The sequence below is a fragment of the Canis lupus genome, chromosome 10 (genome assembly GCF_003254725.2).
Source record: "Canis lupus dingo isolate Sandy chromosome 10, ASM325472v2, whole genome shotgun sequence".
Classification (NCBI taxonomy): Eukaryota; Metazoa; Chordata; class Mammalia; order Carnivora; family Canidae; genus Canis; species Canis lupus.
In genome coordinates, this window is record NC_064252.1 from 68,154,166 (window position 1) to 68,297,887 (window position 143,722).

General features: G+C 43.6%; 5 protein-coding genes and 1 long non-coding RNA gene across 10 annotated transcripts in view; 2 read left to right on the forward strand and 4 right to left on the reverse strand.

The window, feature by feature from the left end:
- Positions 1–6,610: 6,610 nt before the first annotated feature.
- On the reverse strand, positions 6,611–28,690 carry DNAAF10 (dynein axonemal assembly factor 10). The gene is made up of 8 exons (XM_025470013.3): positions 28,361–28,690; positions 21,483–21,583; positions 19,081–19,211; positions 16,632–16,733; positions 14,158–14,273; positions 13,401–13,535; positions 10,574–10,671; positions 6,611–7,516 (listed from the first exon to the last, which is right to left on the reverse strand). The coding sequence occupies exons 1-8, from the start codon at positions 28,541–28,543 to the stop codon at positions 7,309–7,311; spliced, it is 1,074 nt and encodes a 357-aa protein (XP_025325798.1). The 5' UTR covers positions 28,544–28,690; the 3' UTR covers positions 6,611–7,308.
- LOC112673939 (uncharacterized) lies at positions 18,281–24,610 on the forward strand. 3 transcript variants are annotated; one of them, XR_003145138.3, is made up of 4 exons: positions 18,281–18,561; positions 19,396–19,510; positions 21,998–22,083; positions 23,251–24,610. It is a non-coding gene; the product is annotated as an uncharacterized LOC112673939 (long non-coding RNA). The 3 variants fall into 3 exon arrangements; XR_007413830.1 differs by lacking the exons at positions 21,998–22,083; positions 23,251–24,610 and adding an exon at positions 19,786–19,996 and having other exon boundaries at positions 18,285–18,561; XR_004803451.2 differs by lacking the exon at positions 21,998–22,083 and having other exon boundaries at positions 18,286–18,561.
- A 298-nt stretch (positions 28,691–28,988) lies between the features above and the next one.
- Positions 28,989–39,634, forward strand: PNO1 (partner of NOB1 homolog). Its single transcript, XM_025470022.3, has 7 exons — positions 28,989–29,277; positions 29,801–29,950; positions 32,513–32,596; positions 32,773–32,833; positions 33,068–33,185; positions 38,339–38,409; positions 39,291–39,634. The coding sequence occupies exons 1-7, from the start codon at positions 29,065–29,067 to the stop codon at positions 39,356–39,358; spliced, it is 765 nt and encodes a 254-aa protein (XP_025325807.1). The 5' UTR covers positions 28,989–29,064; the 3' UTR covers positions 39,359–39,634.
- An 856-nt stretch (positions 39,635–40,490) lies between these two features.
- On the reverse strand, positions 40,491–106,426 carry PPP3R1 (protein phosphatase 3 regulatory subunit B, alpha). Of its 3 annotated transcripts, none has more exons than XM_025470032.3 (6): positions 106,288–106,426; positions 73,384–73,423; positions 54,178–54,354; positions 52,484–52,543; positions 51,377–51,561; positions 40,491–42,605 (listed from the first exon to the last, which is right to left on the reverse strand). In XM_025470032.3, exons 1-6 carry the CDS (start codon positions 106,333–106,335, stop codon positions 42,558–42,560), a joined length of 558 nt encoding a protein of 185 aa, XP_025325817.1. In that variant the 5' UTR covers positions 106,336–106,426; the 3' UTR covers positions 40,491–42,557. The 3 variants fall into 3 exon arrangements, with proteins under 3 accessions (XP_025325817.1, XP_025325825.1, XP_025325832.1); XM_025470040.3 differs by lacking the exon at positions 106,288–106,426 and adding an exon at positions 104,072–104,183; XM_025470047.3 differs by lacking the exon at positions 106,288–106,426 and adding an exon at positions 102,630–102,916.
- Positions 106,427–127,655: 21,229 nt separating this feature from the next.
- Positions 127,656–134,162, reverse strand: LOC112675699 (uncharacterized). The gene is made up of 3 exons (XM_049115921.1): positions 133,935–134,162; positions 131,249–132,025; positions 127,656–129,402 (listed from the first exon to the last, which is right to left on the reverse strand). The coding sequence occupies exon 3, from the start codon at positions 129,374–129,376 to the stop codon at positions 128,414–128,416; it is 963 nt and encodes a 320-aa protein (XP_048971878.1). The 5' UTR covers positions 129,377–129,402; positions 131,249–132,025; positions 133,935–134,162; the 3' UTR covers positions 127,656–128,413.
- Positions 134,163–137,549: 3,387 nt separating this feature from the next.
- The window catches only part of CNRIP1 (cannabinoid receptor interacting protein 1), a 16,402-nt gene continuing 10,229 nt past the window's right edge, over positions 137,550–143,722 (reverse strand). Inside the window, exon 3 of the mRNA XM_025470068.3 lies at positions 137,550–138,102. Coding sequence (XP_025325853.1) covers positions 137,938–138,102 — 165 coding nt within the window. The 3' untranslated portion in view covers positions 137,550–137,937. The remainder of the gene's footprint in view (positions 138,103–143,722) is intronic.

The following is a 143,722-nucleotide window of genomic DNA, read 5'->3' on the forward strand; positions in this document are numbered from 1 at the left end:
ACCCAGTCACCCCCACCACCTGCCTCCTCCCCGTCCACCACCCCTAGTTCGTTTCCCAGAGTCAGGAGTCTTTATGTTCTGTCTCCCTTTCTGATATTTCCCACACATTTCTTCTCCCTTCCCTTCTATTCCCTTTTACTATTATTCCCCAAATGAATTTTGAATCTTTAAATCATCTTTAAAGGTTCTTTAAAGTTTTCGGTATCTGATCATCACAACATCTGATTTCTTGGAGGAGCATTATAGTTGGTTTTTTTGTTTCTTTCTTCTGCCCTCACTCTTCATTAATTTCCTATAACTGCTATAACAAATTGTCGCAGAATTAGTGATTGAAAACAACCCAAGTTCATCCTCGGAAAGTTCTGGAAGCCAGACGTCCACAATCACTTGGTTAAAGCCAGGGTGGTGGAAAGGCTGCTTTTTCCAGATGCAGAATCAATTTCCTTCCCTTTTCCAGGTTCTCAGAGCCACGTTCATTCCAGGGCTTGGGACCCCTTCCGTGCCTCGCTCCAGCTTCTTGCTCCCATAGTGATGTCCCTACTTCCGTAGTCCAGTCGCCTTCTTCTTCCCTTTTATAAGGATACTTGTGTTTGCATTGAAGGTCCACTTGGATCATCCAGGATAATTTCCCCATCTCGATATACTTAATCACAGCTGCAAAGTCCCTTTTCTCATACAAGGCAACATTCACAGGAGCCAGGGACTGGGACTCGGATATTTTGGGGGTTCATTATTCAGACTATGACACACTCATAGTGTCAGAGACTGGAGGTTGCCAATAAGTATCCCTTCCCCCATCCCTTCCTAGAAATGAAAATATGGATTTTTTTAGCCAAGCTTCTTGTCAGCCAGTTAAAACTCCCTGTTTTTTTGTTTTTTTCTTGTTTTGACATCCTGATGTGGTTGATGGAATTAAAATTTTACCAGTAAGAAAAAAACAAATAAATAACATTTTACCAGTAAGTTATAAGCGGAGGGGCTGTGTGCAGCATCCAGAATAATGTTTTTGAAGAGAATAATGATACTCTTCTTGTCCTTCCTTCCATAATGGTCTGGAAGATGGGTGTCTGGGGCTCTGGGAGCCACCTGGGATCACGAGCACAGTGATCTTAACCAAGATCTCAGAGGATTCATAAACCATAAGAAAACCGGTCCCTGATGAATTTGTGATAAACCTGCCCTGGACACCTCCTTCTCGGTTTGTTTTACAGGAAAACAAATAAATGCACGTCTAAGCCACCTTTATTGGGTTTGTTTGCCATGGCAGGCTAAATTTAGTCCTAAGTGCTATCATCATCACACCTTGTTTCTTCACGTGTCTGTTGACTTTTTAAAGATTTTTATTTATTTATTTATGAGAGAGAGAGTGTGAGGCAGAGAGGGGAGCAGTAGAGGGAGGAGCGGGTGCCCCGCCGTGCAGGGAATCCGATGCGGGACTCGATCCCAGGGCCCCGGGGTCATGACCTGAGCTGAAGGGGCAGGCACTTAACCAACTGAGCCACCCAGGCGCCCCGTTTGGTAACTCTTTATTGTGATCTTTTATTTGGTTTTACATAATCCGTGGGAATCCTGGAAACCTGAATTAATGACACCCTCCTCCAAGATGGATCTGCAGGGACTTCTTCCTGGAGTCGTCGTGTATTCACCACCAACAGGAGACAACTTCTACCTTCTTAAGAGGCAATGGGCTCCGCAGCAGGCTGAGCGTAGCCTCCAGCGCCCGCATTTGTGGCTGCCACTGACCTTTACCTTCCAAGTTTGCAGCTTTCTTTCCTTTCTCAATCCTGGTTTTAGCTTACTTTGCATGTTTATATGCTGTGGTTTTTTTTTTTTTTTTTTTTAATCATTGGAGATCTCCCTTTGGTTCTGGTAAGAGCTCAATGTAATAGAAATCACGTCATCACCTGGATGCAATGCCACAGTAGTAGGGCATTACCTCAGGTGTCTTGTTCACCGTCCTGCCAGGACCCCCCCACTCCACCCCCCCCACCCCCCCCCCCCGCCCAGTGTCACCATTAAGATGTGCCACAGAGGCCTTACATCTGATTGGCCCACCCAGTATCTTGGTGCTGATTTGGTACAAGCAGAACCCTTCTGGAAACCAGATTGGTGGCACTTTCTGTGACCCCAGACTCGACTCAGTTGTTCATCCTCAGGGCTTCAGCTCACGGTCGTTAACTGTGATTCTCTCTTTTAGAGTTTCCGGCAGCTCCTTCAAATTACACAGGCTCCTTTCTCTGTCCACAAAGATTTCGATACACCTCCAGGAACACATATAATAACACTCTACTACTGAGCTCACGTTGTGCTTATCACACTACATGTAACATGCCGCAGCCTGCTGTTAAATTTAGCAATGCCTCCTGGCCGTCCCCGTGCTCCTGGTGGCCTCATTCTTCTTCGTTGTTGTTGTTGTTTGTTTGTTTTTTAATTTCTTTTTATTGGAGTTCTATTTGCCAACATATAGAATAACACCCAGTGCTCATCCCGCTAAGTGAGCCCCTCCGTGCCCGTCACCCAGTCACCCCATCCCCCCCTCCCCTTCCGCCACCCCTTGTTTATTTCCCAGAGTTAGGGGTCGCTCATGTCCCGTCTCCCTCACTGATATTTTCACTCATTTTCTCTCCTTTCCCTTTATTCCCTTTCACTATTTTTTATATTCCCCAAATGAATGAGACCATATAATGTTTGTCCTTCTCCGATTGACACTTCACTCAGCATAATGCCCTCTAGGTCCCTCCACGTCGAAGCAAATGGTGGGTATTTGTCGTTTCTAACAGCTGAGGAATATTCCAGTGTGTACACAGACCACATCTTCTTTATCCATCATCTTCCGATGGACACCGAGGCTCCTTCCACAGTTTGGCTATTGTGGCCATTGCTGCTAGAAACATCGGGGTGCAGGTGTCCCGGCGTTTCATTGCATCTGAATCTTTGGGGTAAATCCCCAGCAGGGCAATTGCTGGGTCGTAGGGCAGGTCTATGTTTAACTCTTTGAGGAGCCTCCACAGTTTTCCAGAGTGGCCGCACCAGGTCACCTTCCCAGCCACAGCGCAGGAGGCTCCCCTCCTGCACATCCTGTCCCACGCGTGTGGTTTCGCGTCCTGTGGATTTCCCCCATTCTCCCTTCACCTCATCCTTTCACAGCTGCACAGGCCCCCGGGGGGCACAGAACAGCTTCTCGGACAGTTTGTCTGTTGATGGACATTTGGTTTGTTCCCAGTTTTGTGATCTCACACCCGGCGCCGTGCCACGATAGGCGCAGATACACACATTCGTGTGCACAGATACGTGAGAGTAAATACGTGGAGGGGAGCTCTAAAAATTGGTCTTTTAGTTCAAAGAATATGAACATTTAACGTTTTGATGGATGTTGCCAATTTGTCTCCCCAAAGCCATGCTCACGTAATGGTGTTTTGCAGCAAACTCCTGATGTGAGATCAATGTCCATTTTCCCGAGTTCCGGAGAAGAGATGCCCTTTTTGTTCCGGGGGGTGCCGTGGCCCCCGGGGACAGCCCTTCCTGGCCCGCTCTCGGCGAGGTGTGGCCGCACGACTGGCCCCTGGGCCGCACTGGCCACGCTGTCCGGGGCTCGGCCGCTCTGTGCCCCCGCCTCCCACCACCTCCCGCCGCAGGGGCACTTGCAGGGCTACCGGGGCAGGAGCGAGGCCCTTGAGGGGCCCGCAGGCCGGGGCTCCCCACCCCCGCCCGGTACAGGACGCTAGGCCGCCGCGTCCGGGCTCGGGGACCTGCAGCTGCAGTCCCCGCCACCCAGCTCCATTCCCCCGGCTGAGCGCAGGCAGGCTCTGCTGGGAGCCCCGGCACGCTGGGCGCCACTGTCCCGTGTGCCTGCCGCGTCCTCCCGGTGGCCTCCCCCTCGCCGGGTGCTCACCTCAGCCCGCAGAGCCCCCGAGGCCCAGGGTCCCTCCGAGCCCGTCCTCCGCTCGGGCCACCCAAGGAAATGCGCCCGCGCAGCACGGCCTGCAGAGCCGGGACTCCACAGCACCCGTAACCCGCCTTCCTCCAGTCTCAGGAACTTTCCAGAAGACCCTCTGGCCCTCTTTAGGAGGGGCCCATCTGATGAAAAAGGTAATAGCTCCGTAGAATCAGAAACTTGCAGAATTACTGATTCAAGGCCACTATTCAATCTACATGCTTCCCGGGTTTGTCAGCGTGGACTCTCCCCAGCAGAGCAGCTTGTTGGGGTGACGGTGCCGGCGGCACAGCGGGGACAGCACGGTCCCCGGGGGCGCAGTGCGTGTGGCTCCGGAGATGACGGGCCTTGGTGGGCAGCTGGGCCGTGACCTCGGCCCTGCTTCCCGGGGAGCCCCCCGCAGGTGCCCGGGGTGAGTCCCCCGCAGGTGCCCGGGGAGCCCCCCGCAGGTGCCCGGCGCGCAGGGCCTGACTCCCAAGCCACGCCACTTGGCCTGGTCAAGGCCGCAGATCAAGTCCCCTTTCGTTCGCGTGAGGTCGTGGAGTTTGTGGAGTGGGAGGCGGGCGTGCGGGACGCGGGGCCCATTGCCTGCTGCCAGCGGCCCGGCTTCCCCGGGAGCAGGGGGCTCATCGCGTGATGAGGGGTGGGGGCTCCCGGGGCTCGGCCGTGGCCCAGGGTCCCGGGTGGGCGGGGAGGGGGGTGCTCAGCCGCGCCTACCCATCCTCGGGGTGCTCGCCAGCATGTGGGGTCGGGGGGCCTGAGCCCAGGGGGAAGAGGCCCACACCTCCCCAGCAGCTGATGCCACGATCAGTGTCCCTGTCCTTGCCCCCAGGGTCACGCACATGCCCGTCACCAGCGTTCCCCCTCCGGCCCGGCCCCCCCGGCCTGGGCAAGCAGCCTCAAGCCCAGGCCCAGACGCCTGTGTCCTCCGTCAACCCCTTCACAGCTTCAGCTTCCCTCCCTGGTCACCTTTGTCCCGATTCCTACTCCGGGGGTCACCGCACCGGTCACCGGCTCTTCTTTCCATCGGATCACCTCCTCTCTCCGATCCTGAGTTCTTCGGGTTCCGGGATGATGCCTCCCACCTCCACAAACGCAGACCCGGCTTCCAGAGAAGTCAGCAACTGAGCTTCCGTGAGCACCTGCAGCGTGGCCCCCAAACATCTGGGCTCCTTACGTGCCCAGGCTAGGTCCCCACCACAAACCTGCAAGTCCAGGTTAGGGGGCTTGAGAAGGTGGGGAGTGTACGGTGGGGGCAGGAGAGAGGTCGGGGTGGGCCCTGGAAGGCGGAAGAGGCCCAGGCCGAGGTCACCCAGCAGCTGGCTCCCCATAAGTGGGCGGCCGTGCCCTTCCCGGGACCCCGCTGTGGCGCCTGCAGCGTCCGGGCCGGAGGCGTGTGCACGCGTGCTCCAGGGCCTGCCCAGGGTCCCCAGGGCACAGGCTCGGGTCCCTGCTGGGCCTTGCTGTCACCTGCTGCCCCCTGGCTGCCCAGCCAGGTCCCGGAGCCGTACAAGGTCCCATCTCATAATATCCCCAGCGATTTTGCTTCTCTGGTGTTTCTGCTTCTCTATAAACGCCCCCAAATCCTCCTAGTCGGGCCACGTTAGTGCAAGGCACGTGGGGCCTGACGCCAGTGCGGCCTGAGCCCACCGAGCCGACCGTGGGCCCGCACGAGGCCCGCACAGAGCTGTCCACGTCCCAGGTGCTGAACGCGCGGTGTAGGACGTGCAGCTGCAGGGACCACAGGGAAGGCCACTCGCACGGCCTTGGGGACAGGGATTCCCTCCTTGCTCTCTGGGGCCGTCCCCCTCGGTCATTAGGCCCAGGTATCCCCGCGCCCAAGAGGGGGCCCCGAGGCCCAAACTCAGAGCAGACACGTGTGCGGCATCACCAACATTTTTTATGGCACAAAGGACAATACTGCAAGGAAAACACGGAAAGGTGATTTAGGAGGCTCAGCCTCTGAATTGGGAGACATCGGAGGCACATGGTACCAAATTTATTTATGTTTTCCTTTGTAAGGATACACAAGAAAAAAACCACGTATCTAAGTTTAAAAGAACATCCAGTGAATAGTGAAGAAATGCTGAGTGATGAGAAGCGTGTATGGGCTTTGGGGGCAGCATTTGCCTTTCCCAGTGGTGGGAGATCGATCACCTTACAGTCCATGGCAGATTTAATGAAACAGAAGTAATTATTGTTCTTGACTTAAACCTAAATGCACCACCCAATACAAGTTTCCTAAAAGAGAATTCCATATTTTTTATTTTTCTTTTAAAAATGAAAAACAAAACAACCCAGCAGGTACAGGCTTTAAATTCAGTTTCAGTTTACTTCAATAATTATGACCACAGCAAAAAAACCTCTTGGGGATTTTTTTAAAAGGTCAATTTTCTGAATTTAATACTCCAAAACACTGAGTTTCCAAGCACCCATAAAGTCACAGGACTCTTACATATTAAAGTGTTTTAGGTGCTCCGACTCCTGAGTTGGGGGGGGGGGGGAACGGGAGGCTTAAGGAAGGCGTGACAAAGTGAATGCCTCTGAGCCGAGCCAAAGATCCCGTGAGCACGATGAAACCGTGGATCACGAGGTACTTACTAAGCATTCATAAAGCAAAGAAGTGATGGTGTTGGCCTTATTACTACTGTTACGTGAACAGAATCAAAGCTTCCACAGATTTCAAAAACAAATTTATTTATAAAATATATGAAAAGATTTGACAAAAAAAATAAGGCTAGAAAACCCCCATAATCTTCTACATCTCAACATCACCTACCAGCCAATAAGCAAGTCTAATTTGACTCCTGTTTTTTAGGTAAAAAGAGGTCACTATAAATATTCACTTGGTAAATGATATTTCGTTTTAGGAGTCTTACAGCTGAAAACAGTTACCAAATCTAGTCTGACCATGCCATTTCGGTATTTTATAAAGTAATAGTCTGTACAGAAACTTACTGACACTGAAATCTCTCAAAGTATATGAAGGTTAATTCATGGTACTTTTACCGAGACTGAACTATTTGAAACCAGGTGTTATGGTAAAATATGTAACTCTGGGGTCGAAGAACAAATTTAAAACATGTTTAAATGCAGAAAAGTACCAACTTTTTCGTAGAGATGGAGGAGAGATGAGCAGCGCCGGCTCTGGAGACAGCGGTCCCCCCACGCTGCAGCAAACCAGTCCAAGTCCAGTGGATGGAACACACCTCTCGGGGTTTCACACCCGGAGGGAGGCGGGTCTGGACGTTTGCATCTGGGGACTGTTTTCATCCGTCAAATCCAACTCTGCTAGTGAGGGCCAGAGGATCCCCGGGCACGTCCTAAATACTCTGAGCGTTCCTCCGGAAGGTTTCAGGTCCTAAGTCTTCGGATCAAATTTTATGGAGTTTTGTAACGATCAGTACTCTTACCATTTGATCAAAAGAACTGCAGATGCAGAGACCCCTTTTATCTGGACTCCAGTCGAGACTGGAAATGGGCTGGGTAGACAAGGTGACGTTCTGCAGGAGGCTGACCGAGCCCGCAACTCCCATCTCGACTCCCTCAGAATCTTTCTTTGACCGCTGAATAGGGTACTCGCTGCAAACAAGACCGGAGTGGTAAGGACAGAGATCCTAGCGTTCTCCACACCGTATTTATACACATACAGTCCAGTAGCTCCATTTTTACTTCTCTGCTGGGTACTCAAGCTGATAAGGACTTAAAGAATCTCTCCATGTTGCGTTTTATACAAATAGACACTATTTCAGCCTCAGCCTCATCCCCCAAACTATAGCTTTAAAAAAGAAATAAAGGGCTCGGTTCTACTAAAAACTTTTAAACATCATCTCTGCTCAGCTTGAGCCTGTATTCTCTTTTATTATAAAGTTCTAGGTTGACCTAGCCTTATTTATTAAACTTGCTTGGTGTTCCTGATAATCTTTTACGCAGTCCTTCTCTAGATCCGGCTTCCTGGACACCACAGGCAGCGCAAGTGCAAAGGCAAAAGCTGTAAGTAACACTTGCGGAACGTCGCCTAAGCACTTCCAGAATGAGCAGCAGACTCTGTTCCTAACTGTCGAGCTCTATGACACAGACCCAAGCCCACAGACCTTGTGTGTACCATTGCCATGGAAACGTGCTGCTAGGAGACTTTAGATCTTAAAAAAAAATCATTGCTTTAAAAAAAAAAAAGCAATTCTAAGAACATTTTTTTTTTCAGCTGAACATATAAATTCATAAAATAAGTAGAGCTGAAGGTTAACAACTATAAATACTATTTGGTCTAGATTTGAGAAGGGGGAAAAGAAGTTCCTAGTGAAAAACAGGAATAATCTTCCTCAGAGGGGCTCTAAAGCCTGTTTGGTACCGACCATGACATTACCTTCATTTCCTCGATGCTCATAGAGGCCAAGAGTGTGAGAGGGACAAAGCAACTCAGAAGCAGAGCAGAAACACAAGTGCTAGGCAGATCCTTACTATTCTTTCTTCTTCTTGGACCATACAACCTCTTTTGATTAAAAGGAGTAAGACATTCGGATGATGACACAGTTTACAGAATTTTTTCATGTCTCTTGGCAAAGGATGCAATTATTTAGTATTTAAAACAAAGATTTTTTAAACCTTCTATATTATCTATTAAAGTTTTAAGAATGTATATGCATGTGTGAGAGTTTTAAATACACAAAAATTGGATGAAGAAGATGTAGTATATGTAAGATGTAGTACACACACACACTAGACTACTACTCAGCCATCAGAAAAAAAATCTTTCCATTGGGAAAGACGTGGATAGAGCTAGAGGGTGTTATGCTACATGAAGTAAGTCAATCAGAGAAAGACAATTATATGATCTCACTCATGCTGAATTTAAAAAACAGAGGATCATAGGGGAAGAGAGGAAAAAATAAGATGCAATCAGTGATGGAGACAAACCTAAGAGACTCTTAACTCTAGGAAACAAACTGAGGGTTGCTGGAGGGAAGGGGGCGGGGGGTACCTGGTGATGGGCATGAAGGAGGGCACAGACTGATGAATCACTGACCTCTACCTCTGACACTAGTAACACATTATATTAATTGAATGTAAATAAAATTTTTAAAAAACCAAATACACACAAGAAATCTGCATGTTGGAGTCCATCCACTCAAAAAACAATCTCTGATTTAACTAGATGAGATGCTCTAGGAACTCTCAGGTACTCAGTAATTGTAGAACAACTACATTACTACCGAGGGAGACTGGCAAATGGAAAGAAAGCCAAATATCATGCTAGTTAAACCGTATCTCTTCTGCTGGTGTAGTAACAACTCCGACAGCAAAGCTCCTAACCAATCTGAAGAAAGACTAGGTATCTCTTACGATGAAGATGAAAATTCCTATCGAGACAAGCTTCAAATTTCTGATTACATACAAGACCCCACTTTATACTGTCATCAAAAATTCTAGCTGCAGAAACGTTTGCACGTCGCATGGAATGTGGCTGACAAAGGAAACTGGAAGGAGTTCTTCGGGGAAGGAGTCTGAAGAGCACGGTCCCCGCAGGATACCGATGGGCCCCGCTCGGCTCACCACGGGGCCGGAGCCCTGGGCTGGAGGCAGCGGGGAGGGACGATGGGCAGCGTACCAGGCAAAGGGAAGCCACCAGTGGGCTGTCCACCGGCCGTTCTCCCGGAATTCTTACGGCTTCTCCTCTGCTTCTCACTAACAGAAACTATACAGTCTTGACCGAAAACATTCACTCTCCGGTTTTGGTCAGCTGGATCCCTAACGCTTGAACCCTTCCCACACGCAGCCCTGTTTCTCAGACTCCCTGCTAGCTCCTAACAGCAGCTGATAAACAGACGAGTATTTCGCACATGGCAAAGTCCCAGCCGTGCTGAAGAGTGTTCTTATTCGTGTGTCGTTAATCAAACGTTACTTTTGAAATATCCTTTCATTTGTGTGTTGTTGGGTTTTTTGCCTTTAGTGATGAAGAAAGAAAAACCATTAACTCTCAACTTTTATCAGGCCTTTAAATGACCGCTGACCTGGTACGTGCCACCCGAGGGCCCCGGCACGCCGAGCAGAGCGGCAGCTGTACCTCGCCCTCGCCCTGCCCGCCGCACACAGCCCACTCGACGGCCAGGCTTTCCCTGGACGCCATCAGGGGCCTCGGCACTGTGCTGTTTCCTTCACAGCAATGGTAGGTGAACTTGGGCAAGGGAATTATCAGGATCTAAAATTAAGAATTCCAACCGTCTTCCTATTCTCAAAAGGCAGTGTTCTAGCAACCAGAATGATATTTCAAAAGCCTTTGTTCAAATGTTTCATATCAAAATTACAAAGGAAAACAAACAATGGAAACCTAGCAGAAACTATGATTTTATATCTATGAAAAGAACGATTCCTACGTTACCCTGCTATACGGAAGACACAACTAAAATGACCAATATCTTTAGTGTGTCTAAAGAATGTTAGTATTTACTAAGTGTAAAATAAGTACATTAATTTTTTTTAAAACCTGGCAAAATAACACTTACGTAATACCACTTAACTTAAAATCATATCAAAATGAACGAAGTCAAAGGAGGAAGAGAGAAAACAAAGTTCACTCTACTCCTACCTTCCGCCCACCAGTGACTTAAAAAGGAGCAACGTGCGCAGGCAGAGACTTACTACTTCCAGAGGTGAAGGCTGCCGGTGCCCCCGGCCGTCAGGAAGAGCTCTCGGTTCTGTGGCAGGTGTCGGACCTGCCACACAGTTGATTTATGGGCCTAGACAGGACAAGAGGCACACAACTAGTTTTTACATTTACATGATAAAAAAGACTGTGCAAATAGAGAAACTCTGCAGGAAAAAATTGTTTTACTAGAATTCAACTGTTATAAAAGTAGTTGAAGTATTTCCGGCACATGTCTTTGTAAGGGCTACAGAGATCACTACAGAGTCCCTCACAAAAAGCATCATTTTTCTTTATTGCTTTATGAAACAAAGTTCTGGTGGATTAAAAAAATGTTATCAGATTAAAAGTCCATATAAGTTTATAGTACCATAAGTATGCAAATCGATTTCTACACATTTAAATATCTCTAGCTCACTCTGAGGGAGAAGAAAAACTCAAAATGCAAATACATATATACTTCATCCAAAGGTGAAAAAGGTACAGGGTGAATTTTTTTTTCAAAAACAGTAGACTTTATGTTTTACAGCAGCTTCAGGTTTCCAGCAAACTGAGTGAGAACCACACAGAGTTCCCATATACAGAATGAATTTTAATTTAAAGCTCCCAGAGCCTTATCTTTATTTTATACCATCTGACTTGTCCAGGCTTCAAAATAAGGACCACAAGGACTTAAAGACGGTGTTTAAGGTCATAATAAGCCAGGGTCTTTATCAGTCATATTAAACTAAAAGACAAAAATGGCACCTGGCAGGTTAAGAGCTTGTTAGCACCTCGACAACAGCTAGTAAATCAGTGTTAATGGTGTAAGAGTCACTGCAAGGAATTTGAGAGACAGCGAGATGGTGGGCGGTGGGGGAGCAGGCAGGAAAGATGGAGGGAGCGGGAGGGAGGAAGGATTTCTGCTTGAGACCAACCAGATCTAGGTAATGCTTAGACACTTCACATTTCAGTGAGCGATTAGTCTTGGCATTTGACTGAATAGTCTTGTAAAATAAAATCCCATATTCAAGTGTAAGAGTCCTCAAGTGACTGGGTTCAAGGTGCTAAAACGTATTTCAGTTTATTTCATAGTTTAAGCTTCTCTTTTCTCTTCTGAAAACTGAATAAAAACATACACGCACAAAGCAAGAGGGGATGTGACCTCTTAAAATACACTGGCTACGGGGGCACCTGGGTGGCTCAGTGGTTAAGCGTCTGCCTTTGGCTCAGGTCGTGATCCCAGGTCCTGGGATCCAGCCCTGAGTCAGGCTTCCTGCTCAGGGGGGTCTGTTTGTCCCTCTCCCTCTGCCACTCTCCCTGCTTGTGCTCGCTCACTCATGCTCTCAAATAAATAAAATCTTAAAAACAAACAAACAAACCACTGGCTGAGAAACGTGTCACAATTGTATAAGAGCCTATTTAATAAAATGCTTTAAGCTGCTGACAGGCACTTACTATATTCTGAAATAACGAGGCAAAAGATACTGCAACTTACAGCTACGTTGTTTAAGAATTTAGTTCATCAGGCAGTGACAGCAATTTATATGCAGTAATAATAATAATTAGCAGTAATAACAAAATAAGACAAGACAGGAAGGTTTGAGAAGTGCTACTGAATCCGTGATGGAGGGAGAGGGAGCGAGAGAGTAAATGTTTAGTTCCTGAGCAACTTACAAGTTTTAATCTTATGGAAACCACAAACCTGTAACGGATCTTTACTTCCACATTCAAGGAAGGTCGGAGTCACATTCCCAACCCTCCGGCAAATGACAGGGCGTTTCAGCTTGAATTTTATGCAATCCCCTTACTCCAGACTTCATCATCTTGTTTTTTTCTTTAACCAGTATTTTCCCTGTGATTTGCTTTCTTGATCTATTTTTGATGTCGTAATACTGTACGTTTCCCTCTTTTTTAAGATTTTCTTTATTCACTTATTTGACAGAGAGAGAGAACAGGGGGAGGGGCAGGGGGAGAGGGAGAAGCAGGCTCCCCGCTGAGCAGGAGCCCCCATGCAGGGCTCCATCCCAGGACCCCGGGATCACCTGAGCCGAAGGCTGATGCTTAACCGACTGAGCCACCAGGTGCCGTGGATGTTTCCTTCCAAGCTACTCAAATACGTCTGGAGCAACGTATGGTACGTATATGTGTAAGTGAGTGACTGAATAAATAATTTTTCTGAATCTACTATGTGCCCATGATTAATGCTTTGAATGATTTCACTTAATATAGCAAACCGGGGGGCATCCCTGGGTGGCGCAGCGGTTTGGCGCCTGCCTTTGGCCCAGGGCGCGATCCCGGAGACCCAGGATCGAATCCCACATCGGGCTCCCGGTGCATGGAGCCTGCTTCTCCCTCTGCCTGTGTCTCTGCCTCTCTCTCTCTCTGTAACTATCATAAATAAATAAAAATTTAAAAAAAAAAAAAATATAGCAAACCGGGATATAAAATGAAAGGAAATAACATATACATGTTGATATGTTTTGAGAAGTATATAATTAGATATTAACACAAATATTATATATTTATTAGAAAGCATAAGGCTACATTTTGTTGATGCAGTTCTTAGCATCAGCTAGTTGTCTTGCAATTGTTCTTAAACTACAATATAAGATTCTTAGCCAACTGAGAAGCCTTTATTGTAATCAAGAAATCTAAAATTGATAAACTTTGGGAAAATACTCTCTGCACAGAAAAACTTGTCAAGTTCCTACAGGAATGCATTAAAAATAGCTCCCTTCACATAAAGACCTGGAAGGAACCTCGGTGACTAATTCTATTTATTAGTCTAAAACAAGCTATGAACATTCCTCTTCATAGAAAGACATTTCTCTCCTAACTTACCTTTTCTGAAACAGAAGCAAAACCTTTAGTTGGATGCTGTGTCCTCATATCAAAAACATGAAATTTTCCTTCCAGTGACGTAGCTACCAATTTATTCATACTTATGTCTTTTCTGTCAAACTCCAAGCTGCACACCTGAAATAGAAAATACGTATTATTGATGGTCCAATGACTGTTATTCAGGAGGTTCTTTTAAACTAAGTCAAACAGTAAAATTATCAGTTCATGTGAAAGCATTTAAATAATCACTATATCTTTTGAGATCAATCTGGAAACCCATGGGATCTTTTACTGTTTTCATGTAACTTTATTTTCTACCGCCCAGTCAAAGCTGATTTTAAAAAACAGGAAGGAACCACATTCTTCACTAAAGGTCTACAATTCACGACCCCCAAATCTGAAAGTACTTGGGGAGGCTACTACTGTTTCAGGCTTTCCAGTATTAGCAGGCACGGGGCCCGTTACCACCTCACTTCACTATCACACGGCCTCGCCCACGGGGGTCCACACACAGGCCACGGGGGCTGGTGGCCACCAGGGACTGTCACAGCACATCTCAACGTGTGCTCACTTTCTGAAGAGAGGACCCCTGATGAGAATCATTAAATTCTCAGAGGGCTGAACAGCCCTGAAGGTTCAAAGCCATGGGCAGGGGGCTGCCCGAGATGAGCCATGAGGGGCGCTCTCCTTCTAAAGTAGTTCGGAGGTGGACAAAAGCACGCTCAGACCACCCACACAGAAGCCAAGTGTACGTTACCCCATTTTTTATGTTGGTCTCCCACCGCAAGGACATATTTCTCAGATCAAACAGTTTGATGTCGCCATTGTCATAGCCAGCACAAACAACACGCTCCTCTTGATTGTAAGCATTGCCTGGAAATCAAGACGCATTGCGGGTCTTTAGGAAGGCTCGTCTGAAGGCTGCTGAAATCACGTCGTAAAACACACATATAACTGGTACCAAATCAGACCAAAAAACCCACAAGAGGCCGAATCTCGAGTTGCCAACCCCGACGGGACGTCAGGATTATTAGGCTGGCTATCTGATACTGGTTTTTGAGTTTTTGTGTTTTTTGTTTTTTTTAAAGCCTCCCTTGCTGAGGTTCTCTAGTGAAGGGCTGACCGGTGTTCACCGGAGTCTACGTGCAAGCGCCCTTCCTTCTCTGCCCGACCCGCACGCGGCCGGGTCGGTTATGTCCAAACACAGCAGCTTTGGGTAGAAGAACTACAGCTGTGCTACGGTTGCTTTCTCTGGCAGCAACTACATTTGGACGCAAATAGAAACAACCTGAAAACTCCTTCATTTTACAAAATGTCGTCTGGTGTTCTCTTTGCACGGAAATAAATCTGAACTGGTTAAGTTAACACACTGTGATCTGTGCGTAGTTGTAGGAACGATCACAGCTGCAGTAAGACTGTAACCTGAGGTTCAACTCCTCCTGCGTGGATCCGGGGGTGCTTCTGGAGGACCTCTGGCCTCCCCTCTCCCCGCCACACACCACCAATCTGATCTTCCTCAAGTTCTGGTCACATCTCATCCCCACAAAAACTCTCAAAAGTTCACCTCCGCCTCCAACCATCTAAACACTCCTGACTTTGGAAAGGCTACTCCCGCCACGGTTTCCTTCAACATACGTTCTTGGGCACATTTCAGGCTATTCCCCAGGCTTGACATTTCCTCCCAACTTCAGTGATTCAAATACTATATATACTTGGCCTGGGGTCAAAATGTTCTTCCTCCATAGCCACCTGCCCCTCGAGATGCCTTCTATATTCATCCACACCCCTTGTCACCTTTTATCATTCCCGCCCTGTACCATCAATAGCGTAGACGTCATACCCTCTTTACTAAACTATAAGCTTCTTGAGGCAAGACTGGGAATCTCTCACCTCTGCATGTTCACACTGTTCTGCATGTACCTGACATTCATAAAAGAGATCAATTGTTTCTCAAACTTTATGTCCCAAATTTAAAACTGTACTTATGTCCCTTAGATCAAAGATGAAAGGCATTAATGGACCCACAGGTAATTACATTTTAATTATTGTATCAAATTTTAGATAATGATTCTAAATACAAATTCTGAAATTTCTCCCTAGAGTGTACATGCACTAAATTTATATATTATTGCTCATAACATACAAACACAGTAATTCCCATACAATAACTTATTTTTTTAATTGGAAATCTAAGACTTTCCTCTGATTAAATAATACTGCAATTTTTAAACAACATATAAAAGTTAAATAATTCACATATACTATTAAGTCGCACTTTTAATGCCTGTTATCTACACAAGATTATGCGAAGAAACAGAAGAAAGAACATACAGATTTCCAACTAAGTATGATCCGTATCCTTTAGGAGCAAAAATTATTTTATTATTTTATTTTTTTATTTTTTTAAATTTTTGTTTATTTATGATAGTCACACAGAGAGAGAGAGAGGCGGAGACACAGGCAGAGGGAGAAGCAGGCTCCATGTAAGGAGCCCGACGTGGGATTCGATCCCGGGCCTCCAGGGTCACGCCCTGGGCCAAAGGCAGGTGCTAAACCGCTGCACCACCCAGGGATCCCAAAAATTATTTTAATTATGGCTGTCAGCAAGAGAGATACTAGGGCACACATCATTTAGTCCTACAAAGTCAATGTGCATTTTAAGTAATAGTAACAGAGGAACAGAAGTTATCAAATGATAAATAATTCTGTAATGGCATAACATGTTCTAGAAAATAACATTGTCTGTGTCGAGTATAACGTAAGATTTGTTAGGTCACCATTTGATTTTGAGACTCTGCTTAGCTCCACTAATGGCACTTGGCTCCAAACCAGGTCAACATTATCTAGTTAAACAGAAGTGTGTAATAGTAGCAAATATTTTGAGCACTTAATAATTTAAGCACAAGTCTCAGCACTTTCCATGTATTAATTCACTGAATCCTCATAATGCTATTAAGTAAATTCTATTATTAGTTCTGCTTTATAAGTGAAGAAGCTAAGGAACAGAGAGAAGCTTGGTAAGTTGCCCACTTCACTCAGCCAAGAAATAACAAAGCGAGGATTCAAACCGAGGCCCCAGAGGCTGACATTAATAAGCACCGTCTCTATCTGCCTCAATACACTATCAGAACAATCCACAAAACAGACTGTAAGGAGACTATTGGGAATTTCTTGAAGCACTGCGCTTTTCACCATCTGATACCTCAAATGCAAGGTTCTTCAATAATTTACCAAATGCCACAGTCCAACAGTCCCTCTTGTTTTCTCCTTGTACAGGTTCCATATTGGCAACAGGATCATCTTTTTGTCTTGGGTCCCACACCTTCACAGTGCCTGTCGTACATACAAGTGAGTTGGCAAAATTCAATAGTGATTGATAACATTTCTGCATTCTCTTCCTATGACTTCCTGTGTCTGTGGCGATACAACAGACCATAGAACACTCGAAGAATACTCACATATTTCTGACTTCTACTTGGGCAAGTTGTATTTAATACCAGACATAACCCCTATCTTATTGTCCGACTCGATGTCTAAGTTAATAGATACAGAAAAGCCAACAGCTGTTCTGAAGTTATCAACAAGGTATGAATGACAAAGGAAACACAAAGGTTATTAATTCAGATTGTATCTTATTTTCTTTGAGCCTAAACCTAATACACTGGTTATTTAGAATAATATCAGTGTCATTTCCATTTTTTTCCATACAACCCATGTAACTGTTGGCATTTTTCTTATACAGATGAATAAACTCTAATTTTTACAGTTACGATTTCTTATATGGGGTTATAGAATACTATCTCACATACAATTAAGTTTAATTTCCCTGTGGCAACAGAGATGAGGGAAATATTAAATAAAATTAACACATACGTCTTCCCAATGCTTCTCCTTTTAATGCAAATTACAGGACTACTAACTAAACTCCTCATTGCCTATGAGAAATACAAATGCATTTAATAAAATGGCTAAGAGGCAAGTACTTGAAAGACAACAGGAAAAGGGTAAAAAATCCTTAAAAGAGATAATAAACTCAGGAAAAGGAGAGATATCCCACTAGATTTATCTCCAAGGAAAAAAATAAAGTGTGTCATTAAAAGAATTTCTCACAATGTCACCAGAGGTTATTATATTACTCTAGAGGGTTTATACAAATTATTACGCTAGAGGGCTCATACAAATTGATAAGATTCATATGGAATTTGCAATAGTTAAATGAGCAAAGAACATAAATAGACAATTCACAAAGCAAAACTAACTGACAAATACAGAAAGTTAAATACAGAAGTTAACACAAATTGGAATGGACTATGATTTTTATCTATAAAATTGCGGGGGGGGGGGGGGGCCAGGAAGGAAAATCAATGCCAGTAGGGTATACTGGAAATCCACCTCATCTATTGTAGCGTGGAATGTACACGGGTACTTTGGAAAGTCTGACAGTAAATTTTAAAAATTAAGAAAATATGCTAATTCTAAGAAAGTTATATACATGATGATACTCATTCCTTCATTATTTTAAAGCCACTCGCCTAAAACAATAAACAAAAACTTAACACAAACTGAATGCTTATTAACAAAGACATGGTTAAGGACGCCTGAGCTACACCCACAGTGTAGTGACTATCACATAGTCATTAGAATGGCAGTGATGGAAACGGCAACATCTGCGTATGACAAAACACAAAATCTAAAAAGACAAAAATCATACCCACACTGACAGCTATACAAAATTGTAGATGAGGCTAGAAAGGAAAACAAATCTAAGGGTTATGCTGCTGTGGAAGACTGAATGCTAATTCTCCTTCTATATTCCATATGACTTTTATGATTAAAAGGAATAACTGATTTCTAAAACAGACACTCTGAATAAACTCTTAGAAAAATATATTTCACTTTTCTTTTAAAACAATTTCCTCATAGTCTTGAGCAGCCATTAAAAACTAGCTAAACTCACTAAGGTGCCAAGTATTTTATGAGGAAGCAAATTCTGACTCCCTTTACAGGCATTCAGAACACCTCTGAACACCAACAGACCTGTCCCCTTAGTAACCGCAGGGTGGACAAGTAAAGTTGGTGCCCTCGGATCCTTCTACAACGCTCGGTGGAGGATCACAGACCTTCGATGTTCAACCGGCTGTCAACACGACAGTTTTCACAAGTACTAATTCTGCTTTTCAAAAAAAAAAGAAAGTGAGGGGTGCCTGGGCGGTTCAGTGGGTTGAGCATGCAACTCTTGATTTCGGCTCACGTCGTGATCTCAGGGTCGTGAGATCAAGCCTGGTGTTGGGCTCTGCACTGGGCGTGGGTGGAGGCTGCTCAGATTCTCCCTCTCCTTCCCTCCGCCCCATCACAAAAATGAAAAGCTGCCTCCCATCCTATATTGTCAGCTGCCTCAAAAACCTGTGAGGAAATTTTAAATCTTCAAGGTTCAGAGGAAACAGTGGTAGTAGTTGAACTAGCTCAAAGCTAAAATGGTAAGGGCTATGCCTCTGTCTCAAAACACCCAGAAGTCTGAGGCAGTTGAGGGATAAGCAATTCAACTTGCCTATTAAAAAAGTGTACCATTAGATTTAAGGAGTCAAGGCTACTGAAGAGGATTTTCTAATAGAGAAGATGAACTGTTGCACAAGGATCTAAAGAAAAAGCATTTTTAAATACACAGAATACTTTAACTTACCATCTCGGCTGCCAGTCACAATTTCAGGAGCACCTTCCCCAATTCCCAGTCCACCTACGCCATCTATGGTATTTATAATTTCTTTATGGCCCTTTACGGAATATACTGGGATCTCTGGAGCTTCCAAATTCCTAGACAACAGAACACAGCCTCTTATTTACTCCACGAGGCCCACACATTTAGTCCATTACTGAAATTTAAGAATGCACATCAAATTTAGATTTTTGTTTAAAAATAAGGGTTTCAAAAAAAATAAGGGTTTCAAGTATGAACATAATTTATACATTTACTTCCAACATTTTGTCTCCTCTTTAGCTACTGTCAAGTCCTCAATGAGAACTGCCATCATTCAACTTGCAACTCTAAGTCCTGAGCCCACTTAGTGATTCTTGGAGATCATCATCTAGGGCCTCTGCACATGATTTACCAGGTGAGCTTGCTAATAAATGCAGATTCCTGGGCTCCTTCCCAGACGTAATGGAGGAGGAGCCCCAAATCTTCTGACCCTTTGGTCCACTGAAGTCTAATCATCACTACTTTAAACACAGAGTAAATTCAAAGTAATTCAGAATGTTTCCAAAATAGGCCTTGCTAGTCTGATCTTGAGACCTTTTGGAGGGATAAAATATGAATAGCGTTTACTTTGCATATGTTCCCTCCTTTGTAACGTACTATTTTCTCACTACATTCCATACTATTTTCCAGATGCCTGGGTGTCTCAGTGGTTGAGCATCTATCTGCCTTCGGCTCAGGGCATGATCCTGGGGGCCTGGGATGGAGTCCTGTATCGGGCTCCTGCAGGGAGCCTGCTTCTCCCTCTGCCTGTGTCTCTGCTTCTCTTCTCTTGTGTCTCTCATGAATAAATAAATTTAAAAAATAATAAATTCCGTACTATTTTCATCTAGTTACATATTTCTTAGTGTATCATCATGCTGGTCACAATAAATGTAAGTCTGTCTAAATCTAGGTTAGTTAAGAGAGAGGAATGCAGGAAAGTACCTGCTAACTATGAGCGTCTGAGTCTCCCCGAGATGGTAGGCTCAAGTAGGTTATGTTAATATACCCCTTCTCATGCCTCCCTTTTTCCCTAGAGCCTTTAATCCACATTTCTCTTTAACAAGTCAGTTTTTGACAACTTATACTTTAAAAAAATAATAATAAATGCAGCTATTCACAAAATGTAATCCTAACTTATTACTAGATTATTATCCCAAGATTAGTAAAATCTCTCTAATTAAAATTTCAGATAGCTCAACCTGGTTAAGAGATGTTTACCTTTGTAGCATCACTGTGAAAGAATCAGACTAAATAGGAGTGAGGTTCTACTTAAAAGAACTGCTTTGACAGACTTTACGACCCTGCTTTTTATAACATGAAATTGTAAGATTAAACAATGATAGTAAGTCAGTAATACCTATAACTATTCTAGGAGACTCTATTAGGAAGACAGTCAACAGTTATATTTTTTGCATATTCTTATACTGAAATATGTTATTTTTAAAAATAACAATCAGACTGGCCTCTCCCGATTTCTGTGAAAGTATATGACACAGCATGTAAGAACCGGTGCATTCTGCTAAGTGCTGACTAAGCAGTTAAAGCAAAAGGAAGTTAAAATAGCTTCATTCTGTTTTATATTCTAAGAGAGATATTTCAAAGTAATTCAATTAGAAAGCAGCAGATTATGAGTGAGAATCAAGAAAGGTCACCTTAGAAAACATGAAGCAAAGAAGATGATTTCTTCTAGAACATCACTATATACTTTAAACAGTTAAAATAAGATATTCTTGAGAAAGAATTAAAAGGAATATCAGTTCTTGCAATTTAATTTCAATATGAGAAAATAAATCCAGGTCGAACATGAAAATTACAAGCATTTGGCATAATAATGGTTTTGTTCATTAGTAACAGGTTTATACTGATTTGCTCAACAGACGCGTTCCTGAAAAGTCGTGCTTAGATATCAACTAAAGTATTTAAAAAATTTTTAATGAGAGTTCTACATTAAAAAAATCAAAACAAAATCTCTGTGTATCATTCAGTAAGGCTAATTGTCTTGCTGACATGTAAACAATATCTAACTGTTCTGCGTTACACATGTGCAGGGAAGAGCCCTTTATGTACACATACAGGGTATTAAACGCCAGCACCAAACAGCATGTGTGGAAATAAATACTGGCAACATCATTCAAAATCTAAAGAAAATTTAAAGTATTTTTAAAGAGATTTTGAATATGAAATCTAGAAATATGTATTAAAAGACAATTCTCACATTTTTATAAACAGTTAAAAATGAACAAGAAACATTTTAAAAGTAGAATTCGCCCCTTCAGAGGAAGACCGACAAGACTTATCAAAGAAAATACCTACCTCGTGTCTTAATATTGATTAAATAATCTTACCATATATGAAGGTTTCCAGCAAAATCTCCAGTCGCTAAATATCTCTGCTGTAAAGATGTTGCACCAAATGTTCCACATTTAATGGGTTTGGCCTTTTCAATCTTGACAGAAGGGAGGGAGAGAGGATACGTTATTTATGTAAGCAGCTATTTATATAATTCATGGTATTTATGGCTCTATTATAGGACTTAAATAAGACACGTAATACAAAAGCAATTAAAACATTTTCTGATCAAAATTATCATGCTTTTCCTCTAGTCGCTTTTCTATAGTTTAAAAGTATGTATGTGACTGTCAAAGAGAAGGAGTCTTAATTTTGCCTTTCCTCTCATCTCACTAATGAGACATTCAAATGCTGACAAGTACACCGTCTCTGGCATGGTTTGCAAATATGAAACTTTCTGCCTTTAATGTGCTGTTCTTCTTTAAGATCCTCAGTAGAAATGAGAACATAATGAAGATATTCTTCTTACCAGATGGCTACAGGAACAAAAATGTTTATGTGTCTCTTGCAGTTTTCCCTGCAGAACCCTATAAACCGAGAATGTTTATGTCCCTATTCTCTCCGGGACCTTATCGATGCAGAGAGATCTGTATACACGTGAGTACCAAGGGCGCTGCTACTGGTCTTGAGTAACCAATATTTTGAAGTTTCTTTAAAAAGCAACTGCTCCCCGTACCGCACACAATCGTGTTAGTAAAACCACCACACACCGATGCACTATTTAAGAAACGAGACTGTGTTAACCACGTACAGACCGTGTCACCGAGAGGGCCCTTAGGGATGAGACCGTGCGAGCCTCCTGCCGCGGGCGAGGAGCTCGAAGCATTCAGCTCCGCACACCTGTCCAACCAGGCAGTCAACACTTTTCGTGAGCTCCTGCTGGTCGCAAATTAATGAACTAGGCAGATGGGACACGAACGTGGACAGGACCGGCCACGCCCGCAAGGAGTTCCCGGGCCAAACAGCAGCTCCTACGCGACTCCCCGCACCGGCTCCCCGCACCTGCTCCCCGCACCGGCTCCCACCCCTCCGCGGGGCCTCCGCTCATCTCCCCTTACTTCTGACGCTTCCCATTCTCTGCTGCCCCCGCCCACCCCAACCCCCCTGCCGCGGCCACTGAAGCCCTTCCTGGAGTCTGCCGCTGCCTTAGACCCTAGAACTCGGGTCACGTGGGGTCAGACGAGGCCGCTACGGGACGCCCAGGGCAGGGACAGCGCGGTCCAGCGGTCCTGGTCCTGGCCTCCCGCCTGCGTCCTGCGGCGCTGGGCTGCAGCCTCCTGGGCCAACAAGCCTCCAGCCCAAAGCTGACCTCCCCTCGGGCCCTGCGGCCCGCACAGCCCTTTGAAGATTTTCCTGCTGGTAATAAAACACCGTCCTCCCTACGCGACTTTTTTTTTTTTTTAATTTTTATTTATTTATGATAGTCACACAGAGACAGAGAGGCAGAGACACAGGCAGAGGGAGAAGCAGGCTCCACGCACCGGGAGCCAGACATGGGACTCGATCCCGGGACTCCAGGATCATGCCCTGGGCCAAAGGCAGGCGCCAAACCACTGCGCCACCCAGGGATCCCCCTAGGCAACCTCTTTATCTGACTCTTACCTTTTGGCCCTTTGAAACAGAGAATCTCGAGCCACGCTCCTACAACACACTGATCGTCCAGCACCAACATAAATTCACACACACACACACACACACACACAGTTTAAAGCTGTCAATTGATAATTTTTCTCAAACTTAAGTTTTCTTGGATATCTCTTTCAGCTCGTCTGTTAGAAAGTATCAGCAAATGCACACCCGTAAGAAAACCTGGAAATGAAGATTCTGTCTTTGTTTCATGAAACTTAGGTCTGGTTACTTCACATGCTACAAAGACCACATTATGATAATGCAGCCAGATTTTTCGACTGGAAAACCCCTTCTTTGTGCAGAATTAGAACCGACTATTCCATTTTTACAGAATCCCAAAAACAGCACCGCAGCGTTCAGAGTTCTGGCACCTGAACACGTCTGACAATCCCTACCTGAGAAGGAAAGAAACCAAACTAAGAACCGCTTTACTACAATAGATCTGTAGTAGATGTGTCCACATTTGTCATTGCACAAATTCTGAAAGTCAGTCTTCACTGGAATATAATGGAATGGAACAAAAGCATCTCCATCTATAGAGGCCCCGACTCGCAGGAGTGGCACCAAGGCCTGTGGTAGACAAAACATACAAAGCTCCTTGCAATCTTGCCATGATTCTCTGATCTTATTCCCCGCTTCTCTCCTCTCTACAACACTGCAGCCACATCTCTAGCTTTCTTGTTGCTCTTTAGACACAATAAAGTCATTTCAACCTCAGGACATTTGCACTTACTATTAACTAATGCCTGAATCGCTCTTCCCTCACATCATGAGATCTTCCTTCTCGCAATTTGGATTTCAGCTTAAATGTCACCTCTTCTTAGAGGCTTTCCCTGCTCCTCCACTCTGAAGTGGAATCCCCAAAGCACTATCACTCACCCTGTTTAATCTTCTTTACTAAGCACTTACCAATAAAAGTGTTTTATTCAATTATCTATCCCAACCTTTCTAGAATGAATACCATGAGAAGGGGGCCTCGTCCCATCTGTTAGGCAACCTTGCAGGTGCTCAACGTCTGTTGAATCAAAGTATAAAAGAGCATTAACCTCTCATTCCTAGTGCTGGGGAAAGGGCAACCACTGCTGGAGTCCATATTCCCATTTCTCCCACCACGGTTTCACATGACACACAGTTTCTGGTGTCACTTATATGCCACGATGAAAACAGCATCCATATACTCAACACACATACCAGATACCATTCTAGACGGCCCTCCAGGCTATGCCATCCCTTTTCTGTTTAACACAACTGCAAGCCAAGTATTTGGAACACTCTTTTCCAGATGAGGACACAGGCTTACTCAAGGTCCCTAGGGCCAGGGACCCCGACCCCTAAACCTGAGAGTCATGAGAAGTACCAATGGGTTGGCGAGGGAGATGGTACAGTCATGAACTGAACCTACTTTCAGACTAGTGTCCTTTAGTTTTCACCTTCACTCGAATCTTTACAAGATGTAAATATATGGTACTTACGCTTCCCTCATGTTCTCTCGTCTCCTTATACCAAAGAAAAAATAAATAGGTACTCATAGTCTGCTGTGCAAGAGTCAAATTATTTCAAAATATAAAAATATTTTAAAACCTCAAATGTATAAACCTTATCTGCATGACGATGACGACTACAGTTTGCTGAGAAGAGCTGAGCTCTGCTGACAAGCGGACTTACAGAAAAGCAGGGGTGTTTTCTCTTTCTAAGATGTTCATGGAGGTCATAATAGCTTTAAGAAGTAGCACTGGAGCGAAGCTAAGTTTTTTTTTTTTTTAAGATTTTATTTATTTGTTCATGAGAGACACAGAGAGAGGCAGAGACACAGGCAGAGGGAGAAGCAGGCTCCCTGTGGGGGCCCGATGCGGGACTCAATCCTGGGACCCCAGGGTCATGCCCCGAGCCAAAGGCAGACACCCAACCACTGAGCCACCCAGGCGTCCTGAAGCTAAGTTTTAATAGTTCATAAAAAGGCTCCTTCTCAGCCTCTGTCAAATTATTTTACCTTTGGGGGAGAAAAAAGGTTCAAAAAATCCAATGGTTACTTACATTCTTCTTATTAGGAAAAAAAATGGCTAAAAAGATTTTACAAAATTTGTTTCACAAAGAAACTGGTATATAGTAATAACTTTTGCTGTAGGACACATCATAGATGGTCATTTTTGACATATCTGTTGGTTCTCTTTGCTGCAGTAAGCTGACATGATTAAGGCAGCCCATGATGGATAATTCCCATGAGAGCTATTTTTGTTCTGTCTGTGGGTGGGTCTAGTACAGCTTGTCAGTATTTCCTCCTCCACATCCTGGTACTACTTTAATTAACATTAAAAGTTAGTCAACCAAATGGTAACAAGCAGTAAACTCAGTGGTGCCGGGGCTAAAAAAGCAGAACTTTATTAGCTTATTATTAATTTCTGCACCATAAACATCCACAACCATGACTCCATCTTTCAGGGCCACCCCTCGTCCTTTGGGCCAATTAGAGAAAAGGTGCCCTTTATAGGATGAGGAAGTCTCACACCTGTAAAGTTTGATGAGAAAGAGACAGATTCTCAGCTCTCACTTGAACCCCGCAACCCTGCGTGCGATGGAACAAACAGCTCAGCCGTACAGCAGGCCCTCATTCCGTCTGTCCTTCATACCAAGGTCAGGCACACACGGACAGAGACCCATCGGCATCCCTGCCACATTTTTACCTCGGATGCACGAGCTTTGGAACACGTGACCTGAGGTGGTTCCACAATGAAGAACCAAGTGTTTCAAGAATTCACCTACCCAGTGGCAGTCAACCCTGGTACCTGTTAGAATCATCTAGCTGAAGTCTTAAAAATACTGATGTCCAGGCCTCACTCTAGTGTAGATGCAAGAGTCCCACGGCATCAGAATTCCCTAAGGTGGGACCATGGCGTGAATATTTTAAAACACACACACCCACCCCACCGACCTCCAGAACGCACTCTGCTGATCCTATGCACAGTAAGGGTTGGGAATCACCAAGCCTGTATTAAACCTACAGCCTTTCCCACTGCACCATCACAGCCAAACGTAATCCAAGTTCTTAAAAGTGTTTCTGCGCTAGTTTTATCCTCTCTTTAGAAAAAGGGATTCGTCCCTTGAGTACCTCGGCCCTTCTTCAGCATAGTGTCTTGGCATAGGTTGCCAAGAGATAGAGACAAAGGGCCCTATTTCGCCTTGTAGAACGAGTGTAGTCCTGAAATATGCACAAATCCTACCTTCAAAGCCACAAGTCTGCAAATGCTCTCTGGTTAAATGTGACGGTAGTTGGTATCTGTTCCTAATGCTTCACCTGTAAATTTCTGTCTCCTATTCCAAGGTTTCCCAGTTGTTCAAACCCTGACACCTGTTGGTTAATGATCCATAAACCAATTATTTAAATTTTCCAAGTTACATCCTTTTACAGGTATACGTACACTCGTGCTTTTAACAGGTAATTTATTGAGCGGCTGAACCTTACAAGCCGCGCTCATGAAACACACTACCCTTACTCCCCAGGAGCTTACGACCTACTTAGAGACAAACGGGACACAACTTCTGGAGCGGACCCTAAGTACCCGAGGAATGCAGTGTCAGGATGTGCTCCTGTGGGGATCAAGTCATCCGAACTGGACCCTAAAACAGCAACGGGTGCCTGGGGGCTAACCAGTGAACCACAGAAGACAAGGCGAAGACGACCAAGCCATGCTTAGGAACTCTGACCCAAGTTTACTCGGCAAGAAAAGACAAACTGAACGAGAAAACCAGCACTCGGAGAAATTTACAGTTAGACGGGATCTCATGTACCTTCTAATCCAAGCCTGCAGATCCAAACTGTATTGATCCTTTAGCTGACAGTTTAACACCTGCCTCGTCCAAGCAGATGCTCTCCAGTTGTTTTTAGTTTTTTTTTTTAAGATCTAATTTATTCATGAGACACAGAGAGAGAGGCAGACCCAGGCAGAGGGAGGAGCGGGCTCCACGCAGGGAGCCCCACGTGGGACTGGATCCCAGGACCCCGGGGTCACGCCCTGGGCCAGGCAGGTGCTCCACCGCGGAGCCCCCCGAGCCCCAGTTTCTTTTACTCTCGCAGAACCGTGTTCCTTTATGGTAGAGAATTCATGTCGGTTTGTATTTATGCATCCTCGGCCTGATTATTTAACGGATCGTGGCTCCCCCGCTGGAAAGTAAACGCCCGAGAGCGGGGACGCTGTCATTCACGTGCCTGCGACACCGGACACCGGGCCAGCGCCTCCGCCACCTACGCAGGCACCTCGGCTTCTGCTTCTATCAAACAGCAGTTTAGGGCAGCCCGGGACGGGGACGGGGACGGGGACGGGGACGGGACGGGACTCAGCGGTGGACCCTGACCCGGACTCAGACCCCGACCGGGACCCCGGACCCCAACCTGGAGCCTGACCTTGACCCGGACCCGGACCTGAACCCGGACCCCGACCCGGACCCCGACCCGACCCCGACCCGGACCTTCCACCCGGCCCTGACCCGGACCCGGACCCCGACCCCGACCCGGACCCCTACCCGGCCCCGACCCGGACCCGGACCCCTACCCGGCCCTGACCCGGACCGGACCCCGACCCGGACTCTGACCCCGACCTGGACCCTGACCCGGACCCGGACCCGGACCCCAACCCGGACCCGGACCCCGACCCGGACCCGGACCGGGACCGGACCCCGGCCCCGACCCGGACCCCGACCCGGACCCCCACCCGGACCCTGACCCGGACCCCCACCCGGACCCTGACCCGGACCCGGATCCCGACCCGGACCCCAACCCGGACCCGGACCTCTACCCGGCCCCGACCCGGACTCCGACCCGGACCGGACCCCGACCCCGACCCGGACCCCGACCCGGACCCTGACCCCGACCCGGACCCCCACCCGGACCCTGACCCGGACCCGGATCCCGACCCGGACCCCAACCCGGACCCGGACCTCTACCCGGCCCCGACCCGGACCCCGACCCGGACCGGACCCCGACCCCGACCCGGACCTCTACCCGGCCCCGACCCGGACCCCGACCGGGATCGGACCCCGACCCGGACCCCGACCCGGACCCCTACCCGGCCCCGACCCGGACCCGGACCCCGACCGGACCCCGACCCGGACGCTGACCCCGACCCGGACCCGGACCCCCCACCCGGCCCTGACCCGGACCCGGACCCCGACCCGGACCCCAACCCGCACCCGGACCTGGACCCCGACCCGGCCCTGACCCGTACCCCGCCCCGGTCCCCGCCGCACCCACCTCCCGCAGCAGCTTCAGGTCCCCGTGCTGGATCTCGTACAGCTGGACGACGCCGGTGCCCCGCGCGAAGTTGCCCATGGTCACAAACTTGGCGCTGCAGGGCACCCACTTGCAGTCAAACACCGTGTAGTTGAGGCCCTTCTGGATGTGGGCGATGATCTGAGGCTTCTCGAAGGCCGACATGGCGCCCCCCGCCCCGGCCCCCGGCCCCCGGCCCCCGGCCCCCGGCCCCACGGCCCCGCCGGCGCGCCCCGAGAGCGCTAACCGGGAAACCAGACCCCAAACAGCAACGACAGCTTCCCCCTCCCGCTCGCCGTAGCCGCCCCGGGCGCCCCGGCCGGTCGGTGTAGTCGTCCGCGGCCGTGCCTGACGCGCTGCTCAAGTCGCGGAGACGTTTCCTCCCCGACGGCACGCACTCGGCTCCCGTCTTCACCTGCTGCCTCCCGTGCACACCCACGCTGGGAGGCCCGAGGCCCCGGCTGCGGCCGGCGAAGCCAGGGCGGCGCCCCGGGAATCAGGCACGTGTTGGGGCGTCCTCCCTTCCGCCGGCCCGCTTCAGGCCCCCTGCAGGACCCCGAGGGCACGGGGCGGGGCCCTGCGGCTCGTTGGCCGACGCAGCCCCGCCCCCGCGACGTGCGCCTGCGCAGTGCAGCGGCGCCCGCGTCGGGGCCGGAAGCACATGTTGGCGCCGGAGCTCCGCGGGGATGGAGGCGGAGACGGAGATGGACGCCCAGAGCGCCGCGGCCGGGGACGGCTTCACCCCGGTCGCCCGCAGGGGTGCTCGGCGGGCGAAGAAACGGCGGGCTGAGCAGCTGTCGGCGGCGGGCGAGGGCGCGGACGCGGGCCGCATGGACACGGAGGAGGCCCGGCCCGCGAAGAGGCCCGTATTCCCGCCCCTCGCCGGGGATGGAGTCCTGGTACTAGCGGGGACCGCGCGGCGGGGCCGGGGCCTGCGGGTGCTGCCGGAGCTGCGGGGCTGCTCCCGAGGGAAGTCCTTAAGATTTTGCTAATTCATGAGAGACACAGGCGGAGGGAGAAGCAGGCGCCCTGCGGGGAGCCCGACGCGGGACTCGAACCCGGGACCTGGGGTCACGCCCTGGGCGGAAGGCGGCGCCAAGCCGCTGAGCCCGCCCCGCCCCCTCCTGTCGCTCCGCCCCTCGTCTCGTGGCCCCGCCCCTTCCACACTCGCCCCGCCCCCTCGCCTCGTGGCCCCGCCCCTTCCACACTCGCCCCGCCCCCTCGCCTCGTGGCCCCGCCCCTTCCGCACTCGCCCCGCCCCCGCATCCCCCGGGGCATCTTTAGTGAATTCCTCCAAGCTGGGGCTCTGCGCCAGGAAGTTTTAATCCGTCGAGCCCAAGCGTCCTGGGGAAGGACGGCCCGCTCAGGGTTGCACCTGCGGCCCCCGGGGCATCTCCTGACCTGCGTGTCCTTTGATCCTAGGGTGGGAAAGAAGAAACCAGGAAGATTGCCGTCCCGGCCAACAGGTACACGCCCTTAAAAGAGAACTGGATGAAGATATTCACGCCCATCGTAGAGCACCTGGGGCTTCAGATACGGTTTAACCTGAAATCGAGGAATGTGGAAATTAGGGTAAGGAGGATGTCAGCCAGTTCCCAAATGTTCCCAAATGTGTCGGGGTCTGTTGCTCTCCTGCGGGCGGGGGTGAGAAGGCGTGAATAGACTTTGTTTAACGGGGATTTGTTTTGTTAAATGGCCACACGGAGGAGTCTTCAAAATGTGCATGCATTCAACCCAAGTAGTCGTTGGATCGGGCTGGCATCCCGCCGCCTGCGGCCCAGGGCGTGACCCCGGGTCCCCGAATCGAGTCAGCATTGGGCTCCCTGCGTGCACCTGCTTCTCCCTCTGCCTGGGTCTCTGCCTCTGTGTGTGTGTGTGTGTCTCGTGAATAAATGAATCTTAAAAAAAAAAAAATGGGGATCCCTGGGTGGCGCAGCGGTTTGGTGCCTGCCTTTGGCCCAGGGCGCGATCCTGGAGACCCGGGATCGAATCCCATGTCGGGCTCCCGGTGCATGGAGCCTGCTTCTCCCTCTGCTTGTGTCTCTGCCTCTCTCTCTCTCTGTGACTATCATAAATAAATAAAAAAAAAAATTAAAAAAAAAATACTCGTTGCATCCATCAGGTGCATCCAAGGTCCTACCAAAATACTGACGATGCCTGTGCGTGTATCTTGATGATATTCTGCGTGGAAAGGAGACCAGGCTGGGTAAAGCGGTTGTGTCCTACACAGGAAGGAGCGTGTAAGGGACACGCGCACATACCTGCTTTCCATGGCGTCAGCTCAGAAGCTAGGCAAGGTCGACTTTGGGCTTCCTTTTCTGGGCACCAGTTTTATATATCAGAATCGATGACCAAAATTATACTTTCCATTTTTTAAGATTTTATTTATTCATGAGACACACACACAGAAAGAGAGGCAGAGACACAGGCAGAGGGAGAAGCAGGCTCCACGCAGGGAGCCCAATGTGGGACTCGATCCCGGGACGCTGGGGTCACGCCCTGGGCTGAAGGCGGACACTCAACCGCTGAGCCACCCAGCATCCTCAGGACCGCTGAAGACTCCTCTCTGCTGAACTAGAATGACGGAATAAAGCAGAGGCACTGCTTTAAGTAGTTGGTAAAGTTTAAAATCTAGAGGTTGGCAGCAGAACTCCTCTTTGTTCTCACAGTCACTTCCGTGCAGGTCCTTGTCCTTTTGTGCCAGAACGGCTTGTTTCCGCAGAGGTTTCCCTTGCTTCATTGCTTTGACCCCCCCCCCCCCCCCCCCCCCCCCCCCCGTGCTGGTGCGGGTTACTTTTCCTGGACCGCACGGCTTTCACCCCGAGTATCTTCAAAACCTCTCAAAGGTAAGAGTTGACTTTTTGAATGACCTTGCCTTTGTAAGTAGGAATCTAAGCCCCAGGTTCATGTCACCAGCTCTTTGAGCATTTCCGGGTCCCTACCTGTGGGGGACTTTGCCGCGGGGAGCAGGCCTTCTCCCCCGTACTCTATTCCTTTGCGGCCTCAACTCCTGTCATCTCAGAGTCCAGCTCCAGTGCTCTCGCCCTTGGGATGGGCCCATGTTCCAGTCACCTCTTCAGACTGTGCCTGGCTGTCTTAGGACATGTCGCAGAGGCGTCAGTCTGGATTCCACTCACACCCGTCGGTACGGCCAGCTGCCAGGCACACGGGGTGCTTCGCATGCACAGCCCTGCGGCCTCTAGATGTGAGCAAACTGAGAGTAAAAGGAGTATGTTCATCAAGGTCCGTCACTAACAAGTGAGTCTTGATGCTGGGGGACCTTCAGGACCCCCCACGCGGACCCGTTTACTTTACCAGTGAGGAAACCTAAGACCCGGAGCATCTGTGGGACTTGCCCAGGGTCACTCACAGACGGGATGGGAGCGGGATCTAGTTTGAGGTGTGTATCACACAACCTCGGGTAGTTTGAAATTTCTCAAATATTTGGTCTCCTCAACTACATCGGAGAATGGAGATGAAGGTTTTGGAATCAGACCTGTGTCAGAATTCTGCCTTTTTCACATTTTAGTACTTTATTTTCCTCAAATAAAAAGGGGTTTATGTTACTTAATATTCAGTGTTGTCATGGAGACTAGAGCTGTTGTGCGTAAGGCACCTTTGCGGTGCGTGTCATTGTGAGTGGTGGGGACTTTACGAGTAGCAGCTATTTCTGCAGGTATCTAATAAAGCCTTTAAGGACGAGATTCCCGCTTACACCATTCATGGTAGTGGGTCCCGCAGTTAGTGCTCTGGGAAACATGGGCGTATGACGATGATTGAAGTCAGGAGAGGAGATCAGCACTCCCAGGGGGAGAAGAGAAGAGGGGGTCCCTGAGCTGTGGGCCACTGGGCTGCCAGAGGAATCCTGCCGTTGGCCCCCGAGTCCCATGGGTCTTGGGGTGTAGTCTTCAGATGGAACTACCCAACTCTGGAGCTGGGAGCATTTCATTGTGCAAAATCAACACAGTGCTTATCTCACCAAAAACTGGGTCATAGAGGATATATTGGGGAAGGATGGTGGTTAAGGAAATTTTAATAATGAGGAAAGTCTGCCCTGGTGTTTTATTGTAATATTTTCACCTCTGGTCTTAATATGTGTGTTTTTTTTTTTGTTTTTTTTTGTTTTTGTAACAGACTTGTAAAGAAACCAAGGATGTTAGTGCTCTAACAAAAGCAGCAGATTTTGTGAAAGCCTTTATTCTTGGGTTTCAGGTGGAGGTGAGTGACTTTGTGACATTTGAATTGGGTGCTTAAAAACACTTAGTATGAACATTTCAACGGGTTTGAGCTTTTTAAAAAAATATTTTTTGAGTCTTCTAGGTCTGGTGAATTTTAACAGTTATTCTCAGGTATGTAAACAGAAGGACTTCACAGCTTTAATTTTTATGTTGTAGGACGCGCTTGCCCTCATTAGGTTGGATGATCTCTTCCTAGAGTCTTTTGAAATTACAGATGGTGAGTCTAGGGTGGTGTTTTTCCCTTAACTGTTGTACTTTTGTACTGCTGACTTTGTATTGTAGGAGACTCTTAGCTTTCTCATGGCATCAGTTGACCTGTGTTATCGGCAGGTTCAAAAAAGTTTTTTTGCGTCTTTTAGGAGGGTTAATTCAGTTAGTGATTAAATTTCATGATGGAGTGGGTGGCGTGCTGAAGTCGCTTGCCTCCTCAGGTCTTGCTTCTCTCATTTAGTGAAGCCCCTAAAGGGAGACCACCTGTCCAGGGCAATAGGAAGAATTGCTGGCAAAGGAGGAAAAACCAAGTTCACCATAGAGAATGTGACACGGACACGGATAGTTTTGGCTGATGTGTAAGTATCTGGTCTTGAGAATATTATTGTCCTGATTTATATGTGATCTTTTGCTGGCTTCAAGGAGTCATAAAAATTGGATTTCATGCATAATGTTGCCACTGACTCTTTGCCAGTGTGCAGTTCTGGATGAAATACAGTTACTTTGGAAGCAGATTAAGTGAGTTGAGAAAAATCTCAGGAATTAAGCTTTTTTTCTCAGCAATAAAGGAAATGATTAGGGGTGCCTGGGTGGCTCAGTCGGTTGATCTTCTGCCTTCTGCTCAGGTCGCCGTCCAGGGGCCCTGGGATCGAGTCTTGCTCCGGGTTCCCTGCTCAGCAGGGAGCCTGCTTCTCCTTCTGCCCCTCCCTTCTTCGTGCTCTCTCTCTCTCTCTCTCTCAAATAAATAGAATCTTCAAAAAAGCAAAGGAAATGTTTATAATTACTATTAAAAGAAGTTACTTGACAGGTGAAGATTTAAATAGTATCCGAGGGGACCGGTACATCAGTAGGAGAGAGGAAGGAGTGGGTGTTTTAAATGCCATTGTGGGGATCCCTGGGTGGCGCAGCGGTTTGGCGCCTGCCTTTGGCCCAGGGCGCGATCCTGGAGACCCGGGATCGAATCCCACGATGGCTCCCGGTGCATGGAGCCTGCTTCTCCCTCTGCCTGTGTCTCTGCCTCTCTCTCTCTCTCTCTGTGACTATCATAAATAAATAAAAATTAAAAAAAAAAAAATAAGCAGCAAGCTGAATGTGGCCTGTGGTTCATAACTTACCAAGCCCTGATATATATGATATATCTTTAAAAAAAAATAAAAATAAAAAAAAATAAATGCCATTGTGACTTTCCTTGTAAAGAAAGAAATACATGTGCATAATTTAATAAATATTTTTAAATTCTATGTAAAGGCTTTTCACGGGAGGATGGTGAGTATTGCACGTTAGGTGAAAAGCTAGAGAGCAGCTCTATGTGAACGGAAAGGAGAGGAGCCAGGCTTAAAGTCAGGGTGCAGGAAGTCAAGCTGGGATTAGCCCCGGCGGGGCTGCAGCTGCTGCGGTGCCAGGTCGGGGCTCCTGGCAGATGGTGTGGAGGTTATATAATGCCGCCAAGTTGGGGAACGAAGCAGTTGACTGACAGGAGGAGGGACCTGCCCGCTACTAAACCCAGGAATCATTTTATTTAGAATCCTCCTATCTTTGTTCTAAACTCGGGCTCACCATTTTTTAGAACTAAGTTTTGGACTCTGGTTTACAGTGGAGGGTTAACCACACCACCACGTTGACGGCCCCCTTCCTGGAAGACAGGCTTATTGTAACCTTGGTCCTTGCGAGGCGAGCCTGGAGTTGGGAGTATGCAGCCGTGAGGAGAGCTTGTTTCGAACCAGAAATTAAAATATTTTGAAATCCACACCACATTAGAAAGTATCATATGTCGCCCTGGAGACTTTTGAGGATTTAAAAATGTAACTGATGCACTGATCAAATTATGGGTCCTATGAAGTTTAAAACTTTAAGTACGTTGATGAGTGTTAACGTAAAATTAACTAGTTGAACTAGCTTTTTTAATAGCTTTACTGCAGCGTGATGTACATACAAACCACATTACCTGTTTCAGTTTCAGGCAGATGTATAGGCCGGTCTGTGATCCCACCTCAACCCCAGGCCGTCACTCATCTACCTTCTGTCATGGTTTTGCCTTTTCTAGAAATGTGTATAAATGGAAGTGCACAGGAGGATGCAGTCTTTGGTGTATGGCTTGTTTTAATTAGCTTGCTGTTTGGAGTGTCTCCGTTCCTTGGGTAGGTCAGCAGTTCTTACAAGCCAAGTACTGGCGTGAGGTCTGCATTTTGTTCATCCATTCCCAGTGGATGGAGGTTTGGGCTGTTTGCAGTTTGGGGCCGCTAAGAATAATGGTGCTATTACCGAGTTACAAACTGAGTCACATACTACTTGAAATGGAGTGTGTGGTATGAATAAGCTAATTTGAAATCCACATGTTCAGCAACTTCCTGATAACGCTGTGACCATGACACAGACTTGCAGGCACCTGTAAGAGTTGTTTTTGATGAGTTGCTGATAACCTGGTAAACTACAGTACGATGTGAGCAGGATACTATTCCAAATAAACTCAGTGCATCAGATGGGAAGTCATGTTACTTGTGGGTCCTGAGACCTCCACTCCAGCCACCGCCCCGTCCCTTTGGTGGTTTCAGCGGCACAACTACTCACACTTACGTATGCTCGCTGTTTCCTCATCTTTCCTCTGCTATTGTCAAGAATTTTTATTTTTATCGAAATGACACGTACATGTACTTAGCAAGCCCCACATTTGTACCACCTACTCCCATTTCCTCTTCCTCAAAGGAACTAATTTCAACTCTTTTAGCTAACTTTTAAAAATCATATATCCATATTTTCAAATACCTTGTTTATATACCAGCTTCTTGACTTGTTTTTTCAGATTAACTGTTGACATTCTACTATGAAACTTGAAAATTCAGGTTTTTTTCATCTGTCCTCCCACCTCTACCCCAACTACTCAGCCGTTAAAACACCCAGTGTACTTAGCCCTCCCTGCGTTCTCCAGTACCTTGTGGGTTTTGTTAAGACGGACATGGAGTATTCCCTGGGCTGTCAGTGCTCAGCATATCACCAGCTGGGCCAGGTGGTAACTGTGATCACTCTGTCCCTTACCACCTTGTTTTCACTTGAATAGATAAATCTTGGGCCGCAGGGGTGGCTCCATTGGTTAAGCGTCTGCCTTTAGCTCAGGTCATGATCTTGGAGTCCCGGGACTGAGCGCCGCATCATGCTCCCGGCTCTGGGGAGCCTGCTTCTCCCCCTGCCCAGGTTCCCTCTCTTGCACGTGCTTGCGCTCTCTCTCACTCAGATAAGTAAATAAAATCTTTAAAGAAAAATCTTCTTTATCTGTGTGCTAATTATCTATCAGTAAAACCCATTAAAAAGCTGTATGTTGTTCTATCCTCTTGGTGTTTCCAGATGCATCAAACGTTGGAGAAATCTCTCCTGGAGCCTTTTTTCTCAGAAACACTGCTGCCCTCTCTGCCTGGCACCCACTTGGCATCCTGGGTTTCCTCTCACCTTTTGCTGTTTGAATCCCTTGGTTGTTGGATTCTTTTTCCCCCGAGTGCTCCTTATGGTTTTTTTGTTTCTCTTTTCTGATTTGATATTTGTATATATTGCAAACTGAGCACCCCCATAAGTCTGGCTAACATCCATCACCACAGTTACAAATTTGTTTTTTCTTGTGTGAAAACTTTTAAGGTTTACTCTTAGCACCTTTCCATTATGTAGACTCTACTAGGCATGCTGTATACATCACATCCCCAGGGCTTCACTTGTTTTGTAACTGGAAGCTTGTGCTGTTTGACCAACCCTGCATTCCCTTTGCCCCCGCCCCCCCGACTCCTTATTTTGATGCCGTATGTAGTCGAGGAGCTAGCTCAGCTTAGGAAGATTGTGTTTTGAGAACTTCTAGTTCCAAAGATGTCCTCTCTCCTGGCCAACCATAGAGTTCTGTTATATAAATCCCATCTGTTCAGAATTTTTGAAGACGTTGCTGTAGCCCAGCTTTCAGTGTTGCTACTAAGAGGGCCAGTGCCATCTTGATACCTGATTCTTTGAGCGAACTAGCTGGCAGTTGTATTATGTCTGAAATTTCATAGTGCTGTGTGTTAGCGTGGGTCTATTTTTATTTCTCTTACTGGGCCCTTTCAAACTAGAAACTCATTTTCTATAATTCTTAGAAATTTTCTTGAACTGCTTTGGTTTCCCTTTTTCTTTCCTTATCCTGTCTCTAATTCCTTTCTGTAACTCTGTCTTCTAATCCTTTTAGTTTTCTTAACACCGTGCCCTTGATTCACATGAAAATAGCTTCTCTACCGACTGGATTTTCTGGTCTTTGCCGTTTTCATTCTTTTCTCCTCGTAGTGTCCGTTTCTCTATCTTCACCTAGCTGGTTGTAGCCTCTTTTTCTTTTCTTTTTTTTGATCCTCAGGGTGTGCCACACGTTCAGGGGTGAGGCAGCCGAGAGCAGACTAGAAGTCCTGGTCTCCGGGCATCCCGGGGGCAGGGGGAGGATGCTGGCTGAATGTAGGCTTCACTTACATACCGATCGCCAGGCTGTTCTTCAGGGAGCCCTGGTGGATCTTTCCGTGTTTATTATTGAGCAGGTCGGGTTCCCCCAGAGAAGCATTCTCCAGGCTCTTTGCTGCCAGACTTTGAAGCCCAGTTATGGAAGATAGTTGGGAGGTCTCAATTAAGTGTGCAAATATTTGCTTGACATTGCCTGTTTGTAACGTGGCATCCGTACCTCAGCTGTACCTGGTACCCCTGGTCCAGGCACCACATCTTTTACCTTTCCCAGGGAGCAACACCTAATAGTTGGGGGGCTCCCCCCATGTCGGTAATTTTGCCAGTTACAGTGGAGAAGGTCTAGGCATCATCTTGAACAGATTTTGTCATTTTTAACCCCACTTTCAGAAATGCCTGGGCCCATCTGGGTGGGAGGGTTCTGTTTGATGTTCCCACTGCCAATTTTGGTGTCCGTTTACTGACATTTTGGAAGATGGGCTCAAAATGGCAAAATACTATATTGTCCCTCTTGAGTCAGCCAGAAGTTTCCATTGGGCCTGGATGATCCTGAGTGGTGAAGAAATTTAGATGACCTTTAGAACTTTGCAGTTGAAATCCAAATGTTTTAATGAAGTACAGGGGGACTCTGCTGGGTTCTTGAGGACAGCTCTGCCAGTGTAGAATGAGGCAGATCTCTTTATTTCTTGTAAATTTCTTTCCTCATTTATAAAATGGGAATACCATCTACCTTAACAACGCTCGTGCGGATTCAGCGGGAACACATAAAGCCCTGGCCCATAAAAAGCACTCACTTGATGGTAGCTATTATTAGTCAAGAATCTTAAAATTCTTGGCTTCTTAAATTTTGTGTCTCTCCTAATTCTTATTGGGATGTAAGTTACATACCACAGACTTCTCCTTCAGAGTGATTTTTAGTGTATTTAGAGTTGTGCGACCATTACCACCATCTTTTTTTTTAGGGATCTGTGTCTAATGATTTTCCAGGGTTTCTGGATTATGGGATTTAGTTAAGGAAATGCTTTTTTGTTGCTCACTCATCTCACATTCTCTCTTGCAGGAAAGTTCACATCCTTGGCTCTTTCCAAAACATCAAGATGGCCAGAACTGCCATTTGCAACCTCATCCTGGGTAAGAATAATTTATTCCTTGGCGGTTTTCTCTGGAAAGAATCTAGGGGATTTAGAACTCAAACCACATTTGCAAATCAGTTCAGGTTAAGGATGATGTTAAAGATTACAAGTAGAAACAAGGGTTGGCAAATGTGGGTCTAAAGTATTTTTGCTTGGATTCTGTCAGTTTGCTGGAGAAAAGATTTATTGGGTTATGTTGCTTAAATGTTTGCTGCTTTCCCGAGGTGCCATGAAAAGCCATTCCAGAATAGCAGGCAGGCATTGTGTTTTAGGTTCCAACAAAAAGGGAGCTGCTGATCACAAGTCAACCTAATAGATGCACTTTGCCCTTTAAAAAAAAAAAAAAAAAAAAGGTTTGAGCGAACAAGCGTGACTCCGTGGGTGAAGGGGGTGTGGAGGTGACTCCGTGGGTGAAGGGGGTGTGGAGGGCAGGCCTAAGCAGACTCGGCACTGAGCGCAGAGACCCAGCTCACGGCTCAATCTGATGACCCTGGGATTGGGGCCACGGCCAAAACCAAGTCCGATGCTCACTCAGCCAGCCGAGCCACCCGGGCGCCCTGGTCCTATTTTCAAACTGTGCAGCAAAGCCAGCAACGTCTGCCTAAGAGTTACAGGATTGTAGGAGCTCGCTCGAAATGGGATTTTCCACCAGTGCCCAGATCAGACTGACCAGCTTCCTTGTGAAATATTTAGATAACTCAGTGCCTTTGACCCTTAGGATTTAAAATATTTTTAGAGTATATATTGGGTATGGTTTATGGTTCTTTTGTTAAGAACGTTCCACTGGAAAATGTGCGTTCTTAGAGTTGCAGACGGCTTTCCGTGTGTCTTCTGTATCCGTGAGTGTATTTACACAGGTGTGTTTATTTTCCTCTGCAGGAAATCCTCCATCAAAGGTTTACGGCAATATCCGAGCCGTGGCTAGCAGAGCAGCAGATCGATTCTGATTTCAAATCAGAGGCTTACCTTGTCTTTGGACTCGAGTAAATAAAAGCCCTTGCCCTCTGCCTGTGGTCACAGGAAACCACGTGAAGAACTTTTTAGTCACTTGCAGCCTTCATCGCTTCTTCCGTTCTCAGCCAGAAGCATCAGCAGAAAGCAAAGGTTTGATAATACAGCAACTTGAAGATCCTTCCCGTATCTGAATTTAATACTGTAATTATACATCATAATTTATCACTTCATTTTAAATAAAAGATTTGCATAATAATGCTCTTATTGGAGGGAACCTTGTTTAAACTGTCCTATATGAATTTATTTATGAATTTGTAACTTTTTATAAACATTTCTTGTCTGTGGAGTGTAATTAAACAATCAGCTCACAAAATCGCTCTGAATCATGACCCTTAATACTAGGTGGCATGTGGGTTTTTTAGAAGCAAGTTCAGAAATCACTTGTGAACAAAGGAAGGTTGATCTGTTTTGTAGTTTATAAAATTAAAGATTACATCACAAGGTTGATACAAGAATTTTATTTTTCAAATAAGCACTTAGTGAAAGTAGCCAGACCTTAACCAATGTTTGGGTGAAGGGGAAATACGGTAAAATAATGTTTTTACCAAGAAAACCACAATGTCCTACAAACGCAAGAGCTTGCTGACCTGGGGCTGCCCATCCAAATACTCCTCTGCTCGGTAACGAGCGAGCACGGAGAGCGAGGTAGCCTCCACCATGAGGCTGCCCGTGAACAGGGGACACAACAGTCACTGCCCCTGCTGAGTTCTTATTTCAATAACCAGGGAAGACCAATGTACAGGATGCCGAGGTACGTCCTGTCACGGAGGGAAAATGTGGAGGAAGGGGAGGAGGAGAGGCGGGTGCAGGGGTGTCTGGTGGGGCGGCCCTGCTGGCGGCAGCTGTGGGCCTGGTGGGGAGACGGCAGGCGCCACAGAGGAGCAGTGGGGGGCGGCCTGGTGGGTGCTCGTAGTGCTGTGGCTTCAACCAGGGACAAAGCAGGTTCTTCTAGTCAGATACCGAACATCCATTTATCTTAAAGAAGCGCAAAACGACTACCAAGTGAACAAAGACACGATCAAATGGCTGGGAAGCCCAGCAAAGACCACTGTGAACACACTTGAGCAAGTTTCAAATATTTTATTTTCTTATTCATACAGTATGAAGTTTTCTAAAGATCCCACAACATGATGTTTCATGCAGAAGAAAAACTAAACATTCAACATAAACCCCTCCCCCACCCACACTAAAAAAAAAAAAAAAAAAAAAGGGAAGGAAAAAAACCCTCATTCCCCAGTAAGGAAATAATGTTTGCACTATTTTTCTGTAACGCCAGCCAAGATATGCACAAGCAAGAGAAATAGAAAGCATTTGCTAAAATATCTGTAACAAATACTTATGTACAAAAAATTCACAAAAGACTAGTTCCCCCTTGAAGCAGAGCACATGGCCGTTGACACTGGAACAGATCAAACCACTGGCTGGGATTATAAGCCACGTACTGATCCAGAGGAAGAAAGTTACATGTAGTGGAGATTTTCAGTTTGAACATTAACATTTCCAAAGTTTGGCAACATTATCTTTTAAAATTATGCAAATTATGTAAACAAGAGGTACATTTTAAATTGATCTACATGCAAAACTCCATGTCATGCAAGGACACCAAGCACCGGGATTTTTCTCTCACAGACAGAGCCCATGATGTGCAGCACTCAGTTGAAGGAACAGCGATGGCAGGCAGGTGCCCAACTGAAGATTCACTCACCTTGACTGAACCTGCCCTTTTCCACTTACGATTACAAAACCGTTTTTTCTAGAAAAACTATACAGGGGAAGACTACTTTCCTAGAAAGCTAACCACAATGTTTTCTTCCAGCCAATAGTACCTTTGCAGAAAAGGGAAGGGATAATATCAAGTGGTGGGACATGATCAGCTACTTTTATATCACACGTTCAGTAAGTTAGCATCCATTACAGATATGGGCAAATCAAGAAAAAACCGTCATGCACTCTATGCCTCATGGTAAAGAAGTTCAAGAGGTGCAAATCTGGGGAAGACTGCTGCTCTTCGGCGGCGGTTAGCTCAGTAAGACGTCTCCCGTTTAGGTCACAAATGTATGTGAGCGTTAGATACAAACATGCACACTGAGCATCACTAGTTTTTGAGGAGCTGCAAGTCTTCTGAAACAGGAGGGGGGTTTATGGTTCAAAGGGAAGTGTGGTGACAAACCGTTTACCCACGTACTAACGAACGGCTATCCTAAGCCGTTCCACGATTGCTTTGGGTATCATTGAACGTCTAAGGGAAACAGTGATCGCCTCGGACGGCTTCTGGCCTTTCCACAGCTCGTGACGTACGCGGACTCAGGGACGGTCACTGAACGTGGAGATGGCTCCTAGTCAAGAAACAACAAGGAAGCAGCCACAAGCTTTGTGCAGTTCCCGGAGGACACCAGGAGGAGCTCTTGGCAGCGGCACTGCACTACCCTTTCTCCTCAAGCAGAGGTGATAGAAGCTGCTCAGCAATGAGACACAGTCCCTGGCAATATATATTCATAGGTATAAATAAAATTACAAACTCCTTTGATACAAAAATGCAAGTAAGGTAAATAAGAGAGGACGTTAACAAATGCTTTGTCAATCTCTCAAAGGAGAAAGCACAGGAAAAGGAAGATAGCTGGCCTAACACCCGGCTCAAATTGTACAGTTTTCTATCTATATATAAAACTGTGTGAAATAAAAGTAAGGATGTTTTATGTTCTGCTTGGCACTTTTGTACTCTATCGTTTTGTTTCTGAATCAAGTAGATTAAATTAAAGCCAACCTACTACACATATAGAAAGCTACATATATCTATATATAAATATTTACATATGTATATATAGATACTTTCTTGTTATAAAAGATGAAGAAAAATAAATTAAAAAGCCAACCCCTTCCCTTTCTTCACCACATTGATATGCTCTTTCCATGCTGCTGTCCTTCAGACTTTAAAGTGCTACACTGAGTTATTGAGAGAACAAGAGTTCAATAACACTTAGTTGGCTTCATGAGGCTCGTGTTGGAAAATGTGGCTTCACAGAGAAAAATACTTCCATTTAAATACACAGAGAGCATTGCTGGACGTCTTGAGCAGATCTTCAGAGATGGAGAAGAAAGCAAAAGTGTTGGGTGGTACTCTTTAAAAAAGAGTCACACATCTACCACCATCTTTTTGTGGATGTCTAGGCCGCCTACAACCTGCAACAGACACGAACAAATCAAGCTTAACCGTATTTGAAAACTCCTTTTTAACTAGTCTCACCCTCTTGACCAAAAAATATACATATTAATTTATTTTCAGAAGCTTGCTTGTTTGGCTTCTTGTTTTTAAACCTGCAGTGCCTCGAGAATTCTCACGGCTTCTTCTCCCGGGAGAACAGGCATTTCCTCGTGTCCTAGGACAGCGGGTGGCAAACGTGAAGGGCCAGGCCGTGCTTCAGGTTTGCAGGCCACGCACCGTTCCTCTCGCATGTTCTTCTCCCACGCTCTTAACACTTTAAAGATGTAAAACACTGTTCTAAAGCCCAAAGACCCGGAGCAGGCGTGGGAGGGTCTGGCCCACTGTGCAGCCGGCCACCGCCGCTACTCTCTCAGCCTAATGTTAAGGGATACCTGGATGTGGGCACAGAAATTATCCTCAAGATCCAAATATGGGCTTAGCTGTCGGTCTATTCTAGAAAGTATTAAGAAGTACCAAATGAATACAATTTTCTGCACATGGCTTTCCCAAGGCCCTGAATCCACGGAGGACAGTCCCGAGTCACTGATCTACTCGCAGTCACCTGTGCTGTCATCTGGGGGCCACGGTTTATTAAGTACGACCTACGTAAAGAACGCACGGGGCGTCCTAAACGTTCACAGCTTGCTGAATTCTCCCGAGTAAAGCCCCAAGTAACCGGTCCCCGGGCGGTCAGCGGGCCTCCTCCGTGGCCTCCTGCGGCCTCCTCCCGCCCTAACACACACAGGCCGCCGCCCGGGACTACGTGATTAGTTTGATGAGACCTTTCCTGTCTGATCCGTGTCACCCAACGTGTTTTTGATAATCCCTGGTGCTGCATATAACTGCATCTGTATTATTTTTCAATTTAAATCTTTTTTAAAAAATTTTTATTTGAAAACGCCAGCTTAACCTGCCAGTGGGTGCCTCCGCAGGACACCGCCCGCGGCCGTCTCCTCCCCCCACTTCCCACCCCACCCTTCCGACTGCTCCGTCTTCATTCTGAATGGACAGAAATTCAGCAACTTAGTCATGTGTCACCTCTGACCTTCCCTCACCATCCCGGGCATTTCCTCCCCTAGGGCTGCACCCTCTGCCTCCTCCGCCCCACACGGTCTTTATCGATTTACAAGCGACTACAACAGGAGCACACCTTCCAGCAGTTTCCCAAGAAGCGACGCCGTCGTGCGTACAATGAAGTGTGTTCATTCTTCCACCAGCTTGAGTGTGTGGCGACCCTCGGGGTGCACGGCCCCGCCGCCTTCTAGCTGCTGGGCAGCCGCGGCCCTGATGGGAGGCAGGGGCTTCGCAGCTTCCCGAGCTCGCAGCTCCGACCTCGGCCCCGCTAGCTCACCGACCTCCAAGTCACTGAATCCGGCTGTTACCCTCCCTACTCCTAGCTCTTCTGTCCTGGGGGTTCACAGCCTTTACCTTTAAGATCCCCGGAGTTCGGAAAGCAAGCTCTTCAACACCCGCCCCCACCAGTCAAAAATCCACGTGTAACCCTCTGACTCTCCCAAAACTAAACTACTAAGAGCCTCACCAATAACATCAACAGTCAACTCGCACATTCTGGAGTTACGTGTATCACACACTGTGTCACAACAAAGTGAGAGAAAACATTATTAAAATCAAGACCAGGGATCCCTGGGTGGCGCAGCGGTTTGGCGCCTGCCTTTGGCCCAGGGCGCGATCCTGGAGACCCGGGATCGAATCCCACATCAGGCTCCCAGTGCATGGAGCCTGCTTCTCCCTCTGCCTGTGTCTCTGCCTCTCTCTCTCTCTGTGTGTGACTATCATAAATAAATAAAAAATTAAAAAAAATAAAAATAAAAAAATAAAATCAAGACCAAAAGAAAGTACAATACTTCATTGAAAAAAACCTGCACAAGTGGACAAGTGTCGCTCAAACCCATGTCGTTCAAGGGTCAACTGTACGCGTTCAGTTCAACCCCAACTTTAATCCAGTCACTAATCATTTCTATTTTAAAATTTCTGAAAATTTTAAAGGAGGCAAAAAAGCATGTGATCTTTTAAAGTAACTTCCCGGCTCTTTCACTGCTATAGCTTGAGAAATCAGAATAAAAAGGACTCCATGAAGCCAGAGTTATGGGCTTGACCAATGTTCAGAAAAGTTGGATTATTTAACGCAAACATTTTTCTATACTTCTGAACTGTGCTCCTCAAAAATACAAAAGCAATTTATCACAAACACTGGAGAGGAACTCAAAGCACAGCTGTCTTCAGTGTTAAGTAGCATTTCTATACCTAAAGATGTATTTTAATTTCCACCCACTGACAAGTGACTCATATGTGACTTTAATTTACATTTTATATTTACTAAATACAAATGGAGTCTTTGTCTGTATACAGCTCTTCCACGTCACTCCGGGCGAGAGTTTTCCAATTTTTACTTCATTCCCTCAAGGCTTAGGATTTCTTTTCTTTCCTTCTTTTAAAATGGGCTACCATCTGTGCTGCCACTACCAGCCTGGTCTCACGTCACAATCGGACACCAGTCCTCGGGAGTCTTTCTGTGATCTTTGGCCCCCAAGAAACAAGGCGAGGACACCCCTTACAGCTGTTCCATCACTACAGCTCAAACTCTCAATCTCAAGCTTAACTCTCTTCATTTATTATTTAAATTCAATTAATTAACATAGAGTGTATTATTAATTTCAGAGGTAGAGGTCGGTCAGTGATTCATCACTTACACAGAACACCACCCAGTGCTCACATCACGTGCCCTTAGTGCCCATCACCCAGCTACCCCGTCCCCCCGCCCCTCCAGTGACCCTGTTTGCTTCCTATGATTAAGTCTCTTATGGTTTGTCTCCCTCTCTGATTTCATCTTTTCCCTCCCTTCCCTCATGATCCTCGGTTTTGTTTCTTAAACTTGACATATGAGTAAGGTATCATTGTTTTTCTTGATTGACTTACTCCCTCTAGTTCCAACCACATTGTTGCAAATGGCAACATTTCTTTTTTTTTTTTTTTTTTTTGATGCCTGAGTAGCATTCCAGTGTGTGTGTGTGTGTGTGTGTGTGTGTGTGTGTGTGTGTGTATCACCTCCTCTATCCATTCGTCTGTTCTGGCCATCTGGGCTCTTTCCATAGTCTGGCTATTGTGGACATTGGGTTGCAGGTGCCCTTTCGGGTCACTACATCTGTATCTTTGGGGTAAATCCCTAGTGCAGCTGCTGGGTCGTAGGGAAGCTCTATGTTCAACTTCTGGAGGCCCCTCCACACCGTTGTCCAGAGTGGCTGTGCCAGCATATGTTCCCACCAACAGTGTAAGAGGCTCCCCTTCTCCACATCCTCCCCAACATCTGTCGTTTCCTGACCTGTTCATTTTAGCCATTCTGACCGCTGTGAGGTGGGATCTCATCGTGGTTTTGATCTGTATTTCCCCGATGCTGAGTGATGTGGAGCATTTTCTCATGTGCCTTTGGTCATGTGTAGGTCCCCTTTGGGGAAATGTCTGTTCATGTCTTCTGCCCATGTCTTGACTGGATTATATCTGTTCACTGGGTGTTGAGTTTGGTAAATTCTTTATAGACTTGATCACCTTTATCCGATGTCTTTTGCAACAATCTTCTCCCATTCTGTCCGTTGTCTTCTGGTTTTGTCAACTGTTTCCTTTGCTGTGCAAAAGCTTACCTTGATCAAGTCCCAATAACTCATTTTTGCCTTTGTTTCCCTTTCCTTTGGAGACATGTCCAGCAAGAAGAGTGGAGATCAAACAGGTTGCTGCCCGTTTCTCACATTTAGGTCTTTCATCCCTTTGGAGTGTAGTTTAGTGTGTGGTGTGAGGAAATGGTCCGGTTCCATTCTTCTGCGTGTGGCTGTCCAATTTTTTCAACTCCATTTATTGAAGAGACTGTCTTTTTTTTCCAGGGGATATTCATTCCTGCTTTGTTGAAGAGTAGTTGACCATAGAGTTGAGGGTCCATTTCCGGGTTCTCTTCTGTTCCACTAATCTATGTGTCCATTTTTGTGCCAGTGCCATATTATCTTGATGATTATAGCTTTGTAAAGTCCAGAATTGTGATACCACCAGCTTTGGGTTTTTTCAACATTCCTTTGGCTACTTGGGGGCTTCTCTGGTTCCACACAAATTTTAGGATTATTTGTTCCAGCTCTGTGAAATAAGTTGATGGTATTTTGACAGGGATTGCATTGAATGTATAGATTGCCCTAAGTAGCATAGATATTTTAACAATATTTGTTCCTCCAATCCATGAGCATGGAACATTTTTCCATCTCTTTGTGTCTCCCTTAAATTCTTTGATGAGTGTTCTCTTGTTTTCTGGGTATAGATCCTTTGCCTCTTTGGTTAGGTTTATTCCTAGGTATCTTATAATTTGTGGTACAATTGTAAATGGGATCAAGTTCCTAATTTCTCTGTCTTCAGTCTCATTGTTAGTATACAGAAATGTGATTTCTTTGCATTGACTTCATATCCTGCCACTTGCTGAATTCCTGTGTGAGTTCTAGCAATTTTGTGGTGCAATTTTTTGGGTTTTCCACATAGAATATCATGTCATCTGCAAAGAATGAGAGTTTGACTTCTTTGCCAATTCAGATGCCATTTCCTTGCTGAGGCCAGGACTCCCAGTACTATGTTGAACAGCAGAGGTGAGAGTGAACACCCCTGTTGTGTTGCTGACGTTAAGGGGAAAGCTCTGTTTTCCCCCACCGAGAATGATATTCACTGTGGGCGTTTTGTACGTGGCTTTTATGATATTGAGGTATGTTTCCTCTATCCCTACACTTTGGAGAGTTTTAATCAAGAAAGAATGCTGTACTTCATCAAATGCTTTTTCTGCATCTATGGAGAGGATCATATAGTTCTTGTCCTTTCTTTTAATTAGTGTATCGCATTGATTTGCAGATGTTGAACGACTCTTGAAGCCTAGGGATGCACTTGGTCGTGGTGAGTAATCCTCTTAATGTACTATTGGATCCTACTGGCTAGAATCTTGGTGAGAATTTTTGCATCCATGTTCATCAGGGAGATTGGTCTATAATTCTCCTTTTTGGTGGGGTCTTTGGTTTTGGTTTCAAGGTAATGCTGACTTCACAGAAAGAGTCTGGAAATTTTCCTTCCATTTTTACTTTTTTGAAACAACTTCAGAAGAGTAAATATTAATTCTTTAAATGTTTGGTAGAAATCCCCTGGGAAGCCACCTAGCGCCCTGGAGGCCCCAGACTTTTGATGACTGATTCAATTTCCTTGCTGGTTATAGGTCTGTTCAGTTTTCTATTTCTTTTTTTCTCAGTTTTGATAGTTTATACATCTCTAGGAACGCATTCATTTCTTCCAGATTATCTAATTCGTTGGCATCTAATTGCTCATAATATGTTCTAATAATTGTATATATTTCTTCGATGTTAGTTGTGATCTCTCCTCTTTCATTCATGATTTTATTTGGGTCCTTTGTCTTTTTTTTTTTTTGTGTAAGTCTGGCCAGTGGTTAATTGATCTTACAAATTCTTTCAAAGAACCAGGTCCTACTTTTGTTGATCTGTTCTACTGTTATTTTGGTTTCTATTTCATTGATTTCTGCTGTAATCTTTATTTTCTCTTCTCCTGCTAGGTTTAGGCTTTATTTGCTGTTCTTTCTCCAGCTCCTTCAGGTGTAAAGTTATGTATTTAAGAACCTTTCTGGTTTCTTCAGAAAGGCTTGTGTTGCTGTATACTTTCCTCTTAGGACCACCTTTGTTACATCCCAAAGGTTTTGAACAGTTGTGTGTTCATTTTCATTTGCTTCCATGAATTTTAAGTCTTCTTTAATTTCCTGGTTGATTCATTCATTCTTTAGTAGGATGCTGCTTAGCCTTCATGTACTTGAGTTCTTTCCAAATTTCCTCTTGTGATGGAGTTCAAGTTTCAAATCACTGTGGTCTGAAAATAAGCAGGGAATTATCCCAATCTTTTGGGATCAGTTGAGATCTGATTTTAACCCAGTATGTGATCTACTCTGGAGAATGTTCCATGTGCACTCAAGAAGAATGTGTATATTCTGTTGCTTTAGGATGGATGCTCTGAATATATGTGAAGTCCATCTGATCCAGTGTGTCATCCAAAGCCCTGGTTTCCTTGTTGATCTGCAATCTATGATTGAAGTGAGTGGGGTGTTAAAGTCCCCTATTATCAATGTGTTTCTTTAATTTTGTTATTAATTGGTTTATATAATTGGCTACTCCCATGTTAGGGGAATAAAAATATGTATAATTGTTAAGATCTTTTTGTTGGCTGGACCCTTTAATTAATGATATAGTGTCCCTCTTCATCTCTTATTACAGTCTGGTTTAAAATCTAATTTGTCTCATAAAAGGATTGCTACCCTAGCTTTCTTTTGATGTCCATTAGCATTATAAATGGTTTTCCACCCCCTCACTTTCAATCTGGAAGTGTCTTTGGGTCTATGATCAGTCTCTTACAGACAGCATCTCAATGGGTCTTGCTCTTTTTACCAATCTGATACCCTGTGTCTTTTTATTGGGGCATTTAGCCCATTTCCATTCAGAGTTAACTAATGAAAGAATGAATTTAGTGACACTCTATTACCTGTAAAGTCACTATTTCTATATACTGTCTCTGTTCCTTTCTATGTTACTTCAGGCTTTCTCTTCACTTATAGGATCCCCTTTAATATTTCTTGCAGGGCTGGTTTAGTGATCACAAATTCTTTTAGTTTGTTCATCCTGGAAGCTCTTTCTCTCTTTCTATTTTGAATGACAGCCTTGCTAGATATGGTATTCTTGGCTGCATGTTTTTCTCACTTAGCAACCTGAATACATCATACTAGTCCTTTCTGGCCTGCCAGGTCTCTGTGGATAAATCCACTGCCAGTCTAATGTTTCTACCCTTGTAGGTTACAAACCTGTCCTGACCGCTTTCAGAATTTTTGTCTCTGAGATGTCCAAGTTTCACTATCATATGTCGAAGTGACCGATTTTTACTGATTTTGATGGGGATTCTCTGTGCTTCCTGGACTTGAATGCCTGTTTTCCTTCCTTGGGGAAGCTTTCTGCTATAATTTGTTCCAATATATCTTCTGTGCCTCTCTCTTTTTCCTCTTCTTCTGGGATCCCAATTATTCTAATATTGTTTCGCTCTATGGTATCACATGTCTCTTGAATTCTCCCCTCATGATCCAGTAGTTACCTTTCTTCTCAGCTTCTTTATTCTCCATCACTTTGTCTTCTATATCCCTAATTCTCTCTTCTGCCTCATTTATCCTAGCAGTTAGAGCTTCCATTTCTTAACGCATCTCATTAATAACCTTTGTGATTTCGACTTGGTTAGATGTTAGTTCTTTTATTTCTCCAAGCGAGGGATTCTCTAGTGTCTTCTGTATTTTTTTCAAGCCCAGATAGTATCTTTATGATCGTTATTCGGAACTCTAATTCCAACATCTTACTTATATTCATATTGATCGGGTCCCTGGCAGTCAGTACTGACTCTTGGTTCTCTTTTTTTGCGGTGGGTTTTTCTGTCTTGTCACTCTAGCAGAGAATGGTTGCTCTTCTATTTGCAGAATTGCAGCAATCCTTTTCTTAGATCTCCAGTGGAGTATGCAGGTGTTCAGAATGATTTGACAGCTATCTAGCTGAATTCCTGGGACCAGACAAAACAAAGGTCTCCTACTCCTCTGCCATCTTGGATTCCTAACCCCTCCTTCTCAAACTAACTCTCTTCCAAAATCATCCAGTCTGTTCTTTAAAATAGAGCACCACCCTACTTTTTGAAACAACATGCAGACAGTATTCCCTTGAGATGAAGGAATATAAAGGATAATATGAACTTCTACTTAAATGCCAAGCAGCAACCTTAGCTTACATGACGACACACAACCAGTCATTTGTTTTTCCTTGTGTGGTCTAAATAAAAGATGAAAAGGGAGGAGGGAATCTGCCTACAGAAGCATCCAATCATAACCGAAGAATTTCAAAACGTTTCTCTTTGTTATCTTGGCCTCTCCTCTGGATTCTCTAGCATCTCTAGCTTGCACTTATAACTTCCTGTAAAATATCAAAAGGCTGATATGTTTGCTTTAGGGGCAAAGTAGTGAAAGATGAGTGATTGTGTGGCTGTTGGAAGCAGTCAGTGGTGGTAAGACCCTAGATGTACTGAAGAAAGGCAACAAACTGGAAGGTCATCTGTGGCCCCCATTTCCACTTCCAGTGAGTTTTCTTAGGGCTCCTTGTAACTGCAGTCCCTGCACCTGCGGGGCCCTTCCCCTAACACACAAGAACCAGCCACTGATAGCTTGTGAGAGGGAGGAGGGCGGAATCACCACTGACACTGCCTCACTGAGGAGTCTGAGATGCATGTGGACTCCATTTCTGTTACCCTCGTGAAGCCAACCTTCTGTCCAGATTCCTCACTGAAACCCATGAACACATAGCTTCCACCAGGATTTTCAAACATACTTATTTTTAGATAAACAACCTTAAGAATATACTCTGGTTATAGTAGGGGGGCTACCAACAATAAGCAAAGTGACTAGTTCCATTCCTGTGGTGCGTTACCAAATAATCACTGAGAATATGAATTCTTGAGAGTGACAGTTGTTAGTTATTAACAGTTGCCAGGAACACAAAAATTTTGAATATGGGCCATCAGGCAAAATCAAATATGTAAATTTCTAGGGCAAAACAAGTATAAGGAATGCAACCTATGAAGTGGTTTTGTAAAGGACTTTAGAGCCTAGTGGTCAGGAGAAGCAGCCCTTTGTACTTACGGCACAGAATTCCTCGAAGGATATTCGCCCGTCTCCATCCTTATCTGCGTTTATTATGGTTTTGTCTACGATCTGCTGTAACTGTGTATCTTTCAGATTGTTCCCCACCATCATCTTCAGCACCTGGAAGAGTTCCCCATTGGAAATATAGCCATCTTTATCCATGTCATAGATACGGAAAGCAACTAAAAAGAGAGTAAGGAAAATCAGTGATAGTTATAAGGCAATCACAGGAAAATACTCGGAATGAGGAAGAAACAGTAAGTGGCAAATACGGAGAATTAGAACTATGAGGATGGCTCCTTCCCACACTGGATCTTGTCTCTAGTAGGTAAGAGTTGGGCTGAGGACAGGCTTTGGCTGTCAAGAGTGCTGGGGCCAATCAGCGTACCTCGGGGTTACGTTATTTAACCTTTAAGCTTCAGTTTCTACACATAAAATTGGGACTAACAGTTCCAACCTCCCGTGTTCTTTAGAGTACTCTCAGATGACAACTAATACATGAGAATTGCTGAGAACAGTGTCTGAAACACAGCAAAGTTCAATGAAAGACAATAATTGCTATTACTATTATTCTCATTTACATTAAGAATTCATTTACAAAGGATGTCTGCATCTATCCTGTGCCTCAGAGAACTGTGATTGAGTAAAATGTCTCTCTAGTTAAGAGCTGACTACCTTAAAAAGGTACCAGATGTCCACTTTAATAGAGGCTGCTTACATTAACCAAAACAGTGGACTTATAGCTAAATATGTATATGATAAACTAAGTTCACCTAATCACATTAGAACATTTTTTCCTCACTTTCATTAAAAAAAAAAAAAAAAAATATCTTATCCAAGACGTGTAGTTTACATAGCTGTTCTCAGTAGAAGGAAACTTTTGTTTCTATCCAACTAAAAAACAACAATGACATTGTTTTTAAAAAATACTAGTTGTAAATATCCTAAAAGGATTTTCTCCAGAATTTAAAATTGCTGTTAGGTATATATTAAGGATCCAGAATAGAAGACATCTTTTATAATACTTTAAAAGGAAATTATAATGTAGTATGGGGTGGTAGTGGTATAAAAGGGAAAATGAACTCCCTGAAGAAAAATACTTACACCTCAACTTCTGTTCCTTGTCTCCTTTGACACTGAACTGAGAGACTCCCTCAATGAATTCTGAACAAGAATAAAAAGTGTTTACAAATCAGAAGTTTCTATTCTTTATACAGAAAAATACACACACACACATTCACAAAATGATGTCTCCCTGCTACAAAAGAAAAATATTACTAAGCAGTGTTTTAAACTGAAAATGCTAAATTTGAAACTTCGACAAACAAGGTTCCATATATTTTTTTTAAATCTGAACTCTAGGGTGAAATCAATTTGAACAGTATTTATTAAGCAACAGAGAGCTTACTAAAAAGAAACACATTCTTTAAGCTATTTAACTCTTTCTTTTTGGAATATACCTATTCTAGGGGGCTTTTTAAAAAAAGATCAAGCCCTGTGTTGGGCTCTATGTTCAGCGGGGAGTCTGCTTTTCCCTCTCCTGTTCTCTGTCTCTCTCTCTCTCAAGCAAATGAATATCTTTAAAAATAAAGAAATGTAAAAAATAAAAAGATCATGGTGTGCCTGGCTGTCTCAGTAGGTAGCACATGCAACTCCTGGTCTCAAGGTTTTCAGTTTCAGCCCCCATACTGGGTGTAGAGATTACTTAAAAACAAAATCTTTAAAAAAAAAAAAAAGTATTAAAAAAAATCATATGTTGTTTTGGGATTTTAGAAATTTTTATTTATTTTAAGTAATCCCTACAACTGACATGGGGCTTGAACTCATGATGCCAAGATCAAATCCCATGCTCTTCCAACTGAGCCAGACAGGTGCCCTTCTTATACACTGTTTTGCCAGAACAAAAATAATCTGAATTTCTGGTTCCAAAATTCAGTCCCATTTAAATGAAAATGGGACTTGTGAAAATGATCATTTTTCTTCACTGCCTGCTAAACACTAAGTCATAAAATCAGCTTTAGATCCCCATTCACTGAAAATTCAGTTCTTGGAACTAAAATAACAAAATCTGTTGATTAAAATCATAGAATCAAATATAAAATTTTGTATCATGGTAATATTATCAAAAATACTACTGTTTTACATAAAAATCTAGATTAATTCAAATAATATTTTGTATAATGCCCACATCCTTATTACTACAGTTTAATTTATTGGTTAGTGCAAGTCTCATTCTTCATTTTATTTTTAAAGTCTCATTCTTTAAAAAAGGTTTCTAAATATGCAGTTCTGGGGTGCCTGGGTGGCTCAGTCGGTTAAGCGTCTGCCTTCGGTTCAGGACATGACCTCAGGATCCTGGGATGGAGCCCTGCTCAGTGGGGAGCCTGCTTCTCCCCCTCCCTCTGCCACTCCCCCTGTTTGTAATCTCTTAGTCTGTCAAGTAAATAAAATCTTTAAAAATAAGTTTAAAAAATTAAAATAATTAAAAATGCAATTCTATTATAATGTTGCCCTAGATTAAGACTGCTTTTCTAAAAACAAAGAAAATACTAAATTTCTTTTTTTTTTTTCTTAGCTTACCTTACCTTAAAGGACAATTTAATTATTTATGAAAAAAAGAGTAAAATATCTTAGTTCATTAAGGTTCATATACCACAGATTGAGAATTTAACATAATGAATTATACAATCTCCAAAAAACATAGTTTTAAAAAACTAAATGTCAGATATTTCATATACAGAACTGTAAAACTAATTATAGATTACCTAACTTGTTAAATTAAAAAAATACTTTCTTACCTTTAAAGTCTACTTCTCCATTCCCATCTGTGTCAAATATATCTATTACTCGCTGTACTAAAGGATTCTGTTGTAACTCAGGCAGAGACATGAACTCCTCCACACTCAAAGAACCCGAATTGTCCAAATCGAGCTTCTTAAATCTCTTTCCTAGCCTTTTAATTTCATCAGCATCAACTAAAAGCAAACCAAAAGAGGTAGCAAGATTTACAAATGATTTTATCAAAATTAAAGGGAAAAAATCCATCAGTTAATCAATAGTTTAATTTCTAGTTTAACTGATAGAGTTACATAAACTATTGGTTAATTCCTTGTAACAGAGAAAGTCGATGATATTTTTATTTGGTTACCTTTTTGTTTGCCTGCCCACGCCATAACCAACTGTATACCGCACCAAGATATTATAGGATTGCAATGCTAAGCTGATCATGGAAGTCAGGTGATTCCTACTAGGCAAGCTAAATCAATCTCCGTTCTGTACCAGAGTATCTTGATTTTCACTTATCTTTTTAAAGTTTATTTCTAATAGCTCATGGTTTAAACATGGTTCAGAATTCAAGGCCTCCTCCTATCCCACCCTGCAGACATCCAATTCCCTCCTTAGAGGCAATGTTGCCAGTTTCTTGAGTATTCTTCCAGAGATACTCTTAGCAAGTAAATAAAACACAAGCTTTCAACTTTTTTAACCAAAAGAACCAGAGCTAACAAAATTAATTTTTCTTTAATGCCTTAAAGAAAAATAAACTTAAGAACCGTTTGTATTAGTTTGTGATTACTCTATAAAAATTCAGCATCAGGTCTCTTAGCAGCATATACTTTCTTGAAGAAGATAATTTTCTCCTAAATTACATTACTGTTTTCATTCCTTTAAGAAATCAGACTAATTCATACAAATAATTTTAATCACTGGTAACAGAATAAAATATTAAAAGCATAACTTCCTAAAAGAAACTTTTAAAAGAAAATTAACAAGTCAAATGTTATGCAGCCCATGGGTGTACATGTATTATAGCCCACAATATTAGAGAGTGAGACTACAAACTGTTCTTGAAAATTCAAATATATGGCATCCTCATTATAAGAACTTAAAAGCTAAAGAACAGATTTTTTAAATATAAAAATATTATCTTAAAATGGAATACAAACTGTAATTATCTGCACTACTGAAGTACACACTGTCCAACTACCAGATGCTGCTCTGGTATGAAGCAGTTGAGTCCTGTCAGTCCTGGAGCAGAAACGCCACTGGTACGCAGGGACTTTTCCTAGTGTGTTATGAAGGGAAAAGGACCAAGTTTTCTCAAATTAAAGAGCAAGTCTTAATAAAATAAAATCTTAAAAAAAAAAAAGGTGAAAACAAATGCCTTTAGTGAAAATAACTCCAAGTTTAGTGGCTTCAAAACCTTCAAGGCTTTTTCAACATTGTTATCGGGTGAAAAGCACAGATAACAAATGAACAAGCTGCAAATGTACTTCCTCATCTCTCCACCTCCGTGTCTCCCCGCCACCGAGCCTCGAAAAGCAATTAAAAGTGACTATAACCTGGCTCATTATTTAATTTTTACAAAATTAAGTTTCTGCTGAAGTAGATGTCTCAAGGATCGGGAAGAAAGTTCAAAATAGGAAGCACAAGTCCTAGTTTAAGGCTAATAAATGAACTGCTACAAACACCACAGGTTATTTGTGCTAAAAAATTTCAGATCTTTATAGTTTTTCTAAGTACTGTTAACAAAGCTGCAGAGTGGCCTATCCAATCCATACTTTCCCCAGATATGTGATTTTTTGCAGCATTTGAGACGTTCAAGAATACATACTAAATTTACCACAGAACAGAAATGCCTTTCACGATTCATCTAACCACTGCTTCCAACGATTAAACACACACTCCATGAACACATCAACTACAAAGAGCCTTTTATCCATTAAAGTATATTCCTTAATGAACAGATGATAAAAAACAAACTGTTCAGATAAACCTTATTTTCTGAGTACCTGATTTTCTGTAATTCATGAAATTGGATACCTGTACCCTTGGAGAAAAAAACTTCACTTTAAGTCCCTCAAATGCTTTTCATTTATTTATTTACACATCTCTCCTACCCCAGACCAGAAATCACGACTTTTCATTGTTCTTCTGTACGCTGCATATAAAAGGTGCTCAATGAATGTTTTAAATTAGCACTGTGTTTCAGATTTAAAATTTACTGATCAGGGATGGCTGGGTGGCTCGGTGGTGAAGTGTCTGCCTTCGGCTCAGGTCGTGATCACCAGGTCCTGGGATCACGTCCCACATCGGGCTCCCTGCAGGGAGCCTGCCTCTCCCTGTGTCTGTGTCTCTGCGCCTTTCTATCTCGAATAAATAAATAAAATCTTTTAAAAATAAATAAATAAATAAATAAATAAATAAATAAATAAATATAAATAAATAAATAAATAAATAAATAAATAAATAAAATTTGCTGATCAAAGTGCCATTAGAATTTAGAGTAAAACTCTACTTATCTAATCAGACACCAATCAGCAAATCTTTCACAAGTTTCTCCAAGTTCATAGATTTTGCTGAAAGCTACTCTCCTCTCTGTACATACCAAGGATGAGTTAACTATTTTCTGGTAATATTTAGTTTTGCCTTAGTTTACAACCAGAAACCAGAAAAGACGTCGAGGAAACGGAACACAAAGGATCACTAACGTATACTGCAAGTGGAAAAGGAGAGACCGTATGTCCACCAACAGCATGCCATGCCATTTAGCAACAGGTCTCGAGTGCGTATCAGGAACTGGAAGGAGCAAAGGCGGAAATGCAGCGCCCTAACCCAGACACTGTGAGATTCCATTTACTAAGGCTGGGACATAAATAACGGTTCATCAAGTCACATCAGGAAACTGAAAATGAGGTGAAGGATTATGTTTCAATTACCTAGAAAACCCCACTAATCCAGAAGACAGCATTCCAGTCTTGACAAATGACTAAGGAATATTAAGAATAAAGATAAATCATCAGCCAACAAATTGACTTCTTTATACTGCCAACAATAATCTTTCTAAAAGACACATTCAGCCAAATCATTAACTCTCGTGCTTACCGATATGTAGTGGCTTCCTGATATAATCAGGATAAAAAAATCTAGAGCCCTCGACAATAGTTAGCCTCAATTTGAATTTCCATCCTTCTCTTCCCCCATTATCTTGACTTTAGCTACAATGCTCTTGGCACAGTTGATCAGAGAGCATAAATTTCATGCTTCCACTTCCTTATATACCCTCTATTGGAATGTCCTTCCCCGAACTCTCCATTTAGGAGACTCCTATCAATTTTTCTGATTTAAAAAAGGGAGGAGGTACTAACTCTTCTATTGTTGTACGTATCATTAACTCATTCTCTGGCAAAAGCCCTTAAAGCAACATTTAAAACCATTTTCTGGGGGCACCTGGGTGGCTCAGATGGTCAAGCATCTGCCTTGGCTCGGGTCATGATCTCTGGGTGGTCCTGAGATCGAGCCCCAAGGTGGGCCCTCAGCTCAGCAGGGAGTCTGCTTCTCCCTCTCCCCCTGCTCATGCTCTCTGTCTCAAATGAATAAGTAAAATCTTAAAATTTGTCTTTTGCTTTAAATATCTTATGAAATATTACAAGATAGTTGATACTTATTCTGGACGAGTAGTTACAACTTTCCTCAAAGGCAAAGCAATGTGCCAGCGATCACACTTTAACTGGCTTCTTAAAAAGCCCCTCAAGTAAGACCTGGAGAGAATGAGTTCTATTTAATCTCTATTCACCTCTCTCACATACCCCACGCAGCCAAAACTCACCCTGAGATTCTTTAAGAAGCCAGTTTAATTTGAAAGAAGGGAGTATCTATTCTCCAATCACCTGTTTTATTTCCTGCTTTCTGTCCCTTCCTTCCTGCGTGGATCACAATGGTAAGTTAAGACAGAGATTAGATTACCTAGTATTTATTATCTATTTGAGGCTAACTGAACAACTGGAGGAATCTGTACCTAAGTAATTACAATATATTTAAATGGTCAGCCTAGAAGGCAATGCCATAAATATTTTTTAAATCCAAGATCTAAGAAAGCTAGGTTCAAAAATAAATGGTAAAAAAAGTTATTTTAGGCATGGAACAAAGTAATCTATTTGGTCTTTACTGTTACCACGAAGCAGTTATTCAGCACTTGCACTCGCCAGCACTGCAGACCACATGTGCCGCAGGATTAAACGTATGCTGGAGCATGACACAGCATCTCAATTCTTGAAATATCGGCACTTACCAATCTCCTACAAATTAGGCACAGAGCTCTGAAACAGGTAGTACCATTAATTGGTTCAGGTCTGCACTTAGTACAAGTTAAATATTAAGGATTAGATTCCAAGTTTTGGTACCAAGTTTCATCAAAGATTTTTTTCTACTGCTTGGGATCATACTCCCTTAAAACAGATGGACAAGGGGGGGGGGAAAACACCTCACCCTCTTGACTCATCTTGTGACTCAGAGATACTCTTTTTCATATGTTTTGCCAAGTTAAAACATGTTATTTTTCCTCTTGTAAGGATACCTTTGGAAAAACTATCATTTTTAATGGTTGAAAATGCCTACAATATTCAATTTATATTATACAAGGTACTAATAAAATAAAGAATCTTATAAAAGTCATATACATCATTTTCTTAAATTTAACCAAGACATTAAAAAGTTGGATCTTTTCATCAGTTTATGAAATTTAAGTTGTTAATAAGGAATTGATGGATTGCTAACACAGAAAACACCAAATTAAACTGTGGAGACCTTACCCAGATCCTTGCACCTTCACTATACTCAAGGATAAAGATGAAATCTAGATAGTTACTTCATTTTAACAAGTGATTTCAGGAATCTCATTAACACATAAAATAATTAAGAATTTCCTTTGGAGAATTCATTTGGCTACAGAATTTTTTTTTTTTGCATTTAGATAGTGGGTTTTTTTAAGGTTTTTGTTTTTTGTTTTTTTTTTAATCTATGATAGTCACAGATCGAGAAAGAGAGAGAGGCAGAGACACAGGCAGAGGGAGAAGCAGGCTCCATGCAGGGAGCCCGACGTGGGATTCGATCCCAGGTCTCCAGGATCGCGCCCTGGGCCAAAGGCAGGCGCTAAACCGCTGAGCCACCCAGGGATCCCTTAAGTTGTTAATTCCAGTATACTTAACATATAGTGTTCTATTAGTTTCAGATGTGTAATACAGTGACTCAACAATCCCATACATCACCCAGTGCTCACTCATCCCAAGTGCCCTCCTTAATCCCCATCACCTATATCCCCTATCCCTCCACCCGCCTCCTCTCTGGTAACCATTAGTTCTCTAGAGTTGAGTCTGTTTCTTGGTTCAGGTCTTTTCTCCCCCTTGCTAGTTTGTTTCTTAATTTCCACATATCAATGAAATCGTATAGTATTTATCTTTTTTACTTATTTCTTTTAGCACTATATTCTGTGGCTACATCCATATTGCTGCAAATAGCAGTTTCATTCTTTTTTAGCCAAATAGTATTCTGTTGTATATATATACCATCTCTTTATCCGTTCATCTATCAATGGACATTTGTGCTCCTTCCATAATTCAGCTATTGCAAATAATGCTGCTATGCTATAAACACAGAGGTACACACACCCCTTTGAACTGGTGTTTTTGTTATTTTTTGGTTGGATACTCAGTAGTATGATTACTGGATTCTTGGGTTATTTTTAACCTTTCCAGGAACCTCCATGTTTCTCCTGGGGCTCCAGGAGAGCTCCTTTTTCTCCACATCTTCACCAAGGCCTGTTTCTTGTCTTTTTCATTTTAGCCATTCTGACAGGTATGAGGTGATATATCACTGTAATTTTGATTTGCATTTCCCTAGTGATAAGTGACGTTGAACATTTTTTGTGTGCGTCCAGTTGGCACCTGGGTATCTTCTTTAGAGAGATGTCTATTCATGTCATCTGCCCATTTTTAACTGGATTGTTTGTTTTTTGGCATTGAATTGCATCAGTTCTTCATATATTCTGGATACTAACTCTTTCTCAGATATGTCATTGCAACTATCTTCTCCCATTCCATAGACTGCCATATAGTTTTGATTGCTTCCTTTGCTGTGCAGAAGCTTATTTTGATGAAATCTCAAGAGTTTATTTTTGCTTTTGTTTCCCTTGCCTCAAAAGACGTATCTAGAAAAATGTTGCTACAGCTGATGTCAGAGACATTACTCCCGTGTGCTCTCTTCTAGAATGTTCATGGTTTCAGGTCTCACACTTAGGTCTTTAGTTCATTTTGAATTTATTTTTGTGTATGGTGTAAGAAAGTAGTCTAGTTTCATTATTTTGCCTGTAGCTGCCCAGTTTTCCCAACACTATTTACTGAAGAGAACTACAGTAAATTTTAATAAATACTGTCAACTGGATGTATTAATATTAGAGTAATATAATACGAGATAGAAGGTTGCACACTCAATCATCACTCTCTCAGATAAACTCAACCATTTCCCTTCATAGTTCTTTCTCATTTAGAAAAAAAGGATAAAAGAGATTCCAAATAGTATTATATAGAAAACATCTAGGTCTCTAGCTGCTAAAGCATTATTCTTATTACTACATACACACCAAGATGCTACTCCACTGTTAGGATGAATAGAAAAACTACTTTGTTTTTGTTTTTAGAAAAACTACTTTGAAGTCTAAGCTCTTTTACATGATTCTGAGATTTTTCAAAATGAACAGAAATAAGCAGAATGGTAGAGAAATAAACTTTCCTTGAACTTTAGCCAATTCCCAATAATTGCACAGTAGTTAACAGAAACAAGATTATTCCTCGTTGAGGAAATTCTTTTATTTTATTTTATTTTTTTTTAATTTTTATTTATTTATGATAGTCACAGAGAGATAGAGAGAGGCGGAGACATAGGCAGAGGGAGAAGCAGGCTCCATGCACCGGGAGCCCGACGTGGGATTCGATCCCGGGTCTCCAGGATCGCACCCTGGGCCAAAGGCAGGCGCCAAACCGCTGCGCCACCCAGGGATCCCGAGGAAATTCTTTTAAATAGCCAATTTATAAATAATTTATTATCTATTAATCATCTAACAACAAAAACAAAGTAAATCTTTTCAAATCTTGTAGCAGTAATAATATTTTGAAAGAAACAACTAAATGTAATGTGGGATCTTGTTTAGAATCTTGGAAAGCTTTTAAGATGTCACCAGTTTTTTCATTCAAACATGCAATTTAATAGTATTGTACCAATGTGAATTTTTTGATTTTGATAACTGTACTATGGTTTGGTGAGACATTAACATTTTTTAAAATAATTTCTCCTTAGTCTCCTCTAATTTGTGACAGCTTTTAATTCTTCCCTGGTCTTCCATGTTCTTGAAACTTTTAATCCGGTAATTTGCAAAATGTCCCTCAGCTTGAACCTGTTGATGTCTTCTCATGATTAGAATGAATTTGGGCATTTGGGGCAAGAATACCATAGAAATGATGATGTGTCCTCATCAGCACATTGTTATCAAAGGATTCATGATGTCATGTCTTTTTTGCTAGTGATGTTACCTTGGGTCACCCGGCCAGGGTGGTGTCTGTCAGATTTCTCCACTATAAATCTATTACCTCTCCCCTTTGTATTAAAAGTATCAGAGAAGGCGGCTGGGGGGGGGGGGGGGGCCAATACTTTGAGGCTATGCAAATAGCCTATTTCTCCTAAAAGTGTGACCCAACTTTAGCACCTATAGGTGAATCTTGTGGGCAAGACTTTATTACTATTTGCTTAACAATGATTTTCTTTTCCCCTCTTTCTTCCTACATTAATTGAAATGTTCCTATTTAAGAAAAAATTAAAAACTGTTCCTTCTCCTTTTATTTCCTTATTTAATTATTCATATCACAGCATGGATCACAGATATTTTCCATAGGTTAAAGTCCAATACTGTCATTACTTGTTAGTCAAATTTTTCCAGCTTTGTTTAGGTACTACCTCAAGTTGGCTCCTATGTGACTTACCAACAATCCCCATTTTGAGCACTTCCTTAATTTCTGGCACCATGAAAATTTCCAGCCTCATCCTGACTGTATGGTGATATTTCCAAGAAGAGCTTCCCCAATCTACTTTCTATGGTAAAAATTTAGAACTATATTATAGAATGAAAACTGTTAGGAAGGATTACTCTAACAAGGAATCTCAGAATCTCTACCTAGAAATATTCTAGAAAGAACTACCAAGCATAACAAAATTACTTACGAAGAAACATGAACTGAAGGACTCTTATAAAGACTGCCACAAGAATAAATCATTACAGTGTCATCAATACGAGGTACTGGGGTAGTTTCTCAACATAAAGTTTAATTTTGACATTGTAAGGTCTTTTGTAAAATATATCTCCTTACAAAGGAAGACTGTATTTTCATGTTACCCCAAGTAAGCTGCAAAAACCACCAGAGGGCGCAGTCGAGATGGTCACAGATAAAACCATAAGAAGTTCCAAAAAAAAATCCCAAATTCTGTAATGACCTTGTGTATGATTAGCAGTTTAATATTTACATTGTGTAAGTAACTGTTTGACAACAAAGCAAAGAAACAATCTACCAATATTATGAAATAACAGAAAAAGTATTTTATGCAACACGATTATACAGTCACACAAATTTAGGGGATATCATCATTTTCTAATCCAAGAGGCAGCATGCAGTTTTGGTGTTTCTAGATTATAGTTTTCATATAATTAAAAAAAAAAAGTAGGGGCGCCTGGGTGGCTCAGTCGGTTCTGTGTTGGTCTTGGGCTCAGGTCCAGGGTCCTAGGATCAAGCCCAACATTGGGTTCCTTGCTCAGGGGACAGTCTGCTTCTCCCTCTCCCCCTAACCCTCCCCGCTGCTCATGCTCTTGCTGGCTCTCTCTCAAATGAATAAAAAAAATCTTAAAAAAAAAATGAACTGTCAAATATGCAAAAGCTAGACATCAGCACCAAAAAAAGAATTATCAATTGTAGGATGCTAATAAGAAATTTTAAGCCAACTTTGAGAAATAACTGACACTCCAAAAATACATCATTAAATACACAGTTCTATAGGTTTTGACAAATGAATAGTGATTATATGCATCACTACAATCAAGATAAAAGCACATTTCCATCATCCCAAAATGTTCCCTTGCGCTCTTCTGCAGACAATCATGTCCCCTACCACCAAGAGCAAGTAACCACTGTTCTGCTTTCTGCAATGTCTAGAATTTCATATAATAAATGGGATCATATATGACGTACTCTTGTATCTACTTTTTCTCTAGTTTTCTATATTAATTCAAGCTGTTTTATAGGTCAGTAGTTTGTTCCTTTTTATTGCAGAGTAGTATATATAGTCCACTCTATGGATACACACGCTCCTTTTTTTATGCATTCACCGGTTACTAGACACACCTGTTTCCTGTTTGGGACTATAAGAAGTAAAGCTGCTAAGAATATTCACAAAGTCTTTTGTCAACAAATGTTTTCCTGGACTTGCTGAATCACAGGGTAAGCATATAAGGAACTTTATGAACTTTCAATAATCATCACAAACCTTTCCACAGCGGTGTACCATTTTACACTCTCCTCATCCATGTGTGAGAACTCTAGGAGGTCCCCATTTGGAGCTCCTGTCAACATGTGGTACTGTCAATCTTGTTAAGTTTAGCCATTCTAGTGGGTGGCAGCCGTCTGTATAGTTTTAAACTGTACTTCTCTGAGGACTAAGGATCTTGAGCATCTTTTTCAGGTGATTATTGTCAATTTGTCTATCTTCGTTTGTGAAGTAACCGTTCAAATCTTTTATCCTTTTATTTTTTTTAAGATTTTATTTATTCATGAGAGACACAGAGAAAAAGGCAGAGGAAGATACACAAGCAGAGGGACAAGCAGGCCCCTCAGGGAGCCTGATGCGGGACTCAATCCTGGGTCTCAGGGATCACGACCTGAGCCGAAGACAGACGCTCAACCCGAGCCACCCAGGCATCCCTCTTTTACCTTTTAAAAACTGGGTTGTCTGAAAGAGTTGTGAAATTCTGTCTATATTATATACTGACTGATGCAAGTCCTGTCAGAGAGTAGGTTTCTCAAGTATTTTCTCCCAATCTATAAGCTGCCTTTTCATAGGAGCAAAAAAGTGGGGTACATGGGTGGCTCCATCAGCTGAGTGTCAAAACTCTTAATTCTGGTTCAGGTCATGGTATCAGGCCCTATATCAGCATCAGTGCAGAGTCGGCTTGGGATTCTCTCTCCTTCTCCCGCTGCCCCTCCCCTCCACTCATGCTCAATTAATCAATATAAATAAAGCAGCAAAAATGTTCAATTATGATGAAATCCATTTTCTTCTTTTATGATTTGTATTTTATATGTATTAAAAATCTTTGACAATCCTGGGTCATGAAGATTTTCTCCTTTCTTCTATAAGTTCCATAGTTTTAGCTTTTATGTTTAAATCTATGACCCATGTAATTTTCTGTATATGGTATAAGTAAGGGTAGAGGTAAATTTTTATTCCATATAGAAATATAGTTGTATTTTATTGAAAAGTATCCCTTACAGTGGTATCTTCAATGAATTTGTGAAAAATCAGGGGCGCCTAGGTGGCTCAATTTGTTGAGCGTCCAACTCTGTATTTTGGCTCAGGTCATGATCCCAGTTATGAGATAAAGCCCTGTGTCAAGCTCCACGCTCAGCACAGAGTCTGCTTGAGATTCGCACCCCTTTCTCTCTCTCCCCACCTCCTGCTCTCAAATAAATAAATCTTTTAAAAAATCAATTATACAAATCAACATGTTGTACATCTTAAATTTACATATTATACTGACACAATGTCAACTATATTTCAACTATATACAAATTAGAAACAAATCAAATTATGTATTTACCAGTGAAGCTACATGTGTGTGTATATGTGTATACAGGTGTATGGACCTATGCCCTCCACTCTGTTCCACTGATTCATTTCTGTCTTATGCCAATACTAGTCTTATGTTTTATAGTAAATCTTTAAATCAGGGAGCATTGTCCTAGTATTTTGTTTTTCTTTTTCAAAATTGTTCTGGCATTTCTATGACCTGGACATTCCCAAATGGAATTAACAATTAGTTTGGTAATTTTCACAAAAAGCCTGCTGAGGGGATCCCTGGGTGGCTCAGCAGTTTAGCGCCTGCCTGCCTTCAGCCCAGGGCATGATGCTGGAGTCCCGGGATCAAGTCCCACGTCAGGCTCCCTGCAGGAAGCCTGCTTCTCCCTCTGCCTGTGTCTCTGCCTCTCTCTCTCTCTCTGTATGTGTGTCTCTCATGAATAAATACATAAAATCTTAAGGGAAAAAAAAAAAAAAAAAAAAAAAAACAGCCTGCTGAGAATTTGCTAAGGATCAACATGAACCTGTACATCAGCCTGAGTAGAACCGATGCCTTACCAAGTCTTCCAAAACATGAATGTGATTCTCTCTCTTCATTTATTGGTCTTTTTAAGTTTCTCTTAGAAATGTTTTATAGTTTCTGTATACAAATATTACATTTATTAGGTTACATGAATAGCTCATTTTTATTCTTTATAAATGGTATTTCTGTCAATTTCATTTTGAATTATTCATTGTGATTATATGAAATTGCCACTGATTTTTGCACACTTTTTGTATTCTACAACCTTGCCGAATTCACTTATTTCTTGTAACTCAAGATTTACTATTTATACAATGACATTGTTTGAAAATAAAAGCTCTTATTTTTTACTCCTTCCTCTCTAATCTGAACATATTATATTTCTTTTTCTGGACTTAATGTATTGACCAGGACTTCTAGTACAATTTTGACTACATTTGGTCGGAGTGGAAAAACTATATCTTTTTTCCCCAATCTTGGATGGGAAGCATTCAGTCTTTCATTATTAAGTTTGATGTTAACTATAGGGTTTTTACAGATGCTTTATCTAGGAAGTTCCCTTCTATTCCTAATTTGCTAAGAGTATTTACCACTAAACTCTGTCAAAGATTTTGCTACATCTATTGATAAGATCATTGTTTTTTTCCTCTTCTTCTAACCACATAGTGAATTATATTGTTTATTTAAAAATCCTACTCCAAGGATAAGTTTCACTCAGTCATGTTTTACTGTCCTTTCTACATATTGCTGGCTTCTATTTAAAAATATTTAAGGATGTTTGCATTACATTCATGGTGAATGTTGGTCTACAGTTTTCTATAATGTCTTTGATATTGCCAATGGTCTAATGCTAGCTTCTATTTTTTGAAGGAAATATAGATTATGATTTTTTTTTTCATTAAATGTTTGCTAGAATTTACCAGTAAAGCCACGTGGCTTGGAGTTTCTTTGTGGAAAGATTTTTAAATAAGAATTCAGTTTCAGGGCAGCCCCAGTGGTTTAGCGGTTTAGCACCGCCTTCGGTCCAGGGTGTGATCCTGGAGACCCAGGATCAAGTCCCACGTCAGGCTCCCTACATGGAGCCTGCTTCTCCCTCTGCTGTGTCTCTGCCTCTCTCCTTCTGTGTGTGTGTGTGTGTCTCATGAATAAATAAATAAAATCTTAAAAAAAAAAAAGAATACAGTTTCATTAACAGATACAATTCTATTAAGACTTTCTACTTTTGTGTCAGTTTTAGGTATTTGTTTTTACAGAAATTTTCCCATTTAATCTAAGATGCAGAACTTTTTGGCATTAAATTCTTCATAGCATTTCATTGTTATTCTTTTAACATCTGTAGGATCTGTAATGATTTCAAATTCTTTTGTTACTAATATTGGTAACTGTTTTCTTTCTTCTAGAATGTTCCTTCAAAATGTTAATGCTGCATGTTCCACTGACTGCTTTCTACCTCATATAAAAGACATGACCATAAACGATCCATCATTCTAGAAATCACTCAGGCATAGGAATGTTGTCCAAAAATGTCAAAAATAGCTGTACAGTTGTAATAATCTTAAAATTTTTTCTTAAAATTATTTCCAGAGGTAATTGAGCTTCAGAAGAAAATTTATCACAGAAAAGCCATGTAATGTAAATTGTTCAGAGAAACCTTGGAGATGAAAAACTCAAGATGAGGAAACAGACCCAGAGAGTTAAGATGCTCAATACTATAAAGCTCGATGGCAAAGCTGAGTGACAGGATTTCTTGAAATCCTTTCTGATCTGATTTCTCTTCCTATGTTAGTTCCATGTGAACAGTACAGAAGCTTAGGCTGAGAGATACTAGACACTGCTGTTCCTTTACCTGCATTTTCAGGCTAAATGTGGAGAAAAGGGAATAATAAGAATGTTCTCATTCCGGATAGATAAAAATCAAACAGTGTATTACTGAGATGTTCTCTAACTTATATATTACTGGCTTTCCTACTGAAGGTGTTTGTATTGATGCTGTTTTTCTCCTTTTGGTTTATCTATACTGTGGTTCTAATCAAAACAGGCAATAACTACCGAAAAAGCATGTATTTATAAGATCATAAAAACACAATGAATTTTCCCACTGCTATTAATAACCATGGCTTAAAAGTCACACTTTTTTAAACCCAAGTGTACACGTGAGGTCAGTAACGTATCTTATTCAAAAGACAGATCTCTTAAAGATTTCCATTGTTTTGTAAGTCAAATCCAACCACAACTCATTACATACTATATTCTCCAGGTTTTCCTCTTATTTTTTATTTGTTCCTAATATTATGCTGCATTTAAACACTTAGTTGCACTTTTCTTTAGCTTTGTACCACTCCCCATCCCAAACTCCCCCCAGAATATGGTATTTTCACTAAAGAATGGATATTTAAGAGTCTTTTTACTTGCAACACGAATTATTCAAGACTTATTTATGGCTGCTCCAGAGTTCAATCTGGTTTATCATCAATAATGTGATACTATATATCCAGGGCTTCTTTTTTTTTTTTTTTTTGACTTGCCTTTTACTTCAAGAAATTCCAAAAGAAGAGGATATGGAGGGAGGGAGGGAGGCAGGGAGGGAGGGAGGAAGGGAGGGAGGGAGGGAGGGAGGGAGGGAGGGAGAAGATTCCAGGACACAATTTATATTATGGCTTTTCTTTCTTCTTGAAGACACTCTTCACAGACAATTCTGGCCTCCTGCTCTAATTTGTACCAACTGTTTTCTAGGCCCACTGGCATAGCTGTTATCCTGTGATTTTCACTGATGTCTGAGAGATTTCATTTCTTAGATCTCATTTTATGTTCTTTAACTTCTATTTCATTTCTCTGGGTACATATTCAAGAACTTACGAAAGGTGCATTTTCCAAGCCCTTTAATTGCTGACAATATCTTTAATTTGGTCCCAAACCTGAATAATCATTTAAGCTGGAACCAAATTCTGGATTTAGGGATTCAGAACTCCGAATATGTTCCTCCACTTGTTTCTAATATCTATTGGGGCTGCTAAGAAATCCAATGCCAACAGATTCCTTTTCTTTTTAGGCATTTTTTTCCCTTGCCTAGCAGCATTGAGGTTTTTCTTTCTACTCCTGGGATTTTATTTATTTTTTATTTTTTTTATTTTTTATTATTTCTTTTTTTATATAATAAATTTATTTTTTATTGGTGTTCAATTTACCAACATACAGAATAACACCCAGTGCTCATCCCGTCAAGGCCGCCCTCAGTGCCCGTCACCCATTCACCCCCACCCCCCGCCCTCCTCCCCCTCCACCACCCCTAGTTCGTTTCCTCCTGGGATTTTAAAATTACAAAAGTTGAGACTAAATATTAATCTTTTTTTATCTAAACTTGGTTATCAGAATGCTTTTTCAATCAGAAGATTTGATTTTTCAGGTGAGGAAATTTTTCTATTTCACTGATTAGTTTTGCTATTTTATCTATTATATCCTTTGAAATTTCCCCTAGGCAGATGCTATTACTCTCTGCATTTGTGCCCCAAATCTTTCCTTTTTTGTATATTTTTCCTTATCCTTTGCTCTAACATTTGGAAGGAGACCCAAGAATTCATCATACTTTTGCTAACTAGTTGGCTAGGCTTTTTCACCAGCTAAAGTAACTGATTTCTGCACACCAGCTACAAAATTATTCAAATCTGTAGCAGCCTATCACATTATTATACGTCATGGACTTCATTGTTAAAACCTCAGATTTGTAGGTGCTGACATACCCAAATTGGATAGCTAGCCCCTCACTTTTTCTTAAGACTACCTGCCTAAAATCTTAAAAATATTTAGAAGCTAACAGACAATCCAGGGATCTTTTTAAAAGGTTACCTATAACAGTAAAACAAGGTAACAACTCAAAACCCAGATGTTCAAGTCATACACTATAGGGAGCTTTTCATCCCTCTCTCCATTACCCAGCTCTACAGTTTGACTCAAAAGAAATCAAAATATAAGCAATTCTCAACAAACTAGGTAAAATCGAGTTCAGGATCACTAGATTAGTAAGTAAATGGTAAAGCACAGCTGGTAGATTAAGAAACATGAACTGGGATCCCTGGGTGGCACAGTGGTTTAGCGCCTGCCTTTGGCCCAGGGCGCGATCCTGGAGACCCGGGATCGAATCCCACGTCAGGCTCCCGGTGCATGGAGCCTGCTTCTCCCTCTGCCTGTGTCTCTGCCTCTCTCTCTCTCTCTCTGTGACTATCATAAATAAATAAAAATTTAAAAAAAAATTAAAAAAAAAAAGAAACATGAACTATGTGATACATTTATAAATATCTTAATCGAAGTAATAAATCCAGAAGTCAATTTCAAAGTTAATGACAAATAAGTTTAATACTAAATAGTATTCTGGAATAAAATGGGTTTTGCTTTGTTTTTTAAGATTTTATTTCTTTGAGAGAGAGCATGTGTGCATTTGTGAGAGAGGGGAGGGAGCATGAGCATGAGTGGGGTGAGGTGTGGGGAGTGGGCTGAGAGAGAAGCTAAGCAGGGAGCCCAACGTGGAGCTCAATTCTAGGACCCTGGGATCATGACCGGATTCAAATGCAGACGCTTAACCGAGCTGAGCCACCCAGGCACCCCAAAGGAATAAAATGTTTTAACATATTTTCACCTGTACACACTCAAAATGAAATTTTTGATATTAAAAGAGTTTCCACCAAAGATTTCTGAGACAATGAATAAAGGTTTGAGGGTCAACCCTAAATCACTCTTTAAGACAGACATTATTTAAAAATTGAACGGGGGGCTGCTGGGTAGCTCAGTCGGATAAGTGTCTGACTCTTGATTTTGGCTCAGGTCATGATCTCTGGGGCTCCCCACCTGCAGGCAGGCAGTCTGCTTGAGATTCTCCCCCTGACCCCCATCCCACTTGTGCATGCTCTCTCTAAAATAAGTAAAATCTTTAAAACAAATACTGAATGGAATTAAGCTAGTCCAAATTAAGGAGGAAAAAAGAATGCAAAAATGAAAGAGGAAATTAAATTAACCGTAGATTAACTTTTTCTCTGAAAAAGTCTTGTTCTCATAACAAAGAAAAACAATGATTCTCAGGGATATGAACACGTAAACTTCCCTGTGACAGTCTGATTGAGAGCAGAAATTAACAGCACAAAGTCAAGTCTCTACACTTTCACGTCATCTGTATATTCTCAAACCAGAAACAAAATTGCCTGAATTGCCTGACTTTTTTTTACGCAAAATGAGAGCAATGTCCTAAAAGCTAATGATGTCTTCAAGGTTTCTACAGACAGCTGTTTTTGTTAAAGGACATGCCTTCAGAATCTGCCAAGATCTTCATAGGTCACCTTCTAATGAAAGAAAATTGAGAAATCTTTTCAGATAAAAGATCTCTTGGGGCACCTGGGTGGCTTAGTCGGTTGGACATCTGATTCTTGATTTCAGCTCAGGTCATGATCCTGGGGTCGTGGGATGGAGCCCTGCAACAGACTCCACTCAGTGTCGAGTCTGCTTGGAATTCTCTCTTCCCCTCTCCCTCTGTCCCCACTCCCATTAATGCTCCTTCTCTAAAATAAATTCTTAAAAAAAAAAAAAAAGATTTGTTTTCATCTATATTCAGTCAGTCTACAAAATAAGCCAGACCTGTGTTTACCAATTTTATCAGAAACATTCAGAATTATACTGGTTTCATCAGCAGTAAAAACTAGCTAAAGCTGAGTTTCCACTCAAACTTCCAACTATTCCCCCATTAGTATTCTGCGTAAACTATCTAAAGTAGTATCTTGCACTCAGTCACTTTTCCAAGTTTTCAGGCCAAGTTACAACTAAGGTCTCAACTTTGAGCAAATCACCCCAGCACAGTATACATTTCCTAGCTCAGCCAGGTTAGCTAACAGACAACAAAAAGTCACAGTGGCCTACAGTAATTTAACTCAATAAGAAGTGAACACTGAATTGAGAGGCAAAAAACAAACAAACAAACAAATTAATTAATTAATTAAATAATGAGAATAATGAGAATAGCCCATCTTTGTACTGGATAAATCTTAAACAGCTTTCAAAACAACCTCCATGAAGCTTTTCTTAACATCCATAGCCAAATTAATCTTCCCTCCTTAGAACCTTTGTTTTTATTTCTCATAATGGTTTACTTATACTGTAGTAATTCCTCTCAATAGCCAGACTGTAAGTACCGTGTGGGGCTTACTTATCTGTATATCACAGAGCCAAAGACAGTACCTTACAGAATAAAATAAAGAACCTTCTTGCTTTTTTAAAAAGCACAATTTAAATACTAAAAGAACAAAACAGACAATAACTACTTGAAGAGTGGAGAAGACCACTCAAGGCTATGCCAATTACATAAGGCCTCATCAAGAACATAGAATTGAGGTGGTTTTTGGAGGGATGAGGAAGCATGACATGGTTTAACCTTAACGAGGAAACAAAAACTAACTTCCTAATACCTCTTTCCTATCAGAGCTGTAATCCCAACAGCCAATCCCAACTCTATTTGCAGCCTGATGCCCATCTAATTACAGATTTCCAGACCTCCTTTTTGCTCACTGGCAACTGGAGAAATAATTATGCCACATGCTCGGGGCGCCTGGGTGGCTCAGTGGGTTAAGATCTGCCTTCATCTCACGTCAGATCTCAGGGTTCTGGGATGAAGCCCTGCATCAATGCTCTGCGCTCAGTGGGGAACCTGCTTTTCTCTCTTCTACTGTCCCTCCCCCTGCTTCTGCTCTCTCTCTCGCCCACACTCTCCAATAAATGAAATCTAAAAAAAAAAAAAAAGTCACATCCTCAAACTAAACAGTAAGTGGCAAGGCACAATTCTGAGCAGAACCCTTTCAATTCTAAAGAGACTATAAAACTGACACGGGAACTTTTCCAGGGTAAGAATTACAGATCTAGGTAACACCTGGAGCACCAGTACCTAACTGCTCTAATCTTGATCGTCTTTCAAAGGTAGGTTAGACACTCCCAGAAGTGACAGTTCGCAAATCCAGAAGACCACTACAGTCTACAACAGGGTCTGGCACACTTTTTCTGTAACAGGCTAGGTAGTAAACACTTTAGGCTTAGGGTACCATATGGTCTGTGTTACAACTATTCAGTCCTGCCACTGTCACATGAAAACAGCCACAGGCAAAATATAAGTAAATGGGCAAAGCTATAGTCCAACAACACTTTATTAACAAAAACTCCCAGCAGGCAGTTTACCAACCCCTGGTCTCCAGTCATAATTAGGTTTGGTTTTGGTCAATTCTAGCAATATGCTGAGGTAACAATTTATACTTCTACCCTCTTACACAGAGACTTTATGATTTTTATTTAAGCCCCTTGATCCTGACTGATCTAGAATTTCTAAAACTGTCATTTTTCTTTCTTTACATTCTCCAGTACTGTCAGAAATGACCAGACCACCCACACTTTTTACACTCCTCATTTCCTAAGAAACCTCTTTTGCAATAGCTACTTGGTCTACGGAAGTATTGCCTTCAATAAATACTTTATGTTACCAAAGGATAAATAAATTAGCCATTTACTTGAAACTTTGTTAATCTGAGTAACTTCTGTTGGGTTACTCCACTGAGATTTGAGGGTTAATCTGTAACTACAGCATAGTGCAGATATAAAGAACAACTTTATTTTTTAAAATTTCCCAACTCTTAATAACTTATAAAGACTAAAAGTCAAATTCATTATCCATTTTAAATAGCTAAGGGCTAACTTAGCTGTATAGATATATAGACGGACCTGATATGTATACATACATATATAGAGATGTGTAAACAAAAGACATTCTTGATAACAAGAATATCTGACTTACAGTGTGAGCACATTTCCAACGGATAACTTGCCTCATTTCCCTAGAAAAAAGAAATAATAATTAGTCACAAATTTATTTAAAAGGCGATTTGTGTCCCAAAACATAGGGAAATAAGCCAAAAACCAAAGTATCCAGATCTATAAATTACAGTTTTCAGATATAAAAAATTTTTACATAGTATGACAGAAAGGGCTCTTGAATCAAACAGACCTGAGTTGTGTGACTTACACAAACATTTGAGTAAAATTTATTTTAAATATTTTAATGCCCTAAATATGCTGAATACCCAATTGTAACATACTGAAGACTATCAATGCTCTAACTGAATTCAATTTGGGACAAAGTTCAGAAAAAAACTTCTCCTGTTACCTCTATTTTATTTATTTTTTTTAAGATTTATTTATTTATTCATGAGAGACACAGAGAGAGTCAGAGACACACAGGCAGAGGGAGCCAGGCTCCCTGCGGGAAGCCCGACGTAGGACTCGATCCCAGGATCCCTGGATCACGCCCTCGGCCAAAGGCAGACGCTCAACTCTGAAGCCACCTGGGCGTCCCCTGTCACCTCTATTTTAATGAAGTTTCTCGGGACTGTAAAGCTCTTAAAAAAGAAGAGCTTCTTAGCATTTATACCTGCACTGAAACCATTTTCTATATGCTGCTCAACTAAAATAAGACAAATATTCATAAGAAAATGGGTCCAAAGTAAGACAGCCAATTCAAGTCTTTTTCTTGAGAAGTCTTATTTCATGAATAAAACTCCGTTGATAATTTACCTGAATTCCTAACTTATAAAATATATAAAACCAACCATCTGTTTTCTATGCAGGATTCCATTTAAATTTATAGAAGGAAAAAAGAGCTCTAAAAAAAACTACAGACCTGGCCCAGAGTCTACATTTAATGAATCTTACTGAACTGAGCCCAGGGCAGTCAAGTACCTGGTGAATGATCAGATCATTTGCTTAGTGATAAAACCAGGAGTAATTCTAAAACACTAAAAACTCCAAGTATAACAGACTCACATGATGTAAAAATCATGAAGATCTTTTAAAAGTCTATAGAATTTACGGGCACCTGAGGTGGCTCAGTCAGTTAAGCATCCAACTCTTGATTTCAGCTCAGGTCATGATCTCAGTGTCATGGGATCCAGGCCTCATCATGCTCTGCACACAGCGTGGGGTCTGTTTGTCCTCATCTCTAATATAAATAATAAAATCTTGGGGAAAAAAGTCTACGGGCACACCAGGTGGCTCAGCGGTGGAGTATCTGTCTTCGGCTCAGGTCATGATTCCAGGGTCCTGGGATCGAGTCCCACACCGGGCTCCCCGCAGGGAGCCTGCTTCTCCCTCTGCCTGTGTCTCTGCCTCTCTCTGGGTCTCATGAATAAATAAATAAATAAACTTTTTTAAAAAGTCTACAGATCCTTAAATAATTGAATTCTTAAAAGTTCAGTGATAAAATCAATACCACACATCCTATGTTCATTCCATTTACCTAATCTTGACCCTGTCTAGCAATGTGTACAATAGGATTAACATATGAATATACTTAGCAGAGCCTCAGAGGTTACTGAATACAGCCTGAAAAACATATTTTAGTCCGGTTCATTAGCTATAAGTTTGAGCTCTAAAAAAGGTTATCAGTAATTTTGCATCTTTAATTCTTCTGTTACCAATAATTAGCCTTTCCCTTGAAAATTATAGCAGATAACTGCAATTTTCCAGAATTAATTTCAGATTACTTTAAACATCAAATATATGTTAAAAATGGAAGAAATGGCAACCATTAAGAAAACTTGATAGTAATGAACAAGAGAGAGTTGTTTATTCCACCCCTTATTTAAGATTCTTACCATGATTCCTATCTTTTACTGCATCACATATTTCAGGCCTAAATTTTTTTAAAAAATATTAAAAAAAAAAACCCCACACTCTATTAAAAGTATGTTTCTTGAGAGGCTCTCGAAAGAGTACAATGATACTCTGGATTGTCATTCTGAGTTGGGTTGGTCTTTTTTGTTTGGTTTGTTTTGGTTTGTGTTTTATTAACAATAATGATTAATACTGTAATTGTCTTAAAAGTGAGGGTATGGAGCAGCTGGCTCAATCAGTAGAACATGCAACTCTTGATCTCAGGGTCATGAGTTCAAGCCTCACACTGGATGTAGCGATTACTTAAATAAAACTTAAAAAAAAAAAAAAAAGAAGTGAAGGCAAAAAGGGTTCTATGGTAGTTTCAGGGAGAACTCTGAAACCAGGTCCAGGTTTCTTCAACTCACTGGCCTTTATAATGTTATCAATTCTTTATAAATGATGCCATCCCTCCTCTATCTATATCATTCCCAGCTGGCCAGCATCCACAAGCAGCAAGCACCAGCCCAGGTGGAACCCTTCAGTGCTTTTCCACTAACAGTGAGTGAATGCCTCATCTGTCTCCTAAACTTAGAACTCATACCTCAACCTGTCTGATTTTGTGCCCAGCAAAAATAGCTTTCAAAAAAATATGATTCAAAGCAAAATGCTTTCCCCCAGATAACCAAAAACTAAAAGAATTAAGCTCCAATACGCATGCACTATAAGAAATATCGCAAGAAAATCCTTCAGGCAAAAAAAAAAAAAAAAAATGACATTAAATGGAAATGTGGACCTAGACCAAGAAATGAAGATCACCAGAAATGGCAAATGTGGCTTTTTTTTTTCCTCATTTTTAAACACCTTTAAAATATAACTGACTGCTTAACACAAACACAGTAACAATGTATTCTAGAGTGTATAACGTGCTGCACAAGTAACATCTATGACAAGAGCAGCATCAATGTGAGACAGAAGAGTGATGTATGCTGTCAAGATCTTACAGTATGAGGGAAACATTCCAATGTTATTTGAAAGTACAGCATGATGTTAAAGATGTGTATTTTAAACCCTAGAGCGACCATTTCTAATAAAAAAATGAATAAAATGGTATCATGAAGAATACTCAACCCAGAGGAGGCAGATAAATAGGAAAAAAGAAACAAAAAATGTGGAAAAAAATAGGAAGTAAAATAGCAGGATGGCAGATTTAAATCTAAACATTCTGAAAATAATACAATGTTAAGTAATCATTCTAAAGCTACAATTAAATAAGATGCAACTGTAGGGGCGCATGGGTGGCTTAGCTGGTTAACTATCCAACTCTTGATTTTGGCTCAGGTCATGATCGGAGTCCTGGGAAGGAGCCCCATGTCTGGATCCCTGCTCAGTGGGGAACCCACTTCTCTGTCTCTCCCTCTGCTCATACTCCCTGCTCACACAAGCACACAGGAAGTCTTATAAATAAATCTTAAACAAACAAAAAAAGATCCAATTGTATGTCATCTATAAGAAGCCTACTTTTTTTTTTAAGATTTTATTTATTTATTCAGGAGAGACACAGAGACAGAGAGGCAGAGACACAGGCAGAGGCAGAAGCAGGCTCCCTGCAGGGAGCCCGATGCAGGACTTGATCCCGGGACTCCAGGACCATGTACACCCCGGGCCGAAGGCAGCCGCTCAACTGCTGAGCCACCCAGATGTCCCAAGAAGCCTACTTTAAACAGAGGTTAGAGCTAGGTTAAAACTAAAAAGAAAGATATACCACACAGATATTAATCCAAAGAAAGATACAGTGGCTAGTAATACTAGATAATGTAGAATTCAGAACGAGTAATATTACCAGGGATAAAGAGGGCTATTTCATAATGTTAAAAGAGTGGATTCAATTAGGAGGATGTTAAAAATCCTAAATATATTGTGATTTATAATAAGAATTATATTTGGTCTTCCTCTGTTTCTAGCACAAAGGTCCTAAAACTCTTGGAATTTCTTAAATGAGAACTATATAAAAAGGTGTCTTTTCTTTTCTTTTTTTTTTTTTTTTAAAGGTGTCTTTTCTTATATTAAGGGGTGAAGCTGAGAAAGAACCTAAAGATAGGGGCTGGTTGCAGGAGAATCAGCTATGTGATTAGAGGGTTGGAACTTTAGCTCCACTACCCTCCTTTAGGGGAGGAGGGTTTAGTGGATGAATTAATCACCAAATGCCAATGATTTAATCAGTCATGCTTATGTAATGAAGCCTTTCCATAAAAACCCATGAAAATCCAAAAGGAGGGATGCCTGAGTGGCTCAGTTGCTGAGCCTCTGCCTTTGGCTCAGGTCATGATCCAGGGTCCTGGGATCGAGTCCCACTTCGGGCTCCCCAGAGGGAGCCTGCTTCTCCCTCTGCCTCTGTTTCTGCCTCTCTCTGCGTCTGTCATAAATAAATAAATAAATCTTAAAAAACAAAAAACTAGAAAAAGAGTAAGTTAAACTTAAAGCAAGAGAAATCACAAAGAAAAAAAAAGAGAAATAAAATAGAAGTGGACAAACAAGAAAAATCAATAAAGACAAAAACCCATTTTTTGGAAAAGGTCAATAAGTAAACCCCCCAGGCAAATCAATACAAACCCTAGAGACATTAAAATAATAATAAAGGAATTTTCTAAACAATGTTATGAAAACAAATTTTACAACTTCGATGGACAAGTTTCTTGAAAGACAGAATATGACAAAACTGACTCAAGATAAAAAAAAGAAAAGCCGAATAACTCTACAGCTATAAAAATACACTGAATTTGAGTTAAAAACTTTCTTATAAAGAAGACTACAGACCTGGCTGGCTTCACCAGTCAATTTGATCATATATTCGTAGTAAAAAACATGCCGCCTTAACTCATTTAATGAGGCCAGTATACCTTCGTACCAAAATCAGACAGAAACATTACGAAAAAGAAAACTAGGGATCCCTGGGTGGCGCAGTGGTTTGGCGCCTGCCTTTGGCCCAGGGCGCGATCCTGGAGACCCGGGATCGAATCCCACGTCGGGCTCCCGGTGCATGGAGCCTGCTTCTCCCTCTGCCTGTGTCTCTGCCTCTCTCTCTCTCTCTATGTGTGACTATCATAAATAAATAAAAATTAAAAAAAAGAAAACTATACTCTCCTACTTCTTCATGACAACCGACACAAAATCCTTAACAATATCTGAGCAAATCGAGAAAAAAATTTTAAAACATAAAATTGTTTCCTCATGACCAACTGAGGAATATCCCAGCATTGCAAGGTTGGTTTAATATTCCAAATCAATGTGATTCACTACAGTAATGGACTAAAAAGAGAAAAAATACCATATGATCATCTCAACAGATACAATAAAAGCATCTGACAAATTTCAATATCCATTCATGATAGAATAAGAACCACAATTCAGCAAGCTAAGGATCTCCCTCAATCCATGAAGTCTACCTACAAAAAGCCTACAGCTAATATACTTAATTGTGAAAGACTAAATGCCTTCTCCCTAAGATCAGGAACAAGATAAAGCTATCTGCAGCAGTGCAATAAGGCAAGCAAGAAGAAATAAAAGGCAATACAGACTGGAAAGAGGAAGTTAAACTGCCTTTACTTGCAGATAACATGATTATGTATCTAAATACCAAACAAACTACAAAAGACTATCACAACTAAAAAAATGAAGCAAAGTCACCCAATACAAGGTGTATACAAAAAGCAAATGCATTTCCATACAGACCTACGTAGTCAATTTGTAAAAGGAACAATGTCGAAGGAGTTACACTATCTGACTTTAAGAGTAAGGCTAGTCACTAATAGAGTATCAGTGTAAGACCAGACATAAAGATCAATGGAACAGAATAAAATGTAAAACACACACACAATCTTTTTGACAGAGGTGTCCAGGTTAATTCAATGGGGAAAAAAAAACCTTTGCAACAAATAATGATAAAACAAATGGATATGGGTATTTTAAAAAGGAAAAGACAAAACACGAGTAGGTATTTTATAAAAGATAAAGACAGCAAATAAGATGAAAAGATGTTTCACATCATTAGACATTAGCGGAATGCAAATTACAATTAGATACAATATTTGCAACTAGTATATATATGCCCGGAATTTAGAAACTGACATACCAAATGCTCCTGAGAATGCAGCGCACATGGTTAGGTGCTAGGCAGGGTTCTCAGATGCCACCCCCCCACCCCCCCCCACCCCCGCCGCACGACACTCCCAGGCCTAGGTGTGCAAACGGCTCTTCCCGGTTACTCAAATACTAAGGCCTAGGGACTGGCTCAAAGGGACTGTGTACATGTAATTAAGGTGCCACACCCGCTGACCTTGGTACGATTATTCAGGTGGGTCTGCTCTAATCATAACAGCCTTTTAGAAGCAAAGAGTGGACGTCAGAGATTCAAACCCAGAGGAGAATTCAGGACGAGGGAGCGCACCGCATGCCACCGAACAGGCCACTGCACTCAGGCAGCTTCTAAGGGCGAGAGGCCTCCAGCGCACAGTGAACCAGGGAACGGAGACGGCGATCGTGCCACAGCTAGACACTGAGTCCCCCCAACAACCTAAACAAGCTCAGAACAGAATCTTCCCCAAACCCTCCAGACTAGAGCTCACTCTGACTCACACCTGAGCTGCAGCCTTGTGAGTCCCTGCAGAGAACTTCTGACTTACACAACTATGACACTGTCACCAGGCCCTGTTTTAAGCCGCTAAGTTAACGGTCATTTGTAACACAGCAACAGAGGTCAACACCCAGACACACTGTGTATGTGGCTAGAGGTAAAAATGTTGACATAGCACGTGTGGGTGAAGCTACGGAGCAAATGAAATTTTTATACATTGCTGGTGGGAACCCCAAATGACAAAGCCATTTTGGAGAACAGTCTGATGGATTCCCATCAGCGAGTTTAACAGGACACTCAAAAATGAAAACATGCCCATGCAAAGATCTGTGCATGTAAGTCCACAGAAGCTTTGTTAACAGCCCAAGGAGGAAACAACCTAAGTGTCCGTCAACCGTCAAATGGATCAACTGGTATATCTGGACACTGGAGTACTACTGAGGAAGAGGGAAGACACCCGATACACACAACATAAATCGGTCTCAAAAGCAGTCAGTGAAAGAAGCTGGATACAAAAGGTTACCTGCTGCGTGATTCCGTTTGTGAGTACTTTTATTTATTTATTTTTGTTTAAAGATTTTATTTATTTGTGAGAGACACGGAGAGGGGAAGAGGGAGGGAGAGAGAGACAGACAGACAGACACAGGCAGAGGGAGAAGCAGGCTCCATGCAGGGAGCCCCACGCGGGACTCAACCCCAGGACCCCGGGGTCACACTCCGGGCCCACACCCTGGGCTGAAGGCAGGCGCTCAACCCCTGAGCCACCCAGGGATCCCGGTCTATAAGTACTTTTAAAAAAGGCGAACTACAGTTACCAAAAGATCAGGGGTTGCCAGAGGTTAAGAGGGTCAGTGAAAAGGGGTACTGGTAACATTTAAAGGTGACAGCAATGTTTACACATCTTGATTGTGGTGGTGCTTACAAAACTGTCATGACGTTAACGATACACTTAAAATTTGTTATATGTTAGTTATACCTCAATAAAGCTGATTTTTAAAAAAATTTGAGAAAAAGCATCCAAATGTGTGCATGCACAAGCAGGGAGGGGGGATGGTGGGGAAGGGGAGAGAGAGTGGGAACAAGCATGCGGAGCCCCACACAGGGCTCCTTGACCTTACAGCCCATGAGATCACGACCTAAGCCAAAATCAGGAGTTGGATGCTCAACCGACTGAGCCTCCCAGGTGCCCCTAAAGCTTATTTTTTTAAAAAAACTCAATAGGAGTCTCAGATATAATGGAATTACTTTAGGACTCATAGATTTAAGTCTCTAGTTAAGAAAAAACATTGCAAATAAAAAATATAAGTTTCTCATCACTTTCTTTAAAATAATGTTTCCTATCATACTACTATTCACATATCAAGTATATGGATTTTTGTTTTTGTAACTTACAGACTCATTTCAAGGTAGCAAATTACATATTTTTAGATTAATCTTACAGTATCATGAGGAACCAGAAACTTAAGTAATCTTGATCCTTTACTTAGTCCCCTTCTCAGATATTAAATTCCATGAGGGCAGCAACGGTTTTATTATCTTTTGCAACCCCTTGCCAGATTTAACACTGTCCTAAATCTATGCAAGAAGTATTCTATAGGTGCACATAAAAATCCAGACAGCCTTCAGGAACCTCGTTTAAGTGGCATGTTACGCACCAACGTGTTACAGAACATGGTTAGATTCAGGGCATCTTAGGAGATTCTCTACGTTCTTAAAAGTTCATTTACTAAGGAACTTTGGATTTCTGCTTTCCTTGATGCTCACCTGTCATAATGAGTTATCTATTAAGCATCTGGATGTCCGGACAGGTTAAATAAGCAAGCAGCACTCTGATATGTTCCCAAGAGGAGCCTATGGCCCAGTAAGGCCATGCTGTCCCCTCTTCAAGTCTACTGAAGACAAGGGTCCACGTATTCTGACAGCAGGCCCTTTGAAAATCGTCTAAACTTTACCGTATGCATCTACAAAATTTATTTTTATTCTCTCACATCAAGACATTTCAGGATCAAAGTAACTCTAAACAAAGTGAGATGAAAGAGATCCAAAAATACTTTCTTCATTTCTTTGCCAGAAAATTTCTTTAGAAATTATATTCCTATTCCTCCAATCAAATTGGTAATCATGATATGGTAAGTTTTTAAAATACTAAATAATATGGACTTGAAGAAAAAGAATCCAAATGTCTTCATCTGCTTAAAGACAGAGTTTGCCAACTTCCCACAGTTATGGGAATTATTATAAAGAAATCTATTAATTTCTTGGGTAAAATCACTGACCATCTTAATACTTGTTCTAGAACAGACATCCACCCTTTGCTCTCAAGAGTACAAAGCAAGGGGCACCTGGATGGTTCAGTGGTTGAGGGTCTGCCTTCAGCTCAGGTCGTGACCCCGTAGTCCCGGGATCGAGTCCTGCATCGGGCTCCCTGCAGGGAGCCTGCTTCTCTCCCTCTGCCTCGGTCTCTGCCTGTGTCTTTCATGAATAAATAAAATCTTAAAAAAAAAAAAAAAAGTACAAAACAATGTGTGAAACTGCGGATGGATAAACTGGGGGGAAAGAAGTGAACAGATCAAAGGATAGAAGCAAGAGATAAAAATCACTGATACCAGCAGATTCCAAGGCCAAGTCTCCCTCCCTATCAAGGGAGTTCACAAGTATCCCTTGCTCTAGACATGGACTTCTCCATAAAGGAAGTAAGAAAGTTTGACTAGACGAGTTCAAAGGGTCCTTCCAGCTGTACCGTTTCCGACGACGAGCAAAGATGCTAGATATATTTAAATATAGAGGAGGATAGTAAAGGAAGGAGGACAGGGGAGATCAAGAAGCCCTTTACAGCATCCTGTGGACTCAGGAGACCAAAGTTTACCAAACAGAGGATGCTTCACTTCTATTCCGTTCCTTTGTGGGCAGTACAGCAATCGGCACAAGACAAGAAATGGCAGGGGCACCTGGGTGGCTCAGTCAGTTCGGCGTCTGCCTTCCCGCCTTCGGCTCAGGCCAAGCTCACAGCGCCCTGGGACCGGCCCCCACATCGGGGTCTGCTTCTCCCTCTTCCCCTGCCCCTCACTCATGCGCTCTCGCCCTCTCATACACAGGCTCACATGAAACTTTTTTTTTAAGGCAGTAAATCTCAGAAGCAGAAATAGTTAGCAATACAAATCAAACATGACCTTGGTTATGGCAACAAATCTGGTACCAGGGATACTGTGGACACTCTTTAAAAATTAGTTATGATGTCACCATACGGGAAAAATGTTAACACAGAATACCACTGTCAAACAGTGACAAGTTTTCCAAAAGAAGTAACATCTGTACCTGTCAAATTATTTCAGGAGGAAAACAAAACCCCGAAGTTTCCTAGCCTGATAAATGCTGTCAAAATTATACTCTGTACCTTTACCTAGCAAATGTTTGAAGGTACATAATACGTTAACTAGCTTAAAGCTCCTACTGCATAAAAATATAAAGATCCTACTGCCTGATGGGACCTGAAATAGCAGTGTCTATTACTCAATCTCACAGTTTAAAATTTATCTTTTAAATAATATCTAACCTAACCAATCCTACTCTTTTCTACCCAAGATCAACCTCGGTTTTTGTATTTTTATCTTGTCTCCTTTGATCTTGAGGATTTATTCTTGTTTTTGGCTGTTGTAGATTTCCCACTATTTTCTATGTGGACAATCATATCATCCGCAAATAGGGAGTTTTTCTTCCTTTACAATCTGTATACCTTTTTTTTCTTGCCTTATTCCACTGGGTAAAACTTTCATCACTATGTTTAAAGAGCCGTTTAAGAGCAGGTATCTACTTGTTACTGATCTGATAGGAAAAGCATTTGGTCTTTGCCATTAAGTATAATGGCACCTACAGATTTGTATAGTCTTTATCCAACTGAGTTACAGTTGGATAAATATCTATTTTTATCTCTTTTTTAAGAAACTATGAATTGGTCCTGAATTTTATTAAATGTCTTTTCCATCAAATTATGTGATCACGTGATTTTTATACTGAGTTTCAAATAGTGAAACAGCTGTGCGTTTCATCAGTGACAGGACAGTGCAAGAACTGATACTAGTTATTATTAGTATAAATACTACTCGGTAGTAGTATTCCAACTTTTTTCCCCATAGTGCTTAATTTCCTTAAAATTTTTGGATATACACTGATGTGGGCAAATTGATAGTTTTTGCATTATTTTCCAGGGGGGTATCAAGGTAATAGAGACTATTCAAATTATCTATTACACATTGGGTGAAGGGTGGTAGTTTGTATTTTTCAAGAAACTAGTCCATTACATCACAGTTGTCAAAATTATGTCTTTAGAACTGGCTCTTTATTTCATTGATTTTCTGGTTTTTGTCTTCAATTCCACTGATTTGTTATCTCTATTTGCTTTTTTTTTTTCTTTAAAGATTTTTATTTATTCATGAGAGAGAAAGAGAGAGACAGACAGGCAGAGGGAGAAGCAGGCCCCATGCAGGGAGCCCGATGTGGGACTCGATCCCGGGTCTCCAGGATCATGCCCTGGGCCGAAGGCAGGCGATAGACCACTGAGCCACCCAGGGTTCCCCTGCTTCTTTGCTTTGGGTAGATTGTGCTTCTCTTTTTAATTTTTTTTCTTCAGGTTTTTGAGATGGGAGCTCAAGATTATCTACACTTTTTTCTAAAATATAGTTGCATTTAGTACTTTAAGTTTCCTTCTCAGCACTGCTTTACCCACATCCCACAAACTTCAGTGGTTGTAGTCTTCTGGTTTTATTCACTACAGTTATTCTATGAGACATAACAAAATACTAATATTTTTAAGTTATCACCAAAATATCCTTTTTTATATTTATAAAGTAAATCCCCTTTTGTAATTTCTTTGAAAAAATGTATTAATTTCTAAACAACTGTTATATAAATTGTAAACATAGTCCATTCGCCAATTAACCTTCCAAACCAGAATTTTTCCAGGACTGACTCAGTGTATGTCCAAAAAGTTAAAAATACCTTACAAAGTGTTGGATACACTGTAAGCAATTAATAAAAGGAAGGATTTAAGAATAAGATCTCATTCCCAAAAGCTGTAAGACACCTCTCAAGTAGCAACAGACACATGACAAAAGCTTTATTTTTTAAAATATTTTATTTTAGTTTTTTTTTTATTTTGTTTATTCATGAGAGACAGAGAGAGAGGCAGAGACACAGGCAGAGGGAGAAGCAGGCTCCATGTAGGGAGCCCGACGCGGGACTCGATCGGGGTCTCCAGGATCACGCCCTGGGCCAAAGGCAGGCACTAAACTGCTGAGCTACCTGGGCTGCCGACAAAAGCTTTATTAAAGTAGAGATCTTTCTGAAAGTCTGGGTTGGCAAAAACAAAAACTTTACTTCTAACAATGACATTATTTTCATCAAATTAAGACAATTTTTAAAAAGAATTTATTTGACAGAGAAAGCACAAGCAGGCGGAGTGACAGAGGGAGAGGGAGAAGCAGACTCTGAGCTGAGCAGGGAGCCAGACACAGGGCTTGATCCCAGGACCCTGGGATTACAGTAGATCTTATTAATATTAACGTCAGTAACCAGAACAATCATAATTTTTTTTCTTGTGATGACAACTTTTAACGTCTACTCTTAACAACTTTCAAATAATATAGCATTAACTGTAAGTCACCATGCTGTATTATTTCATGAGTTCCTTTATAACTAAGGTTGTATCTCTTGACCACCTTCACCCATTTCACCCACCCATCTCCTGCCTCTGGCAACTACCAATCTATTTTCTGTATTAAATTCAGTTTTGGGTTTTTTTTTGTTAAGATTCCAGAAGTGAGATACAGTATTTGTCCTTCTCTCTTATTTCACTTAGCATAATGCCCTGAAGATCTAACCCCATTGCTGCAAATGGCAAGATTTCCTTTTTTATGACTAATATCCCATGACATATATACACACTGTATTTTCTTCATTCATATCCATCCACTGATGGACACTTAGTTTGCTTCCATGTCTTGGCTATTGTAAATAAAGCTACAATGAACAGGACAGTGCAAACATCTTTTAGTGTTTGAATTTCCTTCAAATTCCAGAAGTGGAATTCCTGGATCATATAGCAATTCTATTTCTAATTTTTTAAAGAAACTTCATACTGTTTTCTATAGTGGCTGCACCAATTTATATCCCCACCAAGAGTGCACAAGGGTTCCCTTTTCTCCACATCCTTGCCAGTACTTGTCATTTGACATTTGATAACAGCCATTCTAACAGGTGGGAGGTGGTATCTAACTATGGTTTTAATTTGCATTTTCCTGATGATTAGTGATGCTAAGGATCTTTTGATCTACCTGTTAGCCATCTGTATGTCTTCTTTGGAAAAATGTCTATACAGATCCTTTTTTTATAAAACTGGACTGTCATTTTGCTATTGAGCTGTAGAGCTCTTTATATATTGCAGACAATAACCCCTTATCAGATACAGGATTTATAAATATTTTTCCCATTCAGTAGGTTTCTTTTTCATTTTGTTGACTCTCCTTTGCTGTGCAGAAGCTTTTTATTTTTATGTAATACCAATGGTTTATTTTTCCTTTCTTGCCTTTGCTTTTGGTGTTTAATCCAAAAAACCATCAACACAGATGATGTCAAAGAACTACTGCCTCAATTTTCTTCTAATTGTATGGCGTTAGGTCTTATGTTCAAGTCTTTAATCTATTTTGAGTTGATTTTATATCTGGTGTAAGACAGTGGTCCAGCCTCATCCTTTTTCATGTGTCTGTCTAGTTTTCTGAACATCATTTATTGAAGAGGCCATCCTCTCCACACCCTCTATCATAAACTGACTACATATGTGCAGGTTTATTTCTGGGCTCTCTATTCTATTCCACTGGTTTATGTGTTTTTATGCCAATACCATATTACTTTGATTACTATAGCTTTGTAAGGGTTTGGTTTTTAAAATAATAGCTTTATTGAAATGCAATTCACAACCTATACAATTTATCCATCTGAAGTAGATGGTTTTTAGTACATTTACAGTTGTGCAGCCATTACCAGAATCAAATTCCTCACACCAAAAAGCAAGCCCATATCCACTGAGGCATTCCTCATCTCCCTCACTCATCTCACCATTCTACTTTCTGTTTCTTCATATTTATCTATTCTGGATATCATATAAAATACAACCATACAGTATGTGTTCCTCAGTAACCAGCTTCTTTTACCTAGAATATTTTCAAGGGTCATCCACATAGTACAGCAAGAATCAATACTTCTGTTTTAATGCCATAAAATATTTTGTTGTATGTATATACCACATTTTATTTAATCTGTGCACATTTGGACTATTTCCCTTTTTTTAAATATTTTATTTATTTATTCGTAAGAGACAGAGAGAGAGGGACAGCGATAGAGAGAGAGGCAGAGACACAGGCAGAGGGAGAAGCAGGCTCCCTGCGGGGAGCCCAATGTGGGACTTGATCCTGGGACTCTGGGACACAACCACTGAGCCAACCAGGTGTCCCCTCTTTTTTGGCTATTATAAATAATACTGCATAAACATTCATGTACAAGTCTTTCATTTCATTTCTTACAGGTATACACTAGAAATGGTTATATAGTTTAGGTTCTGTAACTTAAGTTATATAGCAACTCTATGTTTAACATGCTGAAGAACTGTTTTCTAAAGCAGCTACAATATTTACATCGCCACAAGCAATGTTCGGAAGATTCTGATTTCTCCATATCTTCACCAACACTTACCTGGTCTTTTTGGTTATAGCCATGCTAGTGGGTACGAAGTGGTAGCTCTTTGTGGTTTTGATTTGCATTTCCCTAATGATACGGAGCATCTTTTCATGTGTTTATGGACAATTAATTGTTGACCTTCTCTGGAAAAATGCTCAGATCTTTTGCTCATTTTTTCATTGGTTGTTTTTTATTGCTGAATTGTAGGAATTCTTTAAACATTCTGGACAGAAGTTTCTTATAGAACCTATGATTTATAAAAATTTTATCCCAGAGGCATATGGGTGGCTCAGTGGTTGAGTGTCTGCCCTGCCGGGGTCCTGGGATTGAGTCTCTGCATCAGGCTCCCTGCAGGGAGCCTGCTTCTCTCTCTGATTATGTCCCTCCCTCTCTGTGTGTGCCTCTGATGAGTAATAAAAATCTTAAAGGAAAAAAAAAAACTAATTTTCATTACCTACAATCACATCATCCTCACCAACTTTTGTTCAGAATACCAAATAAAATACTGAAGTTGTTTTTACTACATAAGGCCTAGGCTCTGGTGATAGAAGGTAACCTTGGGACAATTTCTAAGAGCTGCCTTGAAGGAAGGTGGTCAGAAAGTACAAACTTCCAGTAACAAGAGAAATACGTATTAGAGATATAATGATGACCAGAGCTAATGCTGCTATTTGAAATATAGGAAAATTGTTAAGAGTTCTCATCACAAGGAGAAAAAAATTATTTTTCTTCTTTTTACTGTATCTATAGGAGATGACGGATGTTAAATGAACCTATTGTGTCAATCATTTCATAACATACGTGAATCAAACATCACACTGTAAGCCTTAAACTTACACTGATGTATGACAATTATTTCTCAATCAACAGAGGGCAAGTGGGGGAGGAGGATGCACTTAACTGCCAGAGTGAGAAATTTGCTTTTTCTGGTATGCAAGAAATACAGACAATACAATGGACCTTAAGAAAAAATCTGTAATGAGACTTGCAATCTAATAAAAAGAGACACTTGAAGAAGTGCTCCCCGCTATTCTGCAGGCAGATGTTGGTGTCTAAAATTGCAGTGGCCCTCTTCAGACAAGTGGAGCTTTAATGTAAAGTGGATCTATGCCCCTGATGAAACTGGGTCAACTGCTGAACCACCCTGTAACTCTGATTCTAGGCTTCTCAGTTTGTGAAATAATACATTCCTTATTATTTAGGCCACATTTAGTTGGGTGGGTATTGTGTTACTTATAGCCCAACACTCAGATACATGTGCTACTTTGTTAAAAATTACTGGATAGAAAGCTACACAGAAATCAGCATGAAATGATTATGAAACTCAGATCATCCAAAAATACAAATACTAGTTTTTACTACATTAATTTTTAAAAATTTAAACAGCAGGGCACCTGAGTGGCTCAGCTGATTAAGCATCCAACTCTTGGTTTCAGCTCAGGTCATGATCTCAGGATTGTAAAATCCAGCCCTACATCGGGTTCTGCACCAGGTATGGAGCCTGCTTAAGATTCTCTGTATTCTTCTCCCCCTCCACTACTCCTCATGCACGCTCTAAAATAAATAAAATTATAGTATTCTCTCAGCATTTAATTGTTTGACACGGTCTATGAGTAGCGTGACCCAAACGAGTAATAGGATGTCCAAACAGCCGCTACATGTCAAGTTCAAACTAGGCAAGCAGAGTGATCAGAAGAAATTTAGCACCTTATAACAGCTCTACTGGAACATATTCACGTGTATGTCTGTGTGTATATATATAGAGAGCACATATACTGTATTCTAATTTTATATATACATGTATATGTACACATACACTATATTGTATTACAATATTTTCTTCCACATGCTTGACTCAGTCTATGCTGTGAAGTCTTTGGGAGCTATGTCTTTTTTTCTTTCATCTTTGTAACACTAAGTTTTATAGCTGTAGTAGGCAAATATAAGTGTTTGGTAAATTAAGAAATCAAAGATTTAGAGTAACAGTTTCACTTTATCAGCTGTTCTATAATATATCTAGTACAAAAATGTTATGTTAGATCAGCCTAAGTAAATAAAAATGTTATTTATAAATTAAGTCTCCTTTATTTATGAAAAAGTCTACTTACTCCTTAATGAATAACATTCTCACATGCAACTGATAATTTACTCAGATACATAAAAATATCTCCAAGCATAAAAGAAGTCCTTTTACTTTTAGAATCAATACTTTCCTTTCCAATAGCTTTCCCATTGTGCTAATGCACTTGAGCTTTGTAACTGTTTATTCATAAGACTTTCAAAGACCTCCCTAGCCCTAGACGATAAATATAACTAACCTAGTTGCATTTTGCTGGCTTCCCAAGCCAGCAGAAAAAAAAAAATGTCTACTTATACCTATCCATTATTTACATTCATATTCCATGAGAGATATTACAATGGGAACTAGCTTTACAAAAATGAGTAAAAATGCATCCCTTGCTTTAGAGGATCCCACAGGTAAGGGGAGGCAACTAAACACAATGAAATATGGTATGTACTATCATGAAAGCTATCTATGAATGGCCATTAATTGTTGGAGGGAGTTGGGAAAGTTTTCATAGAATGCCACTAGAATAGGATCTTAACGTTTGTGGAACAAAGGAGGATGACAGTGCAGATGGAAGAAAGAGTACATACAAAAGCACTTACACATTAAAAAAAAAAAAGAAGAAGAAGAAAAGAAAAAAGAGGAGGCACTTGAGAACCAAGTAGTCTGACTTGGTTAAACACAAGGATGGCCAGAAATAAGGATCAGAACACGAGTGTTATACAAAGGAATTAAAATTTTTAATATAAGAAGATATAGCACTAACTTTTAAGTAAGGCAGTGACACTGGATTTCCTTTTCAGAAGAAAAACTCTAGTGGCAATATGAAAGACAGAATGAAGAAGAAACTGGAGGCAAAAAGAGCAAAGCATTAAGTAGGCTATGGAAATAGTCCCCGTAAGATCTTTTTTGTTTTTTGTTTTGTTTTTAGTCCCAGTAAGATCTAAATGAAATTCCAACAATGCCAGTGGCAATAAGGATAAAGAAGCCGATTCATTTGTGTGATCTATAACATGATACTTATATTCCTGAAAAAAACATGCTCTTAAAACTACATATTAAAAATAGCATGGCTTGGGACCCCGGGCTGGCTCAGTCTGTAGAGCATACAATTCTTGATCTCCTTGATCTCGGAGTCATGAGTTCAAGCCCCATAATGGGCATAAAGCTTACTCAAAAAAAAATAACACGGCTTAAGGAAAACAGAGTTGGAAGCAGACACTCAAAACTTAGGCAATTAGAGTACTAACAAAACCAACAAAAATCCTAATTAAGCATAGGTAAAGATGTGTTAGCTAACAAATAAGTATGGGACTTTTAAAAGGTACACGAGAGTAAAAGAAAAAGGGATATCTGAAACTAAATTATAGAAACACGAGAAAAATACACAAATATCTGAGGGAATTATGCAATAAATTCTTCCAATATAGGTAAATGGCCAAACTGAGTCAAGAGAAAGAATGTGGGCTACATGGATAGTATAAAATGCTATTATTCTTGCTACTTTTAGTTGCTAGTGTGTTTTGGATTCAGTTGCTACTACCTAACAGCATGAAGCATTAATATGCTGAGAACATTATAAATATACTTTCCTCTTTATCAATAGTTACATGAACCAAATTGAAATTCCTCAGAAGTCCCTCAGGTAAGTGACTGAGCCTCCCACCCCTACGCCAGGTCAGGCCACATATTCCTACATTACACTGTTTTAGGACAGGATGTAACTGATGATTGATTACTTAAGACTTAAATAGTAGGGGGGCACCTGGGTGGCTCAGCAGTTGAGCATCTGCCTTCAGCTCAGGGAGTGATCCAGAAGTCCTGGGATCAAGTCCCACATCTTGCTCCCTGCAAGGAGACTGCTTCTCCCTCTGCCTGTGTCTCCCTGCCTCTCTCTCTGTATCTCTCATGAATAAATAAGTTAAAAAAAGAATTAAAAAAAAAAAGACTTAAATAGTAGTAAAGGGGAGAAAAAGGCATATCAGGTTTCCAGATAGGAGTGAATGAATAGATACTGTTTCTAGGAAGAAAAATTAGGGAATAATTGAAACATGCATTGGAAGACAATAATGAATGTGGTTTTAGTTCTGATGAGTTGAGGTGACTTATAGACACCCTCATTTAGATAAATATCCTGTAAGTGGTCAGATCCACAGACTGGAGCAGAAAAGAATGATGCAGGCTGAAAATACGAACCATCAGTACACAGGAGACGAAAATAAACAAAGAGTATATGTATTCACTCAATTCACTCATTCAACAAATGTTTATTAAGCTCCTGTAATATGGAGGGGTCTACGCTGGCAGCTGGCAAAACAGAGGAACACGGTCTGACCTGGCATGGGGGTAGGAGACTCCGTTACTTACTTGAGGGACTTCTGAACCATTCCAAACATAGCCTATGCAAAAGGCTCAGATGATAGATTAAACAGACGGCAGAAGAAATCTAGCATCCGATACAGAATAAAATGCTAACAAGCCCACGTTGCTAGAATATAGAGAAAAAGCAAGGACATGGGTAAAGAAGCCGAAGTAAACACGTAGAAGCTACAGAGTCCATGGGCTATGCGAAGGCTATGTTAATACCATAATATACAGGATTTTAAATGGAAAAGTGATGCAATCAATACTTAAGAGAGCCTTGGACCAAACCCAGATGAGAAGCTAGGAACTAAGATTAAAAATGGTCAGAGATGGAGAACAGCAACTAGCAGAAAATGTCACAGAAGCCAAAAAAGGAAAGAACTCCAAGAGTCTCCAAGAAGTTCCAACATTACAAAGAAGTCAAGTAAGAATGAAGAACCAAGGAGATTTAATGAGTACCAAATGGATTTCCAGACACTACTGTCACCACGATCTGAGGTAGTTTTATCCCCCTTTTACACGACTAAATAAGGTCAAGAGTTTATGGTATTTGTTCAAGGTCACACAGCTAATGAATGGCAGAACCAGAATCTAAATTCAAATCTTTCCAACTCCAAAGCTCCTGCTGGTATTAGAGGATTACTGCCAACACAGTAACTTTCAGTGAATTGCAGATACATAATCATTCTAGACCAGTGCTATCTAATAAAAATTTCGGCTCTGCAAGGACAGAAACGTTCTGTATCTGCACAAATGCAGGAATCACTAGCCACAAGTAGCCACTAAGCACTTGTAAGGTAGCTATTGTGGCTGAAGAACTGAATTTATCATTTTACGTAAGTTAAAGTCATTTTAATTAAAATTAAACCACATGTGGGCTACGGAATTATACATCACAGATCTAGACTGTAGTAGATTGAAAAGCAAGAAAATGAGCAAATAGAACCAAGAAGTATGATGGTAAAGATAGAAAGTGACAGATAGGAAGGCAGAGCTTAAGTAATCTGATTATTCATAAATTTGTTATTTACTTGAAAAAGATTATGAGTTTGTTTATAACTCATAAATTCTATTTGTTAAGAAAACAGTTGCAAGACCGACACAAAGTCACAGACTTCTCTTATTACCCATTACACTTGTTTTTCGTGACATTCCAATTTTTATTAAAGACTGCCTTACAAGTAATACTACAGGATGCCAGCTTATTGCACGTCCTTGTGGCATCACACTCCGGCAGATACAATAAAAAAATCAGCTCTGAAACTAGACAGATTAAGGATTAAAAAATAAAACTGCTAACAGCTTCATTAGGGCCAATGGTAAAGATCTGATCTTTTCTGTAGGTTGCTATGCTTCACTGTCTTGTACTTAGGTTTTAAAATGCATACCTAACTCTCACACAAATTAAAATGAATACTCTATTATTTACAAGGGACAAAAGAGACCCGGTTAGAGTACAGAAAAGTTTAATAATGCTACCAAAACAAGTCAAAGTGTCATCTCACTTTCAGAAATGTTTTTTAGGATAGCAATAGATTATCACATGGCCCTCCTTATGATAATCATAATAAAGGGCTTTAACTGACAAAACAAAACTCCGAGGAAGGAACTTCTAAGAACCTATGGCCTGTTGAACTTTCAATGCAAAACTTTAAAATATTTGCAATAAAAATCTTCGAGAGTCTAAAAAAAATTTATAGCACAAGATTATAAAAATCAAAGAAAAACCCAAAAACATATATTAGTCATCTCTCATTCCTGTGCCAGATATATGCTTTACGCTGTCAACTCATTATCACAAAAAAGGTATGAGAGTTCAAGGAGAAGATTCAGAAAAGGAAAGTAGATGCGCGCTGTTAAATAAAAGCTTTATTTGGAAAGTATAAAAGTGAGGAAGTAAATTTAATCTGAAATAAGCTTGAAATAAAATAGATGCTTTACAGGACTACACTTTGGAGATTACTTTTTCTCAGAAATTGTTATCCAGGGATCCCTGGGTGGCGCAGCAGTTTGGCGCCTGCCTTTGGCCCAGGGCGCAATCCTGGAGACCCGGGATCGAATCCCACATCGGGCTCCTGGTGCATGGAGCCTGCTTCTCCCTCTGCCTATGTCTCTGCCTTTCTCTCTCTGTGACTATCATAAATAAAATAAAAAAAAAAAAGTGTTATCCATTTAGTTAATGCGTAATAAGGTGATAAGTGGAAAAAATAAGCACAAAAAAATGCTCTAATAAAATATTTTCTTGGAGGCCCAGCTGGCTCAGTCAGTAGAGCACATGGCTCTTGATCGCAGGGTTATAAGCTCAAGTCCCACATTGGATGGAAAAATTACTTTAAAAAAATTTTTTTCCTAAGTAATTTTGTAAAATATTGTCATAGGTAGAACCTTGTTAAAATACCAACCTCAATAGTTACAAAATTGCTACCTGATTTTAAAAATTATACTCAATTGTTGAGTCAGTGCTTACAATGAAATTCAGTTAAAACCCTTAGAATAGGGACGCCTGGGTGGCTCAGCGGTTGAGCATCTGCCTTCAGCTCAGGGCGCGATCCTGGAGTCCCCGGTTCGAGTCCTGCATCAGGCTCCCTACATGGAGCCTGCTTCTCCCTCTGCCTGTGTCTCTGCCTCTCTCTCTGTGTGTCTCATGAATAAATAAATAAAATCCTTAAAAAAGAAAGAAAGAAAGAAAGAAAGAAAGAAAGAAAGAAAGAAAGAAAGAAAGAAAGAAAGAAAGAAAGAAAGAAAACCCTTGGAATAAAACTAATAGTAATAAGCTAACTAGAGCATGGTATCATTAAAATCTCTTTAAACTTGACTTTCGCAATCTTTTTAAATAAAAACTAAATTATTAAAAAAGTAATATATCCATACAGTGTCAGAAGTTTAAAAAAGGAAAAAGAAGGATGAAAAAATACAAAAAACCCAAATCTGTTTTGTTATTAACGTATACAACAAAGTATGTAAGAAACTCAAAAAAGTGATCAATACGAGAGAAAGGGGTGCCCTGAAAAGGCTCACGCCCCATTTTATACCTTTTGGTATAATCTGAATTTTAAGCAAATGTATTAATAGTGTCTTCAGAACCTTAAAAAAAAAATTAAAGAATATCAATCTGCAACTAGATGTTCCCCTTACATAAAACCTAAACTCAGAAAATGGTTTCTTTTAAACCTATGTAATTTTATCAGAAGTTATGAAAACAAAGACTGACAAAGCATTAACCCTCTTTTCTTGTTAATACTCTTGTTTCCTATATTCATGCCCGAGGTCACTGACCCACTGGTGCTCTCTCCTGGGTCCCACTTACTATTTAATAACATTTATTTAATACCCTATTATCAAATCCCCCAAAATCAGCATCATAATATCCTTTTCCATACTCCTCACCCTCCATCTCACCCCATTTGCCTCAGCCTTTAATCTCAACTTCAGATGATCTTACCTTAAACTTATCTTGAATTTACTGAGATAATTTAGGCCACCTCACATGAACTCCGTTATTAAAACGTATCTGCTGCCATGGCCCACTCACCTCACTCTGATTTTTTACCCTCTCTTTAGACGTCCTTTCTTTCCCTTTATCCCTCTTCTTTCTGCCACTTCTAGCACTCATTCCATTAATTATCCTTTCTTACAGCTCCCTCGCCTGGCTTCTCCACTAATTCTAAAGAATACCAACACCTGCTATCTTAAACAGAACTCACCCCAACTGTAAGCCACTGAAGTTAACCTTTCTTTGTCCCTCTTTTCCCATAAATGCCTCAAAAGAGGAACTTACACTCATTGCCTCCGCTGTGTCATCAGCACTCACTCCTTTATTCCACTTATTCAGTCACTTATTTCTTCTTCAAACTCTACTTCGTATCTGGTATATACCACGTATTTGTAACAGAAGAGTGAAAAGACAAAGGCAAGGCCTCTGCATTCTGAGTTTACATCCCCTTGCAATCTTATTTTCATTACCTAGGATTTAACTGAAGTTACTGTCTTAAAGATTATGACCTGTATAACAGTCTTCATTTTTATCTTCTTCCCTCTCATGTTAACGGATGAAAAAAAAAAAATCTTACTGCCTAAGAAGAGTCATATTTCCTCCTACCCCCTTGGGGAACCTCGAACTATTAATAATTCCATCTTTTCCCTTTGAATCCTCAACCACACTCTTTCCAGGCGATTTCTTTTAGCCCAAAATAAATCCTTCCTCAAACCTAAACTCTGTAGCTTTTTATCTTGTCTCTTTCTAGTCAAAGCTTTAAAGAGGAGTCTATACTCAATGTCTGGCCACCCATTTATTCCTCAACTCCCTGCATCCTGGCTTTCCTTGCTACCGGCACAAAATGGTGTTTTCTTGTAGTCTTGCCAGGGTCACCAGACCTCTCCTGATGCCTCTAAGATACTTTCAAGTTCTTCTCTTTCCTGAGCTCTGCAGTATCTAGGCCCTGCTGACTCCTTCAGATGTGACATCACTCTAACTTCCCAACCCTCTCTGGCAATTTATTCTCAATTTATTCTGAGAATAAAACAGATTCCTCATCCTCTACCTACCTAAGTGAAGGGTTTAGGGTTTGCCCTCTTCTCTTCTCATTTTATATTCTTTCTCCACAGGATTTCACCCAGTTTCCTGGTTTCAACGACTTCCTAACAGATCTGCACAGACCATGCTCAAATCTTCAACCCTAGTCCAGATTTCTCTTCTGAGCTCCAGATAGCCAGTTTACCTTTTGGCCATTTCCACCTAGATGACCCGTAACTACTTAAAAAGATTTTATTTGAGAGAAAAAGAGTGAGCCAGGAAACTGGGTGAAATAAGTGCACATGAGCAGGGAGAAGGGGGAGGAGAGGGATAGGGAGAGGGAGAAACAGCTCCCCACGAGCAGGGAGCCCCACTCAGGGCTCCACCCCAGGACCATGGGTGGCATCACAACCTGAGCCAAAGGCAGATGCTTAACCAACTGAGCTGTCTAGGTGCCCCCGACCCACAACTACTTTTTTTTTTTTTTAAGATTTTATTTATTTATTCATGAGACACAGAGAAAGAGAGGCAGAGACACAGGCAGAAGGAGAAGCAGGCTCCCTGCGAGGAGCCCGATCCCAGGACCCCGGGGCCACAGCCTGGGCTGAAAGCAGTGCTAAACCGCTGAGCCACTCACCCAGCTGCCCCCCCACAACTACTTTAAATTCAACATGTCCAAAATAGAAATCAACATCACTCCCTCCTATCTCCTTTACCTATACCGCCTAGGCAGAGGATGTGCAACTCCGAAACAGTCCCAGATGATGCTGATGCAGCCCATTCAGGACCCGCATACTGAGGATCACTGCCCTAACGCGTTACCTTTGCTCCCTTCACGCCATCCGGTCTCCTCTACCCTAGGCCATGGAATCTATGCAGCAAGCAGCTTTAGTATTTCACAGCGCTCTATCTTACTGAACATACGGAATCTTGCGACACAGCATTCCAAGCATTAATATTCAGATGATAAGAGAAGGCTAAAGGGAACAGTCATCCCGGCAAACTGGAGTTTCTTGAGGCGAGGACATTTCTTCTATCCCTAGAACTGAATCTTACCCCAGCAGGTGCTCAGTAAACATCTGCTGAACGGATGGTACTACCTTCTGTCTGGTCACCCAAATCAGAAACCACACCCTTGAAAGGGTACACCCCTTTTTCTTCCCTACAATCCAACAGTCATCATCAGTCCTTTTTTTTTTTTTTTTTTTAAGATTTTATTTATTTATTCATGATAGTCACAGAGAGAGAGAGAGAGGGGCAGAGACACAGACAGAGAGAGAAGCAGGCTCCATGCACCGGGAGCCCGACGTGGGATTCGATCCCGGGTCTCCAGGATCGCGCCCTGGGCCAAAGGCAGGCGCCAAACCGCTGCGCCACCCAGGGATCCCCAGTCCTATTCCTCTACCTCCCAAAATGCGTCTCATACTTGGTCTCTCCTCTCCATTTGCACCGTTACTAGTCTTTCAAGTCCTTATTTCTCACATGAATTACTGTGACAATTTCTTCATTGGTCCCCACACCTCTATTCATTTATTATATTTTATAATCCACATGGCCACCAGACTGATCTCTCTACAAAAGTCATTAAGACAATGTCATTCTTCTGCTTAAAAATAATGGTTTCCCACTGGCTTCAGGAGGGAAAAAAAATGTTACGTCCTCCATATGACATGCAAACCCGTCTACCTGACCACCCCCATCTCCTTTCCACCCTACCCCGCTACCTCCAGCCATGCTAAACTGCCTTGTGCGTCTCATGTCTCATGCCTCTACGGTCATAAACTAAAGCTCTCGATCTAGACCACGGTCTCACTGGCTAAATACTCCTCCTTTTAAGACTCAGCTCAGACACCATCTCTTCAGGAAGCTTTCTCTGAGTGGCATTCTTCTCCCTGCCCCATCCTCACCACAGTTCAGATTAAGCCTCTCCTCTGACATGTAATTTTTGTTTTTTTTTTAAGATTTTTAAGTAATCTCTACACCCAACGTGGGGCTTGAACCCAGAGCCCCAAGATCGAGCCGCATGCTCCACTGACTGAACCAGCCAGGCACCGGGCAACTCTTGCCTGCCACGTACTGTTCAACACCCGTCACAATGCATAATTGTCTTGTTTACTCCACTTGATTAAGTTCCTTGGAAATTACAAATGTGTCCTGCTTGTATAGTGTGAGGTGCGCTAACAGATATTCCAACTAAAATTTTTAAAAATCCATTCCTTGATATTCTCTAAATAGTGGCTCTCAAAATTCAGCACATATCAGAATTAGGGGGAAAAGCTGTAAAACCTAGACTGCTTGCCCCCCTCCCTAGAGTTCTGAATTCAGCTGGTCCAGGGTGGGACCCAACGAGTCCCCAAATGGCGCTGACTCTGCTGGTCCAAGTTATTAGTGCTCCAAATGTTTTCTCTTCCTATCTCCAGGATTTAAAAAGTCATCTTTTCCTAGATGCTCCAACTCTGCCTTCTGCAATTCTAATAACCTTTTTAAACCCAATTCAATTGTCGGCTCCTTCATCAAACTTTCCCTAATCCCAGATGAAACTAACCTTCTCTTTCCTCACTTTCTATCAGACTTTGTGTGAATTATTCATAGGATAACTCACATTAACTTTTCTTTATACCTATTGGCATTTGCCTAATGTTCTAGCCTTAAATGAAGGTGGAAACCTGCCTTAACCATTTTAATACCCTCAACACCGAAGCACAGTAACCAGTGAACAGCAGACAAAATCTACAAGTATTTGTGATGCGAATGAATCCCTGTTGCTTGACCAGACTCTGGGCCCCGGTCTGACTTACTTAATCCTCCTGGCCCAAGAGGACCTCCTTCCGCTCCCTTGTACTGGTCCTTGCCTTACCACCTATGACAGATGCCTCATCTACCCACGGTTACCGGGTCCTTGCCCTGCTTTGTTGACTGACCCTTAGCTTCTCCACCTTGCAATCTACGCTTTTGTAATTTTCTCATCCATTTTGGGACATAATGAGCAGAGAAATTTTCTCATGATGACTAATGTGAATTTTAATTCTGCTGGCCATAAAGCAAGTTGCTTCCTTTGTTGTTGCTATATAGCCTTTGTCACAGAATCTACACTAAAATATGTTGGGTGCAACTCTAAGAGTAGGTATTGACGACAGCAATAAATGTTTTAAGATCTATTTATAGATTATGGAGATAATTTTAACACAAAGCTTAAAAACACAAGGACATAAAAAGATCATTTTTAAAATTAAGGGTTTTCCTAAGGAACAAATTTTTTAAAAAAGCCAATTACTTATGCACAGTATTCATATATGCATCCAAAATAAAATCCTATTTTTGTTATCTTAAGTACGTGGTAAAAACTATCTTTGAAAAAAAAAAAAAAACTATCTCTGATACATGAAAAGTTTCTAAAAATGCCCCTACAAAATTTACTCCTCCAAAAATCACTCAAGAGACTTTTCAATCACACACACACCTAGATGTGTGATTTTTGTTTCATCATTTTATTTTTTCTGCATATCAGTTAACACTGATATACTGAAGTACTCTAAAATACAGATGCCCACCTAGAGAAAAAAATTGTGAAGGCATATATTTTTTTTATTTCAGCAAATATACACTATTTCATCAGAGACAACTGACCGTTAGTGGTTTAAGGAGAATTCCTAGAAGCTCAGGACTCAGCTGTGGTATGTGTATGTTATATGTAAAATCTTCATCCCACCTGAATGCTCAGCAGTTTAAAATTCAAAAAGAGGTGAAAGGAGGAAAAGACTTAACTCTCAGGAAAAAAAAGAAATAAACTACTCTTACATAGCAACTAAAATAAATACCTGTCAGAAAAGATTGTTGATAGGTTCAATCCCATCTTTTTACTTTCTCCTTACTTGAATTAATCAGCGATATTCTTAGTTTATTCATAAATTAAAACCCACTGACAAAATTGTAAATACGTCCATGATACTCAGTTGTAATAAAACTTTCCAAAGGGAATGAAAATTTTCAGAATTCTATACTCACTTAACTAGAAAAATGAACTAGATCACTCCAAAGCCCAAATTATTTGAGCTAATTAATATCCCACATAGCAGAGTTGAGCTATAGATATGGTCTCGATACTTTCAAACCAGTGTTGCGTTCAACAGACCAAAATCATTCTAAAGTTGGGAAATTACTGTCACAACAAATCCGTTAGGTCCAAAATGGTACTGAGACCATGGCAGAAGCAAGAACCCAGAAAAAATCAGAAAATACTGAAAACTGGTATGAAGGAAATAATGACCTAGGGGGGGAGAAAAAAAAAACAATACCGCTAAGATAAATCTTAAAACACTTTTTTCAAGATAAGGAAACACTGAGTACCAGGAAGTTAAAATTAAGAGCTGAGAAAGTATTTCCCAAATCCAATGTGTTGGGTCAAAAAGGGGGGGGGGGGGGAGTCAAAGAGGGGACACAGCACAGGAAACAAACCAACACACACAGAGAAGGAAACCAGCTCATTCTGATATATAATCCATATGCCACAAAAGGCTGGATCTTTTGTAGCTGGGTCTTTATTGCTCACAATGTATTGTTTACAAATGCTGCAAAAACACTAGCAGCCGTGGCCAAAGATCTTCAAGATCCTGACCTTCAAGGAAAATCCATGGGTGAGGAGGGGGTTTTAGAGCTCTCAGGTGCAACTCCTAACTGCAAAAAAATCTATGTCAACAAAAAAAGACTGCAGCACAGACAGCCGCGATCTAAGCCGGTTTCTGCAGCAGCCTGCAGACACCTGGGCTCCTTATCTGGGGGGCATGTCTGAGAGCTGGGCCGGCGGCCTCCCTAACTTGGGGGACAGGTCCCCGAGCTGGGCCTGCGAGCTCCCTAACTTGGGGGCAAGTCCCCGAGCTGGGCCTGAGAGCTCCCTAACTTGGGGGGCAGGTCCCCGAGCTGGGCCTGCGAGCTCCCTAACTTGGGGGCAGGTCCCCAGCTGGGCCTGCGAGCTCCCTAAGTTGGGAGGCAGGTCCCTGAGCTAGGCCAGCAAGCTCCCTAAGTTAGGGGGCAGGTCCCTGAGCTGGGCCTGCGAGCTCCCTAACTTGGGGGGCAAGTCCCCGAGCTGGGCCTGTGGGCTCCCTAACTTGGGGGACTGGTCCCCGAGCTGGGCCTGCGAGCTCCCTAACTTGGGGGGCAAGTCCCCGAGCTGGGCCTGCGAGCTCCCTAACTTGGGGGGCAAGTCCCCGAGCTGGGCCTGTGAGCTCCCTAAGTTGGGGGCAGGTCCCGAGCTGGGCCAGGCTTCCTCCCCACCCCAACTCCCGAATCCTCCGCAGCCCCTTCCCCGGGACCCCCGCGGGCGAAGCTCACAGCCCGCGCGCCGCTCGGTCCTGGAACACCGAGGGCCACGGCCGGGCGGAGCCGAACGCGAGGCGCCAGCCCAGCCGCGAGCCGCCGTCTACACCTCGGGGCCGGGGCCGGGGCCAGGGCCAGCGCCGCCGCCTTCGGGGAAGGGCCGGCGCCCGGGTCACGGCGCACCCCCGGGGCTCCGGGGAGGGGAGGGGAGGCGGCCGGGCGGGGACACACCCTAGCGTCTGCTCCCAGCACCACGGCGCGGACTCCTACCTGGGGATTAACGCCGGGGAAGGAAAGACAAACTTAAGTCGCCATGATTCAAACAAGCAGCTCGGGAGGCAGAGGACGGCGGGCGGGCAGGGGAGGCCGGGGCGGCGGGGACGCGCCGAGAGCCGGGGCCGCCGACCCGGGCACCTCCGCGGGGGGGAGGGGGTGGGGGGAGCCCGACGCTGCAGCCGCGGCCGCGGGGCCCGGGGGACGAGGCGGGGGCCCGGCGCGGGGAGGCGGCGGGAGGCGGCGGGAGGCGGCGGGGCTTACATAAAGGCCCCCGAGCGCGTCCGCAGCTGCCCGGGACCCGGACGAGGCCGGCCTCGGAGGAGCGAGCCCGGGGGCGGGGGCGGGGGAGGACGGGAGGGTCCACGTGGAGGCGGCGGCGGGGGCGGCCCGGGGCGGGGGACCGGAGGCCCGTCCGGCAGCCCCTCTGCGCCCCGGCCCCGGCGGCCCCGCCAGCGGAGGGGGAGGGGAGTGGAGGGGAGGGGGGCGGCGGGCGCTCACCATGTTGCTCGGCGGTCGGCGGCTCGCGCGGCGGGAGCGGGAGCGGGAGGCGGCGGCGCTCGGAAGGGCTCCCGCAGGCGGCGGCGGCGGCGGCGGCGGCCCTCGGGGCCCGCGGGGTGGGGGAGGGGCGGCGGCCTCGGGGCCCGCGCGGCGGGGGCGGGGGCGGGGGCGGGGAGCGGGTCCCGAGCCGAGGAGCTGGCGGGCGGGCGGGCGGGCGGCGCGGGCGGCTCGGGGGCTGCAGCCGAGCGCTCAGGCGGGGCCGCGACCGACTCTGCGGAGGCTCGCGCTGACCCGCAACCTCCAGCACGAGCGCGGGGGAGGGCGGCGGAGGGCGGGGCCAGCGGGGCGCCGCGGGGCGGCGGGGGCGGGGCTTCGGCGCGGCGCACATCCGGGAACCCGCGCGCGGCCCGGGGTGGGGAGCGCGGGGCGCGCGAGCACGTCCCCCCCCGCCGTCCCCCCGCCGTCTGCGTGCGCCGCGCGGGGGGGCGGGGGCGGACGGCGGGGACGTCGTGACGTCGCGCGGCGGAGCCCTTCCTGTCACGTGGCTGGAGGCGGGCGGGTGGGGGAGGCTGGGGCGGGCGGAGGAAGCGCGAGGGGCGCGAGGGGCGCGCGAGCCCGGGCGGCGGCGGGGGGCGGGGCGGGGGGCGGGGCGGGCGGAAGGTGTCGGGGCCGCCCGGGCGCTGCGGCAGAAGCGGGAACCGAGGGGCGTGCCGGCGCCGGGGGCTCGGCCGAGGTGCGGCGGGGGCGCCCGTGCCCGCTGGGAGCTGCAGGGCGGGGGGCCGGGGCGCTCCCTCCGGGCCGCCCCTTCTATTGGGGAGTCTCGCGGGTCCCGGAGGGGGGCGGTTCCCTGCCCGGGAAGCAGAGCCCGTTAAGGGAAACGGAGGGCGGAAGAGCCCGGGGGGAGGAGAGGGACGTGGGGGAGGGGACGGGGGAGTTGGGGTGGAGGGAAGGATGGGGAGGACGGGGCGGGCGGGGAGGGGAGAGGAGAGGGACGTGGAGGGGGAGGAGGGGAGGGGCGGGGGGGAGGGGTAGGGAAGGGGGAGGCAGGAGGAGGACGTGGAGAAGGAGGAGGGGAGGGGCCGGGGGAGGGGGGCGCCGGGAGGGAGGGGAGCGAGGCGGAGGGGCGGGGGGGGAGGGGACGGGGACGGGGAGCGGCGCCTTCCGAGGGCACCGCCCGGGATGGTGGGGACGACCGTGTGCATCTGCTGTGACCACTCGCTCCTCTTCGAAGTCTTGCTAACTCGGGGATCACGTGTGAGACGCGGCCCGGGCAGGTGTGGGGAGTGTGGGGACGCCCCCGTGGGCGAATCCTCCGGAGGCTGTTAAAGGCCCTGGGCGAGTGGCCCCCACCTGAGAGTCCTGCTCGGCCGCGGGGGTCACCTGCCCTAGGGCAGGTCCGTCCCACGCCCACCCCGACCCCCGCGTCCCGCCCCTGAGCTGACCTGCCGCCGCCTCCCGCGCATCCATCCGGGAAAGGCCGAGGGGGCCGCGCTGCTCCCTCCGAGCTCCCTCCCTGCATACGTTGCTGTTTAGACCCCGATGAGCCCTAAAACAGGGAGAGGCTCCCGAGCTGAGCTGCGTGTCCCGTGTGCTATTTTTGATGACTTTATCCTAAAATTAAGACACACCCTCTTTGTTTTTTCTTTTCTTTTCTTTAAGCAGTACATAAAAAAGATTCCCCCACCCTTGGGCAGCCCGGGTGGTGCAGCCGCCTGCAGCCCAGGGCGTGACCCTGGAGACCCGGGATCGAGTCCCACGTCGGGCTCCCTGCATGGAGCCTGCTTCTTCCTCTGCCTGTGTCTCTGCCTCTCTCTCACTCTCTCTCTCTCTCTCTCTGAATAAATAAAATAAAATCTTAAAAAAAAAAAAAAATACCCCGCCCCGTGTGCAGGGCCCTGGGACGTCCTCCGTGAAAGTCGAATGATCCCTTTGAGGGATTAAGTACCGGGAAAGGATTTGACTTCTGTGGGATGCAGTAGGTTTAGAGTAACCCGCGGTCTCGTTGGCGATTTTGAGCCAGTTTAGACCACGGGCGCCCAGCAGGTGTGTGCTGTGCAGGTGAGTCCGAGGTTGGGAAGTGAGGCACCGTGAGAGGTCGCGAGCCTCGGCCCCTGACACAGCGAGACACAAGGTCTGCGCGGTCCCGGTCTACACCCGGGGGCACCACCCACACTCTCAGCCTTGTCTACACCGCACAAGATACAGGCCTGCAGCAGGTTGCATCTCTGCCCCTGACACCGGGTCGTCTATTCTGAATCCTAAAATGCACCTTTTAATTCGCGGGTTTTCGCCCTAAGGTTCAAAAAAACGAAGTATGACCTCAATCACTCCCTTTGTCTCTTTCCATTAAGTTTTGGTGTGAAGCCTGGTATGGGAGAGGGCGGGCGCCCAGTAGTCTCCCTGCAGGTCTGCACGTCGGTGGATAACTAGGTGAGCCCAAGACCGAAGACCTGTGTGAGAAGGGGGCCTTCCTAGAAAATTGAGCGACCCAAAGGTGACTTGGGGAGTCTTATGCCCCATAAGCTGGAGGGAGATACCTTTATGACATCCCGACATGCAGGGGGTAATGGGAAGTACTAATGGCCCAGGAAAGGAAGGGGAAAGACCTGAAGCAGAGATGCCCTGAGTATGCAGCATAGCGGATGCCGGGGACAAGGAGGGAGGAAGAGGCGAAGGATGGCCAAGTTCAGTTCAGATGACAGGAAATAAGGATGTCCTTCACAGAAACCAATCAGCCAAAGTTTGGGTGCCGAGTAGGGCCAGAGGAGTTTGGATTTAAGAAGGCTGAGTTGTGGGATCCCTGGCTGGCTCAGCGGTTGAGCACCTGCCTGAGACCCAGGATCGAGTCCCACGTCGGCCTCCCTGCATGGGGCCTGCTTCTCCCTCTGCCTGTGTCTCTGCCTCTCTCTCTCTCATGAATAAGTAAATAAAATATTAAAGAAAAAAAAAAGAGTGCTGAGTTGCTAATGAGAGAGCCCAGCGGAGGCGTCCAAGTAGGAGGCCGCGATGCAGGTTAGAAGGTAGTAGAGACATGGGAATCCGCCTCAAGATGGGTCAAAAGTGAATCTTCAAATTTTCTCTTATTTAGCAGTAGAAAAAAGAAAAGATGCAAAGATAGTAATTAAGCTGTAAGCAGAGAGCAAGTTAAAGTTTTTAAGAAATTAATGTTTACGGTCCTATTTGACCGCAGGCAGCCTCGGGCTTCAGTGTCCCCACAATTACGTGTAAGAAGTTAGGAATGTCACAGGAAATCTTATGTATTAGAGACTCTAGATGGTTGTGAAACCCAGAAATCTGCCTTATTCTTCAAGGACTGGTCACTGTCCCTTATTCACACACACGATTTAAGGGTGGCAGAGGAAATAAAGTACCACTCCTGCGGCTGTTTAAGGTACTCCGGTGCAGCATTACCCCAGGGCTCACGCTTCTACTCGTGATTCTGCTGAGGTCAATTAGAAACCCCGTTGGCTGCACCCTCTTCTAGTAAGAAAACGCCAGTTGACAAGGAGAGCCGACCGAAACGACCTGGAAGTCCTGTCCCTTCCTTTTCAGTACCTGTTTATTGTTAATGCAGATTTAAAGGAAATGTCTACCTCTCCTCCCAGATAAAACATCTATGTCCTAGTTCAAGAATCCCGGATTTAAGAATGTTTTGTACCTTTTCGCCACCTGGTTTCACACCACAGAATTCGCTTTTGATGGACATGAGGTTGCACGGGGAATAGATCGCCTTCCTTCCCAGGATCCTTGTCTGTACCAAGGAAGGAGCAGAGATGCCAGCCCCCCACCCCCACCCCGTGCCCCAGGGTGTGGTCGAGGAGAGGTTCCTAGCACCTAGATGGCAGGGAAGTGGGTCCTTCCCTTCTTGCTAAGCAGCAGAGGGTTGAGCCAAGGATTCTAAATTCCATCTTGGAAACTCATTTCTCCATAGAAACCATTTTACAAAGAGTTTTGTAAACAATGGCCTTTCTGCAAAAGCCTATTTAAATTATAATGTAGCTGGGGGACGCACGGATGGCTGAGGGCTTGAGCGCCTGCCTTTGGCTCAGGGCGTGATCCCTGGGTCCTGGGATCGAGTCCCACATCGGGCTCCCTCTGCCTTTGTCGCTGCCTCTCTCTGTGTCTCTCATGAATAATAATGTCTCTCGTGAATAAATAAATAAAATCTTCCTAAAAAATTAAAGTATAATGTAGCTGAAACAGTGTATTTGCTATTAAAAACATGATGGTAGAAAAAACAATGCTCTTAAAAAGATACAGCTTAATGAATTAATGACTTTGGGGAAAATGTTTACCAATTCCTGGATGGAATTTTAACATTTTCAAGCATTAGTACTTTTTTTTTTTTTTTTAAGATTTTATTTATTCATGAGAGACACAGAGAGAGAGAGAGGCAGAGACACAGGCAGAGGGAGAAGCAGGCTCCCTGCACAGAGCCCGACGCAGGACTCGATCCCAGGTCTCCAGGATCACACCCTGGGCCGAATGCAAGCGCCAAACCGCTGAGCCACCCAGGGATCCCCGCATTAGTACTTTAAATTATGGATTGTGTGCAACTTCTCTAATTCTCCTAACAATGAATTTGTTCAAAATAAAATACTCTGTCATTTAGTTTCCAGATGAAACACAAATCAGAAATATTTTAAAATTTGGACAAGGTTCCCCAAACTATGTGATTAATTGGTTGTATAAGTTATTTTTATATTAGATATTAGGCCAAAAAGAAAAGGGGGAAAAAAAGTCTTCCTGAAATGTGTTCCTAAACCTCTTGAATCCACATCTAAATCTGTGTGTTGGAGGAATACTCCACGGTGCTTCTAGAGGCAGCCTGTTAACACTCTTTACGTAACGAGCAATTCTTTTCCTGTGCTGATAATTTTTCCATGTGAAAAGTACTTTACAATTGGATAGTTGTCTGCATAAAGATAAATGTTGAAACATGAGATAAAGGACAGAAATCAGAGAGCATAGACGCAATAGAAAGGACTAAAGACAGGACCAAAGGTAGCATCTGCTCTTAAGTGGTGGAAGGAGAAAGAAGTAACAGAAAAATAAATAAATAAACGTGGCTCAGGGCGGGATACCCAGCAAGGATGCCCAGGAAGCTGAAGGAGGGGAGGTCAAGATGCAAAGGATGGTCCCGCAGCGTGTCGAGAGACCCAAGACAAACGGAACAACTGGTATACACCTGGACATTTCCACCGAGATGTCCTAGATTATGTCTTGAAATAGTTTTTCTGAGTTGGAAGTCTCATTTGTCTCTTTGCTCTCTTGCACTTAAAAGTGAGTACCAAGCAAAGGCTGAGTGTTTCAGATTTGATAGTATTCCCAGTATATACATTTACTAAGAGTATTTACCATAAAGCACTAACCTGAACAGTATTTACCCAAGCATAACAAAAAATAGGATTTAACTATGAAACGGTCGTATTACGACACTAGAGAAGACCTATTTTTCGTACTTGTTAACGCATTTATATCCTTACACACTCACAAATACCTCCAGGTGCTCCACACACGAGATAGCAAAGAAGTCCAGAGCGAGACCCTAGTTTTAGTCTCACCTCTGGCTCCAGCCCATTTCTGTATGAATTTTGGGTAGTTCGTTTTAAGTCTATGTCTGCTCTGTCTAATATGGTAGCCACCAGCCACTTGTGGCTGTTTAAATTTAAACTAATTAAAAGTGAATAAAATTTGAATTCAGTTCTTCTCTCTTATTAAGCTACATTATAAATGCTGGGTAACTGCGTACCTAAGTTCTCTTGGATAACACTCATCTAAATCCTTTAACTGAAATTATTCATCACTGACCACAAACATAGTATTTGTTTATAATGAGGGTAGGCAAATTCTAAATGTAACAAACTAATTGAAACTATATTATGTGCCCTTAGCATTTCTGTGCCTCTGCATCTCTGTGTGTCTCTCATGAATAAGTAAATAAATAACATCTTTAATAAGTAAATAAAATACTTCAGGGATCCCTGGGTGGCGCAGCGGTTTGGCGCCTGCCTTTGGCCCAGGGCGTGATCCTGGAGACCCGGGATCGAATCCCATATCAGGCTCCCGATGCATGGAGCCTGCTTCTCCCTCTGCCTGTGTCTCTGCCTCTCTCTCTCTCTCTCTCTGACTATCATAAGTAAATAAATAAAAATTAAAAAAAAAAAAAAAAAAAAAAAAAAAAAAAAAAAAATAAAATAAAATACTTCATCTAGTTTTTTCAGCATCAAACAACATATTGCAACGAACAACACATTTTAATTTATAAAAATATTATTAGTGGCTCTATAGAATTAATAATTCATTTAGCTTTCACTAATGATTTTTTTCTTACTGTAATTTAACTTCCATATTTTACCCTCACCATTAATATAAATTTCAAGTAGCAATCAGTACACTGTAGAGAAATTCTAAAATGTAGAGAATGTAATAGGGGATAAAGTATTAATCCTGCCATCTTACAAAGATTTTTGAGAGATCTTTATTTTTTTTTTATGATTTTATTTATTTATTCATGAGAGACACAGAGAGAGGCAGAGACACAGGCAGAGGGAGAAGCAGGCTCCTGCAGGGACCCCGGGGTCTCACCCTGGGCCGAAGGCAGACACTCAACCGCTGAGCCACCGAGGCGTCCCCTTAAGAGATCTTTAATAAATAAAGGATCAAGTTTCCAGTTTTATGGTCCATGTAAAAATAAGCATCCTTCCTCCTGGTCAGCACCTTGTGCATGCAACACATTGAATCTAGTTCTTTTGATTGTCGGGGTTTTTTTCTCAGGGGATTTTCACGGTAGACTGTGACTTCCAAAGGAATGGAAATGCACAAACTGGCAAAAGAAGATCGGTTTGGCCTACAGTAGCCATTCGTTAGTTTAACTCATCTGATATGGGAAAAGGGATGCGCTCAGAATCCAGCGAACCCCTAGAAAAGGAGAAATTCTACGGCTTCTAACCCACAGGTAGTGGGGATCCGCTGGCCTTAGACGGCAGGCCTCAGAGGCCCCCACTGACTTCTCTAGTGAATGACCAGGCGATGCAATGACCACGCGTTGTCATTCAGTTGTGGTTGAACCCTAACTAGGCTGGGATGGCATTTTCTAGATGGGGAGAGAGTGGGGACCACTGCGGCTAAATATGAGGCATTAGTAACTGGTCGTTTACATCCCTTGTTTCCATTAGAGGCAACTACTCTGGATGTTCCCCTTTTGAACACCTTTTCTCTCCTTTTTTCCTGACTCTGAGAACTGGGTAATCTTTAGTGACATAAATGGAATAGCTTAATTCTAAGGGACTCTTGGGGGGAACCACTGGCTCATTAAGATGGTTATTACAGAAAATGTTTTAAATACAGAAAAGTACAAAGAAAGGAAAATCATCTGTAATAATACCACCAAGAGATAATCATTGCTTACATTTGGACGTATAGCCTATCCTTTTTACATGTATACACAGGAAAAAATTTATATATATTTCTATTTATATATATTATTTACATAATTGGAACTACTGTTCTATAACATACTTTTTCACTTAATGGTTGGTGACGTTTCCCACCTCTGTAAATATTCTTCAAGAATATGATTTTTTGGGCAGCCCCGGTGGCTCAGTGATTTAGCGCCGCTGTCAGCCCAGGGCGTGATCCTGGAGACCCAGAATCGAGTCCCACGTCGGGCTCCCACCATGGAGCCTGCTTCTCCCTCTGCCTGTGTCTCTGCCCCCCCTCCATGTCTTTCATGAATAAATAAATAAAATCTTTTTAAAAAGAATATGATTTTTAATGTTTATATATTCATTATATAAACAATTATATATACATTAATAATATTAATGTATCCTATTATTTATTTAACAAATCTCCCATGACTTAATTTTGAATTGGGTTGTTTTCAGTTTTTTCCTATTACAGACAATAGTATATTAAACGTCTTTGCACATCTTTGTGCAAATCTCCAATTTTTTTAAAGATACATTCTTTGTAGTGAAATGATAGAAACAAAGAATATAAAAATGTTAAAGATTTCTAAAATAGGGACGCCTGGGTGGCTCAGTGGTTGAGCGTCTGTCTTTGGCTCAGGGTGTGATCCTGGAGTCCTGGGATCGAGTCCCGCATCGGGCTCCGTGCAGGGAACCTGCTTCTCCTCTCTCTGCCTGTGTCTCTGCCTCTCTCTCTCTCTGTGTCTCATGAATAAATAAATAAAATCTTTAAAAAAATTTTTAAAAAAAGATTTCTAAAATATATATATTGTCAGATTACTCTCAAGGAAGTTTGTACCATTGTAGACTCCCACTGGCATTGCACATTTCCCAACAACCATCTAAATTACGCATTGACATTTCTTTTAAATGTAGATTTTTTTTAAAACACTGGCACCTCATTTTAATTTGCACTCCTTGATTTACTGGTAATATTGCATGTTTTTCTTAAGTTTTGACCTTTTACCTATGTCCCTGTGACTTACTTGCTCATTGCCCACTTTGGGGAGGAGGATTTTTTTTTTTTTTAGTGTTTTTTTGTAACAACCCCTTGTAGTTGATGGATATGATCCCCTTATCATGTGTTATATGATTTTCCCCAAGCCTCTAGTTTGACTTTTGATTCTGCTTGTATTTCCAAAGTTATTTTCCTGTTCTGTATATGGAAGAAAATATAACATGTAAATGGCAACAAAATATTTTGTATCTTTACTATATAAATATCCTTCTAGGCAACTATAAACTATTTTTTCTTATTATTAATCTCTCTTTTGTCCTGAACATTGAGTGTGTGTGTGTGTGTGTGTGTGTATTTTATATAAATATTTAGTGATTAGGTTTGAAGGTAAAATATCTAGAAAATAACCACCCACTTTTTCCCTATGAAGTGTAAGTTAATTAAGCCTGACTTGACAGTGGCTATTTACTCTCCTTCCTATTGAATAGCTAATCCAATTCATTCAAAACTTCATTTGACCTTAAAAAGAAGCAAAACTGGGGCACCTGGGTGATTCAGCTGGTCGAGCATCCAACTCTTGGTTTCCCCTTGAGTCATGAACCGGGGTCATGAGAGGAGTGAGATGGAGCCCCTTGTTGGGCTCTGTACTCAGTGGAGAGTCTGCTTCCCCTCTATCTCTCCCTCTGCTCTCCCTGCCCCCATGCACTCTCTCCAGAATAAACAAACAAATCTTAAAAAAAAAAAAAGGGAAAAAGGAAACTGATCTGTCAATCATATTCTTCACGAAGACGCAAGTAACCTATGCAAATCCTGCAACGAGACCATATAATGAACTGCATACACAACAAAAAATTCTTCAGAGCTGAAGATAATATTTTCTGAAAATGTCATATGATCTAGGATCTACTCTTTTTTTTTTAATTTTTATTTATTTATGATAGTCACAGAGAGAGAGAGAGGCAGAGACACAGGCAGAGGGAGAAGCAGGCTCCATGCACCGGGAGCCCGACGTGGGATTCGATCTCGGGTCTCCAGGATCGCGCCCTGGGCCAAAGGCAGGCACCAAACCGCTGCGCCACCCAGGGATCCCCAGGATCTACTCTTATTTTGTTATAATTTTGCACCAATCGCACACATAGCTCATATAATATAGTTATAAAATGTTCTCTGTGATACACATTGCTTTACAATTTTTTTCTCCATCAAAGTACCTACACTACCCACAAAATTTCACATCATATTCTTTCTCTCCATGGTATCCTAATTGATAGAAAATTAAACTAACCTATTATTTGTACATAAAGGTGATGATGGCATAGTTCTTCTAAGTCTATATTTTATGAGTATATTAAAACAATTTGCTTCAACAAAAGTCATAACTATTTTGAGTATTTAATCCTCATTCTGTTTTTCTGCTGGAATGAGTTCTTTCTTGTGCGATGTTCTAAATTCGCAATATCTTTTAAAAAATTGACTGGTTATATCAGTTTTCCTTACAATGACTAAAATTATCATAGAAAATTTGTTTTTTTTTTCGGGACAAACTTGTCGGAATCAAATTTAAAACACTCACTAGCATATTCTCTATAATGCTATTATTCCAAGAAATATAAGAGTAACCAAAAAAGGCATATTTTGAAGAAAAATACTTGTGGAAATAAGTATATACAGTACAATGTTGTAAGTTGTGAATATTCAGTAAATGAGCCATGACTGCCTATTCAAGACTATCTCACTAAAATTAATCAGTGTGCTTTTTAAAATAATTTGCTCTTCTGAAAAGAGTTTATAAACATGTAGGAGATATGCAAAATTTATAAAGCTGTAAATAGAACTTGCTAGTTCTGCATAATTGGCAAATTGCACTTGTGCTAAAATTCTCCAGGCCACAGCTGGAAATTGCAATGTAGATAATATTTTATGCATCTTATTAGAATGAGGAAGGTGATTGTATTTCTAGGAAAATATTTTACTTACAAATCGTGTATTTTGGACTAAGGATAAAATGTTTGGTAAATGTTTTCTTCAGTGAATTATACACGTTTTGCTCCTTAACCCTGGTTTTGAGAGGCCCCAAAACAAAGCGATCCTGGTATTTAAAGTGCGTGGGCTTAAGAGTAAGGATTTAAGAGTAAGAGGTTGAGAGATGAGGACAAGAGTCTCCAGTCACCTAGTACCTAGTGGTTGAGATCTGCATGCTCTTGTGACAGAGCAAACAGGCTTTGGATGTTTAGATAGTGGTGGGTGGAAGATTGAGGCACTATAAACACTGACTTTAAGAACTTTGAACCCCAGGAGAGCCCTCCCAGTACCAGCATTGGTGGAGAAGCTTGGAGGAGTCTGAGCTTGGCTGGTTAGCAGGTCGCAAAGAATCATAGGAATGGCTGGAAGAGCATGGGGAAGAGGATGCAGTTATAAAGACATATTTTTAAGCACTTTGAAATCGGTACCATATTTTTAATTCCTCTCAGTTAACTGAAAATCATTGTGTGGCTCTAAGAAGAGAGGGCAGTAAGTGCTGGGGCTGGAAGTAGAACTTAGGCCTGAGTGACTCCAAAGCTCAAGCTTTCCACCACTATGTCATACTGCCATTTGGTGCCTAACTGTGGGGCCTGTGGGTGCATGTGTGGGCATTACCCCTTATATTTTTAATTTTCTTTTTAAAATTAAAAAATGGGATGTTGACACTGTTTTGTAAAACTGTTTCCCTCACCAAGTATCATATTCATGTAAGACTTTAGGCTTCGGAGAACTCTGGTAACGATGGCTCCAGGTATGTAACCTCGAAGCTGATAACCGTATTTAAATAAAAACCAATTCCCTCCATAAGGAACAGTCCCAGAAGGCCACACCAAACCTACCACTGACTCGTGCCATTTATCTGACAGCCAGACAGCCAGCCAGCCAGCCCCGAAGACGTGATGAGGGAAAAGACGATGGTTCAATTTTTTTGTCTTTGTAAGAACAGTCCAATTATGGAGACCTCCACGACCATAGACTCACCAACTTTTTCCCACTTGGAATGATTTGCACTAGTGTGTAGAAATAGCAGGAACATAATCTTCTCCACTGTGTCCTCAATTAATGTTTCTACTCATTAGGTAATAATAAGTAACAGTGAACTTTCAAAACACTACAACTTTGTTGTTACAGTAAATAAATGCGTTTCCAAGATACACAAGAAGCAGATACGTGAAGTGAGAAAGTTAATTTTTAAACTACTTTTTAACAATACCAGTTATGTTCCACTATGGAGAAACATGTAGTCCTCCATGATAATGTTTTATTATCCTTTTTTTAAATTTTTTATTTATGATAGTCACAGAGAGAGAGAGAGAGAGAGAGGCAGAGACACAGGCAGAGGGAGAAGCAGGCTCCATGCAGGGAGCCCGACGTGGGACTTGATCCTGGGTCTCCAGGATCGCGCCCTGGGCCAAAGGCAAGCGCCAAACCGCTGCGCCACCCAGGGATTCCCCCCCTTTTTTTTAAGAATAGATTGAGAGACAGAAAGAGAGGCGGGAGGCTTGGGGAAGAAAGGAGGGTAGAGGCAGATTCCCCGCGGAGCAGGGAGGTGAGGGGGCCGTCTCAGGACCTGGAGATCATGACCTGAGCAGAAGGCAGACAGACGATCAACCAACAGAGCCACCCAGGCACCCCGATGTTTTATTATCCAATTTCCAAGTTGCAGTTCATGATTACATAAAGTCAGATCGTTGGTGTTACTAACATGGAGGCTGGCAAATCACATCCAGGTCCTTAAGATTTGTTCAGTGTTTTGCTCTATATATTCTCGGCCCTTTTCACGGGAGCAAACTAGTCTTTCCCTCTAACTCCTGTGCTATGTGAACAGAGAAATCACAACAAATTTTGGGGTCCCTGCCCCTTAGTAGGGTATAAACATTGTTACCATGAACTTGAATTAAAAATGGATTCTTAAAAAAATAAATAAATAAAATAAAAATAAAAATGGATTCTTGAAAAAAAGAATAAAAAAATAGAAAATGTGCCCCTCAAGCTCTCCATCCTTGTCTGGAATGCATTTTCTCATCTCTAGCATAAGGGATTTAGAATCGGTGAAGGCCAAGCACCATTTCTTTCAACTCTACAAATCTATGCTTCTATTGTTTCCAACAAACCTTATGAAACTTGCCAGAGCAAAACCAGGCAAGCTCCAACGGCAGGCAGTCTCTGAGAGGAGCACAGAGGCGCCTCTTGATTTCTTGGGTGCAGCAGCTAACTGGCTTCAGAATCTCACTTTAGTCGGCAGGCTACGGAACTGGGGCCGGCGGCGTTCAACCTGGATCATGTGGATCAAGGTCAGAGAAAATAGGACTTTCTTATTCAAAATTAGACAAGTGAAAATACAGTTTAAAAACAAAGCGAGAGGACACACTATGGTCAGAAAGCTCCCAGGACAACCTGGTTTTTTAAGGAAGAGGGGCAAGCATCATATAGAGAGATCATCCAAGGGGCGCCTGGGTGGCTCAGTAGGTTGAGCATCTGCCTTTGGCTCAGGTCATGGCCCAGGGTCCTGGGGTGGGGCTGGTGCTCCCTGCTCCGTGGGGAGCCTGCTTCTCCCTCTGCCTCTCCTTTTGCTGCCACCCCCCCACTTGTGCTTTCTCTTGTGCATGCACCCTCTCTCTCTCTCTCAAATAAATAAATAAATAAATAAATAAATAAATAAATAAATTCTTTTTTAAAAAGAGATAGAGAGAGAGATCATCAAGTATTCCTCTATCACAAATCACATAACACTCCTTGGACTAACAGCAAATCACCAGACACTATTCAAAGACGCCTTTTGCAATCTTTTTTTTTTTTTAAAGATTTTATTTATTTATTCCTGAGAGACACAGTGAGAAGCAGAGACACAGAGGGAGAAGCAGGCTCCCTGTGGGGAGCCCGATGTGGGAATTGATCTGGGACCTTGGGACCACGCCCTGAGCTGAAGGCAGTTGTTCAACTGCTGAGCCATCCAGGCATCTCTGCTTTTTGCAATCTTAAAACATCCTTATTTCTGCTCTGTTGCAGCTAATAAAATACTTTCAGGGGCTTTTTTTTTTTTTTTTTTAAGAAGGAAGTCCACTAGGAGCTTAGATGTTAGACGCTAATGTTCCAAGAGATTCTTTGGCATGGAAATCATTTATACTGCCCAGAATCGTAGAAGAATAAGTGATAAGTGGAAAAGAGAAAAAAATTTTTTTAATATTTAGGAAAAAAGAAAAAAGGTCTTCTAAAATAGCAAGCACAAAAAAAGAATTACTTAACATTCATAATCACTGAAGGTATTTAAAGGCTCTGTTGTGTGTCCTTCCTTAAGGCCGCATTTCTACTTTTTAAAAATTCCAGATACTTCATTTGTCCACGTGTTTATTTTTCCTGCATTAAACCATTATGTAACGAAAACACTTCCTGACAATTCCATAAGCAACACAAAGTGCCAGGAAATGCGTGGTACAACATGCCACAGTATCAGTCGGATTCAATCTGCACTGCAGAAACGAAATCAAATCCACCACATAACCGCTCCTCTGGAATCTAACTTCTCAGGGGTGGAATTAGGTGGGTTTCAATCCCAGGTAATCGATGAGGTCCAGTCACCAGAATGGCAAGCATCCGACTGGCCAGCAGCCCATATTGTCACTGGGGCCCGCCAGCGACCGACAGGGAGGTGAATCCCCCCTCCCGCCTGCGAGCCCGGCCTCCTCCAGAACTCCCCCACCGCGGATCTTCTGCAGGCAGAGCTCTCTTTGGAGCTGTGAGAGTTTCATGCGTGGGAAATGAGGAGAATCAAAGCTGCTTTATCCAAAAGCATATGATTGGAAGCCCAGGGGTTGCTGGAAAGACCACATCCTAGTGGTCTCCCTGCGGGGAGCTCATCCAAGTGCGAGACCCTCACATCTTTGCATTTCTTGCACTTTGGGCATCGAAATTGCTGGCCTCCATCCTCTAGCACCGGGGTTTGTTTTCACATTGAGTTCCCTTGGATTTTTTTTTTTTTTTTAACCTACTTTGACAAAAAAAGAGGGAGCCAAATAGGAAAAGAAGGCAGGGGCGGGGAAGGAATAAATCATTATGCAGCTCTCAACCCCCACAGGGAAACAGCAGTACAAGCCCACAGATCCCGAATTGTTAAGCGATGGGGCTGTTTGTTTACAAGTCACAGAATCGGTTATGTAACCAGAAGTTAAGGAAATCAAGGGAATGCTTGAAGGGGAGCAAAGACTGATACTTTTTGAATTAGTCAAGAGACTTTTCCCTGAAAAAGATTCATAGAGACTTTCTGTCTACTTATTTTTAGTTGCTTTATGAATTTAGCTATTGAGGGCTTTTTTTTTTTTTTTTTTTTGGTACCAGGAGTACAGTGTTTCTATGTGGATAATGACCACTCATTTTTATCATTAATTGTAGATACAGAAATACTTCCTCACCGTGGCAGTCAGTAAAGTACCCCCAAGCATTCGTAGGGGAAATTGGATTAGCTTTTTATCTGCTGATCTAAAATTCCTCCGTCTGATTTAGTAGGAGAATGTGTTACACGACAATAGATCAGTTCTAATTTCTCTCCACTCCTCACCCCATAACTTTCTTTTTAATTGGTTGGTTGCTTTGTTTTTGTTTTTTGGTTTTTTGGTTTTGTTTTTGTTTTTTTTTTTGCTTGAGTTCTGGGACCACTTAATGTTTATAAAATGAAGATTTAAAAAAAAAACATTGCAATGTAAATAAAAATATTTTTTTTATCTGAAACTTTGTAAAAATTTCAACCCTAAAAAGTTAAAACATCAAAGTATTTAAGTACTTTGGTTATACGGGGCTCTAGTAAATTTAATAAATAATTTAAATTACTCTCATAAAAGCTCTTCAGACAGTTTTTATGATTTTTTAAATATCTGCATTTATATTTAATATTTTCTAAAAATGTGTTTTTTCCTGAAAACTGTTAGCCAGATTTCAGTGCCAAAAGAGAATATAATCTGATAAGACATTAAACTCAAACTACTGAAGTTTCGTCAAAATATGTTTACGGGATATTGTTTTCTTTCTCATTTAGTTAACTTGTTCTTCAAATTGGGTCAATTTAGTGTTATATGTTACTCCCTACGGAAAATCCTAGGGGAATTGTTGGAGAAGAATTATGTTTTTCACCAGGCAGACAAAAGCTGAATTCAGCCCCTTAGGGAGTCTTCTCAGGGTGTTTTCTGCTAATGGTGCCAGAGCCCCATGACCAGGAGGGAGCTGCACAGCTGAGACGTGGTACCCAGAGGGCTGCTCAGCTCTTGCACCTGTCATAATAGACACCGAGAATAGGGACTGAGTCCAAGTCAATCTTGCACGGTGTGTGCATTTTGTTTGTGTTTAATTTGAGTCTTGGCACAGAGCAGGATATTTGGTGGCCTATATCCTTCAACTAAGTTAGAGGTAGGGCTGAACAGACTCCCTGTCTAAAGATAAGAAGAGTGTAACCAAGTATAATAGAAGCTCTATGCCCATTGGTGATGTTCCCACAAACATGCATTTGCAGCTCAGGAGCATCACAGAGCCTCCAGAGTTGGGGGTTGGATGTTTACCAGCTTAGGACAATGATGTGGGTTTGAAAAGGTCTCTCTGTTGACACTCAGTGAATGTTAAACAGAGGAATATGAGTCCAAATGAAAGGATGAAGATGGATATCGACTCAAGATTCACTTCTCTCGGGACTCCTGGGTGGCTCAGCGATTGAGCATCTGCCTTTGGCCCAGGGCGTAATATCCTGGGGTCCTGGGATCGAGTCCCACATCAGGCTCCCCGCAGGGAGCCTGCTTCTCCCTCTGCCTCTCTGTGTCTCTCATGAATAAATAAATAAAATCTTAAAAAAAAAAAAAAAAAAGGATTGACTTCTCTCAATTGCTATCCAAGGTTTTAGGTATTTCTGGACCTTAAGGCCATATCATTCCTCTAAAAGACAATGAAGATGATTTATGCAACTTGTGTGGAGGTAAATTGTATGAACACATTTTTATACATATTCATACTTGTACGGGTTATTAATCAGTGTTTACAGATAGTGGTAGTGTGCAGAGGCACCTATGATTTTTTACATTATCTCTATCTTGGGGCACCTGGGTGGCTCAGTCTGTTAAATGTCCGACTCTTGATTTCTGTTCAGGTAGTGATCTCAGGATCGTGGGGTTTAGCTCGGTGTGAGGCTCTGTGCTTTGCTCAGAGTCTGCTTGGGGTTCTTTCTCCCTCTCCCTCTGCCCCTGCCCCCGACCCCCGCTCATGATCTCTCTCTTTTCTTTCTCTAAATAATCAATCTTTAAATAAATAAATAAGAATTATCTTTATCGTGTCCTGTCTGCTGTTCAAAGGCACAGGAAAATATATCATTATCACTTAAAACAATGATAATTATAATAATATTTTACCAATGATACCTTAATTTACATAATGACCTTAACCTTTCAGAGCACTCTTAAGTATATGAGGTAATGTATAGATTGTTAGAGCTAATTCTTACTTGTATACATTTCTCTGAGATGTGAAATGGCATCACATCTTATGAGGTACAGATAGAATGGATCTTAGACATTTGTTTTATTTCGACAATATACTTCATTTCTGTGTGTATATTATGCTTCAATATAAAGTTTAAAGGGCTCTGCAAACATCACATGCCTTTTAACTTGGTATAAAAATCACTGAAACTAAGTGAACCTAAGTCAATTTTCAAGAAAGGATATAGGTAGCTACTGTGTCTTCAATGTAAATTTATAGACGTGTCTTTTTTAAAAGTGATTGTAAACTACCTATCCTTCAAAAATAACTGATGGTTTGATCTCTTCTGGGGATGAGACTCAAGTTTCCTTAGAATGGCTTAGTTTCCTCTCTAAGTCCAGAGGAAGGATAGGGATGGAAAGTATACGTGCACAGGGTATGGCAGCTCTCGGTATTTCCTGGAGATGGTCGTGGGAAGGAGTGGAAAGGGAATGGGCTGTGTGGTCCAATGTTGGGAGTTTGCATCCCTGCTCCGTTCCTTAAGCTCTCACCAAGCCTTCATTTCCTTATCTATAAAATGAGAGTTGCTTTGCAGAATCGGAGCTCAGTACTATGACTGCAGGCAGAAGGACGTCAATCAAATGACCTCTTGGGTTTCTGTTAAGTGCTAGAATTAAATAATTACAAAAAAGATGAACTGATTCCCCTTGAGTAGCGAATAGTTCGAAAACACAACCAAAGATGGCAGGATAAGCTATTAAAATGGCTTTGTAGAACCTCCTTCCTTTGGCTTTTATCAGCTCTAAATGAAGGCTACTCTATTCATAGCCTAAAGCAGTATTTTCACCTCAGGAAAATAATCGTTCCTAGGAAAGCCAAAGTGTTCCTATGCTTAATCCTACTGTTTGAAGTAAGAAGATTTGTTCCTCCCCCACCACCCTTTTTTTTGGCCTGAATTGAAAAACCAAGAACTGTTTTAAATACTTTAAGCAATGATCAAGAGCCATATAAATTCTAAGTTATGAATCACTTGAAGACCTTAATGTAGCACATTATAAATATTAATTAATTCTTACCAACACCTCTGCAGTAAAAGCATTATTATCCCTCCTCCCCTTTTTACCAGGCTGGAAGATGAAGTGTCCATGAGACAAAGCAGTTTTCCCTGGGGACGTGTGGGAAGAAGTTGCCAAGCCAGGAAAGGGAACCAAGGAGGTTGGAATTGGAGCCCTATGTGTTTACAGAGAAAAAAGAGACTCATTCCAGGGCACTTGGCTGGCTCCGTCCGTGGAGCCAACTCTTAATTTTGGGGTTGTGATTTCGAGCCCCACATTGGGTGTAGAGATGACTTAAAAAAAAAAAAAAAAACCTTCAAAAAATAAAAAAGAGGAGGAAAAAAAGAAGAGACTTGTTCCTCACATATGAAAACATTTCTACTTCTCTTTAGATCGATACAGTTGAGGGGAAGAGGTTGTCCGTCCTACTGAGATCTTCAAAAATATTAGCTCTTTGTTTCCAGGAACTGTGTTCACAAATTATTTGTTGATAATGCCAACACCTCAATCTTTCAGATCTGAACTTACCTGGGAAGCTTCACATTGTTCCTGGAAGTGGATTAAAAATGGAATTTAATAACACTGAAGACCAAAAGCAGAAAGGGAAAACGAAAGATTTTCCTCTTTTGCAGACAAGTTATTTACTTGTTTATTGTAGTTACTACTTTCACATTTTTGTCTCGACAACTGTAATTTGTAAGATGATCTAGAGATTATTTTGTGATTTCTTTCTCTGTCCCAATCCTTTGATGTATAGAAGGCACTCGATAAAGGTTTATTGTCTGAAATACAATTTCCCTTCCAATTATAGATTAACCGATGACTAGTATAGAATATTGTGTACTGGGTAACACAATTTATAAGCAACTTCACTTACTACTCAAGCATTCAGTTAATATAGCACATTTGCTCCTTTCACTGAGTAATTTGTGACTAGAAGAATCCCAAGAATGAGACAGAATTAGCTGTGACTTCAACTCAGTTAGCTTTGGTAAATAAACACCTAGTGTTATTTCTTCTTCAAAAGCTAAACATTTGATAACAGCAGTATGATTTATGATTTAAAAAAAAAAAACAGAGATTGAATGTGTCAAGAGCTGGAATAACATACATTCATCCAAATTTTATTTTTCAAAAAAAACCACTTATCCCAGCCAAGAATAAATGCTAGAGGCTGCTTGACTTTCAGAATTAGAGAGTATGAAAAATGGAATCCACCATCACTGGGTAGTTTTTTTTTTTTCTGTAATAAACTGCAATATTGGTTTATATAGCATCCATATAACTCTTCTCTGTCATACTTTTGGAGTTGTGATGTTTAAAATAACACCTTGAAATTGTTGACTGTAATGTAGAAAAATAGAATTGAATTTAGTCTTATGAGATGGGTCTCAACTTCGAGGCACTGCAGTGTATTTATGAAAATGAGCCTTGCAAATGTTTTCCACTAGAATATTTATGGATATAGTAATTTAGTTAGTCATTCCCCAGAGTAGATTGTGACATGCCAGTAGCAGTGTCCAGTTGCAACTAGAGAAAGACATTAAAAAAAAACAAAAACACTTTAAAAACCTTAAGGAAAACCCCACTCCTGTCTCGTTTTGCTTTTTGTCATAGATTGGTACTAAGTTAAAAAGGTCCACACATTTGAGAAACTGTCTTCATGACTTTTTTTTTCTAACAGACTGCTTCCTTTCCTGTTTCTGGGTTAAAATAAGTAACTCCTGAGATTTTAATTTTAGTTTCTCATGCAAGACAAAACCAGTTGCTTTATATTATTATGTCCTGAGCCAGGAATTGAGGCCAACAGTCACGAAAAGACAATTACAAGTTGACTTTCTGTCTCTTGTAGGTTAATACCAGCAAAGAAGAGAATGGGTTGTTTATATCCTTAAAAATATCTTCAGAAGAAAAGAAAGGGTCTTCATCTGACTATTAGTCATGTTGTTTCCTACTCTTTTTTGGGGGGCGTAAAGAATTTAGAAATATCAGTCAAGCCCTCATTGTCAGAAATTACTGAGTTTAAGTTCATGCTAATGCCACTACTGCTATTGATAGTTGTATATCCAATAAGACTAAAGCCATTGACGTACATTTTGAGAACCCTGGCAGACTGGTGTTCTTGCCACCGTGCATTTTAGAGACCTTTCTAAATCATCGGTTCCATGAAATAGAGCAAAGAACCTAAGAAAAAAATATTAGGCGAGATTGTTTCATTGAGCTCTTTTCCCTCTGGGGCCTATTAAGTTCTATACAAACAAGGCTGCCTCTTATTTTGGCTTATTTGGTGTTGCTACACACCTCTCGGGCAAGTGGAGCCAGCCCTCTAGAACTGCTTCATCTCGAACAGTTTGTTATTCACATTTTGGTTGCTTTTTTTTTTTTTTCCCCAGTGCCTGTGTCTCTGTGCATGATGTCAGAGTCTCTGATACTGATAAAATCAGCCGAAGGTAGCCGGGGATGCAAGTGTTCCACGACAGGACATTCACGCAGCACTGAGTATAGCTCGTTCCCTGGCACGAGCTGTAGGACATCTGGGCAGCAAAACAACAACAAACCCCAGCCCTGTTCAGAAATGCCCCCTCCCCTCCCTCGCACGGTCACAACGGCTTGGCGCCCGAGAAGTACAGAGACAGGCCATTCTCAAAGCCCGTGTCCTCGAGGTGACGCATGCAGAAGCCACCTGTGTGGACATTTCATCACTTGGAGTCTCTGATTCGGGGGTATCACCATTTGTCGGAGCCAAAGAGCAAAACCGTGTTTAGTTTGGCCTCGTGACATTCACGCTTGGAAAAATCTCAGGGTTGCAAAGCCTTCTTCACATTCACTCTCAAACACCCATTGCTGTTCATGAGGGATAACCACGTACGCCGAAAAGAAAACATGCCCTTTAGAATTGAACTTGGACCTTGGGGATGAAGGGATCTCCCCAGCTAATAGCTGATGGGCATTGCACAGTCTTGAATTTGCTCCCTGCTGACCTGACATCATTGAATTTGGAGAGGCAGAGCCAGGTTCATCCAGGGGTAGTAGAGAAGAAAACTGTTTTGAAAAAATAAAAAGAAGAAGAAGAAGAAGAAAGAACAAAAGGTGATTATAATTCAGGCTTTTAAATTAAGTCACAGAAATCCCTACCTAATTATACCATGAAAACAAGCTCTTGCTCCAAGTTCCTGGGAAAGACAAGGTTGTGGTGGATTTATTCTTGTTTACGGCTTTCCAACAACCACACCAGCTTGATCCACTCTTTTTTTTTTTTCTTAAAGTAATATGATTAGACTCCTCGAAAAAAAAACTAGATGAAATATTTCAATTTGGAAACCAATTTTCATTTCATTCTTAAGGATTCGTGGTAAAGGGAAACAAATGGTAAAAAAAAAAAAAAAAAAAAAAAATTATCTCGGCCCACAGAAAATAACAAACCTTGAGTTATTTTCCCATCATTAACCTTCTTGACGCTGAATGGGAACTAGAGGCCAGCCAGTCACCGACGCATCAAAGTGCAGAGAATCATAGGAATCGCCGAGAGGAGACAAAAAGCACCCAAAAGACAGTTCTTGCCTTTAAAAACGTGTAAGGCAAGATGTCAGTGCAAATCCCGTGGACAAGGTTACATTTACTTTCTTGCCTTGAACTTCTCTCTCTCCCTTTTGCAAAAGACAGTGGACTAAGGGGTCAGAGGAGGTGGGGGCGTGGGGGGTGGGAGGGGGAGTCGAGATCCTCAGTAATCTATGAAGTGGGGGTGTAGGCGGATCTCTGAACGATCGGGGCCCTTACCCATCTTCGTAAAAGCATAGGGATTAAGAGGACAGGCTTTGAAAATAGATGAATCTGAGCCTGGTCACTTGAACCTTTCCAAGTCCCTGTTTCCTTATCTGTCAAACGGGAGCTACACGGCTGCTCTCCGGTGTGGCCGAAGGATTTAGCAAGGGCTTGGCAAAGAGCAAGAGCTCAAATAAACAGTCGTCTTTATTATTCTCAACAATGGATAGTGGCTAATATCTATGGGACACTAATGCTGCTGGTATGCGGTGTTCCTGAGCCTCCCCTCTGGTATTTGTCAGTGGCCCGACCGGCTGTGCAGGAAGTGGCTCGTACAGCTGTGTAACCTTGGTAGTTTTCTTCTTGGGTTTGATCCAAAGGCTGACTCAATGTACTGCCCCTGCTGGAGGAGTCCGGTAGGGGTTGGAGGGGGGGTTGGAGGGGGTAAGAAGGTTAAAAGACTCCAGCAGGCCTAGTGAGGATTATACAACTGGGAACAGGCCTCGGCCACCTCGGCCACGCCAGAACCACGGCAGGCACCTCTTGGCCTTGCAGCCTTTGGGACTGAGTAGCTGTGGGAGTTTGGGGTGGGTCTCCCTGGTGTTCTGCAGACAGCACGGAGTGTTTTCACTGCGTCCGGCTAAGCTACGCTAACTCCGGGGTTGGGAGCCTGGGGTGCACGCTTTGGAGACGAAACCCTGTTTTAGAACAAAGGGACAACCAGTCCAGAACCCTCCATGACGGGAGAGGAGATACGCCTGCCTAAATGGGGGAAAGCCCGACATCACAGTTACTGAGTTATCAGGGGACATGGAAAGCCGATGGGTGGTAAGACGTTTTCGTCTCCTGCCCCCATCGGTTGAGGCGGGCGGAAGACGTGACCGTCCGGGAGAATTAAGGGTGAGTGGATGAAAAGGAAGGCCTCATTCTTGGAACTAGGAAACCTCAGGTCAAGGGGGACATCAGAGAAAAAGAGTTAAGTTATTTTTATGCATCCGATCAAAATTTGGCCTGGGAATACTAGCGTAGAGTGGAGATCTTGAGATCAATCTGAGAGAAGCACATGGACCACACTCTGTACAATTTATATAGAGGCAGTTTTTTACTTGAAAATATTTTGATAGGCCTGAAATAGAAAAATCTCTTACCTCCTATCCAGAGGGGGAATTAAAGGGAAGTCGGGGGCCCCCAAGCCCTAAGCTCTGGGAATATATGCTAATAACACCGGGTGAAGTTATGTGCATCACTCTCTACAGGTAAGCAGTTCCACCCAGTGCAGGTGCCCGGGATGAGCACGGGCCGCGGAAAGCCCGGCCAATCTGTCCTGCCACGAGTACCACCTAGTGGCAGCCAACAAGACGTGTAAGCAGCTGTTAACAAATGGCTTCCAAAAGTCCCCAAAGCACGCGTCTCTAAACTCATTGCTAAACACAGCTTGAAGACGCAGAGGGAGCCTGCACATCGGCAAGGTTGCTCGCGTCCCGTCTCCGGCCCCACCCTCCTTCCTTAGGAATGGTCACCTGCCTTGGCTGCGCACGCTCTCGGATCCCAACCTCTCTCCGTGTCTCTCGTTCTTTCGGTCTGTCTCCCTGACTCTTTCTTTGTCTTACTCCCCGCATTTAGTTTATAAAAATGTATAAATGGAGGGGACGTCTGGGCGGCTCGGTGGTTGAGCATCTGCCTTCGGCTTGGTTGTGATCCAGGGATCCCGGGATCAAGTCCCGCATCGGGCTCCCCAAGCAGCAGGGAGCCTGCTTCTCCCTCTGCCTCTCCTCTGCGAGCTCTCTCTCTCTCTCTCTCCCAAATATATAAATAACAATTTTGAAGAGTCTTCCCTTGAAGTGGTTCTTGGCTCAGACTAGCCATGATCCCTCGCCCTACCTCTGTCCCTACCTCCATCTCTACCTCTGTGCCCACCTCCATGCCTACCTCCATCCCGACCCCTGTGCCTACCTCCATCCCTACCTCTGTGCCCACCTCCGTGCCTACCACCATGCCTACCTCCATCCCTACCTCCATCTCTACCTCCATCCCTACCTCCGTCTCTACCTCCATCCTTACCTCTGTGCCCACCTCCGTGCCTACCTCCATGCCTACCTCCATGCCTACCTCCATCCCTACTTCCATCCCTACCTCCATCTCTACCTCCATCCCTACCTCAGTCTCTACCTCCATCCTTACCTCTGTGCCCACCTCCGTGCCTACCTCCATGCCTACCTCCATCCCTACCTCCATCTCTACCTCTGTCCCTACCTCCATCTCTACCTCTGTGCCCACCTCCGTGCCTACCACCATGCCTACCTCCATCCCTACCTCCATCTCTACCTCCATCCCTGCCTCCGTGTCTACCTCCATCCTTACCTCTGTGCCCACCTCCGTGCCTACCTCCATGCTTACCTCCATCCCTACCTCCATCTCTACGTCCATCCCTACCTCTGTGCCCACCTCCGTGCCTACCTCCATGCCTACCTCCATCCCTACCTCCATCTCTACCTCCATCCTTACCTCTGTGCCCACCTCCGTGCCTACCTCCATGCCTACCTCTGTGCCTACCTCCATGCCTACCTCCATCCCTACCTCCATCTCTACCTCTATCCTTACCTCTGTGCCCACCTCCGTGCCTACCTCCATGCCTACCTCTGCCCACCTCCATGCCTACCTCCATCCCTACCTCCGTGCCTATCTGTATCTCTACTTCCATCCCTACCTCCATCTCTACCTCCATGCCCACCTCTGTCCTTACCTCCATCCCTACCTCCATCCCTACCTCCGTGCCTACCTCCATGCCCACCTCCATCCCTACCTCTGTGCCTACCTCCATCCCTACGTCCATCCCTACCTCCGTGGCCACCCGAGCGGTCAGCCCTCCACCCCTCCACCCCTCCACGGCGTGGCCCACAGGGCACGGGCCAGGCTGCCTCCGTGCAGGCCCCCCGCTGCGTGCTCACCTTCATTAGCCCACGTCAGACCCCTCCTGGTCGGCGTGGGCCGCGCTCTCGCTGTGCCCTGCTCGCCCCCTCCTCTGCAGGTGCTGCCTTCTGTATTCCTCTCCCCGCCCGCGAGCCGCCAACGGGAGATAGTTCGGTGACACATGTCATTCTGGCACTTTATGCTTGGAAGATTCCTGCAGCCCTCGTTTCCTGCCGAACACAGCCCAACCCATGTGCGTCTGTGCAAGGCCCAGCCTGCGCCCCACAAGTGTTGGGGGAATGAGTAAAGGACATGGAAGAGAACAACTACAGTGAATAGACCGTAGGCAGGTTTTTTTTTTTTTTTTAAGATTTTACTTATTTATTCCTGAGAGACAGAGAGAGGGGCAGAGACACAGGCAGAGGGAGAAGCAGGCTCCCTGTGGGGAGCCCGATGCAGGACTCGATCCCGGGACCCCGGGGTCACGGCCTGGGCCTGGGCCGAAGGCAGAAGCTCAGCCGCTGAGCCCCCAGCCGTTTCTGAACTTTGCGGTCACAAGGATCATCTAAGGTGCTTAGTAAGATGCAGATGCTTTGGGTTTACTCTCAGAGAGTCTCCCTACCTTGGCAGGTCTGCACAAGGTGGGGTTCGGGAATCTCCGTGTCAGCGAGCACCCCAGGTAGTTCTGATGGCCTGTGAGAAGCAGCCGTCCTTCCTTAGACCGCCAAGCAAATAATGGGTGGGGGGGGGAATAAAGCAAAGACCGTTTGTTCCTTGAGATGGCATTCACTGAAGAAGCGCTTATGCCCACAAGGGCTCCCTGGGGGCGGCGGTTCCGGAGGTGTGTGCGCGCCTAGAATAGACAGCAGGCTCGGTTAGAGAGCCCGGCAGGGCGGGGGATTCTGGGAAGGCCCTGGAAGTAGCAAGCTTTACGTACAAGGGCCGGGCCGTTTCTTCTTCAGAACCGCTGTCAAGTCCCATAGGTCTGTTTTGCCAGAAGAGCTGCGATCCGGGCAGCCCCGGCCCGTGTGGGTTGATACATCGCCCACGTCTCTAAGCTCCTCCTGGGGGGCCCTCCGAGCATCTTAGCAGCCTTCCACCCACCTCCCCTCATCCCCCAAGGGGGGAGCAAGCTCGGGCCACGCTGGCTGCTTAGAGGCCCTGCCCGAGCACGGCTCCGGGGCACGGATGCAGGCCCAGGCCCAGGCCCCGGCCCCGCCGGCCCTCGCGCCCCCACCGGCTGCACCTGCTGGCTGGCCTCCTCCGGCCGTCACGTCCGCTCAGACACTTCCCTCCCTGCGAAACCGGTCCCCAGGTCCTGGACAACGCGGCCCGCCGAGGAACGCTCTGACCCCCACGACTAAATGGCAGGGCTGTGTAGACACGGAGCTGAACGTGGGGCGGGCCCAGGCCTGCAGGCCTCCGAGCACGGTCCTCCTCCCAGGGCCCAGGTGCACACCTGCCTGCACCTGCCCAACTCCCCGTCCCCTGGCCGTCCTGGGGAGCCCCTCCCTGCGCCACGGAGCCCGGGAGGCTGACCCAACTGACCGAGGCCCGCTTCTGCTCCGGGCTTCTCCTGCTCCGTCCGCGCTGCACCTGTCTCCCCGTCGCAGCCTCCTTGGGGTGCCGCGCCTCAGCCCACGCCCCACACCGGGCTGCCGAGAGTCCAAGCACCCGGCGCGGAGCTCTTCTCCCAGTGCCTCTGAGGAAGCCTCTGCCGCTTGCCAGGTCTCCCAGAGGATTGGTTCCCCCGCAGGAAAGAGGGGAGACCCGCACCTGGCAGCGCCCCTTCGAGAAGCCTGTCTGCAGGTCTGTCCCCGTGGAATCACTCCCCGATGCTGGAGGAGATGGGCCGGCCTTGAGAACTTGACTTCTTGACTCACGGGCCACTACGTTAGTGTCTTCATGGGTTTTGCCTTTTTTTTTTTTTAAGGAAACAGAATAAAATGAACTATGCGTCTGTGTGTTTGTACAGTTCTGTGAGCTTGGACACGTGGATGGATTCATGCAACCACCACCACTGTCAGGGCACAGAACCGATTCAACACCCCAGGCAACTCCTACACGCTGCCCCCCTTGAAGGTATCCAAGCTTTAGTGGGAGGCTCAGTCTCATAAAGATCACCAGGGAAAGGTGCAGCCCTATAAAATATAAAAAGTGAAGAAAGTCTATATTCAGTATTTGAAGGAATTAGTCATTCGGGGCTGGATTACATCTACAGGGTAAGAATAAGTTCCCGTAACTCCAGGTGCTAAAAGGGTTCTTGGGTCGTCTTCCCAGGCCACACGGCTGGGCTGTGCCCTTTCCCCCCATAAGCAAGAGCTACCTTGCTTGGGGAAGAACATCCCTGCCCTGAATGGAAACCTGACGACTTCAAGTCCCGTCCCTCCCACCCTCCACTTTGGGTATGACTTACACGAATCTGAAATCACTGGGCTGCAACAGTCAAAATTCTAAACATGTCTCAGTGTGGTCTTCTTATTAAATTTCAAGGTGCGATCATCTAGGCTGGGGGAAATAAGTGCCCAACGTCTGCACACACACACACACACACACACACATCTGATCTTCCACGACAAGATAAAAGCCTAAAGAATAAACTGAGAAGAAAGGAAAAAAAAGGATTCTGACCAGGTTTTGAGCTGAAGAAATGAAAAAAAAAAGTTCCATTTTTTAGTTTTTTTTTTTTTTTTTTGATCAGAGAAAGTGACCGATGAAGCCAAGGAAAAACCAACTGTTACAGCTTTGAAAAATTCACAGTGCTCCTGTGGTTAATGGGCTTGTTGAATTTTTGGAACCTTCAAAAAATATTTTTGTTGAATAAGCTGATGTTCACAATTCCGCTCATCACTGCTACCCTACAGGCTTCGTCCTCTCTAGGAAGGACCTCATCAGCATGAAGGGAAAAGCTTCGGGGACGGTCAGGCGCCGGGAGCTTGTGGGCTTCCAGAGGTGGAGTCACCGAGCTGTCATTCTGCCTCTGCCACTCACACTAGCCCTGCGACAGCAGGTAGCCTAATTTCTCCGAGTTTAATGTCTTCATTTTAATGGTGGAAATCACTTACACTTTATAGGGTAGTTTGAAGGGTTTAATGAGATGCTGTATACAACAAGCCCTTAGGGAATGTGATGGGTGCCTTTCCTCCCCCCATGTAATCCACCTGCTACCTCCAGAGCCCCACCTCACCCAGCTCAGAGTTGATCTTTTTTTTTTTTTAAGTCCGTGAGAGGAAAAAGATGGTTTAATCAGTCTCCTAATTTATTCCAGGACTTTAACTTTTCCCTGGCAGGAAATGATGTTTTAGAATTAATTTTAAAACAATTACTTTTCTTTTTTTGGGGGGTGGGGCAGTAGTTCCAGTTTAGGGTCATCTGTTGAAAAGGAGAGTAGTGGGGTCAGGGCTCCTCAGTTGTACATCGGGAAAGCCTAAATTATACAGTCATAATATACAACCCCAAATCTTAGATGTGTCTTAGGCTAGTTTTTCATTCAAACAAACAAACAAAAAAGATAGACTCATACAGCATGGAAGGATGGGTAGAAGGATGGATGGATGGATGGGTGGAAGGATGAATGGACAGATGGATGGATGGACGGATGGATGGATGGACAGATGGATGGATGGATGGATGGGTGGGAGGATGGATGGATGGATGGATGGACGGATGAGTGGAAGGATGGATGGGTGGGAGGATGGATGGATGGACGGATAGGCGGATGAGTGGAAGGATGGATGGGTGGGAGGATGGATGGGTGGAGGGATGGATGGGTGGAAGGATGGATGGATGGATGGATGGGTGGATGGGTGGGAGGATGGATGGATGGATGGATGGATGGATGGATGGGTGGGAGGATGGATGGATGGACGGATGGATGGGTGGAAGGATGGATGGGTGGGAGGATGGATGGGTGGATGGGTGGAAGGATGGAATGATGGAAGGGTGGATGGATAGACAAGTGATAATGCAAATATTGCCAGTTGTTACCTGTGAAATCCAGGTGATGGGTGTGTGGACGTTTGCTCTAGAGTTCTCCCAACTTCTCTGTATATTTCAACATTATCAAATTAAAAGGCGGGGGAGGAAAGTTTATTTCTTACTGATGCTACGGGTCCAAGGAAGGCGGGCTAAGATTCTACTCTGTATCTTCCCACGCTAGGATGCAGGATGATGGATCGTGGTGAAAGTGCCTGGTGGCCACGGCAAAGGGAAGGGGAGTGCTGTTGGGCATCGCACGGACAGCTGGGTATTTCAGGCTGGCAGTGACAGGGTGGCTTCTGCTCACGGCCTGCTGGCCGGGGCCGCTCACACGTGGCTCTCCCAGGCCGTGGAAGTGTGATCCTATCACGCGCTCCCACAGGGGAAGGCTGGCAACACCTGGCGGGGAGCGCACGCGACCACCCTGGTGCGCACAAACTCCCAGAAAGGACTCCCCATCCTCGCCCCGTCATCACCGACAGCACCGACAGCACTGACGTTACAGGGCATCTTCACTGAGATCAGTGGCAGTAGAGACCTCAGAAGCTGGTTTCCTTTCTCCTCCCCCTTCCTTCTTTTCTGGGGAGCAGAACTGACCCCCCGAAGGGTTAACGCATTTCCAAACTTCTCAGCCGGCCACTCAGCCAGCCAGCCAGCTAGCTCTTTCTAGAATCTCATCACCTTTTTATGGAGTCAGCTCATTTTCACTGAGTCGGTGAGAACACGTGGAAGCCGTCCAGAACACTTAAGAAAAGCAGAAGTTAGATCGAGGCTGACGACGCTTTTCTGAAACGGGGTACAACAGAAAAAAGAAGAAAAATATTTGAGTAAACAAGGTTTCACAACTATTCTTGACTCAACGTTTCAGAGAAGTCAGGAAGGACGTCCGAGCTGGGGTGACATTTAAGCTGGCCCTTGAGGGCCTGGCTAGGTAGGGAACGGATGGAGCGTTCCAAGCAGAGGGAACAGGCTGTGCAGGCGCCCGGGCTGGGTGGACCGCAGGGAGAAGCAGAAGTTGGCCGCGGCCGGGGCTAGACGGGGGGACCACGGCTATGGCCTGCCTTGCACCCGGGAGCAAATGGGAATGGGCCTCGTCCTTGCCCCAGGACAACTGTCACGTCGTATCCGTGCGCTCACAGTACTTGGGATGACGTTAAAGACAAAAGATCATCTTTAAGAAATTTGCTGCGTAGAGTGCCATGGATTTCTTTTTTTTTTTTTAATTTTACGTATTTACTTGAGACAGAGAGAAAGAGAGAGAGAGAGAGAGAGAGCACGAACGGGAGGAGGGGCAGGGGGAGAGGGAGCAGCAGCCTCCCCTGCTGAGCAGAGAGCCCAGCCTGCCCCGGGCTTGATTCCAGGGCCCGGGATCATGACCTGAGGCCGAAGGCAGCTGCTTAACCGACTGAGTCACCCAGGCCATAGTGCCATAGTTTTCTTTTCTTTTTTCTTTTTCATTTTTTAAGATTTTATTTATTTATTCATGAGAGACAGAGAGAGAGAGAGAGGCAGAGACACAGGCAGAGGGGAAGCAGGCTCCATGCAGGGAGCCCGATGCAGGACTCGATCCCAGGACCTCAGGATCACACCCTGGGCTGAAGGCAGACGCTCAATCACTGAGCCCCTCCAGGCATCCCAAGTGCCACAGATTTCTATACTGAGCACTGAATTTTTAAAAATTCCATACTTCTATTTATTGGCAGTAATTTTTAAGTCCCATTTCCTCTGTAAAATGGACATGTGACAGATGCTGCCGACCTCATGGAACAGTGAGGACGAGTAAAAGACATAACAAAGAGAACCTGAGACATCATTCTAGACCTTTCCCAGATTTTAGGTGCTCTGACTCTGTCCTAACGTTTCCATCTTATTCAAAACTGGGTCTTCCTAAAAGAAACTTTACGGAGCCGGTTTGTGGAGAATTTCTTTTCCCAGAATGTCTTAAAATATGCTACTTCAAGCTATTTACTTTCACATAATTAAAATATTGTCTTTGCATATGTTTTTGTTTTTTAAGGAAAAAAAAAAGCATCGGTGCACCTGGGTGGCCCAGCGGTGAGCATCTGCCTTCAGCTCAGGGTGTGACCCCAGGGTCCCAGGATCAAGTCCAGCGTCGGGCTCCCTGCATGGAGCCTGCTTCTCCCTCTGCCCGTGTCTCTGCCTCTCTCTGTGTGTCTCTCATGAATAAATAAATAAAATCTTTAAAAAAAAGAAAAGAAAAAAATAGAGCAAAAACTTTGGCCATTACTCCACATCCATATCAGTAATATCCTAGGAGTTTTATCCCTTAAATACCTTCAGTTTTTCTCTTTACATTTTTAATATTTTGTTCGCAAATATATTTTGTCTTTTAAATAAAATGTACTGAATAATGTGATGTGCCAGTCACTGATACTAGGATAGTGATGTAATGGGACAGATCTGGCTACATGTGTGGTGGATGTAGCATAAGGTACAAACTTGCCAAACACCAAATGGCACATCTGAAACTAATGGAATATTGTGTGTCAACTCTATGCAAAAAAAAAAAAAAAAAAAGGATAATTAATCAGGAAACTAATGTTAATGTGTCAGACATCATCCTAAAGATTTTACATTATTCCATTCTCATAACCATGCCTTTTGGGTAAATACTGTTACAACCTCCGTTTTCTAAATGAGAAAATTGAAGCAAAAGAGATATTAAGTGACTTACCTAAGGTCTTACAGTTGTTACGTGGATGAGCCAGGATTTGAATTGGGGTGTCTAGGTTCCAGAATCTGAAGTCCTTTTTTTCTTTTTCTTTTTTATTTTTTTTAAGATTTTATGTATTCATCAGAGACACACAGAGAGAGGCAGAGACACAGGCAGAGGGAGAAGCAGGCCCCATGCAGGGAGCCCGACGTGGGACTCGATCCCGGGACCCCGGGGTCACGACCTGAAACGAAGGTCAACGCTCAACCACGGGGCCACCCAGGTGCCCCCAGAATCTGAACTCTTAAACATGATGCCACATTTCTGAAGATAATGATGCATCGTCTTTCTAAGTAAATCAGGGTAATGACTGTGCACATCAATTTTTTTCTGATGTCCATGGAAACCACTAGCCTAGCACAGGACCGTGTCCCTATACTGTAAGGATATCCCTATCTATGATATTTTTGGACTTATTTTATCTGCTTTTTTTCTTTGTCCTCTCTCTGTGAAAAAAAAAAAAAAAACCAAAAAAACAAACTTATTTTCACTGTACCTACCCCTACAAATTGCCCTCTTTCCTCCACTCATTCTGCTTCCGCTTTCCTAAAAGCCAGGCACCAGCCCACCCTGTAAGTCAGAACTGCCTCTGCAGTAGGAGTCGCGAGGTCTTGAGGGGGAAGACCCCAGCCTTTAGTGAAGGGATTTCACAACATCTGTGACAGGGATCTTTGTCTTTTTTTTTTTTTTTTGGCATGTTTTCTGTTCTCGACTGCAATCCAGACAGTCTGGACGGCTGGGTAAGTGACCTCTCGACAAACGAGGTGTCACAAAATATAAATTCAAGGCATTTCTACTCTCCCACCTGCTCCGAAGCGTTTGAGTCATCATCATAATTAGAAGGATGGCCTAGTTCCTCAAGCTTCTGGGTGGCCATCTGATGCTTGGAAGTAGGGGGAGATGGCTACAACTCGTATAAAAATAGCCCTTCCAGATGGCCCAGGGGCAAAGTTACAACTCAGCAGCTTGATATAGCTGAGCACTCAGATTTTGGAGTAGGAGGCGAGCTCTCCGAGAAGCAGCCAGAGGGACCGGGCTGGAGTCCAGTCACAAGTAGAAGAGAAGCTGCCAGGAGAGATCGCTTACCGTGGCCGCCTAGCTGGTAAGATTTCCTGTTTACTTCGGCCTCATCTCCTCCCCACCTCCCTTGATCCAATCCGACCTCTGGGCCCCAAGGAAAGACACAAGCTTCTTCTTTTTTTTTTTTTTTTAAGGGACCGCAAGGTAGGGGCCTCCACCTTAAATCGTAAAGGGCCTTAGAATTCTATGAGCCTCACTCCGTGCTTCCAACGCGAGCCAAGTGAGACGCGCGGGGTGGTGAGCACTTGGGCGCGAGCAGCAGCAGGTGGCGGCTCCCGGGTCCGCGGGCAGGTGTGCGCGCTCCCACCCGGCCGGCGCCCAGCTCGGCGTGAGGCACCCCGCACTCAAAGATTATAGAGCCTCTCGTTCAAAGCAAAACAAAAAAAAGGACATTTGCAGAAGCTGTGCTATTGCTTCCATCCCTCAACACAACTCCACGCAAGCTCTGGCAGCTGAGTCACGAGCTCGAAACCTCGTTCCACGCGTGGAAACCTTTACTCGTCGACACATCCAGCTCCCATAGTGCTCCACCATCTAATACGTCTGCCTTTCTACTGGATGTTCTGGAAGAAGACCTAAGCCTCGGTCCGGCGTTAATCTGTGGTTTATCTCAACCTGGGTGCCAGTAATCGAACGTGGGTTTTCTTTTCCTTTTTTTTCCCAAAGATTTTATTCATTCACGAGAGACACAGAGACACAGGCGGAGGGAGAAGCAGGCTCCCTGCAGGAGCCCGACGGGGGACTCGATCCCGGGACCCCGGGGTCACGCCCTAACCTGAAGGCGGCGCTGAACCGCTGAGCCACCCGGGGTGCCTGAATGTTGGTTTTCAAAATACAGAAATGGGGAATGGATTCATGCTTATGTTAGCAGCCGTCGTAACGCACACTGTTATTTTTTGACAAACAAAGGAATTGAGACACACACTGTTCTCTTTCAGCGCCCAGCACGGGTGGCCCAGAGCCCGGGGGTTGCTGTGCCTCACCGCGGGGAAGCGACCCAGAGGGGCCGCGGGTTTGGGGCTGGCCTTGCAAATACGGTTCCGCGGCCCTCCTCACACGGGCCCCCTAACCCGGCAGGTGCCCCCGGGGAGCCCTCATCACACGGGCCCCCTAACCCGGCAGGTCCCCCCGGGGAGCCCTCATCACACGGGCCCCTTAACCCGGCAGGTGCCCCCGGGGAGCCCTCCTCACACGGGCCCCCTAACCCGGCAGGTGCCCTTGGGGAGCCCTCATCAGATGGGCCCCCTAACCCGGCAGGTGCCCCCAGGGAGCCCTCATCAGATGGGCCCCCTAACCCGGCAGGTGCCTCCGGGGAGCCCTCCTCAGATGGACCCCCTAACCCGGCAGGTGCCCCCGGGGAGCCCTCCTCACACAGGCCCCCTAACCCGGCAGGTGCCCCCGGGGAGCCCTCATCAGATGGGCCCCCTAACCCGGCAGGTGCCCCCGGGGAGCCCTCATCAGATGGGCCCCCTAACCCGGCAGGTGCCCCCGGGGAGCCCTCCTCAGATGGACCCCCTAACCTGGCGGGTGCCCCAGGGAGCCTCAGGGAGCAAATGAGCAAACGCACAACCAGCTGCGCAACCAGCCTTCCGCAGGACGACAGGATCTGCGCTCACCAGGGGATGGCGACAGCACCGTGCACCGCGGGACTTCGGCTCTGTCGCCTCCCCACCTCCCTTGACTCACTCCGACCTCTGCTTCTGGAGGAAATGTCTGTGCTCCTTAGGGCCTCCATCCTCCCTGCGTGGGGTCAGGGACCAGCCCGTCGCTACAGCACCGGGGCGGGCAAGGAGGCGACCCTCCCGGCGTCCCTGCCCCATCACGACAGCACGTTGTCCCACGACCTGGGAGCCACGACGGTCATCACAGGAGGACGCAGGCCGGTGGGGCGCGGTGCCGTCTGACGGTGCACCCGGTGCAGCGTCTATGCAGCCTCGTCAGAGCGCTGCTGAAGCGCCCCGCCACCCTGGGGTAAGCGTGCTGCCTGCAGTCCCGGGGTCCCCCCACCCCCCCCGCAGCTGGACACCTGGACGGGCCGGCCCGGAGCGGGGTCCTCCAGCTGGGCGGCTCTGGCCTCCAGTAGAAGAAGACTCGGAGCACGCCGTTCCAATACCTTTATTAAGAACTATCAGAAGTTCGTTACAGTTCCACAGGCAGGTTTACAAAGTCCCAGAGGAGGGGGACGCAGGGAGCCCATCATATGCGACACGTCGGGAGCGTGCCAGCCAGGTGACCCTACAACAGCTGTCCCCTCGGGTTACCCCAACAATGCCTTGGCCCACGTCTACCGGGCTGCAGAGGAATCCCTGAAGTTACCTGGAAGAGTTCTAATGAGTTCTGAAACACTTGTCCTCCAGTCATCGTGGTTCCCCGGGAAGGGCCGACCTGTCCCCGACCTGTCCCCGGGAGGCGCAGCCTGGGGGTCTCTCCGGCAGCCTGGCCCAGCTGCACGGCGCCGCCACCGCATCACACTTGGGAGAGAACCCACACACATGGTTTTGTGTTTTATCTTTTTATTTAGCATTTACCAAGAACAGGGCGATCACTCAACTTGGCAACGACACACCGGCGGCCCTGCAGCCGAACCGTTGGGAGCGGGCGCCACCGGCCCGCGCCACCGAGCTCCTCGCAGCGGTCGGTGGCCGGGCGCAGGGACAGCGACGCGTTAGTACAGTGGGGGCTTCTCGGGGACGGGGCGTCACAACCTTTCACGTCGGGGACGGTACATCGGAAGGGAACGGACACTTGCAGAATAACCGGGGCCGGTGAGGGCATCGGCACCCAAGGGGCAAGAGAGGCTGGGTGCCTTGGTGAAGGCCTGCGCTGGGTTACCCGAAAGGGGGCCTCGGAAGGGGCCGACCCGCACCGTCGGGGAGAGGCGGCCTCAGAGGAAGGACTCCTTGTTCACCCACATGAGGCTGCGCGTCTCGTTGGGCTTGCACTCGTACTCGATGACGGAGAAGGGGCTTCCCCACTGGCAGTGATCTCGCTTGTGGTAATTGTAGAACTTGACCTGCCACACCGTCTCGAAGGTCCCAATGTCGGTGAACTGCGGGAAGACAAGCGCGCCGTAAGGACCTCACTCTGCGCAGACGGGGGCCTGCGTAACCAGGGGCGCACGGTCAGGACTCCTGGGTCTGCAAGGGTTAGGCCCCCACTGGGACGAGCTATTGCCTTTACTACGAGCTGCTTTCCAGAAACGCTGCCTGCAAGCCATGCTTCCCCTAAGACCCTATTCCCATCGTGCGAGTGCCGTTTGCTGTTGCACCGTCTTTAATAAACACGACTCCCCAGATGAACCCATTTTCCAAATTCCACGATCGGAAGGAAACCACTCTCTGAATCTCGGGCTTTCTGAGCTTGCCACGAAGGGAGGGGGTGGGGGTTAGGAAGAGAAGAGGGGATAGTGTTTGATGGTGACCTTCTGGTTTCTTTCTTTTTTTTTTAAAGATTTTATTTATTTATTCATGATAGAGAGAGAGAGTGTAAGAGAAGGGCAGAGACACAGGCAGAGGGAGAAGCAGGCTCCATGCAGGGAGCCCGACATGGGACTCGATCCCGGGTCTCCAGGATCACGCCCTGGGCCGCAGGCAGGCGCTTAAACCGCTGAGCCACCCAGGCTGCCCCTGGTTTCTATTTCAAAAGACGGTCGTGCAAAATAACATAAACACAAAATCACGAAACACAGGACACAACTGCCCTTCCATCACTAATTTCGTTTCCAGGGAAGGATATTTTCTCGGAAGCATGTGTTTGGCAAAGGCCCTGCTTGAGCTTTTAAAAATACCGTTGAGGGTTTCTACGTTAGAAATCCGTGCCCGGAAAGCATTTATTTAAATATGTTTTCTTTTACTAGGTGCTCTTTAGTTTTCAGCCACTAGATGTGACATGGAGCCTTGACTAGAACTTGTTCATAACGGAGAGTATATTATTTACGTCTCTGGTTTGTGTGCTTAGTTGTCAGTCATCTGGTTATGGTGCCAACACATACCTTCTGTATTATCTACAGAAGTGCTTTGAACATCAATTTTTTTTTTATCTTAAATGATAGTAGTTTGCGGTATCTATTTATAGGTAAATAAATCAGTGAATGTAATTCAGTCTTTTAAGTTAGGGATACTGTATAAGGCGATGGTGTATACCATATATATGTCACGCACAGTATGTTTCTTGTGTGCCCCATGGATATGCCACTGTGTCAGACCTAGTTATTTATAAAAAGAAAATTGTTTCATAATAATGATCCTCTGTCTCCCATATTAAAAACTTTTTAAAATGCAAAAAAAAAAAAAAAAAGAAAAAAAAAGAAATCCGTGCCTGTGGCTCCGGCTTCGATTATCCACTAACCCAGACCCACATTCGAGTACCTGCTACGTGCTTTGCACACATGAAAACGTGCACGGTTCTTGCCCTCGAGAAGTTTGCATTCTGCCTCCAGAAGGTGGGCCTTGCAGATCGCGGCACAGAACTCGCCTGAGCCCTAAGCACGCAATTCCCATGTAGCTGAGAAAAGGGCAGAGAATACCCTAGGGGCCCCCGGGCAGGTGCTCAAGTGTCCTGCGGGGTAGCCTGACCCTGCTACTGCCTCCCGGAGCTATTTAGGGGATCTGGCATTCAGCAGCATGATGCCTGTCGTTATTTTCTCCTCTGACCCTCTCCCGTCATGGGAGGGGACAGGGACTGACTTGGCAGCTTTCTTAGACCTGTCGGGCGCCAGAAGACGTGGAGGGCGGCAGGGCAGTGAGCAATAAGAGCCTCAGCCTGAGGCCGCTGCAGGAGGAGGGCGATCAGGTGCTCCCCAGATGGCTTTCCAAGATGCTCTCAAAATTATATCCTGCACCATTGCCTCATCCTGCTAATTCGATCCCAAAACAAGGTTTGGCTTTCCTTTCCTTTGGGAAATGTGCCTGACTGGAAATACCGGGTGATCTACCTAGAGTCCCCAGCTCTTTCCCCAAGTAAGAGAAGAAAGTATCTTTTTCTAGAGAATCACAGCTTCGGGCAGCCCGGGTGGCTCAGCGGTTTAGCGCCGCCTTCAGCTCAGGGTGTGACCCCGGGGTCACGGGATCGAGTCCCATGTCGGGCTCCCTGCATGGAGCCTGCTTCTCCCTCTGCCTATGTCTCTGCCTCTCTCTGTGTGTCTCTCATGAATAAATAAATAAAATTTAAGAAAAATCAGGAGGGGATCCCTGGGTGGCTCAGCGGTTTGGCGCCTGCCTTTGGCCCAGGGTGCGATCCTGGAGTCCCAGGATCGAGTCCCGCATCGGGCTCCTGGCATGGAGCCTGCTTCTCTTTCCTCCTGTGTCTCTGACTCTCTCTCTCTCTCTATCATAAATAAATAAATAAATAAATAAATAAATAAATAAATAAATAAATAAATCTTAAAAAAAAAAGAAAAATCAGGAAAGACTGTCTTCTTCCCCTTAAAAAAAAAAAAAAAAAGAATCACAGCTTTGCAGCCTAGAAACCTGTACAAGTAAGAATACAGCAGCTTTATTCACGATAGCCTCAGACTGGAATCAGCCCAAAGTCTCATCACACACTTGGTGATAGAGTTTGGTGTATCTAGAAGATGGCATTTTACTCAACAATAAAATGAAACATACCGATTCAGGCAGCAGCAACAAGGATGGATCTCAAAGATGTGCTGGGCAAAACAATCCAGACCCCGAAAAACACGTATACTGTTTGATCCCATTTATATAAAACTCACACATCTATCTATTTATCTATCATCTATCTATCTATCTATCTATCTATCTATCTATCTATCAATCATCTATCCATCTATCTTCTATCACTATACAGTACATAGATAATCTATGCTTATAGGAAGCAGGAAACATCCATGGTTTACTCAGAGCCTGGGGCGGGAGGAAGGGATTCAAGATTGATGAAAATGTGCAAGAGGGAACTTTTTTGGGGGGGGAATGTTTTACATCTTGACTGAGGTGCTGGTTACATGAGTATATGTATATGTTTGTCAAAACTCATTGATCAATATGCTTCAAACAAGTGCATTTATTACATGTAAACTGCCCCTGAATGTCGGTTCAAAAATAGAAAGATTGATTTTTAGTGAGCTGCAAGGAAACAGCCTAAACACGGCTAGCGGGGATGGAGTCGTACAGCCGCCGGAAAGGGTTAAAGGAATAAATACACGTGGGTAGAGCAATTCCACTTCTCGTTTATCTTAAGGATGTCACAGTGTTTATTGTGAAAAACAACAGTAAATGTCTATCTTTGAGACCTTAACCATGGCATATCTAGGTCATGGAAGTCTATGTAGCGATTCTCAGTGTAAATATTTAATAGCTATTTTTTTCTGTTATTCTACATTGTTACCTGAACTGAGTCAAGTATGAACAAGAATGTCTGGTATTAATTCAATTAAAATGATACATATTGGGATCCCTGGGTGGCGCAGCGGTTTGGCGCCTGCCTTTGGCCCAGGGCGCGATCCTGGAGACCCGGGATCGAATCCCATATCGGGCTCCCAGTGCATGGAGCCTGCTTCTCCCTCTGCCTGTGTCTCTGCCTCTCTCTCTCTCTGTGTGACCATCATAAATAAAGAAAAAATTAAAAAAAAAATGATACATATTAATGTTAGAAACACTGATGGAATTATGTTTTGTTGTTTTTTTGCTGTTGTTTCCCATTCATGCATTCATTTCATTCATGAGACATTTATTTTATTTAAATGTATTTAAAACAAATTTTACCAAATAGTTAATACCCTTAGTATATATAAAAACTTATATGACTTAATTAGTAAGTATTTGGATAAAACAGAACACATTCATTAAAAAGAGAAAAAAATGGCTAATATCTGAAAAATATTCAAATGTGATATTATTAGTAATTAAAGAAATAGAAACTTTCGCAGAGGTCTTATTCACCTATCAATTTGGCAAAAATGCCTAAATACCAGAAGCAATCTAACCATCCAACTTTAAGACAATATTGTGAAAATGGTGGCATATCCGTATGATGGATTTATGGAACCATTACACAGGAATTTAGGGTTTTTAATGATGAGAGAAAATGCTTATACCAATGTCAACAGGAAAAATATTAATACAGTTTATATACAGTATGAACTCAAGTATATAAAATAAGACATATGGAAAAAAGAGAATGAAAATATGTTAACAAGAAAGCTTCTAACTAGAGGAATTGAGTGTTTTTCTATTTTTTTCTACTTGGATTTTCTGCAATAAATGTTACTTTTGGGCAGCCCGGGGGGGCCAGCAGTTTAGCGCCTGCCTTTGGCCCAGGGTGTGATCCTGGAGTCCTGGGATCGAGTCCCACGTCGGGCTCCCTGCAGGGAGCCTGCTCCTCCTTCTGCCTGTGTTTCTGCCTCTCTCTCTCTCTCTGTGTCTCCCATGAATAAATAAATAAAATCTTTTAAAAAATGTTACTTTTAAAATCATAAAGAATGTTAAAAATGGTGAAATGGATTTATCATCTCTAAAACAATAACATACATATCCTCTTAACCCTAGGCATTTTATGAATTCTATCAAGGATACATATACATGTCAGTGAAAAGATGACAACTTTGTTGACAGTAGGATAGTGGTGGGAAGAACAAATTGAAATCTCATTTTATAAATCACCAAGATTTTTAAAGAGGGACGATGATGAGGATTGTGATTATTACCATGATTTGACCAGCACAGGGCACTGCACATTTTAAGTGCAATTGAATTACATTACGTTACAACAATATTTTACAAACACCAATTAATCTTTGGAGCAAAGCAGCTCTAGACTATGCTAGGTAAGTGGGAGAAACAATACGGAGGCCTTTCTTGAGATGGATATAAATAAAAGTTGGTTGTAAAAACAAAAACGAAGATGATGATGACCACAGGCGAGAAAAACCTGAAGACGTGATGCTGTGTCTGAACAACCTTAAAATTAAGAAAGTCTGAATGTCACAGTGATGTGGGAAACAAAGGAGAGAACTTATTAAGTTCCCTCACTACCTACACCTAAGAATGACAAGTCCTTGAAACAGGCAGAGGGACCTTCCTCTAGGAACCCAGCGGCCTCGATGCTGATGCTTTGCTAAGGGCAACAGGCGATCTTAGCCTGACCCCCAGGGTCCTTAAGTCAACTTTACCATGTCAAAATTCCTTTGGAAACTTCCTTTATCTCTACTCCCTTTCCCAAGATCATCTTCCAAGCACACAACTCCCAGTATACATCTGAAGAGTCTCATGAGACGGAGTTTTTACTAAACAGTAATAAATGACATTTTCCTAACAATAGCTAGCCCCCTAGGGTCCTGGAAACCTGGGAGGCTTCCACTCTCCCCGACCCTCTCCCAACTTGAAAGTATATAATGGGCCACACTCCCCATGACCCCAGTGTGGCTCTTTCTGCCCCCAGGCCCATCCCTGTGCTTTAATAAAACCATCTTTTTGCACCAAAGACATCTCAAGAATTCTTTCTTGGCCGTCGGCTTCAAACCCGAACATCTCTCCTACATCAACCATTCTCAGGGACACAGGAGACCAGCGTAGAAATCTGCTGATGGCAACAGCGAGAGCTACAGATATGGGAGGTTTAGGTGCTTCTATTCCGGTTTGTCTCTCTTTTACTAGTGTTGGACCCCAGGTCATGTTGTAGTTAATTGCCGCCTACTATGCCTATATTTTTTC

Bases quoted from the DNA above. Each gene is read 5' to 3' on its own strand.
- DNAAF10 (XM_025470013.3), bottom strand. From the start codon at position 28,543: ATGTCGGCCTTCGAGAAGCCTCAGATCATCGCCCACATCCAGAAGGGC. The intron at 14,274-16,631 runs GTAAATTATTGA...CTTGATTTCCAG, and splicing joins CTGTTGGACTGTGGCATTTG to GCAATGCTTACAATCAAGAG. The intron at 10,672-13,400 runs GTAAGTTAGGAG...TGTCCTGTCTAG, and splicing joins TTGCTTCTGTTTCAGAAAAG to GCCCATAAATCAACTGTGTG.
- PNO1 (XM_025470022.3), top strand. From the start codon at position 29,065: ATGGAGGCGGAGACGGAGATGGACGCCCAGAGCGCCGCGGCCGGGGAC. The intron at 29,278-29,800 runs GTACTAGCGGGG...CTTTGATCCTAG, and splicing joins TCGCCGGGGATGGAGTCCTG to GGTGGGAAAGAAGAAACCAG. The intron at 32,834-33,067 runs GTGAGTCTAGGG...TCTCTCATTTAG, and splicing joins GTCTTTTGAAATTACAGATG to TGAAGCCCCTAAAGGGAGAC.
- PPP3R1 (XM_025470032.3), bottom strand. From the start codon at position 106,335: ATGTCCATCAAAAGCGAATTCTGTGGTGTGAAACCAGGTGGCGAAAAG. The intron at 52,544-54,177 runs GTAAGAAAGTAT...ATTCTTGTTCAG, and splicing joins TGGAGAAGTAGACTTTAAAG to AATTCATTGAGGGAGTCTCT. The intron at 51,562-52,483 runs GTAAGTATTTTT...CTCTCTTTTTAG, and splicing joins CAAGGAACAGAAGTTGAGGT to TTGCTTTCCGTATCTATGAC.
- LOC112675699 (XM_049115921.1), bottom strand. From the start codon at position 129,376: ATGAGACTGAGCCTCCCACTAAAGCTTGGATACCTTCAAGGGGGGCAG.